This window comes from Oncorhynchus keta, chromosome 23, assembly GCF_023373465.1.
Source record: "Oncorhynchus keta strain PuntledgeMale-10-30-2019 chromosome 23, Oket_V2, whole genome shotgun sequence".
In the NCBI taxonomy this organism is placed as follows: domain Eukaryota; kingdom Metazoa; phylum Chordata; class Actinopteri; order Salmoniformes; family Salmonidae; genus Oncorhynchus; species Oncorhynchus keta.
The window spans coordinates 37480238-37624416 of NC_068443.1; the positions used below are offsets into that span (position 1 = coordinate 37480238).

Sequence of the window (144179 nt, forward strand, 5' to 3'; positions counted from 1 at the left end):
GAATGGCTGGTTACTACCAGGCTTTTTGCAAGAACTTTGCCCAGGTTGTTGCACCACTTGCCGATTTGACCAGTCTGAAAGTATTTCTTCAAAAGAGCCCCGACTGTCAGGAGACTTTTGCGAAGACAAAGACCCTTTTACTCTCTGCACCAGTGCTAGCTGCTCCAGATTTCTGTCGTCCTTTTGCTTTGTACACTGATGCCAGCGAAGTAGGAGCAGGGGCTGTGCTCCTACAGAGTGACGATAACAATGTTAAGCAAGCACCCTGTGGGATACTTTTAAAAGAAAATGTTCTCATATCAAAGACACTACTCGACTATTGAGGTTTATGCATCGGACCACACCGATTGGTGTCACATCGTCAGTATGTATTACAGCTGTGCTAGCTTGTCATCTCGCTACTCAGAAGGTGTTTTATCTGTGCTGACAGGCGATATTTAAGAGCGGCTGGCCCAGTGCTCCAGTGGTCTTTAAATATTTGGAGGGTTAACACCTTTAGTTGACACTCCCTGGTTGATTATTAATATTTTAACTATCCTTTATCTGATCTTCCCTGTTTTCTTTTGCTCCACTCTTCGGTTTGTCTTTAAGTTTGGTGTGGGCTTTTATTTTGTTTGCCTGTTCTTGGGCAAATTTAATGTGCGCTCATGGTGGGTGTCTTTTAGGTGCCAGTTGTTGTTCAGTGGACACCCCAGTGAGTGTCTTTCAGTAACCCCTCCTAGAACCCCACCTGTTTCATTTAGGTAGTTAATGACTCTTTGTTAAGTTTCCCCTTCTGTTTGAGCGATCATTTCCTGTTTCTTGCTTGGGAAAGTAACATTATTATGGGGCGGCATCAGTGCTCACCTTATTAATAGCCCATATGCCACTAGGTGAGAGAGGTGTTCAGTGTTTTGGGGCAGAATTATGTGAGGTGCTGTTGGAGGTGCATCTTGGTAAGTTTAGTTCAGAAAATGGCGCCCTCGTCAATCTGCCACTCTAGGCAAAGAGCAACCTTGCCAGCATGCCATTTGCATTGGGATGCAAGGCGGGTCAATTGTAAATGATCAGTACTTGTTAGAACTATTCAGGCATGAAAATGTCGTAGGAAAGTTTCTCTCTTTTTCTCTCACCACCACCTCCTCTACTCTTCTTCCACTGCCATAGCAACAGAGGAGACTGAAAGTACACGAGGTCTCCGTCCCAAATGGCACCCTGTTGCCTATATAAGGTACTACTTTTGACTGGAGCCCTATGGGAAGTAAACCGGGTTGGTTGTCCAACAGAATGAGGCCACTGATGCATGTTCAGTAGGGAGACAACAATGACATACAGTACACAACTGAGGTTTGCTACAGATCTGCTAAGTTTCAATAATTTCTAAGCACAATTAAATACTTTGAATTCCAAATGAATATCACCCAGCTATAGTCTGTCCAAAAATATCCCAATTTTTCTTGCTATACATCTACAGATGACAAGTTTATCTTCCAATCTTAATGACCTACACTGTTATGCTTGATCACATACGCTGTAGGCTACATGTTACGCTATCAATAGCAACTAAAATCAATTCAGCCACAGGCTTCTGGTGTAGAATGAAAATGCCCCTAAACACTGACCTAAGGCCAGTTTTGCAGTTTCTCTCCTAATGGTGAAGGTTGGGATTTGGGGAGGCTAAACTGATCATAGATGCATAAAGATACACTTTTATAGAACACTTACCAGTGAACTCTACTATGGACTGGATTATATTCTCATTGCCACTAGAGGGAGACATGCCATTCTACAGCATGTCCTGCCTTAGACTCCTTCACTGATAGCTTCAACCACATCCTGCCTCCTTGGCAATCTGCCCATGTGTGTGGGAGAGAGAGGATGATGTTTACACACTGCCTCCTGATGGGACGCCACACAGCTTACACACACGCAAGCATTAGACTGGTCTTTGTGAATGGACCATGAAGCTGCTATGACACTGTACGTTAGCATAGCAAGCAAACCATGCATTTCTACCGAAGTCCATCTCACATCTTCATACAGTAGGAATTGAACGACTCATCTAAACAAAAGATGATATAGTATGGCATGGGGTCAACTTTGATGACCTTGATATGCATTTTAATGTTACAGTGGGGCAAGCCACCAATTGTGCAAGTTCTCCCACTTCAAATGATGAGAGAGGTCTGTCATTTTCATCATAGGTACACTTCAACTATGACAGACAAAATGAGAAAAGAAATCCAGAAAATCACATTGTAGGATTTTTTATGAATTTATTTGCAAATTTACGGTGGAAAATAAGTATTTGGCCACCTACAAACAAGCAAGATTTCTGGCTCTCACAGACCTGTAACTTCTTCTTTAAGAGGCTCCTCTGTCCTCCACTCGTTACCTGTATTAATGGCACCTGTTTGAACTTGTTATCAGTATAATAGACACCTGTCCACAACCTCAAACAGTCACACTCCAAACTCCACTATGGCCAGGACCAAAGAGCTGTCAAAGGACACCAGAAACAAAATTGTAGACCTGCACCAGGCTGGGAAGACTGAATCTGCAATAGGTAAGCAGCTTGGTTTAAAGAAATCAACTGTGGGAGCAATTATTAGGAAATGGAAGACATACAAGACCACTGATAATCTCCCTCGATCTGGGGCTCCACGCAAGATCTCACCCCGTGGGGTCAAAATTATCACAAGAACGGTGAGCAAAAATCCCAGAACCACACAAAGGGACCTAGAGAATGACCTGCACAGAGCTGGGACCAAAGTAACAAAGCCTTCCATCAGTAACACACTACGCCACCAGGGATTCAAATCCTGCAGTGCCAGACGTGTCCCCCTGCTTAAGCCAGTACATGTCCAGGCCCGTCTGAAGTTTGCTAGAGAGCATTTGGATGATCCAGAAGAAGATTGGGAGAATGTCATATGGTCAGATGAAACCAAAATATAACTTTTGGTAAAAACTCAACTCGTCGTGTTTGGAGGACAAAGAATGCTCAAAGAACACATTACATTACATTACATTTAAGTCATTTAGCAGACGGCTCTTATACAGAGCGACTTACAAATTGGTGCATTCACCTTATGACATCCAGTGGAACAGCCACTTTACAATAGTGCATCTAAATCTTTTAAGGGGGTGAGAAGGATTACTTTATCCTATCCTAGGTATTCCTTAAAGAGGTGGGGTTTCAGGTGTCTCCGGAAGGTGGTGATTGGAGTGTGTTCCACCAAAGAATGCTGAGTTGCAGTGCCCAAGAGCTCCGTAGGCAACACCATGGTCCTACTGATGAAGCATGGGGGTGAAGCATGGGGGTGGAAACATCATGCTTTGGGGCTATTTTTTCTGCAAAGGGACCAGGACGACTGATCCGTGTAAAGGAAAGAATGAATGGGGCCATGTATCGTGAGATTTTGAGTGAAAACCTCCTTCCATCAGCAAGAGCATTGAAGATGAAACGTGGCTGGGTCTTTCAGCATGACAATGATCCCAAACACACCACCCGGGCAAAGAAGGAGTGGCTTCGTAAGAAGCATTTCAAGGTCCTGGAGCGGCCTAGCCAGTCTCCAGATCTCAACCCCATAGAAAATCTTTGGAGGGAGTTGAACGTCCGTGTTGCCCAGCAACAGCCACCAAAACAGCACTGCTCTAGAGGAGATCTGCATGGAGGAATGGGCCAAAATACCAGCAGCAGTGTGTGAAAACCTTGTGAAGACTTACAGAAAACGTTTGACCTCTGTCATTGCCAACAAAGGGTATATAACAAAGTATTGAGATAAACTTTTGTTATTGACCAAATGCTTATTTTCCACCATCATTTGCAAATAAATTAATTAAAAATCCTACAATGTGCTTTTCTGGATTTTTTCCCTCATTTTCAAATCAAATCAAAATCAAATCAAATCTAAATCAAATGTTTATATAGCCCTTCGTACATCAGCTGATATCTCAAAGTGCTGTACAGAAACCCAGCCTAAAACCCCAAACAGCAAGCAATGCAGGTGTAGAAGCACGGTGGCTAGGAAAAACTCCCTAGAAAGGCCAAAACCTAGGAAGAAACCTAGAGAGGAACCAGGCTATGTGGGGTGGCCAGTCCTCTTCTGGCTGTGCCGGGTGGAGATTATAACAGAACATGGACAAGATGTTCAAATGTTCATAAATGACCAGCATGGTCGAATAATAATAAGGCAGAGCAGTTGAAACTGGAGCAGCAGCACAGTCAGGTGGACTGGGGACAGCAAGGAGTCATCATGTCAGGTAGTCCTGGGGCACGGTCCTAGGGCTCAGGTCCTCTGAGAGAGAGAAAGAAAGAGAGAATTAGAGAGAGCATATGTGGGGTGGCCAGTCCTCTTCTGGCTGCGCCGGGTGGAGATTATAACAGAACATGGCCAAGATGTCCAAATGTTCATAAATGACCAGCATGGTCGAATAATAATAAGGCAGAACAGTTGAAACTGGAGCAGCAGCACGGCCAGGTGGACTGGGGTTTTGTCTGTCATAGTTGAAGTGTACCTATGATGAAAATGACAGGCCTCTCTCATCTTTTTAAGTGGGAGAACTTGCACAATTGGTGGCTGACTAAATACTTTTTTGCCCCACCGTTTATAAGTAGGGCTCAGAGTTTTTCCGGTCAGGTCACACCAATGACTCTATATACACTATTAATGGACAAAGTCAACCATCACGTGACATCCGTCATTCTTATGTGAAGACTGAATAGCGCATGTGAAGCCAAGGAAGTCGGTTAAGATGGCGTCTCGTGTGGGAGATTTATGTAGACTTATGATTTATGAGCTACTCCAGGATGTGACGTTGCAGGCTAGCTCAGTGCTGCCCCCTCTCATTGAGTATTTCAAATTGAAGGCCGACCTGGATACGGCAGGCTGCCATTAGCTATTCAATTATCCTTGTAATTTCTTCTGTGTGGGATTTTAAAATAATTGGTTCAAGGATAGAGTGCCTTTGGAAAGTATTCAGACCCCTTGACTTTTTCCACATTTTGTTACGGTACAGCTTTATTCTAAAATTGATTCAATAAAAAATTATCCGCAATCTACACACAAAACCCCATAATGACAAAGTGAAAACCGATTTTAGAAATATTTGCAAATGTAAAAAAATGTAAATAAGAAATTCTTATTCAGACCCTTTGCTATGAGACTCAAAATTGAGCTCAGGTGCATCCTGTTTCCATTGATTAACCTTGAAATGATTCTACAACTTGACCTGTGTTAAATTCAATTGATTGGACATGACTTGGAAAGGCACACACCTGTCTAGGTAAGGTCCCACAGTTGACAGTGCATGTCAAATAATAAAACAAGCCATGAGGTCGAAGGAATTGTCTATAGAGCTCCAAGACAGGATTGTGTCGAGGCTCAGATCTGGGGAAGGGTACCAAAAAATGTCTGCAGCATTGAAGGTCCCCAAGAACACAGTGGCCTCCATCATTCTTAAATGGAAGAAGTTTGGAACCACCAAGACTCTTCCGTGGATGGATGGCAAAACTGAAAGAGCACTCCATCACATTTAACCATGGAAAGAGGACTGGGAATATGTCTGAATATAAACAGTGTAGCTATTCCCTCCCCAAGGCAATCAAACAAGCGAAATGCCAGTACAGGGTCAAAGTGGAGTAGCAATTCAACGGCTCAGACACGAGACGTATGTGGCAGGGTCTACAGGAAATAACGGACTACAAAAATAAATCCAGCCACATCACGGACACCGACGTCACGCTTCCAGATAAACTAAACACCTTCTTTGCCCGCTTTGAGGATAATACAGTGCCACCGTCGCAGCCCACTAAAAAGGACCTGACATGAGTAAAACATTTATACGTGTTAACCCTCGCAAGGCTGCTGGCCCAGACGGCATCCCTAGCCGCGTCCTCAAAGCATGCGTAGACCAGCTGGCTGGTGTGTTTACGGACATATTCAACTCTCACTATCCCAGTCTGTTGTCCCCACATGCTTCAAGATGGCTACCATTGTTCCTGTTCGCAAGAAGGCAAAGATAACTTCATTAAATGATTTTCGCCCTGCAGCACTCACTTCTGTCATCATGAAGTGTTTTGAGAGACTAGTCAAGGATCATATCAACTCCACCTTACCGGCCACTTTACCCAATTCAGTTTGAACACCGCCCCAACAGGTCCACAGACGACGCAATCGCCATCACATTGCACACTGCCCTATCCCATCTGGACCAAAGGAATACCTACAGTGCCTTGCGAAAGTATTCGGCCCCCTTTAACTTTGCGACCTTTTGCCACATTTCAGGCTTCAAACATAAAGATATAAAACTATATTTTTTTGTGAAGACTCAACAACAAGTGGGACACAATCATGAAGTGGAACGACATTTATTGGATATTTCAAACTTTCTTAATAAATCAAAAACTGAAAAATTGGGCGTGCAAAATTATTCAGCCCCCTTAAGTTAATACTTTGTAGCGCCACCTTTTGCTGCAATTACAGCTGTAAGTCGCTTGGGGTATGTCTCTATCAGTTTTACACATTGAGAGACTGACATTTTTTACCATTCCTCCTTGCAAAACAGCTCGAGCTCAGTGAGGTTGGATGGAGAGCATTTGTGAACAGCAGTTTTCAGTTCTTTCCACAGATTCTCGATTGGATTCAGGTCTGGACTTTGACTTGGCCATTCTAACATCTGGATATGTTTATTTTTGAACCATTCCATTGTAGATTTTGCTTTATGTTTTGGATCATTGTCTTGTTTGGAGACAAATCTCCGTCCCAGTCTCAGGTCTTTTGCAGACTCCATCAGGTTTTCTTCAAGAATGGTCCTGTATTTGGCTCCATCCATCTTCCCTGTCCCTGCTGAAGAAAAGCAGGCCCAAACCATGATGCTGCCACCACCATGTTTGACAGTGGGGATGGTGTGTTCAGGGTGATGAGCTGTGTTGCTTTTACACCAAACATAACGTTTTGCATTGTTGCCAAAAAGTTCAATTTTGGTTTCATCTGACCAGAGCACCTTCTTCCACATGTTTGGTGTGTCTCCCAGGTGGCTTGTGGCAAACTTTAAACAACACTTTTTATGGATATCTTTAATAAATGGCTTTCTTCTTGCCACTCTTCCATAAAGGCCAGATTTGTGCAATATACGACTGATTGTTGTCCTATGGACAGAGTCTCCCACCTCAGCTGTAGATCTCTGCAGTTCATCCAGAGTGATCATGGGCCTCTTGGCTGCATCTCTGATCAGTCTTCTCCTTGTATGAGCTGAAAGTTTAGAGGGACGGCCAGGTCTTGGTAGATTTGCAGTGGTCTGATACTCCTTCCATTTCAATATTATCGCTTGCACAGTGCTCCTTGGGATGTTTAAAGCTTGGGAAATATTTTTGTATCCAAATCCGGCTTTAAACTTCTTCACAAAAGTATCTCGGACCTGCCTGGTGTGTTCCGTGTTCTTCATGATGCTCTCTGCGCTTTTAACGGACCTCTGAGACTATCACAGTGCAGGTGCATTTATACGGAGACTTGATTACACACAGGTGGATTGTATTTATCATCATTAGTCATTTAGGTCAACATTGGATCATTCAGAGATCCTCACTGATCTTCTGGAGAGAGTTTGCTGCACTGAAAGTAAAGGGGCTGAATAATTTTGCACGCCCAATTTTTCAGTTTTTGATTAGTTAAAAAAGTTTGAAATATCCAATAAATGTCTTTCCACTTCATGATTGTGTCCCACTTGTTGTTGATTCTTCACAAAAAAATACAGTTTTATATCTTTATGTTTGAAGCCTGAAATGTGACAAAAGGTCGCAAAGTTCAAGGGGGCCAAATACGCAAGGCACTGTATGTAAGAATGCTGTTCACTAACCTCCAAGCTCATCATCAAGCTGAATGCTGTTCAACCCCACCCTTGACTACAGCTCAGCATTCAAACAACATAGTAACCTCGCTGAAGCTCATCATATAATAATAATATGCTCAGCATAATATATTACGACTCATGGGACTCCAACTTTTATTAAAATATTGTTATACAAACAATTGTTATAAAATGTTTGTAATAAAACATTGATACATAAAACAATTCAAGCCAGAATACAGAATACACCTTCGAAATACATTTGCCAAGCAAGCTCAATGTCCACTGATTCCATTAGTTAGATGTCATAGAAAATTAAGTAAAGAATGAGTGGTCACCCATATAGGCTATACAGCACTGTCAGTTCAAACGAGCCATTGTCCTTGTGGAATCCAGAATGTGATCGTAATTGGGAGTGGCAGCTCTCTATGCCTTCCAGTCTCAAAATAACACCTTCCCTTTGTAATGCTGACAGTGGGCCTAAGGCTGATTACTCAATATCCTGTTCTGTTTGCTCACTCTGACATGAGAAAGTGAATGTCACTGTCGGTCTGTCGATGATTCATACTTGGTCACCTTTCACACACTTTTAGCCCCAAGGTCGAATTCACATTGCACATGATTGTTTAATCATGTCAGTGACTCATAGATTGGAAATTTACACACTCCAATTAAGCAATATGGTCAGAAATGTGGTTAATGTTAATGACACTTACTTCAATAAACTAGGCCTAGTCACATACGATTTGATGACATTGAATGTATGGCTTTTTCATATAAGCCATTCTCTGCTTGTATATATGCCATTTAGCAGACGCTTTTATCCAAAGAAAAAGAAAAAACATTGTATTATGATAATCATTATTCCACAACCATATCCATTCTCTAGGTTATCCTCTTCAAAACCGTTCTAAACACCTTTCCTGATTTAAAACCGGTTTTATGGACAGAAATAAAATAATTAATTGCAGGAGGCTTAACTTACAGTACACATAGCACCCTCCATTCAAGGCTGGCCCTACCCTTTTGTGGGCCCTAAGTGAGGTTTGGTCGGGGCCCCCCATCTCGCGGGCAAAATATTTGTGGCCCCCCTCTTGATGCCGGAGAGAAACATATCCGAGTACTGTAAGAGTGACTAACAAAATCAATGTGGGCTCCCTGGAGGTCAGGGCCCCATCAGTAATTTGGCCTTGATTACAACAAGTTAGATAGCTGGCTAGACTAACTTAGCAATCTACAAAATGTTAGCAGATATGGGCTAATTGAGTGACTGACATAACAGAAAAACTGCTGATGCACAACCACATTTTGAAATTGCACCTTGTGTATTCTAAAATTCTAATTCCACTCGGTTTCCCAGAAAACAAAACATCTAAAATATTTGTTTATTTGGTCAGGGGCCACCTAGGGGCTGACCAAACGCAACCGCTTATGTCATTAAAGTATAGGGCTGGCCCTGCTTCAATTACAAGGTATGAAAGGTTCATATGCTTCAAGCATACATTGTGTGTCTATTTGAAGTCCACTGTGACTGCTTTATAAACCCAAAAAAGAGAAAAGCTGCCACAGTGGAGAGAATGTCAGTCACACTTGGAGACACGTCATAGGGTGGGGACGCCACCATAAACACACAATGTACTGATCCTGCGCTGATACTGGTTAAAGAAGTCTGACTGACTTCCACATCGTCTGGAGAAAAGAGATCCACCCACCATAAATGAAAAGAATCTACTGTCTATTTACAGTACAAGTGTTGTCCACAACAAACATTACAGTATCTGTAATATGTGGTCAATTGCTGTGACACTCCATTTTTCTGGTAAGGCTAACAGAGTGGTCATGACATGACGACATGGGGAAAGAGTCAATTAGAATATTACATGATAGGGATCCACAATAATTAATGCTGACATGATATACAGTAGTCGTGTATGTCATTTCCTTGATCAAATTACGCCTGAGTAGGTTAATTCTATATCATTACAATGCCTTTGGTGCAGAGGTTGAAAAATTTGTATGTGTCTTTTCTGGGGCCTGGAGTTTTTCCCGATCTCCCGAGTGGCGCAGCCTGGTTCAAATCCAGGCTGTATCACAATTGGCTGTGATTGGGAGTTCCATAGGGCGGCGCACAATTGGCCCAGTGTCGTCCAGGTTTTGCTGGTGTAGGTTGTCATTGTAAATAATAATTTGACCTTATCTGGCTTGCCAAAGTTAAATAAAAAATTGAACTGATCAATCAAAACTCTGGGTCCCATTTGTAGGCTATAACAGGTTCCAACTTTAACTTTTCTCACTGGCTCAAGCGGGCCAGTTAGCCAAACAGAATTTCTACTGACCCAGATGATGTAGTTTTTAAATGCATTGGGGTCATGCAGGCTATATTTGGTTATGATGATATGTATTAAAAAGCTGTTTAATATAATTTAGCAATGTAAGTCATTACTCCATTCTTTAGAATTGCACTGTATTAATTGCATAAATGTTTATAATTTTGAGAAGATTAGGACACTGCCCTTTTAAGACAATTGCATTCCAAAATGAGATATTATAAACTGGGTGGTTTGAGGCCTTAATGTTGATTGGTATGACAAAACATTTATTTTTACCTCCAAAAAAACACTGTAGCATTTGTTTTGGCAGGCCTACTGCAGTCAGGTTGATTAAGCAATAAGGCCCGGGGGGGTGATATATCACCAATATGCCACGGCTAATGGCTGTATCCAGTCGCGTTGCGTTGTGCATAAGAACAGCTCTTTGACGCGGTATAATGGCGATATACCACCCCCCCCCCGGGCCTTATTGCTTAATCAACCTGACTGCAGTAGGCCTGCCAAGACAAATGCTACAGTGTATTTTTGTAGGTTTCTTTTTGCAGACTATAAACAGTAACCAGCCTATTGCTAGTTTTACTTTGGTAAATTACTTTCCCTAAAATAAATAAGCTCAGCGACTAGATTGATGGGCGCTTCATTTTGCTCAGGACAGGCTCGCATGTAAACGTAGCTCGAGAGGTTGTGACTCGCTGGAGCGTAGTGGTGCTTGAATGAACAAAAGGCCAATCATATTGCTCAAATAGAAATAGCACTACTTTTCTGCATATTGTCTTCCATGGTAGACTGGGACAGAGCAGCAAAATGTGGTCCCTGGAAGGCAAAAATGTGCTGAGAAGTAGCTGGTCTGGTTCGTGCTGCTGCTTTGGAAGTGTTATGGCAGTTTGAAAAGTACTGAGGCAAACACTGTCTCACCACACATTTTACGGTGGCTCTGTTTTAGTGAAAGTCATAGCTTAGGCTTAGTCATAGCTCATATCATCATAGCTTATTGTATTTACAACACATATTGATACCACTAATATGAGCGGTATTATACATGGTTATATGCAGTATTTTGTATGGAAACAATCCATTGAACTCAATCAATACATGAAAGGTTCAACTGTTTTCAGACATGAATTATATTAATTTCTTCTAAGGAGTACTATACAAAGCGTGCTTTCCCACCTTGTGGAACATGATAGATAATGCATGCTACATAATCCTCTACATAATGAAGAGTGCTCACCTGACATCAAGGAGAGGTGTGGCCATGCAGGAGCTGTATAAATGAAAGCATGTCTGGAATTTCATTCATAACATTGACAACCCCAGACAGGGTGCACCTCTGAGAACAAACCAACCATGCCTAGCTCAGTCACACTGCGTTTTCTCTTCTCTTGGGTGGCCCTCCTCTCCAGCCTCCATCAGGGGGAGGGCCGGCCCCGCCTGGCCAAAGACAGTACACCCCACCTGGGGCAGGAGGAGAGCCAGAGGGCCCTGCTCCTGGAGGCAGTGAAGACAGGCATCTTGAGCTCCGTGGGGATGGAGAAGGAGCCCAGGCCCAGGGAATTGGCTTCAGAGGAGGAGCTGAGGAGGATGCATCAGCTCTACAGGGAAACACTGAGGCAGCTGACAGGGAACTCCAGTCAAGGGGGGGAATCCCGGCATTCCCTTTGGAGGACATCCACCCTGCTTCTCCCAGCCACAGGTGAGACCTTATTTAAAGAAACATAGCTACTGTACAAGGACCTGACTGTTGACATTCTAGATTTAGATCTGACTGCATGGAATTTTGCCTTTACGCAATGGTGTATTTATAACCTATTGAAAAGGCCTAACTCGCCAATGGTTTGGGCTTTGTCAAAGGTGTGTACCTTGTGTCCCAATCAACATTCTCGCACGGTTGTGTCTTTAACAAGAATAATTCAAATGCGCTTTTATGACAAAACAAACGAAAAGCCTTCAAACACATTTCTTTTGGTGTAATGTTAATGTACCTGTCAGTGTTCTCTCAAACCCTATCTCGTGAGAATGAGTGAGTCATACAATTTAGTCTTAGTACTTTGTTTTTGTGTTCACTCCAACAAAAGCCTGCCATTAATATTAGCATTTGGACTTAGCAAAGGCTTGATAGTAATTCCGAGAGCAGATATTAATTACAGTTGAAGTCGGACGTTTACATACACTTAGGTTGAGTCATTAAAACTTGTTTTTCAACCACTCCACAAATTTCTTGTTAACAAACTATAGTTTTGGCAAGTCGGTTAGGACATCTACTTTGTGCATGACACAAGTAATTTTTCCAACAATTGTTTACAGACAGATTATTTCACTGTATCACAATTCCAGTGGGTCAGAAGTTTACATACACTACGTTGACTGTGCCTTTTAACAGCTTGGAAAATTCCAGATAATGATGTCATGGCTTTAGAAGCTTCTGAAAGGCTAATTGACATAATTTGAGTCAATCGGATGTGTACCTGTGGATGCATTTCAAGGCCTACCTTCAAAATCAGTGACTCTTTGCTTGGCATCATGGGAAAATCAAAAGAAATGAGCAAAGACCTCAGAACAAAAATTGTCAACCTCCACAAGTCTGGTTCATCCTTGGGAGCAATTTCCAAACGCCTGAAGGTACTATGTTCATCTGTACAAACAATAGTATGCAAGTACTGGGACCACGCAGCCGTCATACCGTTCAGGAAAGAGACATGTTCTGTCTCCTAGAGATGAATGTACTTTGGTGTGAAAAGTGCAAATCAATCCCGGAACAACAGCAAAGGACTTTATGAAGATGCTGGAGGAAACAAGTTCAAAGTATTTATATCCACAGTAAAACAAGTCGTATATAGACATCACCTGATAGGCCGCTCAGCAAGGAAGAAGCCACTGCTCCAAAACCGCCATACAAAATCCAAACTACGGTTTGCAACTGCACATGGGGACAAAGATCGTACGTTTTGGAGAAACGTCCTCTGGTCTGATGAAAGAAAAATATAACTGTTTGACCATAATGACCATCGTTATGTTTGTAGGAAAAAGGGGGAGGCTTGCAAGCCAAAGAACACCATCCCACCCTGCACGGGGGTGGCAGCATCATGTTGTGGGGGTGCTTTGCTGCAGGAGGGACTGGTGCACTTCCCAAACTAGATGGCATCATGAGGAAAGAAAATTATGTGGATATATTGAAGCAACATCTCAAGACATCAGTCAGGAAGTTAAAGCTTGGTTGTAAATGGGTCTTCCAAATGGACAATGACCCCAAGCATACTTCCAAAGTTGTGACAAAATGGCTTAAGGACAACAAAGTCAAGGTATTGGAGTGGCCATCACAAAGCCCTGACCTCAATCCCATAGAACATTTGTGGGCAGAACTGAAAATAGTGTGTGAGCAAGGCCTACAAACCTGACTCAGTTAGACCAGCTCTGTCAGGAAGAATGGGCCAAAATGCACCCAACTTATTGTGGGAAGCTTGTGGAAGGCTTCCCGAAACATTTGATCAAAGTTAAACAATTTAAAGGCAAGCTACCAAATACTAATTTAGTGTATGTAAACTTCTGACCCACTGGGAATGTGATGAAACAAATAAAAGCTGAAATAAATCACTCTACTATTATTCTGACATTTCACATTCTTAAAACAAAGTGGTGATCCTAACTGACCGATGACAGGGAATTTTTACTAAGATTAAATGTCAGCAATTGTGAAAAACTGAGTTTAAATGTAATTTGGCTAAGGTGTATGTAAACTTCCGACTTCAACTGTACCTCATCTCCAAAGTATATAATAATGAACCATTCTAATTTGTAAATAGTTTTAATGTAATTTAGCAATTTTTTGAGGCTGTAAAGACAGATCTATTATAACTCTTAAAAGCACAGCCTATTGAGGTGATGACAGTAATTTCAAGAAGCTGAGCATTTGTCTAACAACCTTCTTTTCACCTCTTTCAGTGGAGCCTTTCAAAGTGCTTCGGACTGATGAGGAACACACATCAGATGTGCTTTGGTACAGAGCTGTCTTCCACAAGAACCCAGACATCAGGAAGGATCTCACTTTGGCCTGGGCTGAGCTGAAGCTCTACAGACAATTGTTGGATGGCTCGAAAGCTGCCGAGCCCACGATTAGTGAAGAGGTTCATGTTAAGATCTATGAGACGAAACCGCTGAACTCTTCTCTATTGATTCACACAGAGACCCTTGTTCAGACGGTCGCTACAAGAACTGGAGATTTGACTTTGGACATCAGAACTGTTGTTGAAAAGTGGAGAGGGAGGACGGACGGCTCCTCTCTAGTTGTGGAAATAGGACTGGCCATCGAAGAGGGTACTGATCCCAAGAGGACCCCTCAGATGGTCCTGGAGGTAGACCTTGTAGAGCCTAGATCAGCAGGCAGAAGGAGACGGACTCGCTCCAACAAAGAAGACAACTGCGATGAAGACGGTCGCTGCTGCCGAAAGTCTGTCAACGTGTCCTTCAAGGAGATTGGCTGGTCAGACTGGGTCGTTGCCCCCGATGGTTACAACATGCACTTCTGTGACGGCTCCTGCCCCCACAACTACAAGCCAGCAAGCATGCACGCGCAGGTGAAGTCTCGTCTTCATCACATCAACAAGGGGGCAACACCTCGGCCCTGTTGTGTGCCGGCAGCCTATGAACCTATGGTCCTCATGCACTACGACAGTCGGGGAAAGTTGAAGCTCACACCCTTCAATGACTTGATTGTCAGCAAATGCCACTGTGCTTGAGTTCTTCGGGACAAGACCAGGCAAGGACAAAAAAAGAGAGTTGGAACAAACTTTTTCCTTTTGCCGAGCCATTAGATACAATGTGCTAGTGGTACATTCTGAAATAGAAGCGATACTGTTTTCAAAGGAAGTAAGAAAATAACAGTTGTCATGCTCAATTTGTGACATTCCTAGTGTCGTTTTCAATGGTTAAACAAACAAAAATACCCAACATCATCCATCATCCATGGATTCATAGGTTCATTGTAGGTTCATTGTAAAACAATTCAAGTTACTGTGGAGTGATGATTCTGATATGTACTATTTTATTTGGAAGATTACACTGATGTTAGTCTTATGTGGCCCGTAATGTCATATTCTTCCAAGACTATGTACACAATTACATTATTTATTGTAATTTATTTAACAGGGTCTAAAACATATTTGTATTGTTTGTAGTTTTCCAATGTTACAATATTTAGTATGTTCCTTACATCACTGTACTTTAAATATATATTCAATTGAATTTAATGCTATGTACAGTATTATTTCCAAACATTTTGGAAGTTTGTCCAGAGAAAATATACTATTCTTTAACATTTCAATAATAGTAGTATGGATGTTACTACTGTTTATGTTGGGTCGTTGTGCCTGAATCCATCTGTACACAACCTTTACAATAAATATTTTTACATACAAATTATGTTTTTACCCCATGTGTTTAATTCCTTAGCAACAGCAACAGAACTTGACATTCTGACAAGATGTGTGTGTTATTGTGCTTCGGGAAACCATCTAGTCAGATAATATTTCAAGGTTAGGGTGTGCCGTGAAATACATATATGATAGTCAATATCATGCAGCTGTAGCCTTGAAACCGTTCATACTGTGCACTCTTAGAAAAAAATGATGCTACTTAGAACCTAAAAGAACGAACAAAACATGCTGAAAAGCTGCTGTGTTGTTCAATGAACATGTAACCCGGTCAAAAAATCCCAACCTACGGTTCACAATGCTTCCAAGTTGGGAAATAGAGCCTGCGAGAAGAGCCCTGTGGCTTCAGGCTATTCAATGTGGAAGAGTAGAAAATTGTGGGCAGCTGGTGTCCAAGAAGCTGCACGTAGCTAGTTATCTGTGTGGAAAACGTTTAATCACAGGTAAGGCATCTTGTTTAGTATAGTTCATTCGTAACGCCACTCACTACTTGTAGCTAGCTGTATGTAGCTGTTTGTTTGTGTTGTTGGTCTTGGCTAGCTTAATGTTCCGGTCGGTAGCTAGGTACAGTAGCACTCAAGTGGCTGCAAAAGGGCACGAGGGAAGCCCTATACAACAGTACATTTTTCTAAGTAGTAAGAACGCTCGGGAGCAGGCAATGTTGAAAAGTCATCTTTAGACATATCGTACTTTTCTTAAATGTCAGTTTGTAACTGACTAAAACAAGCAGACAAAAAAAATGTGTTTGAAAAATAGGGTAACCTTGGTAACCACAGGTTGTTTTCCCCACAGGTGGGGCGAGGCTGCGACATTCTATCTAATACCGACTGGGAGTATAGGAGAACCCTTTGAATGACCCTTTTTGGTTCCAGGTTAGAAGCCTTTCTGGTTCCATGTAGGACCTTTTTCACAGATGGTTCTATGGGGACAGCCGAAGAACAATTTTGGAACCCTTTATTCTAAGAGTGTAGCCTTGACCAAGGAGTGAATGACCTACGCGACAAACGAGTAGTGTTTAGTTTTGCATGACAGTAAGAATAGCACACTGCACACACGATGCAATGCATTGTAAACTCAGCCCCATGAACAGATATAATATCTTTAAACAATAAATCAAATGTATTTTAGTGTAACGTAATGATAAAGGAATATGAAAGGCAACACTGTATTTTGATAACCACAATTCAATATTATAGCGATACGTTCGGATAAATAAATAAAAAACAAATCATGCTAAAGATACTGTGTGAGAAGTATTAGCATCATATCTTACTTTGTATCTAAGACAAAGATAACAAAAAATAATCAGGTAGCAGGCAACCAAACCCGTTGGTTTTCTATCAAACAACTTCAAAACAAACAATTATTCACACAACAGCCCAACATGTAACACAACAGTTTTGAGACATCACCCAACACTACTTTTGGGTGTGTACAGTAGAAGACCTATTTTGTAAATTGTGAGAGATGTTGATATGAAAGTCAGAGAGGATAGCCCCTTTCAATATAAAATACATTTGTCAGTGTATGTACTGTATACACATAATAATATATATATACAGTGGGGCATAAAAGTATTTAGTCAGCCACCAATTGTGCAAGTTCTCCCACTTAAAAAGATGAGAGAGGCCTGTAATTTTCATCATAGGTACACTTCAACTATGACAGACAAAATGTGGAAAAAAAATCCAGAAAATCACATTGTAGGATTTTTAATGAATTTATTTGCAAATTATGGTGGAAAATAAGTATTTGGTCAATAACAAAAGTTTCTCAATACTTTGTTATATACCCTTTGTTGGCAATGACAGAGGTCAAATGTTTTCTGTAAGCAATCACAAGGTTTTCACACACTGTTGCTGGTATGCAACTCAGCATTCTTTGTCCTCCAAACACGACGAGTTTTACCAAAAAGTTATATTTTGGTTTCATCTGACCATATGACATTCTCCCAATCTTCTTCTGGATCATCCAAATGCTCTCTAGCAAACTTCAGACGGGCCTGGACATGCACTGGCTTAAGCAGGTGGACATGTCTGGCACTGCAGGATTTGAGGCTGTGTCGGCGTAGTGTGTTACTAATGGTAGGCTTTGTTACTTTGGTCCCAGCTCTCTGCAGGTCATTCACTACATTTACATTTACATTTAAGTCATTTAGCAGACGCTCTTATCCAGAGCGACTTACAAATTGGTGCATTCACCTTATGACATCCAGTGGAACAGCCACTTTACAATAGTGCATCTAAATCTTTTAAGGGGGGGGGGGGTGAGAAGGATTACTTTATCCTATCCTAGGTATTCCTTAAAGAGGTGGGGTTTCAGGTGTCTCCGGAAGGTGGTGATTGACTCCGCTGTCCTGGCGTCGTGAGGGAGTGTGTTCCACCATTGGGGAGCCAGAGCAGCGAACAGTTTTGACTGGGCTGAGCGGGAACTGTACTTCCTCAGTGGTAGGGAGGCGAGCAGGCCAGAGGTGGATGAACACAGTGCCCTTGTTTGGGTGTAGGGCCTGATCAGAGCCTGGAGGTACTGAGGTGCCGTTCCCCTCACAGCTCCGTAGGCAAGCACCATGGTCTTGTAGCGGATGCGAGCTTCAACTGGAAGCCAGTGGAGAGAGCGGAAGAGCGGGGTGACGTGAGAGAACTTGGGAAGGTTGAACACCAGACGGGCTGCGGCGTTCTGGATGAGTTGTAGGGGTTTAATGGCACAGGCAGGGAGCCCAGCCAACAGCGAGTTGCAGTAATCCAGACGGGAGATGACAAATGCCTGGATTAGGACCTGCGCCGCTTCCTGTGTGAGGCAGGGTCGTACTCTGCGGATGTTGTAGAGCATGAACCTACAGGAACGGGCCACCGCCTTGATGTTAGTTGAGAACGACAGGGTGTTGTCCAGGATCACGCCAAGGTTCTTAGCGCTCTGGGAGGAGGACACAATGGAGTTGTCAACCGTGATGGCGAGATCATGGAACGGGCAGTCCTTCCCCGGGAGGAAGAGCAGCTCCGTCTTGCCGAGGTTCAGCTTGAGGTGGTGATCCGTCATCCACACTGATATGTCTGCCAGACATGCAGAGATGCGATTCGCCACCTGGTCATCATAAGGGGGAAAGGAGAAGATTAATTGTGTGTCGTCTGCATAGCAATGATAGGAGAGACCATGTGAGGTTATGATAGAGCCAAGTGACTTGGTGAATAGGAGAGGGCCTAGAACAGAGCCCTGGGGGACACCAGTGGTGAGAGCGCGTGGTGAGGAGACAGATTCTCGCCACGCCACCTGGTAGGAGCGACCTGTCAGGTAGGACGCAATCCAAGCGTGGGCCGCGCCGGAGATGCCCAACTCGGAGAGGGTGGAGAGGAGGATCTGATGGTTTACAGTATCGAAGGCAGCCGATCTGGCCTGGAGAAGAGAGGAGGGGATAGGGTCGAGCGGGCAGGTTGTTGGGCGGGCGGCCGTCACAAGACGCAAGATTTCATCTGGAGAGAGAGGGGAGAAAGAGGTCAGAGCACAGGGTAGGGCAGTGTGAGCAGAACCAGCGGTGTCGTTTGACTTAACAAACGAGGATCGGATGTCGTCGACCTTCTTTTCAAAATGGTTGACGAAGTCATCTGCAGAGAGGGAGGAGGGGGGGGAGGAGGATTCAGGAGGGAGGAGAAGGTGGCAAAGAGTTTCCTAGGGTTAGAGGCAGATGCTTGGAATTTAGAGTGGTAGAAAGTGGCTTTAGCAGCAGAGACAGAGGAGGAAAATGTAGAGAGGAGGGAGTGAAAGGATGCCAGGTCCGCAGGGAGGCGAGTTTTCCTCCATTTCCGCTCGGCTGCCCGGAGCCCTGTTCTGTGAGCTCGCAATGAGTCGTCGAGCCACGGAGCGGGAGGGGAGGACCGAGCCGGCCTGGAAGATAGGGGACATAGAGAGTCAAAGGATGCAGAAAGGGAGGAGAGGAGGGTTGAGGAGGCAGAATCAGGAGATAGGTTGGAGAAGGTTTGAGCAGAGGGAAGAGATGATAGGATGGAAGAGGAGAGAGTAGCGGGGGAGAGAGAGCGAAGGTTGGGACGGCGCGATACCATCCGAGTAGGGGCAGTGTGGGAAGTGTTGGATGAGAGCGAGAGGGAAAAGGATACAAGGTAGTGGTCGGAGACTTGGAGGGGAGTTGCAATGAGGTTAGTGGAAGAACAGCATCTAGTAAAGATGAGGTTGAGCGTATTGCCTGCCTTGTGAGTAGGGGGAAGGTGAGAGGGTGAGGTCAAAAGAGGAGAGGAGTGGAAAGAAGGAGGCAGAGAGGAATGAGTCAAAGGTAGACGTGGGGAGGTTAAAGTCGTCCAGAACTGTGAGAGGTGAGCCGTCCTCAGGAAAGGAGCTTATCAAGACATCAAGCTCATTGATGAACTCTCCGAGGGGACCTGGAGGGCGATAAATGATAAGGATGTTAAGCTTGAAAGGGCTGGTAACTGTGACAACATGAAATTCAAAGGAGGCGATAGACAGATGGGTAAGGGGAGAAAGAGAGAATGACCACTTGGGAGAGATGAGGATCCCGGTGCCACCACCCCGCTGACCAGAAGCTCTCGGGGTGTGCGAGAACACGTGGGCGGACGAAGAGAGAGCAGTAGGAGTAGCAGTGTTATCTGTGGTGATCCATGTTTCCGTCAGTGCCAAGAAGTCGAGGGACTGGAGGGAGGCATAGGCTGAGATGAACTCTGCCTTGTTGGCCGCAGATCGGCAGTTCCAGAGGCTACCGGAGACCTGGAACTCCACGTGGGTCGTGCGCGCTGGGACCACCAGATTAGGGTGGCCGCGGCCACGCGGTGTGGAGCGTTTGTATGGTCTGTGCAGAGAGGAGAGAACAGGGATAGACAGACACATAGTCGTCAGGCTACAGAAGAGGCTACGCTAATGCAAGGAGATTGGAATGACAAGTGGACTACACGTCTCGAATGTTCAGAAAGTTAAGCTTACGTAGCAAGAATCTTATTGACTAAAATTATACAGTACCGCTGAAGTAGGCTAGCTGGCAGTGGCTGCGTTGTTGACTTTGTAGGCTAGCTGGCAGTGGCTGCGTTGTTGACACTACACTAATCAAGTCGTTCCGTTGAGTGTAATAGTTTCTACAGTGCTGCTATTCGGGGGCTAGCTGGCTAGCTAGCAGTGTTGATTACGTTACGTTGCGTTAAAAGAACGACAATAGCTGGCTAGCTAACCTAGAAAATCGCTCTAGACTACACAATTATCTTTGATACACAGACGGCTATGTAGCTAGCTATGTAGCTAGCTACGATCAAACAAATCAAACCGTTGTGCTGTAATGAAATGAAATGAAAATGTGATACTACCTGTGGAGCGAAGCGCAATGCGACCGGGTTGTTGAGTGCGGAAGTTCTATTCAGTAGACGTTGGCTAGCTGTTGGCTAGCTAGCAGTGTCTCCTACGTTAAGGACGACAAATAGCTGGCTTGCTAACCTCGGTAAATTAAGATAATCACTCTAAGACTACACGCTCTAAACTACACAATTATCTTGGATACGAAGACAGCAAAGACAACTATGTAGCTAGCTAACACTACACTAATCAAGTCGTTCAGTTGAGTGTAATAGTTTCTACAGTGCTGCTATTCGGTAGACGGTGGACGTTTGCTAGCTGGCTAGCTGCTGGGCAGATAGCAGTGTAGACTACGTTAGGACGACGAAATACGAAGTTGCAATAGAAGTGCTGACTGTTTCACTTTGTTGTCCTCTTTCTTTTCCTTTTTCTTCTGTCCTTCTTTTGTCCTTATTTTGTCTTCCTTTCTTCTGTTAACTAGATATTTTTTGTTGTTATTCTTTGTAAGCTAGCTAGCTTCTTCCAGGAGAGTCCCTAGCAACTGCTTAGCAACAAGTAAACAATTCTGCTAGCAATTCAGCTAGCTAAGATAACTGTACAATTTTATGAAAAATAGTTAATTTTTCAAAAGCCTGTCTTTTTTGGTTTGTTCCTTGTTTTGTCTTCTATTGAGTCTTGCAGTTTTCTCTTGATTTTTTCGATGTACTTCACTCTAAAAAACCATTTAAATCTCAATATATACAGGAGCTCATTTTTCAGCAGCTGCTCAATTTAGAACTCCGGAACATAATATAATAATTCACTAGGTCCCCCCGTGTGGTTCTGGGATTTTTGCTCACCGTTCTTGTGATCATTTTGACCCCACGGGGTGAGATCTTGCGTGGAGCCCCAGATCGAGGGAGATTATCAGTGGTCTTGTATGTCTTCCATTTCCTAATAATTGCTCCCACAGTTGATTTCTTCAAACCAAGCTGCTTACCTATTGCAGATTCAGTCTTCCCAGCCTGGTGCAGGTCTACAATTTTGTTTCTGGTGTCCTTTGACAGCTTTTTGGTCTTGGCCATAGTGGAGTTTGGAGTGTGACTGTTTGAGGTTGTGGACAGGTGTCTTTTATACTGATAACAAGGTAACAAGTGGAGGACAGAGGAGCCTCTTAAAAATAAGTTACAGGTCTGTGAGAGCCAGAAATCTTGCTTGTTTGTAGGTGACCAAATACTTATTTTCCACCATAATTTGCAAATAAATTCATTAAAAATCCTACAATGTGATTTTCTGGATTTTTTTTCTCATTTTGTCTGTCATAGTTGAAGTGTACCTATGATGAAAATTACAGGCCTCTCTCACCTTTTTAAGTGGGAGAACTTGCACAATTGGTGGCTGACTAAATACTTTTTTGCCCCACTGTATATACGTATTTATATAAAATGTATATTATAACATTTCCAAATACAGTATATATTTACACCATGTGTACATAACATTAGTAACACCTTCCTAATACTGAGTTGCACCCCATTTTTACCCTGTCTAAAGGCACTTAAATCTTTTGTCTTGCCCATTCGCCCTCTGAATGGTACACATACACAATCTATGTCTCAATTGTCTCAAGGCTTAAAAATCCTTCTTCATCCTGTCTCCCCCCCTTCACCTACATCAGCGGTTCCTAATATGAAAATGGGGTCACAGGAGAATTCTCAAAATCCCCCCCCCCAAAATATACAAAATACCACCAAAAATATATATATACATTGTAATAACGCCTTTGTATCTCAAAATCATTGTTACGTGGTTAACCTTAAAAATATGAATGAAAATTATTCAAATCTGAAAGATAAAATTCAAGATCATGGGAAAAGGTCGGACTTAACCGTTCCATATGAATCATTCTAGGCCCGCTACGCTATGAAACAACACACTATTGCAGAGACTACCCTTCGCCAGCTCAGTGCTCTCGTCTGCGTTAAAACCAGCTTGTATATGATAGCAGAGATGAGGCGCACACTGTCGACCACGCCCTCTGACTTTGAAAATCTCAGACGCGACATGCTTCAAGCACCCCCATCTATTAGTGGTGGTGAGATAAGAGACATTATGTAAGTTCCAGTTGACTGCCCCACATTAAAAGTATGTGATGGTGAGGTTGAGAAGACAATCAGAAATACTGTTAGAATGTTTTTCAATTTGACTGCCATAGCCCTAAATAAAAGAGTAAACATTGGCTATTAATTACATTTTATTTTAATTCACAAGAGTGTGGGCGTGAGAATCTTCAGATATCAAAATTGGGTTGTGGGCCAAAAAAGTTTGGGAACGCCTGAACTACACTGATTTGAAGTGGTTTTAACAGGTGACATCAATACGGGGATCATAGCTTTCACCTGGATTCACCTGGTCAGTCAATATCATGGAAAGAGCAGGTGTTCCTAATGTTTTGTACACTCAGTCAGTGTATATTTGTGTATGTTCATTTAATACATTTCGGGAAGCCTACAGTGCTATGTACACAGGTTACTTGTCCATTGCTTGAGTAGATTGATGAGGGGTGTGACGTATCAAGTGTCCGGAAAGTTGAATATAAGTAAGTAATCAATCTCCAGACATGCACAAATATTTACAAATATAGCCGTCTTCATATAGTAAAAGTACAGAGAATGTACACTAGGTAACTCGCCAAGTTCTTTGTTCATACTTACAAGAAGTCCATCCTCTAATTCTCCACAGCCAAGACCTGATATTAACATCCTCAATCTTACGTTTTGAAGGGTCTTGTTACCACCCAATGTATACAATTTGCAGGGAGTCAAAAATCTGAATCAGTCTTCATCATTGTGCAAACTTGGGTGGGTGGCGTGTGATGTTGAGTGCGGTTATTCAGGAGGCAGTGTTATAACGGGCTTCGGTATTAAGCTGTTTTTAAGAGTCTCTCTCTTTCAGATGTACTCACTGTGGCGTGATAAATCTGAAAGGTATCCCACCACAAGAGCGTGCAACTAGGTCACAGGGATATTTGCTTCCTCTCTATGTGTCTCCTTAAAACCATAAATGAAACACTACTACTACTACTCCTCCCACAAAGTTCAGTGTTGGAACCTTTCCATCGCACAGGGACACTCATTGGTTCAACCATAATTAATGTTTGTTTGGCCATTTCTTGATTTTGAGCATCACTTCCTCTTCAGCATTTGACCCCGCTGGACATTACTGCATTTATCTACCTTAAGTTTGAGGTCCACATTAAATTCTATCATGGTTGAAACGTTGTTCTATTACAAATTAAGACAATGTTTGGGAATCCAAAACATGCTTTTGGTGTTCCCCAGGAGTATCCTAGGCCCGCTCTTGTTTAGTGTACATTAATGACGATTCTGTTGCGTGCACTGGCGTTGAAAAACAGATGTACAGTGGCAAGAAAAAGTCTGAACTCTTTGGAATTACCTGGATTTCTGCATAAATTGGTCATAAAATTTGATCTGATCTTCATCTAAGTCCCAACAAAGGACAAACAGTCTGCTTAAACTAATAACAAACAAGCAATTATACGTTTTCATGTCTTTATTGGACACACCGTGTAAACATTCACAGTGTAGGGTGGAAAAGTATGTGAACCCTTGGATTTAATAACTGGTTGACCCTCTTTTGGCTGCAATAATCTAAACCAAATGTTTTCTGTAGTTGTTGATCAGACCTGCACAAAGGTCTGGTGGAATTTTGGACCACTCATCTTTACAAAACTGTTTCAGTTCAGCAATATTCTTAGGATGTCTGGTGTCCGCTCTCGAGGTCGTGCCACAGCATCTCAATCGGGTTGAGGTTAGGACTCTGACTGGGCCACTCCAGAAGGTGTATTTTCGTCTGTTGAAACCATTCTGTTGTTGATTTACTTCTGTGTTTTGGGTCATTGTCCTGTTGCATCACCCAACTTCTGGTGAGTTTCAATTGGTGGACAGATAGCCTTACATTCTCCTGCAAAATGTCTTGATAAACTTGGGAATTCATTTTTCCATCGATGATAGCGAGCTGTCCAGGCCCTGATGCAGCAAAGCAGCCCCAAACCATGATGCTCCCTCCACCATACTTTACAGTTGGGATGAGTTTTTTTATGTTGCTGTGCCCTTTTTTTCTCCACACATAGTGTTGTGTTGTGTGTTCCTTCCAAACAACTCAACTGTAGTTTCATCTGTCCACAGAATATTTTGCCAGAAGCGCTGTAGAACAACCATGTGCTCTTTTGCGAACTGTCCAAAAAAACAGTCGCTTCTTCCGTGGTGTCCTCCCATGAACACCATTCTTGTTTAGTGTTTAACGTATCGTAGACTCGTCAGAGATGTTAGCATGTTCCAGAGATTTCTGTAAGCGTTTAGCTGACACTCTAGGAGTCTTTTTTAACCTCATTGAGCATTCTGCACGATGCTCTTGCAGTCATCTTTGCAGGACGGACACCCCTAGCAACAGTGCTGAACTTTCTCCATTTATAGACAATTTGTCTTACCGTGGACTGATGAACATCAAGGCTTTTAGATATACTTTTGTAACCCTTTCCAGGTTTATGCAAGTCAACCATTCTTAATCTTACGACTTCTGAGATCGCTTTTGTTCGAGGCATGGTTCACATCAGGCAATGCTTCTTGTGAATAGCAAACTTACATTTTGTGATTGTTTTTAATAGGGCAGGGCGTCTCTAACCAACATCTCCAATCTCGTCTCATTGATTGGAATCCAGGTTAGCTGACTCCTATTAACTTTTGGAAAAGTCATTAGTCTAGGGGTTCAGATACTTTTTCCAACCTACACTGTGAATGTTTAAATTATGTATTCATATAGACAAGAAAAATACAATAATTTGTGTGTTATTAGTTTAAGCACACTGTATTTGTCTATTGTTGTGACTAAGATGAAGATTAGATCAAATGTTATGGCTAATTTATGCAAAAATCCAGGTAATTCCAACGGGTTCACATTTTCTTGACACTGTATGATACTGTGATTTATGTGCATGCAACAGAAAACAGCAGAGGACAGAAAGCAGACATTTACTTTTATTGCTATTTCTTTTTTTGGCTGCTCTTGTCTTTTCTATCCTGAGTTCATAAGCAGGTCATTTTTGTACTGACTGTTACTTTACATCTTTTATGAGAAAGGAGAAGCTAAAACCAAAAGCCATTAGCAACTCTATAACCAAAGAGTAAAAAAAAAAATATAGATATATTTTAGAGTTTGACCAATTAATCAGAATGGCCGATTAATTAGTGCTGATTTCAAGTTTTTATAACTATCGGAAATCGGTTTAATAATTTTTTAAAATATTTTTTATACACCTTTATTTAATCTTTATTTAACTAGGCAAGTCAGTTAAGAACACATTCTTATTTTCAATGACAGCCTAGGAACGGTGGGTTGACTGCCTCGTTCAGGGACAGAGCGACAGATTTTTACCTTGTCAGCTCGGGGATTCAATCTTGCAACCTTGCAGTTCACTAGTCCAACGCTCTAACCACCTGATTACGTTGCACTCCACGAGGAGCCTGCCTGTTACGCAAATGCAGTAAGCCAAGGTAAGTTGCTAGCTAGCATTAAACTTATATTATAAAAAACAATCAATCAATCATAATTACTAGTTAACTACAAATGGTTGATGATATTATAGTTTATCTAGCATGTCCTGCGTTGCATATAATCGATGCGGTGCATATTTGTGAAAAAGGACTCTCGTTGCTCCAATGTGTACCTAACCATAAACATCCATGCCTTTCTTAAAATCAATACACAGAAGTATATATTTTGAAACCTGCATATTTAGCTAAAAGAAAGGTTTGCAGGCCATATTAAACCAGGTGAAATTGTGTCACTTCACTTGCGTTCATTGCACGCAGAGTCTGTATATGCAACAGTTTGGGCCGCCTAATTTGCCAGAATTTTACGTAATTATGACATAACATTGAAGGTTGTGCAATGTAAACAGGAATATTTAGACTTATGGATGCAACCCGTTAGATAAAGAACGTAACGGTTCCGTATTTCACTGAAAGAATAAACGTCTTGTTTTCGAGATGATAGTTTCCGGAATCAACCATATTAATGACCTAAGGCTCGTATTTATGTGTGTTATTATGTTATAACTACGTTTATGATTTGATAGAGCAGTCTGACTGGGCGGTGGTAGGCACCAGCAGGCTCGTAAGCATTCATTCGAACAGCACTTTCGTGCGTCTTCGCAATGCTTCAAGCATTGCGCTGTTTATGACTTCAAGCCTAGCAACTCCCGAGATTAGGCTGGTGTAACCGATGTGAAATGGCTAGCTAGTTAGCGGGGTGCGCGCTAATAGCATTTCAAACGTCACTCGCTCTGAGACTTGGAGTGGTTGTTCCCCTTGCTCTGCATGGGTAACGCTGCTTCGTGGGTGGCTGTTGTCAATGTGTTCCTGGTTCGAGCCCAGGTAGGAGCGAGGAGAGGGACGGAAGCTATACTGTTACACTGGCAATACTAAAGTGCATATAAGAGCATCCAATAGTCAAAGGTTAATGAAATGCAAATGGTATAGAGAGAAATAGTCCTATAATAACTACAACCTAAAACTTCTTACCTGGGAAAATTGCACATATTGCACTTTTACTTTCTTCTCCAACACTTTGTTTTTGCATTATTTAAACCAAATTGAACATGTTTCATTATTTATTTGAGGCTAAATTGATTTTATTGATGTATTATATTAAGTTAAAATAAGTGTTTATTCAGTATTGTTGTAATTGTCATTATTACAAATAAATAAATGAAAGGGGAGAAAAATCGTCCGATTAATCAGTGTCGGCTTTTTTTTTGGTCCTCCAATAATCAGTATCAGTATCGGCGTTGAAAAATCACAATCGGTAGATCTCTAATATATATACAGTGGGGAGAACAAGTATTTGATACACTGCAGATTTCGCAGGTTTTCCTACTTACAAAGCATGTAGAGGTCTGTAATTTTTTTTATCATAGGTACACTTCAACTGTGAGAGACGGAAGCTAAAACAAAAATCCAGAAAATCACATTGTATGATTTTTAAAATATTTTTTATTATTATTATAATTTTTTGTTACCCCTTTTTCACCCCAATTTCGTGGTATCCAATTGTTTAGTAGCTACTATCTTGTCCTCCGATACACAACCCAACCAAGCCGCACTGCTTCTTAACACAGCACCATCCAACCCGGAAGCCAGCCGCACCAATGTGTCGGAGGAAACACCGTGCACCTGGCAACCTTGGTTAGCGCGCACTGCGCCCAGCCCGCCACAGGAGTCGCTGGTGCGCGATGAGACAAGGATTTCCTACCGGCAAAACCCTCCCTAACCTGGGTGACGCTCGGCCAATTGTGCGTCGCCCCACGGACCTCCCGGTCGCGGACGGGTACGTCTCTGTGGCACAGCTGGCGCTGCAGTACAGCACCCTTAACCTCTGCGCCACCCGGGAGGCCCACATTGTATGATTTTTAAGTAATTAATTTGCATTTTATTGCATGACATAAGTATTTGATCACCTACCAACCAGTAAGAATTGCGGCTCTCACAGACCTGTTAGTTTCTCTTTAAGAAGCCCTCCTGTTCTCCATTCATTACCTGTATTAACGTCAACTCTTTGTATAAAAGACACCTGTCCACACACTCAATCAAACAGACTCCAACGTCTCCACAATGGCCAAGATCACCCTCGGTCTGGGGCTCCATGCAAGATCTCACCTTGTGGGGCATCAATGATCATGAGGAAGGTGAGGGATCAGCCCAGAACTACACGCCAAGACCTGAAGAGAGCTGGGACCACAGTCTCAAAGAAAACCATTAGTAACACAATAAGCCGTCATGGATTAAAATCCTGCTGCGCAAGCAAGGTCCCCCTGCTCAAGCCAGCGCATGTCCAGGCCCATCTGAAGTTTGCCAATGACCATCTGGATGATCCAGAGGAGGAATGGGAGAAGGTCATGTGGTCTGATGAGACAAAAATAGAGCTTTTTGGTCTAAACTCCACTCACCGTGTTTGGAGGTCGAAGAAGGACGAGTACAACCCCAAGAACAACAACATTCTTTGGGGATGCTTTTCTGCAAAGGGGACAGGACGACTGCACCGTATTGAGGGGAGGATGGATGGGGCCATGTATTGTGAGATCTTCAAATCCCAAATCAAATCCAATTTTATTTGTCACATACACATGGTTAGCAGATGTTAATGCGAGTGTAGCGAAATGCTTGTGCTTCTAGTTCTGACAATGCAGTAATAACCAACAAGTAATCTAACTAACAATTCCAAAATTACTGTCTTATACACAGTGTAAGGGGATAAAGAATATGTACATAAAGATATATGAATGAGTGATGGTACAGAGCAGCATAGGCAAGATACAGTAGATGGTATCGAGTACAGTATATACATATGAGATGAGTATGTAAACAAAGTGGCATAGTTAAAGTGGCTAGTGATACATGTATTACATAAGGATGCAGTAGATGATATAGAGTACAGTATATACGTATGCATATGAGATGAATAATGTAGGGTATGTAAACATTATATTAGGTCGCATTGTTTAAAGTGGCTAGTGATATATTTCCCATCATTTCCCATCAATCATCATAACCTGAAAGGCCACTCAGCAAGGAAGTAGCTACTGCTCCAAAACTGCCATAAACAAGCCAGACTACGGTTTGCAACTGCACACGGGGACAAAGATTTTTGGAGAAATGTCCTCTGGTCTGATGGCCATAATGACCATCATAACTATGGTTTGGAGGAAAAAGGGGTAGGCTTGCAAGCCAAAGAACACCATCCCAACCATGAAGCACGGGGGTGGCAGCAACATGTTGTGGGGGTGCTTTGCTGCAGGTGGGACTGGTTCACTTCACAAAATAAATGGCGTCATGAGGAAAGAAAATTATGTGGATATATTGAAGCAATCTCAAGACATCAGTCAGGAAGTTAAAGCTTGGTCGTAAATGGGTCTTCCAAATGGACAATGACCCCAAGCATACTTCCAAAGTTGTGTCAAAATGGCTTAAGGACAACAAAGTCAAGGTATTGGAGTGGCCATCACAAAGCCCTGACCTCAATCCTATAGACATTTTGTGGGCAGAACTGAAGAAGCGCGTGTGAGCATTGAGGCCCACAAACCTGACTCAGTTACACCAGGTCTGTCAGGAGGCCAGAGCAACATGGCCCTGACAGAGATGGTCACTTCGCTTCACGTTCTTAGGAAACTATGCAGCATTTCGTTTTTTATGTATTATTTCTTACACTCTTACCCCAGGAAATCTTAAGTCTTATTACATACAGCCGGGAAGAACTATTGGATATAAGAGCAAGGTCAATTTACCAACATTTGGACCACCACCCAGGACAATGGATCGGATCCCATTAGGTGACCCAAAACAACGGCGCCGCAGAAGGGGCAGACGGAGTGGTCTTCTGGTCAGGCTTCGTAGACGGGCACATCGCTCACCGCTCCCGAGTATACTACTCACCAATGTCCAGTCTCTTGACAACAAGGTAGACGAAATTCGAGCGAGGTTTGCCTTCCAGAGAGACATCAGAGATTGTAACATTCTCTGTTTCACGGAAACATGGCTCACTCGGATTACGTTAGAGTCAGTACAGCCACCGGGTTTCTTTGTGCATCGCGCCGACAGAAACAAACATCTCTCTGGAATGAAGAAGTGCGGGGGCGTATGCCTTATGATTAACGAGTCGAGGTGTGATCATAACAACATACAGGAACTCAAGTCCTTTTGTTCACCTGACCTAGAATTCCTTACCATCAAATGCCAACCACATTCTCTACCAAGAGAATTCTCTTCGATTATAATCACATCCATGTATATCCCCCCCAAACAGACACCTCAAAGGCCCTGAAAGAACCCTGGGTCTCGACAACACCCTGTGCAACTGGGTCCTGAACTTTGTCGGGCCGCCCCCAGGTGGTGAGGGTAGGAAACAACATCTCCACCCCGCTGATCCTCAACACTAGGGCCGCACAAGGGTGAGTGCTCAGCCCCCTCCTGTACTCCCTGTTCACCCATGACTGCGTGGCCATGCACGCCTCCAACTCAATCATCAAGTTTGCAGACGACTGTCTTGTCTTTGGCTATGCCGGATTAAGTGATATGACATGCTATTCTATAAAATAATTTATCCTCAATTAATATCACCTGATTGAGCTAATCGTGTAAATGTAATTAACTAGAGAGTCGGGCACCACAAAATAATATTTATAGAGCTGTTATCTTCCGAATAAACTCTTAAAGACCTAGTAATATTTTACATCAATAGCAGTCAATATCAATCGTCACCTTACTTAAGTCTCATCTGAAAGTTGTAAATTCTTGGTTATCTGCAAGAACCCTGGCTAACAATTTGAATCATCAATACAAAATTGGGTTTAATAATGTATTTACTAAATACCTAACTAATCACACAGAATTACACATACACACAATTAATCATAACTTGATTACAAATTACATCATTAAGGAAAACGGCCCTAGCGGGCGGAACAGATATGACAGCTTGTTACACAAAAGAAAAGGGACTGGGTTTAGTGAAGGAGCGGGAAGACTGAGGAAAAAAGGGAAGAAGCTGGGCTATCGTAAATACAGTATCTTATGCATTCTAATTACCGCCCATTTGGAAAAGGAAAATGCAATAAATATTTACTCTGAGCTGCACTTCGGTAGGTTGGTGGTAGATGGAAGGCCGTGTTGCCCAACCGAGTCCTTTGAAGAATGTCTCTGGTGGTCAAATGGATACGTTGTAGTAACGTTGTTGTGTGGTAGACGGGATACTCTGTCTGTTCCTTCCTAACCTGCGTTTGCAGCTGCGGTTGCTAACTCAACGGCTAGAAGGTATCACTTCTGTAGTGAATAAGAGTTCAAAGTTCATACCATTCGCACCAAAGCGCACAATGATTTTGGCTTCGTTCTGTAGTTATTATCTGAACCATTCTGACATAGGACCGTCGTCCTACATCCCCGCAACAGGAAGTTCTATTGTCGTCAAGGGCTTATATAGGAAGGGAGAGGAAGGCGTGTTTGAAAAGTTTTATAGCCCATGTCCCTTCACAAGGCGGGCCACTGATTGAGCAGCCCAATCTTATGAAAACTCACATCTCACATTTTAGAAGCTAAAATCACATTTCATCCCATCACAAATCATTTCATATTCAAACATTTAAATTGAACAACAATTCCATGTGAATCCGATAACTCTGATGTGTAGACTTTCTACTGTAGAGTTTATGTCATCTGATCATTGATGAGAATGTCTCAGATGACAACCGAACTGACATCGTATTCATTAAGTACCACTGCATATGTTAAATTGTTCGGCTTACCAGAATATAGTTCACCCCCCCACCTTCTGATGTTTGCAGAATCTCTATGTTAACCAAGGGTTTTGCAAATGTAACCTCATTTGGAAAAGGGGGGTGACTGTCATAAACCTACCCCCCAGGCCAACGTGATGACACGACATTACAGTGGTAAGCTTGGTTACCAACAATGACGAGACAGCCTACAGGGAGGAGGTGAGGGCCCTCGGAGTGTGGTGTCAGGAAAATAACCTCACACTCAACATCAACAAAACAAAGGAGATGATCGTGGACTTCAGGAAACAGCAGAGGGAGCACCCCCCTATCCAATTGACGGGACAATAGTGGAGAAGGTGATTACACATCACAGACAAACTGAAATGGTCCACCCACACAGATAGCGTGGTGAAGAAGGCGCAACAGTGCCTCTTTAACCTCGGGAGGCTGAAGAAATTTGGCTTGTCACCGAAAACACTCACAAACTTTTACAGGTGCACAATTGAGAGCATCCTGTCTGTCTGGCTGTATCACCGCCTGGTACGGCAACAGCTCCGCCCACAACCGCAAGGCTCTCCAGAGGGTAGTGAGGTCTGCACAACGCATCACCGGGAGCAAACGACCTGCCCTCCAGGACACCTACAGCACCCGATGTCACAGGAAGGCCAAAAAGATCATCAAGGACAACAACCACCCGAGCCACTGGCTATCATCCAGAAGACAAAGTCAGTACAGGTGCATCAAAGCTGGGACCGAGAGACTGAAAAACAGCTCCTATTTCAAGGCCATCACACTGTTAAACAGCCTTCACTAACATTGAGTGACTTCTGCCAACATACTGACTCAAATCTCTAGCCACTTTAATAATTAAAAATTGGATGTAATAAATGTATCACTAGTCACTTTAAACTACTTATTCGCTACATATTCGTCGCCAGACCCACTCCACTGGCTCCAGGTCATCTACAAGTCCATGCTAGGTAAAGCTCCGCCTTATCTCAGTTCACTGGTCACGATGGCAACACCCATCCGTAGCACGCGCTCCAGCAGGTGTATCTCACTGATCATCCCTAAAGCCAACACCTCATTTGGCCGCCTTTCGTTCCAGTTCTCTGCTGCCTGTGACTGGAACGAATTGCAAAAATCGCTGAAGTTGGAGACTTTTATCTCCCTCACCAACTTCAAACATCTGCTATCTGAGCAGCTAACTGATCGCTGCAGCTGTACATAGTCTTATCGGTAAATAGCCCACCCATTTTTACCTACCTCATCCCCATACTGTTTTTATTTATTTACTTTTCTGCTCTTTTGCACACCAATATCTCTCTACCTGTACATGACCATCTGATCATTTATCACTCCAGTGTTAATCTGCAAAATTGTAATTATTCACCTACCTCCTCATGCCTTTTGCACACAATGTATATAGACTCCCCCTTTTTTCTTCCTACTGTGTTATTGACTTGTTAATTGTTTACTCCATGTGTAACTCTGTGTTGTCTGTTCATACTGCTATGCTTTATTTTGGCCAGGTCGCAGTTGCAAATGAGAACTTGTTCTCAACTAGCCTACCTGGTTAAATAAAGGTGAAATAAAAAATAAAAAACAATGCCACTTTATATAATGTTTACATACCCTACATTACTCATCTCATATGTATATACTGTACTCTATACCATCTACTGTATCTTGCCTATGCCATTCGGCCATCGCTCATCCATATATTTTTTTATTCATTCCTTTACACTTGTGTTTATAATGTAGTTGTTGTGAAATTGTTAGATTACTTGTTAGATATTATTGCACGGTCTAAACTAGAAGCACAAGCATTTCGCTACACTCGCATTAACATCTGCTAACCATGTGTATGTGACCAATAACATTTTATTTTATTTGAGGAATGGGCCAAAATTCACCCAACTTATTGTGGGAAGCATGTGGAAGGCTACCCAAAACGTTTGACCCAAGTTATACAATTGAAAGGCAATGCTATCAAATACTAATTGAGTGTATGTAAACTTCTGACCCACTGGGAATGTGACAAAAGAAATAAAAGCTGAAATAAATCATTCTCTCTACTATTATTCTGACATTTCCCATTCTTGAAATACAGTGATGATCCTAACTGACCTATGACAGGGAATTTTTACTGGGATTAAATGTCAGGAATTGTGAAAAACTGAGTTTAAATGTATTTGGCGAAGGTGTATGTATGGCGAAGGTGTATAAACTTCTGACTTCAACTGTATATATTTAGGGCTTCACTGCTACGTATGATTCAAATTGCCCAAAAAAGGTGTTGTTCTTAACCTAGCAGACGCCTCTTAAAATATTTACAATGTACAATAACAGAATAACATACTTTTCAGTCTGTTAAAGGCCGAATGGGGCTCTTTTTTTATATCAATATCAAATCATTTCTGGGTAACAATTAAGAATCTTAATGTAGATTGCCATTAGATTGCAATTTTACAGTGTTAGTTTTATCAGCTGTTGTACAGTATGATGTGAAACACAGGCAAAACAGAATTTTTACTGTGCTTGTCCTTTAACAAAGCAAAACAATCGAATTAAGACAAATTAGCCTATTTTGTCATGTGGCCAAATTTGACTTCAAAGGTGGCTAAAACATATAAGACAAGCATATTGCGTCTTTTCTTTTGATTCCCCTTCCTGTCCTATGAAAAGATGACTCAGTCTGGACCTGATAGGGTCATCTTTGTGGCTGTACCTATAAAGCATCTGGCATTATATAAAGGTCGTCCTCCTCAATGTCAGCAGGCAGCGCGGTCAGGCTACACGGCGGGTCGTTGCTGTAAATTGCGTCATCAGATGAATCACATTGCAGGTATACATCCTCGGGTTCCATAGGTGACCTGTAGAGTTGCACCACAACAAACATGGCATATGTGTGCTCACTTTCACGTGGTCAACATTCCTCAATTTTGTTAAAAGTCCAGTGTTGAGTCATTGATACACAGCAGGATTAATACATGAAATCTAGAAAATGAAGAGTTTGCAAAAGGCAAATGAAACCTAATCAACTTCCATTTTACACTCCATTTTGTTTGAACATTTCAATACAAAATCAACCCAAACGAATCATCATGTAGCCTACCTGACCTGTTTATGTTTCTGGCTGTCTTGTTGGAGTCAGTGATGTTCTCGTAGATAGAGCTATAATCAGTAGGTGGTGGTCTGACCATGGCTGTGTATTGGGAACCCTCAGACTGACGTGTTTTGACCTCTGTGCTCTTCAGTTGATTTAACTGTGACATGCTCCTCAATTTACTGTGCTGGGTGAATACCAGTGCAATCACTATTCCCAGCACTATGAAGAACAGAGGCAGACCCACAGAAGAACTAAGACAGATTGGGTCTAAGCATTCTGTGGTAGAGTTTCCAGGGAGACAAGTCCTATTAGACATCATTACCTGTAAATGATAAAATTGATGATTGGATAACAGTTTGGGGAGTTGAAATGAAGGGTAGCCTACTATACAGTGGTGTAAAGTACTTATTAAGTAATACTTTAAAGTATTTTCACTTAAGCTGTTTTTTGGGGTGTCTGTACTTTTACTTCACTACATTCCGAAAGAAAATAATATACTTTTTACTCCATACATTTTCCCTAACCCCCAAAAGCACATGTTACATTTTGACAGGAAAATGATCCAATTCACACACTTCACACAAGAGAACATCCCTGCTCATCCCTACTGCCTCTGATCTGGCGGAATCACTAAGCACAAATGCTTTTTGTTTGTAAATTATGTCTGAGCGTTGGAGTGTGCCCCTGGCTCCGTCAATAAAAAGGAAGAAAATTGTGTCATCCAGTTTAAGGGATTTGAAATTATTTATACTTTTGCTTTTTCAATACTTTAAGTACATTTGAGCAATTTCATTTACTTTTGATACTTAAGTATATTTAAAACCAAATACTTTTAGACTTTTACTCAAGTAGTATTTTACTGGGTGACTTTCACTTTTACTTAGGTAATTTTCTATTAAGGTATCTTTACTTTTCCTAAATTTTGACAACTGAGTACTTTTTCCACCACTGCTACTATACATAGAAAGTCTGGTATGTAAAGCATTCAATGAATTGTGTCATATTAATGATAACTACCAAACTAACCAAACCCAGGTCATCATTGTAAAATAATCTCAATAACATATGAGCTAAATAAAGGATTTATTAAATTGAAATCAATAAAAATGATTTCATGAAAAATAAATGAATACAGTGCATGTCCTAATAACATTTTCCAGTTTCCAGGCTTGTTTGAATAGGAAAGCAACCATGAGATACAAAAGAACCAATAAAAATGTGTCTTACCAGGCCAGGGAGAGAACAGCAGTGTGGTCAACTTGATCTATGAGTAAGAGACAATGAAGATGTTGGCGCAACTTTAAAGTTCCATTATATCCATAGTAAAATAGTGGAACTTGGCAAATAAGTAATCGCTTAAAGGGGCAATCAGCAGTTGCAACATCCATTTGTGGACATACATTTTATTTACCTTTATTTAACTAGGCAAGTCAGTTAAGAACAAATTCTTATTTTCAATGATGGCCTGGGTTAACTGCCTTGTTCAGGGGCAGAACGACAGATTTGTATCTTGTCAGCTTGGGGATTTGAACCTTTTGGTTACTAGCCCAACGCTCTAACCACTAGGCTACCCTGTCGCCCCATAAATGAATTTTATGTACCCATTGATTCTTGAAGAATTATAAATTATAAATTCCTCATGAGCTTAGTCCAAACGTGGTACCATATCAGAAGCCAAAATAAGCTTGCTTTACTCCAATGTTTGTAAACAAAGTAAATGTAGACATATATTGTATAGCATAATAAACACAGTTAAAACTGTCATTTTGATATCATGGGATGGTCGGTCCTTGCATCCATAGCTCTGCCTTTGAATTTGAGTGGTTACATTTTCCCAGCCCCATCCCCCCATGTTATCCAAAAATGGTAGTGGGCTGTTATTGTTTCAACTGCTGTTTGCTGCTTTAAGATTGTCATTTTAAGACAGTCGTGAAGAGTGCACGGCAAAACCTATTCCCCCTCAGGAGACTAAAAAGATAATAATAATAATAATATATGCCATTTAGCAGACGCTTTTATCCAAAGCGACTTACAGTCATGTGTGCATATTTGGCATGGGTCCTCAGATCCTCAAATGGTTCTACAGCTGCACCATCAAGAGCATCCTGACGGGTTGCATCACTGCCTAGTATGGCAACTGCTCGGCCTCTGACGGCAAGGCACTACAGAGGGTAGTGAGTATGGCCCATTACATCACCGGGGCCAAGCTTCCTGCCATCCAGGACCTCTACACCAGGCTGTGTCAGATGGAAGCCCTAAAAATGTTCAAAGATTCCAATTACCCTAGTCATAGACTGTTCTCTCTGCTACCGCATGGCAAGAGGTACCAGAGGTCCAAGTCTAGGTCCAAGAGACTTCTAAACAGCTTCTACTCCCTAGCCATAAGACTCCTGAACATCTAATCAAATGGCTACCCAAACTATTTGCATTGCCCCTCCCCCTCTTCTATACTGCTGCAGCTCTCTGTTATTATCTATGCATAGTCACTTTAATAACGCTACCTACATGTACATATTACCTCGACACCGGTGCCCCTGCACATTTACTCTGTACCGGTGCCCCCTGTATATGGCCTCGCTATTGTTATTTTACTGCTGCTCTTTAATTATTTGTTACTTTTTTGTAGTTATTTTCTTAAAACTGCATTGTTGGTTAAGGGCTTGTAAGTAAGCGTTTCATGGTAAGGTTACCTGTTGTATTCGGCGCATGTGACAAATAAAATTTGATTTAATTGTATTTGAAGATTGACAATGAGGCATTTACAGTCAATCTAGAAAATATATCACACTGCAATGAAGAGACAAGTTTGGGACTTTATTTTTTTATGTAGATTTCTCCATTAGTCTGTACCTCACCTTGAAGGGTGTACTCTACATTATTGTTCTATTGTTCACTATATTCAAAAAAAAATTGTTTTAAATTATAGTTTAATTCACTCATATGAACTAATAAACAGTGAGATTGTGTGCAATTATGTTTTATGAATCATTGCTATCCAGGAATGCTTATTGAAGTGTGACAACCCAGAACACATTCGACAATAGTTTATTGTCCATAGCCTACACAATTAGATGTCATTTCCACCGGGAAATTATTTCTGCTAACTGATATTCTAGCTGTTACATCTACTTCCATTTCATGTGACACATCTTCATTTCTCTTTTGGAAGGCTACCACATTTTAATAGATTCAAGAAATGTCTGGCAGGTTCTTCAAATGAACCTACGTTCACTGAGAACAGCTGCTCTTTCCATTACATAGACTAACCAGGTGAAAGCTATGACCCCTTATTGATGTCACTTCATCTATCTACTTCAATCAGTGCAGATGAAGGGGAGGAGACAGGTTAAAGAATATATATATTAGGAAGGTGTTCTTAATGTTTTGTACACTCAGTGTATACTGTGTATTGGCAGAGAGATTACAGTATATACAGTGGATTTTGAAAAATGTTGTTTATCACAAACAGAAAAAACATATTTCTGAGAAGTGAAGTGAAATCTCCATTTTAGTGTTTATATACATGCACATTACCTGCTGATATGGGAAAATGGTACTGGAGAAGCCTTGCAAGGGAAAGACTGTCACAACAGTTTTCAGAAGCACATTTCTGGTAAGGCTGTGTGAAATGCAAATACAGTATCTTAGCAGGTGTCTGTCATATACAACACCCGAAATGACAGAAATATCAATCTGGAAGACCAGATTGGTCTCTCGCAAGATTTCTAACAATAGTATCACACCCTGATCTGTTTCAACTGTCTTTGTGCTAGTCTCCACCCCCCTCCAGGTGTTGCCCACCTTCCTCATTATCCCCAGTATTTATACCGGCATTCTCTGTTTGTCTGTTGCCAGTTTGTCTCGTCAGGTCTTACCAGTGTGTTTGCGCGGCGCCCTGCGGTCTCAAGTTAGGTTTCCCTGGTTCTGACCATGCTGCATGCCCTGACCCAGAGTATGCCTGCTGTTCTGTACCTGCCTGACTCTGACCCATTTACGATCCTCTGCCTGTCCTGAGCCTGCCTGCTGTTCTGTACCTTATTGACTCTACCCTGGATTACGGACCTCTGCCTGCCTTTGACCTGACTTTGTCAAAAAACATCTGTGAATCTAGCTGTCTGCATCTGGGTCTTATTCTGAGTTCTGATAAATAGAAGAGGAAAAAAGAAACCTTGCACAATACTCTTGATAGTTTCACTGCTCTTTAATAAGCTTTGCATATCGATATGTTTTTGCTTTATCATTATGGGGTATTGTGTGTAGATTGAGTTTTTTAAATGTTTTATTAATACATTTTAGAATAAGGCTGTAACGTAACAAAATGTGGAAAAAGTCCAGGGGTGCGAATACTTTCCTAAGGCACTGAATGTACAGGGAAGCATGCTGTCTCATGCTTTGGAAATGCTTGCCATTTCTGTGTTTATGTAACCAGATAAATGTATCTGAGGAGCAGAATACAGGAATCTACTAAGACATGACATTCTCTCCATTTTAGCTAGCCTTTTCACTGAGGCTCAACTCCAAGGTTTTTTCCAGGGTTTAGTTTGCAATAACAGCATAATCCCACACACCCAGTGCCCTGTAATACAATTTCAATGGTTTCCTTGGTTACTTTACAGCCAATTTATTTCCACTACTCTGAATGGTGGGTGAAACGGCATATTGTTTCATTGTGCTTGGACTGTGCCTGTCGCTCAAAACCTCATCTTTGGCCTTAGTGTCTGTCAAAAAAAATACATTTTTGATAGTGTTAGTACTTTCAGCATATTAGTAGTTAATTGTGTGATTTACAGTGGTTTATGCGTTTAATTCCAAGTGAGATTTATATTGCCAGTAAGCGCTCTCCTTTGAGTGGAGACATCTGGCCAGGGCCTAGTTATTAAAGACACTAGGCCTACAATAATTGGAAAGGAACGGACACACACAACCACTTTCATAGGCTCAAGCCTTCATCAGAGGAAAATAAGGGGAACAGGATAGAGTATTGTTATGCCTTGTAGGCTAAGTGGCTACAAAAGGCAAGCAAACAAGAAGAACCCGACAAACACGTTCTTTGGAGCATCTTATTTTTGTTATCCGCATACGTCTGACAAGTGGACCGTTGGTAACATGTTCAGACAAGCAACAATGAGGGTAAAATGTATAACTTAATATCACTTTTTGGTATTTCACCCATCCCTGGTGAAGAAGGTGGGGGATGCAGGCGTTCCAGATGTGCGCGTCACCTACGCCCACGCGCAAGGACGTGTGCATGCAACGTCATTGAAGGGAAAGCGGAGCAGAAGAGCGAAACATGGCGACATCAAACAATCCGCGGAAATTTAGCGAGAAAATCGCTTTACATAATCAGAAGCAGGCAGAGGAGACCGCAGCATTCGAGGAAGTGATGAAAGATTTGAGTATTACCCGAGCAGCGAGGGTAAGCTTGTCTGTTTAAAAAAAATGTTTTACCCATTTGCTGTTATTGCTGGTGAGCTGTCAAATTCAATAATATTCGCGGCGGGCACGTAGCTGGCCAGGGAGGTAAACAATAACAAACAGCCCCCTACGTGCCAGCTAATATTCTTGGCATGAATGGCAACCAGCAGTCTTATTCTCGTATTCGTGTATTTATTCTCAAATGGAGAGGTATCCCGACTCAAGTCCCTCCGTCTTCAAAAGTTGCACAATATAGCTCCAGTGCAAGGCAATAGCCAACTAATGTGGGGCGTGCATGCGTGTTTGACAGCCACATCAAATAGAACGTTCGTTGGTTTTTCTGATCGCACTCTAGGCGAGGAAGAAGCTTCAGATGAACAGCAATTTCTATGTATAGAAGCATTTTGGAGAGCAGTATGTTCAGTTTAAAGATCACCAAAGACACACAGGCTAATAACCAGGTGGGAAAATCAGTCGTGCTGTGAAACTGGGCAGACAAGTACAGCAATATGATTGACAGTGGCATATCAAAGATGACAAACCCGCACAGATTATGTTGACGACAAAAACCGCATGCCGCAGGCCTCTAATGCCAGCAACATATTGCGCTCTAGATCAATGTCATTTCAGTGCTTTTGGCAGTACATTTTTCTACAAAATGTATACGAAATAACATTGGTGCATTTGAGAAACGTTGCCAGCAGAACCAGCGCATTTGAAATAGTTTCAAATGGGCGGGTTCTGAGATACTGTAGCAACATTGGCATCGCTCACTGACTGGTTAAATTACTGCATCCTTATTTGGATGGTACTATCCATTGAATACATTGGACAATCATCAGTGTAGTTTTTGGTTTTAATTCGCAGAAAATAACACATTTTCTATTGATTTCAATTGATTAATTCAGTGTTGAGGTGACATCTGTTCTTTTTCCTGAAGTGGGTGATTTATTGTGTTAGGCTGGAACCTTTGGAAGTCAAACCTGGGTGCAATTCCAACAAACACATTTGGGAAGAGTAGGTTTCACTATTTGAGGACATGCTCTGGAACTTTGGGGTGTAGTGTAGTTGTGTAGTTCAGACATGCATTTATGAGCAGAATTCCTGTTACCGCAGTCAGCCATGAAATCCCTAGTTTGAAAGCGATTGTTTTTCTGGAAACGGTGCACCTTTTCCCCTACATGGGACAGCCCCCTAGCAATTCCAGTTCTAGCCAATGAGTTTTAGCCCCTCAGCTAGCAAGATGCACACAAAGCGAGCGAGAGGGCTACTAGCTAAAAAGTATACAAAAGTACTGGAGAATCTCTTTTAAAATATTGCTTTTGGCCCTATAGTATTAGTGATGGGGGACGAAGTCGATACAGCTACATATCGGGATATTATTTTGGACAATATATTGTATCGTATCATTTTTGCAATAATGCAATATTATTTTTGTGCTAGTGGCCTGTATACCTGCACTTTTTTAAAACATTTTTGTTTCCATGATTGATTAAAAAAACTCTCTTGACACTCTGCAGCATACGTATGGCGATCAATATAGGTTTGGAACATCGAATCGCAATAAAATAACAGTATCCAATCGCAATAAATATACAATCGTGAGAATCCTAATACATATCGTATTGACAGCCAAAGTATCGTGATAATATCGTATCATGAGGTCCCAGGCAATTCCCAGCTCTAGTTATAGTATGAGGCTATAAACATAATACTTACTTTGTAACATATATTATGCATTCATTAATATGAAGTGCAAGTCTAATACTCAGTATTTGATAATAACTTTTGACAGTGCAGGAGGCAGCGAGCCTACAAGTTCACTCAAGTAGGCACATTTTGACTAGATTCATATGTGGTTGGATTTGTGAAACACTGATCCCAAAATGCATGTAATCTTCTGTCAACAAAATAACAAGATGTATTCAAACTTGACTCACTATTGGGAGATTACTGTATTTTCAAAACACTCTGGAGAAATAGGCTTTAGAGATTGTTATTAAATTATTTCCCTGCTTTAATCAATAGTGCATGTTCGTGACAGACATGAACAGTTTGGGTACTGTCTGCGTATAGGATTAAACAACTTTGATTACCAGCTTTTCTAAACAAAATATAAAAAATGACTGTCTCGTGATATTACTCAGTATCTCTAGTACATAAGAGAAATTTCTGAAATGTAAACTCAGCAAAAAAAATAAATGGCCCTTTTTCAGGACCCTGTCTTTTCAACGAAAATCCTTAAAAATCCAAATAACATCACAGATCTTCATTATAAAGGGTTTAAACACTGTTTCCCATGCTTGTTCAATGAACCATAAACGATTAATGAACATGCACCTGTGGAACGGTCATTAATATACTAACAGTTTACAGACGATAGGCAATTAAAGGTCACAGTTATGAAACCTTAGGTCACTAAAGAGGCCTTTCTACTGACTCTGAAAAACACCAAAAGAAAGATGCCCGGGGTCCTTGCTCATCTGCGTGAACGTGCCTTGGCATGCTGCAAGGAGGCATGGGGACTGCTGATGTGGCCAGGGCAATAAATTGCAATGTCCGTACTGTGAGATGCCTAAGACAGCGCTACAGGGAGGCAGGACGGACAGCTGATCGTCCTTGCAGTGGCAGACCACATGTAACAACACCTGCACCGGATCGGTACATCCGAACATCACACCTGCGGGACAGGTACAGGATGGCAACAACAACTGCCCGAGTTACACCAGGAACGCACAATCCCTCCATCAGTGCTCAGACCGTCCGCAATAGGCTGAGAGAGGCTGGACTGAGGGCCTGTAGGCCTGTTGTAAGGAAGGTCCTCCCAAGACATCACTGGCAACAATGTCGCCTATGGGCACAAATCCACCGTCGCTGGACCAGACAGGACTGGCAAAAAGTGCTCTTCACTGACGAGTTGCGGTTTTGTCTCACCAGGGATGATGGTCGGATTTGCGTTTATCGTCGAAGGAATGAGCGTTATACCGAGGTCTGTACTCTGGAGCGGGATCGATTTGGAGGTGGAGGGTCAGTCATGGTCTGTGTCAGTATGTCACAGCATCATCGGACTGAGCTTGTTGTCATTGCAGGCAATCTCAATGCTGTGCGTTACAGGGAAGACACCCTCCTCCCTCATGTGATACTCTTCCTGCAGGCTCATCCTGACATGACCCTCCAGCATGACAATGCCACCAGCCATACTGCTCATTCTGTGCGTGACTTCCTGCAAGACAGGCATGTCAGTGTTCTGCCATGGCCAGCGAAGAGCCCGGATCTCAATCCCATTGAGCATGTCTGGGACCTGTTGGATCAGAGGGTGAGGGCTAGGGCCATTCCCCCCAGAAATATCTGGGAACTTGCAGGTGCCTTGGTGGAAGAGTGGGGTAACATCTCACAGCAAGAACGGGCAAATCTGGTGCAGTCCATGAGGAGGAGATGCACTGCATTTCGCTACACTCGCATTATCTGCTAACTGTGTATGTGAACAATAAAATGTGATTTGATTTGAGATCAACTATTTGCATACTCATAGCAGGTAAACTGTTGAACCTATAAGGGTGTGACCTTGAGTTTTTGTAAGGCTGGAAAGACATTCATATAGGTGATAGTTATCCCAGTTAGGCCTATATGTGGTGCCATTCAATGTCAAGATGAGGCGGTGTAGCAAGATTGTAGATAAAGAAAACATCATTTAATCATGGGTGATCTGTAATTGCTGAAAAATGTATTTTCTCTATGAAGTTTATTAGGTAAATTGAGGTTAAAGGAGAGTAAATGTCATTTTCACACAACAATATTGTAACAACAATTGCTTAGGCCAGACAAGTCTTATCCCCTTGGTTCTAACTGAGATGGATGGAGTGATTTGTAATCTATAGAATCAATGTTAAACAAGGAAAGTTTTTTTTCATCAGTCAGAATTTTTGTGCTCTCTGTCACCCTCATTTTGATTTTGAATTATTGTTGAATATTTCATACCGAACATTATCTGATGCCATGTTTGCTCTTTGTTTTGTTTTGTCACTCCTTATACAGTTACAGTTACAGAAGACCCAGTATTTACAGCTGGGACAAAACCGTGGGCAGTACTATGGCGGATCATTGCCAAATGTCAATCAGATTGGAAATGGCACCATTGACATGCCTTTTCAGGTAATGTGTGTTTGTCGGACTCAAAGTATTCATACCCCGTGACGTATTCCACAATTTGTTGTGTTATAGCCTGAATTCAAAATGGATTACATTTTTCTTCTCTCACCTACACAATACCCCATATAAATGTTAACAAACGTATTTAAAATGAATTAAAGAAATATGTCATTTACATAAGTATTCACACCACTAAGTCAATACTTTGTAGAAGCACCTTTGACAGTGATTACAGCTGTGAGTATTTGTAACTCGGCCACTCAAGAACATTCACTGTCTTCTTGGTAAGCAGCTCCAGTATAGAGTTGGCCTTGTGTTGAAGGTTATTGTTCTGCTGAAAGGTGAATTAGTCTCCCATTGTCTGGTGAAAAGCAGACTGAACCAGAATTTCCTGAAGGATTTAGCCTGTGCTTGGCTCCATTCCGTTTATTTTTTATCCTGAATAACTCCCCAGTCCTTAACGATTACAAGCATACCCATAACATGATGCAGCCAATATGCTTGAAAATATGGAGAGTGGTACTCGGTTATGTGTTATATTGGATTTGTCCCAAAAATAACACTTTGTATTCATGACAAAAAGATAATTGCTTTGCAACACTTTATTTCAGTATTACTTTCGTGCCTCTTTGCAAACATATTCTGTACATGCTTCCTTCTTTTCAATTTGTCAATTAGGTTACTATTGTGGAGTAACTAAATAGTTGTCGATCCATTCTCAGTTCTCCTATCACAGCTATTAAACTGTAACTGTTTTAAAGTCACCATTGGCCTCATGGTGAAATCCCTCATGGTTTCTTTCCTCTCTGGAAACTGAGTAGGATGCCTGTATCTTCGTAGTGACTGGGTGTATTGATACACCATCCAAATTGTAATTAATAACTTCACCATGCTCAAAGGGATATTCAATGTCTGCTTTAAAAAAAAAATGTTTTTACTTATCTACCAATAGGTGCCCTTCTTTGCGAGGCATTGGAAAACCTCCCTGGTCTTTGTGGGTGAATCTGTATTTGAAATTCACTGCTTGACTGTCTGACCTTACAGTATGTGTGGGTTACAGAGCTGAGGTAGTCATTCAAAAATCATGTTAAACACTATTATTGCACAAAGAGTCCATGCAATTTATTATGTGACTTGTTAAGTACATTCTTACTCCTTAACTTATTTAGGCTTGCCATAAAGTGTTTGGATATTGGAAAGGCATTTCAGCTTTTCATTTTTTATTAATTTGTTGAAACTTCGAATAACAATTCCACTTCGACATTATGTGGTATTGTGTGAAGGCCAGTGACAAAAAAAGACAATCAGGTCAAGGGGTGTGAATACTTTTTGAAGTCGCTGTATGTGTCTTACCCGAAATGGAAATTTGTTTACTCTTTTGTTGACATACATTTTTCTGTCTTTTATCTATGGAGCTTGTAACTGGTTTTCTTTGTTCGGTGTCTGCAGACTCCCTTTCAAGGTTCAGGTGACACTAGCAGGACAACACGGCATCATGGATTGGTTGACAGAGTTTACCGGGACAGAAACCGCATCACGTCCCCACATGGAAGGCCCCTCGACAAACATGGACGCCAAATATCTTTTACTGTCGGTGTATGCTACTGTATAGTTAACTTTTTATTATTTACGGTCTGCTATGCAATGGATATTTGACTATGAATGACATGGTAATTACATAGTAATTTTACAGTAACAATTAGCCTTTTCTTTAAAGCAAGCACCACTATTTAACATCTTTAACCATTTGTACTTCAAAAGCATATGCTGTACTTTATGGCATAATGGTGTTTTACATCCATTATCAGTTGTGAAATGCTACAGATTTGTGTTGCCCTTAACCAGGGGTATCACATTGATAGCTGTCCATATGGTTCAGTGTATCTGTCACCCCCATCTGACACCAGTTGGAGGAGGTAAGATAACCCGACTATGTGACGTCGAACTGTTGGGATTTCGTTGTGTAACGCTCCCTTGACTTTCCACAACTGATACAGTTGGTCACCCCCCTTAAGTGGTGTATGTCTCTTTCCCTGCGCTATAGGACTAACTCGGACTCTGCGTTGCATCAAAGCACTTTGAACCCACAGGACATTTTCGCGGGAGGCTCACAGGACATGCAGCCGAAACGAGGTGTGTTGGATTTGAACTTGGTACTTCAAGTTTTATAAACTTTACATTATTAGTTCATCATTACACATGAATTATTTTTGGACAGAACCGGTTAGCAAAATGTCTTGGCCCTACAATGACCCCATGAGAGGAATGAATAGCCATTGTAGGGTACAATGCTCTGTTTCCAGTTGGTAGGCTTAATAATGATTTTTGAGTCCAGCCCTGAATTATTAGCCAAGTTGTTATGAGGGAGGTGGTATTCAATGTATTGACAATGAAATATATTGTAATGGCTTTGTTGACTACTCTTTATTGTACTGTTGAATAGTGTCTAGTGTACCTGATAAAAAGTTTTAGACTATGTCTTCGAAGGCTATAGACATTACTCATGGGACGAATGGGAACATCTGAGTGGTTCTCAATGTTACATGCTAATGGTGTCTTTTAAAATGTATTTAACCTTTTAACTAGGCAAGTCAGATAAAAACAAATTCTTATTTACAATGACGGCCTAGGAACAGTGGGTTAAACTTCCTTGTTCGGGGGCAGAATGACAGATTTTTACCTTGTCAGCTCGGGGATTTGATCTAGCAACCTTTCGGTTATTGGCCCAACGCTCTAACCAGTAGACTACCTGCCATTTTCGGGAATCGCCAGCGCAGCCCCAAAATATTTTATGTATCTCAGATTGTTCTCGCATCTCTCACAGAAACTTTGTTGGGAGGAAAGATGTTTGACATGCTTTTTTCATTTGTATCAGAGACCATTTTTGAGAAAATGATGATTAAAGTGGCCATTGTTATATGACATGACATGGGAACCGTACACGATACAGACAACATATCGGTGTCATTGTACTCCTTGTAGTGTGCGCAAAAATATGGAGTATGTATAGACATTCATTTTTGACATTTAATTTATTCAACATAAAACAAATATGAATGTCAAAAGTAGCTTTTTTTTTATTTTGTTCATTTTAAGTTGTTCTTTGGAACAATATACTATACAAGTACATAACATTTCCAGAGTGGGCTCTCTCCTAACAGTGAATGGGGAAATGGATTCAAAAGATATATGCTGGTGATTTGCCGAATGTGCAATCCTAATGGTCTGTGATTGGTTAAAGGTGCTACACCAGGGGTCTCCAACAACGTGTTCTACCGCAAACTGTCATGAATAAATCTCAGAAGTATCAGACACCGCAAGCTCGCAGATATTATCTAACCAATGCAGCATTGACATTATCCCATCACTGGTTAAAAAAAAAAAAGCCAAACCTAATACAATAAAGCTGCCAATTGATTTCCAGCAATATTGCCCCTTTCTGTCTGTGGTGGGTGTTTGTCTATCAGTCCATGTGTAGCCAGTTGATGTGATAAAAGTCTTGTGGGTTGACGGAAATACTTTCCCCAAAACATACTCAATTAAATGTTAACTGCAACGTAGGCTTACCTGGCAGAAGTACAGTGCCTTGGGAAAGTATTGAACTTTGTGACCTTTTGCCACATTTCAGGCTTCAAACATAAATAAATAAAACTGTATTTTTTTGTGAAGAATCAACAACAAGTGGGACACAATCATGAAGTGGAACGACATTTATTGGATATTTCAAACTTTTTTAACAAATCAAAAACGGAAAAATTGGGTGTGCAAAATTATTCAGCCCCTTTACTTTCAGTGCAGCAAACTCTCTCCAGAAGTTCAGTGAGGATCTCTGAATGATCCAATGTTGACCTAAATGACTAATGATGATAAATACAATCCACCTGTGTGTAATCAAGTCTCCGTATAAATGCACCTGCACTGTGATAGTCTCAGAGGTCCGTTAAAAGTGCAGAGAGCATCATGAAGAACAAGGAACACACCAGGCAGGTCCGAGATACTGTTGTGAAGAAGTTTAAAGCCGGATTTGGATACAAAAATATTTCCCAAGCTTTAAACATCCCAAGGAGCACTGTGCAAGCGATACTATTGAAATGGAAGGAGTATCAGACCACTGCAAATCTACCAAGACCTGGCCGTCCCTCTAAACTTTCAGCTCATACAAGGAGAAGACTTATTTATCAGAGATGCAGCCAAGAGGCCCATGATCACTCTGGATGAACTGCAGAGATATACAGCTGAGGTGGGAGACTCTGTCCATAGGACAACAATCAGTCGTATATTGCACAAATCTGGCCTTTATGGAAGAGTGACAAGAAGAAAGCAATTTCTTAAAGATAAAAAAGTGTCGTTTAAAGTTTGCCACAAGCCACCTGGGAGACACACCAAACATGTGGAAGAAGGTGCTCTGGTCAGATGAAACCAAAATTGAACTTTTTGGCAACAATGCAAAACGTTATGTTTGGTGTAAAAGCAACACAGCTCATCACCCTGAACACACCATCCCCACTGTCAAACATGGTGGTGGCAGCATCATGGTTTGGGCCTGCTTTTCTTCAGCAGGGACAGGGAAGATGGTTCAAATTGATGGGAAGATGGATGGAGCCAAATACAGGACCATTCTGGAAGAACCTGATGGAGTCTGCAAAAGACCTGAGACCGGGACGGAGATTTGTCTTCCAACAAGGCAGTGATCCAAAACATAAAGCAAAATCTACAATGGAATGGTTCAAAAATAAACATATCCAGGTGTTAGAAGGGCCAAGTCAAAGTCCAGACCTGAATCCAATCGAGAATCTGTGGAAAGAACTGAACTGCTGTTCACAAATGCTTTCCATCCAACCTCACTGAGCTCGAGCTGTTTTGCAAGGAGGAATGGGAAAAAATTTCAGTCTCTCGATGTGCAAAACTGATAGACATACCCCAAGCGACTTACAGCTGTAATCGCAGCAAAAGGTGGCGCTACAAAGTATTAACTTAAGGGGGCTGAATAATTTTGCACGCCCAATTTTTCAGTTTTTGATTTGTTAAAAAAGTTTGAAATATCCAATAAATGTCGTTCCACTTCATGATTGTGTCCCACTTGTTGTTGATTCTTCACACAAAAATACAGTTTTATATCTTTATGTTTTTACATTTACATTACATTTAAGTCATTTAGCAGACGCTCTTATCCAGAGCGACTTACAAATTGGTGCATTCACCTTATGACATCCAGTAGAATAGTCACTTTACAATAGTGCATCTAAATCTTAAAGGGGGGTGAGAAGGATTACTTATCCTATCCTAGGTATTCCTTAAAGAGGTGGGGTTTCAGGTGTCTCCGGAAGGTGGTGATTGACTCCGCTGTCCTGGCGTCGTGAGGGAGTTTGTTCCACCAATGGGGGGCCAGAGCAGCGAACAGTTTTTACTGGGCTGAGCGGGAACTGTACTTCCTCAGTGGTAGGGAGGCGAGCAGGCCAGAGGTGGATGAACGCAGTGCCCTTGTTTGGGTGTAGGGCCTGATCAGAGCCTGGAGGTACTGAGGTGCCGTTCCCCTCACAGCTCCGTAGGCAAGCACCATGGTCTTGTAGCGGATGCGAGCTTCAACTGGAAGCCAGTGGAGAGAGCGGAGGAGCGGGGTGACGTGAGAGAACTTGGGAAGGTTGAACACCAGACGGGCTGCGGCATTCTGGATGAGTTGTAGGGGTTTAATGGCACAGGCAGGGAGCCCAGCCAACAGCGAGTTGCAGTAGTCCAGACGGGAGATGACAAGTGCCTGGATTAGGACCTGCGCCGCTTCCTGTGTGAGGCAGGGTCGTACTCTGCAGATGTTGTAGAGCATGAACCTACAGGAACGGGCCACCGCCTTGATGTTAGTTGAGAACGACAGGGTGTTGTCCAGGATCACGCCAAGGTTCTTAGCGCTCTGGGAGGAGGACACAATGGAGTTGTCAACCGTGATGGTGAGATCATGGAACGGGCAGTCCTTCCCGGGAGGAAGAGCAGCTCCATCTTGCCGAGGTTCAGCTTGAGGTGGTGATCCGTCATCCACACTGATATGTCTGCCAGACATGCAGAGATGCGATTCGCCACCTGGTCATCAGAAGGGGGAAAGGAGAAGATTAATTGTGTGTCGTCTGCATAGCAATGATAGGAGAGACCATGTGAGGTTATGACAGAGCCAAGTGACTTGGTGTATAGCGAGAATAGGAGAGGGCCTAGAACAGAGCCCTGGGGGACACCAGTGGTGAGAGCGCGTGGTGAGGAGACAGATTCTCGCCACGCGACCTGTCAGGTAGGACGCAATCCAAGCGTGGGCCGCGCCGGAGATGCCCAACTCGGAGAGGGTGGAGAGGAGGATCTGATGGTTCACAGTATCGAAGGCAGCCGATAGGTCTAGAAGGATGAGAGCAGAGGAGAGAGAGTTAGCTTTAGCGGTGCGGAGCGCCTCCGTGATACAGAGAAGAGCAGTCTCAGTTGAATGACTAGTCTTGAAACCTGACTGATTTGGATCAAGAAGGTCATTCAGAGAGAGATAGCGGGAGAGCTGGCCAAGGACGGCACGTTCAAGAGTTTTGGAGAGAAAAGAAAGAAGGGATACTGGTCTGTAGTTGTTGACATCGGAGGGATTGAGTGTAGGTTTTTTCAGAAGGGGTGCAACTCTCTCTCTCTTGAGGACGGAAGGGACGTAGCCAGCGGTCAGGGATGAGTTGATGAGCGAGGTGAGGTAAGGGAGAAGGTCTCCGGAAATGGTCTGGAGAAGAGAGGACGGGATAGGGTCAAGCGGGCAGGTTGTTGGGCGGCCGGCCGTCACAAGACGCGAGATTTCATCTGGAGAGAGAGGGGAGAAAGAGGTCAGAGCACAGGGTAGGGCAGTGTGAGCAGAACCAGCGGTGCCGTTTGACTTAGCAAACGAGGATCGGATGTCGTCGACCTTCTTATGTTTGAAGCCTGAAATGTGGCAAAAGGTCGCAAAGTTCAAGGGGACGAATACTTTCGCAAGGCACTGTATGTGATGAGTAAGTACAGTTGAAGTCGGAAGTTTACATACTTTTTTCCCCTCACTGAAAGTGTATTTGATCTCCTGCTGATTTTGTATGTTTGCCCACTGACAAAGAAATTATCAGTCTATAATTTTAATGGTAGGTTTATTTGAACAGTGAGAGACAGAATAACAACAAAAAAATCCAGAAAAAAAGCATGTTAAAAATGTTATAAATAAATTTGCATTTTAATGAGGGAAATAAGTATTTGACCCCCTCTCAATCAGAAAGATTTCTGGCTCCCGGGTGTCTTTTATACAGGTAACGAGCTGAGATTAGGAGCACACATTTAAAGGGAGTGCTCCTAATCTCAGTTTGTTACCTGTATAGAAGACACCTGTCCACAGAAGCAATCAATCAATCAGATTCCAAACTCTCCACCATGGCCAAGACCAAAGAGTTCTCCAAGGATGTCAGGGACAAGATTGTAGACCTACACAAGGCTGGAATGGGCTACAAGACCATCGCCAAGCAGCTTGGTGAGAAGGTGACAACAGTTGGTGCGATTATTCGCAAATGGATAAAACACAAAAGAACTGTCAATCTCCCTCATCCTGGGGCTCCATGCAAGATCTCACCTCGTGGAGTTGCAATGATCATGAGAACGGTGAGGAATCAGCCCAGAACTACACAGGAGGATTTTGTCAGTGATATCAAGGCAGCTGGGACCATAGTCACAAAGAAAACATTTGGTAACACACTACGCCGTGAAGGACTGAAATCCGGCAGCGCCCGCAAGGTCCCCCTGCTCAAGAAAGCACATACATGCCCGTCTGAAGTTTGCCAATGAACATTTGAATGATTCAGAGGACAACTGGGTGAAAGTGTTATGGTCAGATGAGACCAAAATGGAGCTCTTTGTCATCAACTCAACTCGCCGTGTTTGGGGGAGGAGGAATGCTGCCTATGACCCCAAGAACACCATCCCCACCGTCAAACACGGAGGTGGAAACATTATGCTTTGGGGGTGTTTTTCTGCCAAGGGGACAGGACAACTTCACCGCATCAAAGGGACGATGGACGGGGCCAAGTACCGTCAAATCTTGGGTGAGAACCTCCTTCCCCCATTGAAATGGGTCGTGGATGGGTATTCCAGCATGACAATAACCCAAAACACACAGCCAAGGCATCAAAGGAGTGGCTCAAGAAGAAGCACATTAAGGTCCTGGAGTGGCCTAGCCAGTCTCCAGACCTTAATCCCATAGAAAATCTGTGGAGGGGGCTGAAGGTTCGAGTTGCCAAACGTCAGCCTCGAAACCTTAATGACTTGGAGAAGATCTGCAAAGAGGAGTGGGACAAAATCCCTCCTGAGATGTATGCAAACCTGGTGGCCAACTACAAGAAATGTCTGACCTTTGTGATTGCTACAAGGGTTTTGCTTTTCCAACAGTCTTGAAGGTGTTCCCACATTTGCTGAGCACGCGGGTGGCAGCATCATGTTGAGGATATGTGGATATATTGAAGCAACATCTCAAGACATCAGTCAGGATGTTAAGGCTTGGTCGCAAATGGGCCTTCCAAACTTCAACTGTATATCATTTGTATCTATTACTTGTTATTTGCCAACTTTGCCATGACATGAGCAGCAGCAGTACAGAACCATCACTAGACCGGCACACTAGATGTGCAATTTAAAGGGCCAAATGCGCAATTGAAGAGGAATTACACTAAAATAGATGTTATTTTCTTCCAGACTAAAGCATTGACATTGACTCAGAACATCCAATTTTGTTGTTTCTCGGTGAACAATTGTCATTTTGAGAGTGAAAATCTATTTTTAAAAAATGGGATAATATAAACCAGAGGTTTTTTTTATATAAAAACCTCAGATTTTATAGGGCCCCCTTAAAGTTATTTGTCATTATACCTGGTAATATAATTAATAGAGAATGGTGCACTACTTTCTCTTGAAGACAAAGGCCCCGGGGAAGAGTTGCAGAGGGGAGGAGAAGAGACGTGCCTATTTGATAGCAATAAAATGCTTGCGACATGTTTCTTTTTGAAAAGTGTTTCTCATGCTAGAAAAGGTTGAAGACCCCTGTGCTACACAAAAGAAATGTGCATTGTGATTTCAGAAAATGTCCATTATATATCTGCAGTAATAGTGGTATGATAGTGTTTCACAGTATTCACCTATTGATTTCTCCCGCCAGAGAGGCAGATGTTGTAAAAATGTGAAAGATGTTCTGATTTTGTGGTTGTGTTATCTAGTGTAAACAGCTCTGTCGTTTCCTGGTTGCTAAACATTTCAGTTTATGTGAGAAAATAAGCTCTGAATAGTGTAGGCAATCATTGTACCATCTAAATCGTTGTGAAATATCTTTTCAATAAACAAAAAATATAGTTTTTACAGCTGTTTGAAGCTGGTGGACCAAAATCACTATTTTACGAGTATATTGTTACAAACAATGTCTTAAGGCCATGTACCACAGGCTGAAATTACATTTTTGGAGACTTGTTGGTATTTTGTTTAGTTTTTGGGGGGGATTTGCAAAAAGTTAAACTAAAGATGCAGTGTAGTGATGCCTCTAGCACTGATATGCAGTGCATTAGACCACTGCGCCACTCGGGAGCATACCGTATGTATGGGTCATAATGTATTTACTTTTTTATTCACATTTTTAAGTACTGGTGACAAATCATGCATTCTGATTCTTGCATAGATTGTAATGGACACATGATGTGTGTAACATAGTTTCTTGAGGGTTGTACTGATTTATGATGAGCTAATGCTAAGCTATTTGCCAGCTGTGGGTGACGTCATGTTTGTTGACGTCATACAATGCATTCTAGTTGTTACGTAAGCGTCTGTCAGACCAAAGATGTTATAACAAGGGATAGTTCACTCGACTGATTAATGGTGCTTTCAAGACAACTGGAAGCTCTGAAAAATACGAGGTAAAATCACGACATCAGTGATCTTCAGGTTGGAAAGTCAGAGCTCTAGAGAGATGCCCGAGTTGGAATTCCGAGTTGGATGACCGTTCAAAACTACTTTTCCCAGTTGGAGCTTGTCTTTTTGTTGGAGTTCCCAGTGTTGTCTTGAACGCGGCATCAGATTGTAACTATGGTACTTCAGGGTTGCCAGCTCAGACCCGCTTTCCAGTGGTTTTATTTTTATTTGGCATATACATTTCTCCTTAAGCCAAGGGCTAAAATAGAAGTCAGTTCTATTTGTGACGCAGATCACAGTGCAAGTCCTGCCTCTCCCATCTCCTCATTGGTTTATAGAAGCAGGTACCCACTTGCCATCTCCTCATTGGTTATACCCACACGGGTGACTGAAAGACGAACGAGGTCAGTGGCAGTAATGCACCTAATTTATGAAAGTCGCAATATAAAGTCCAGAGAAGAAAAGGCCTGGAAGGAGGAGAGATGACTAGAAACAATTTAGTTGACTGTTTTATGTGTGGATTAATTTTCGGAGTAGAGGACCTTGTTCATTTCAGGTAAAATAACAACTCAATGTTTATATCCCAGGACAAATTAGCTAGCAAGTGCAAACTAGTTAGCTAAATTGCCATGCCAAATTAATGTAATTGGTTCAGATTTTGTTTTTATATTTTAACCTGCGTGTAGTGATCGCATTTGGTGTGGGGGGACCAAATAAATTTATGCACGATGGTGCAGACGGTTTGGGTTCCATGTTACAAGTCATATGCTCCGGTTCTTGTATGCACTGTAACATGTACATCGAAGATTTGTAATATGCTGAAAAGTGGGCAAAGTACGTAAAAAAAAAAGTTTTTTACTTTGTTTATTTGCATCTTATAGTGATTGGCATTCAGGAATTAGGAGTTTTTACTTTTCAAACATAGTTGCCATCATAAAGAATTTAGCTGCTGTTTGCTTAACTGACACGCATCTCTTTTCGAAACAATATTACATCTCTCCTTGTGGTCACCAGAGATGTGGTACATTGTAAACAAATCTAGCTGTTAGGTCGCAAAATTGTGTTTTTTGGGGGGGTCAGCCGCAACCTGTTATTTAGACTAGTTTATGGAATGAGTTTGGCTGTGGATGTGTTCCGTGTGATGTTTGGATGATGGCGTTCGCATTTTAGATTTTACAATAAAAGGTGAAATTGAGGAATAAAGTGGTGAAGACCTTTTATTTCCCATCATAACAAAACATTGTTTACATGCTTTTCAGACCACAATGCTGTTTTAGATACGTTTGTTGCATCATACGTTCTGTTGCAACTGTTCCAATCACATATTTGCGATGGTACGCTGCAGGGACCACTCAACAATGATCACAAATATGTTATTGTACGCATCAAAGGGTTCAAATAAGCAAAATCAAAAAGGGTACTTTTTTATGTTGAATAAATTAATGTGAAAAGTTGTATTTCAGAATCTAGACATACTCCATATTTTAAAGAACACTGAGGGGTATGACATCAAGATGTCTGTTTCATGTACGGTTCACAGTTCATAGAGTCTTACCGGAGACATTTTTAGGCCTAACAAGGGCCTAAAATGGCCACTTTCATCATGATTTTCTAGAAAATGGTTTGTGATGCAAATGTTAAAAGCATGTCAAACATTCTTTATCCCAATGAAGTTTGCTATGTGAGAATTGCCAAAACAATCTGAGATACCAAAAATATTTTTGGGCTATGCTGGAGTTTCAATATATACAGTACCAGTCAAAAGTTTGGACACCACCTCATTCAAGGGTTTTACTTTATTTTTTACTATTTTCTACATTGTAGAATAATAGTTTTGAGGTCTTCACTATGAAATAACACGTATGGAATCATGTATTAAACAAAAGTGTTAAACAAATGAAATCATATTTTATATTTCAGATTCTTCAAAGTAGGCACCCTTTGCCTTGATGACAGGTTTGCACACTCTTGGTATTCTCTCAAACAGCTTCGTTAGCCAGTCACCTGGAATCCATTTCAATTAACAGGTGTGCCTTGTTAAAAGTACATTTGTGGAATTTCTTTCCTTAATGCGTTTGAGCCAATCAGTTGTGTTGACAGCTTTGCACACTCTTGGCATTCTCTCAACCAGCTTCACCTGGAATGCTTTTCCAACAGTCTTGAAGGCGTTCCCACATTTGCTGAGCACTTGTTGGCTGCTTTTCCTTCACTCTGCGGTCCAACTCATCCCAAACCATCTCATTTGGGTGTAGGCAGGTTATCTGATGCAGCACTACATCACTCTCCTTCTTGGTCAAATAGCCCTTACACAGTCTGGAGGTGTGTTGGGTCATTGTCCTGTTGAAAAACAAATGATAGTCCCACTAAGTGCAAACTTGATGTGATTGCGTATTGCTGCTGTGGTAGCCATGCTGGTTAAGTGTGCTTTTTGAAATTTGAAATAAATCACTGACAGTGTCACTGGCAAATCACCATCACACCTCATCCATGCTTCACAGTGGGAACCACACATGCAGAGATCATCCGTTCACCTACTCTGCGTCTCACAAAGACACAGCGGTTGGAACCAAAAATCTAAAATTTGGACTCCTCAGACCAAAGGACAGATTTCCACCAGTCTAATGTCCATTGCTCGTGTTTTTTGGCACAAGCAAGTCTCTTCTTCTTATCAGTGTCCTTTTTAGTAGTGGTTTCTTTGCAGCAATTCGACCATGAAGGCCTGATTCACACAGTCTCCTCTGAACAATTGATGTTGAGATGTGTCTGTTGAACTCTGAAGCATTTATTTGGGTTGCAATTTCTGAGGCTTGTAACTCTCATGAAATTATCCTTCCTAAACTCTCCTTCCTGACTCACATTAAGCATCTCCAATCCAAAATGAAATCTAGAATCGGCTTCCTATTTCGCAACAAAGCTTCACTCAGGCTGCCAAACATACCCTCGTAAAACTGACTATCATACCGATCCTTGACTTCGGCAATATCATTTACAAAATAGACTCCTACACTCTACTCAGCAAACTGGATGTAGTCTATCAGAGTGCCATTAGTTTTGTCATCAAAGCCCCATATACTACCCACCACTGTGACCTGTATGCTCTCATTGGCTGGCCCTCACTTCATATTTGTCGCCAAACCCACTGGCTCCAGGTTATCTATAAGTCTTTGCTAGGTAAAGGCCCGCCTTCTCAGCTCACTGGTCACCGGAGCAGCACCCACCCGTAGCACACGCCCCAGCAGGTATATTTCACTGGTCACCCCCAAAGCCAACTCCTAACTTGGTCCGCCTTTCCTTCCAGTTCTCTGCTGCCAATGACTGGAACAAATAGCTAAATTGTAATTATTTTGCCACTATGGCCTATTTATTGCCTATTTATTGCCTTAGCTCCCTAATCTTACTTCATTTGCCACACTGTATATAGACTTTTCTATTGTGTTAATGACTGTACGTTTATTCCGTGTGTAACTCTGTTTGTGTCACACTGCTTTGCTTTATCTTGGTCAGGTCGCAGTTGTAAATGAGAACTTGTTCTGAATTGGCCTACCTGGTTAAATAAAGGTGAAATAAATAAAAAAAATCCTCTGGGTCTTCCTTTCCTGTGGCGGTCCTCATGAGAGCCAGTTTCATCATAGCGCTTGATGGTTTTTGCGACTGCACTTGAAGAAACTTTCTAAGTCAATACGGAACATTTCAAGAACTTATCTTCATGTCTTAAAGTAATGATGTACTGTCGTTTCTCTTTGCTTATTTGAGCTGTTCTTGCCATAATATGGACTTGGTCTTTTACCAAATAGGGCGATCTTCTGTTTTCCACCCCTACCTTGTCACAAAACAACTGATTGGCTCAAAAGCATTAAGAAGGAAATAAATTCCACAAACAAACTTTTAATAAGGCACATCTGTTAATCGAAATGCATAACAGGTGACTACTTGATGTAGCTGGTTGAGAGAATGCCAAGCGTGTGCAAAGCTGTCATCAAGGCAAAGGGTGGCTACTTTGAAGAATATAAAATATATTTGGATTTGTTTCTGGTTACTACATGATTCCATATGTTATTTCATAGTGTTGATGTCTTCACTATTATTCTACAATTGAGAAAATAATCAAAATAAATAAAAACCCTGGAATGAGTAGGTGTGTTTTCCAAACTTTTGACTGGTACTGTATATTTGTAGCTCTTTTAAATTCCAGATAAGTGACAATTTAGATAAATCCAACTCCCTCTCCCTCTTTCTTCTCCTCAATCTCCCCAGTGCTTATGCTTCATGTACCAAGGCCAGAAGACACAGAATCAGATATGGACAAAGACGAACAGAAACAGAACTGGGATGGTAAAAAGGTGAAATTCACCCAGATCTGGTGATATACAGTTGAAGTTGGAGGTTTACATACACCTTAGCCAAATACATCTAAACTCAGTTTTTCACAATTCCTGACATTTAATCCTAATAAGAATTCCCTGTCTTAGGTCAGTTAGGATCACCACTTTATTTTAAGAATGTGAAATTTCAGAATAATAGAGAGAATTGTTTATTTATATATCAGCTTTTATTTATTTCATCACATTCCCAGTGGGTCAGAAGTTTACATGCTACCAAATACTAATTGAGTGTATTGCCTTTAAATTGTTTAACTTGGGCCAAACGTTTCGGGAAGCCTTCCACAAGCTTCCCACAATAAGTTGGGTGAATTTTGGCCCATTCCTCCTGACAGAGCTGGTGTAACTGAGTCAGGTTTGTAGGCTTCCTTGCTCGCACTCACTTTTTCAGTTCTGCCCACACATTTTCTATTGGATTGAGGTCAGGGCTTTGTGATAGCCACTCCAATACCTTGACTTTGTTGTCCTTAAGCCATTTTGCCTCAACTTTGGAAGTATGCTTGGGGGCAGTGTCCATTTGGAAGACCAAGCTTTAACTTCCTGACTGATGTTGCTTCAATAAATCCACAATTTTCCATCATCTCCCCCTTTTTCCTCCAAACATAACAAGGGTCATGATGGCCAAACAGTTCTATTTTTGTTTCATCAGACCAGAGGACATTTCTCCAAAAAGTACCATCTTTGTCCCCATGTGCAGTTGCAAACCGTAGTCTGGCTTTTTTTATGGTGGTTTTGGAGCAGTGGCTTCTTCCCTGCTGAGCAGCCTTTCAGGTTATGTCGATATAGGACTCGTTTTACTGTGGATGTAGATACTTTTGTACATGTTTCCTCCAGCATCTTCACAAGGTCCTTTACTGTTCTGGGATTAATTTGCACTTTTCGCTTCCTGAGCGGTATGACTGCTGCGTGGTCCCATGGTGTTTATACTTGCATAATATTGTTTGTACAGATGAATGTGGTACCTTCAGGCATTTGGAAATTGCTCCCAACGATGAACCAGACTTGTGGAGGTCTACAATTTTTGTTCTGAGGTCTTGGCTGATTTCTTTGGATTTTTCCATGATATCAAGCAAAGAGGCACTGAGTTTGAAGTTAGACCTTGAAATACATCCACAGGTACACAATTGACTCAAATGATGTAAATTAGCCTATCAGAAGCTTCTAAAGCCATGACATCATTTTCTGTACATTTCCAAGCTGTTTAAAGGCACAGTCAACATAGTGTATGTAAACCTCTGACCCACTGGAATTGTGATGCAGTGAAATAATCTGTCTGTAAACAATTGTTGGAAAAATGACTTAGTAGATGTCCTAACCGACTGGCTAAAACTATAGTTTGTTAACAAGACATTTGTGGAGTGGTTGAAACACGTAGGTTGGAGTAATTTAAAACTAGTTTATGTAAACTTCTGACTTCAACTGTATCTCCACTGTTTTGTTATACAGCCCTAACTGAGTTGTATTGTATTCTGAGTTGTAATTTTTATTTTCCCTTAGAATGCTTCATCAAGGTCCAAGGTCCCAGGAATCAAGTGAGTACTTCAACGAGTCCCACAGGCTGTAACATTTAAACAAATATCCTGACTACATGTGAGCTTTGAATGGCTGATTACGATAGCCTGCGACAAGTGACAGATTATGGTGGTTTAGTGATGAGTTGATGTTTTTTCAACTGTAGACATCTGATATTTTGGAATAGTTTGAGATCTTTGAGAAATGTTGTGGATCCAGCCATTTTTGGCTGTGTGTGATTTTATGTTATTGTTATTTTTAGAATGTGAACAGATTCCCTTGCAGGGATATCAGCAGATATGTGTCCTGATCTTATAAGAGTTAAATCAATTGGAGAAAATTAGCCTGTCCTTGGGCTTGTGTGCAATTAATTTATTGCTTTTTAAAACAACTAATTGACCGATGTTGGTTCCATTGTTTGAATTCCATTTAGTTTTTTTCTTCTTCTGTCAGCTGAATGTGTAGTTTCTGTAGAGGATGAATCAGATCAAGCATGAAGTGTGCGATTGTAGTAGGGAGGAAAATATTCGACATGGAAAAAGTGGTAATTAACGACAATGACCATAATCCATTGCGCTGAGCACTGAGCTGTAATAAGAATGGTGTGGAAAAGACAGACTGAGGGAAAACCAACTGCATGATTGAGAGGGATAAAAGCAGTTGCTTTACAAGGTATTGCTACCAGAAAATACATGTTTTTAAATGATTGATAGTTGGTATTCAGCAGTCCTATAAGTATACCTTATTTACTTTGAAGAACTACTAAAATAAAATAAAACAAAACAAATGTTTAATTAAAATAAAGTAATGTGATTTAAATGATGGTTAATAAGCAATAGTGGGTAGTCACTACCATTTTAATAGTTTTAAAAAACGTTTTAATACATTTTTATTCTGTGTTACAGCATTCAGCCCACAATAATGCATAGTGCATTTAATGTAAAAAAAAAATAGATGGATACCGAAATAGAAAACCATAATTATTTTTGAATATTCTAACCGAACTGACCTCAAAAAGGACTATTCGCTCAGCACAACATGATGCTCAACTTCCTATCCGGCTCGAAGGACCATGTACACTACCTTTCAAAATACATTTCCTTGATTTTGAAAAAATGTCCTCCTACAACTGGACAATGACCCAAAGCACAGCTCCAAACTATGCAAGAACTATTTAGGGAAGAAGCAGTCAGCTGGTATTCTGTCCATAATGGAGTGGCCAGCAGAGTCACCGGATCTCAACCCTACTGAGCTGTTGTGGGAGCAGCTTGACCGTATGGTACGTAAGAAGTGCCCATCAAGCCAATCAAACTTGTGGGAGGTGCTTCAGGGAGCATGGGATGAAATCTCTTCAGATTACCTCAACAAATTGACAACTAGAATGCCAAAGATTTGCACGGCTGCAAATTGAGGATTCTTTGACAAAGCGAAGTTTGAAGGACACAATTATTATTTCAATTAAATCATTATTTATAACCTTGTCTTGACCATATTTCCTATTCGTCTCATGTATGTTTTCATGGAAAACAAGGACATTTCTAAGTGACCCCAAACTTTTGAACAGTAGTGTACATTTCCAAGGGAAATCCACAATGGACAAAATATTTCTGAAGTCCAGGGGGGGTGGGGGATTCTGATTTATTTTTCTATGTTGTTTTACATACTCTGCAGCAGCCTATGAAATTGGCTGGCTGTGCATATACTACCCAATGATTTAAATATATCCAGCATACTAGATGGCAGACAGGGCACTTTTGTTGAAGCCAACATGCCTCCATTTTAGCACACCCCCACCATTGTAAAAAAACATTTGAAGCTATGGAAATGCATTTATTAATGTCTACTTTTTTTTGCCACGTTTATTCTAATAGACACCTTAATACTTTTAAACTAAACACATTTTCCTTAAATTATAATTTTTATAGAGCTTGAATGTTAGTCCCCACTACAACAAAATAATACTTAGTGCCTTCAGAAAGTATTCACACCCTTTGACTTTTTCCACATTTTGTTGTTACAGCCTGAATTGAATGTAAAAGAGAAATTTGTTTTTTCTACATTTTACAAATTAATAAAAATGGAAAAGCTGAAAGGTCTTGATTCAATAAGTATTCAACCCCTTTGTTATGGCAAACCTAAATACGTTCAGGGGTAAAAATGTGCTTAACAAGTCACATAATAAGTTGCATGGACTCACTCTGTGTGCAATAATAGTGTTCAACATGATTTTTGAATGACTACCTCATCTCTGTACCCGACACAAATATCTCTAAGGTCACTCAGTCAAGCAGTGAATTTCAAACACATATTCAACCACAAAGACCAGGGAGGTTTTCCAATGCCCTGCAAAGTAGGGCACCTATTGGTAAATGGGTAAAAAAAAATGTTGGCATTTAATATCCCTTTGAGCATGGTGAAGTTATTAATTACACTTTGGATGGTGTATCAATACACCCAGTTGCTACAAAGATATAGGCATCCTTCCTCAGTCGTCGAAAAGGAAGGAAACCGCTCAGGGATTTCACCATGATTGGTTGAGTGGTCACCAATGGTGACTTTAAAACAGCTAGAGTTTAATAGCTGTGACAGGAGAAAACTGATGATAGATCCACAATATTGTAGTTACGCCACAATACGAACCTAATTGACACAGTGAAAAGAAGGAAGCCTGTACAGAACAAAACTATTCTAAAACATGCATCCTGTTTGCAACAAGGCATTAAAGTAATACTGCAAACTAAATTGGCAAAGCAATTCATTTTTGTCCTCAATACAAAGCCTTATGTTTGGGGCAAATACAATACATTACTGAATAACACTATATTTTCAAGCATAGTGCTGTCTGCGTCATGTTATGGGTATGCTTGTCATGTTATACTCTATACCAGGCGGTGTCAGAGGAAGGCCCTAAAAATTGTCAAAGACTTCAGTCACCCTAGTCATAGACTGTTCTCTCTGCTACCGCACGCAAGCGGTACCAGAGCACCAGGTCTAGGTCCATGAGGCTTCTAACAAGTCATACGATTCCTGAACAGCTAATCAAATGGCTACCCAGATAATTTGCAGTCTGCTTTCCACCAGACACTGGGAGATTAATTCACCGTTCAGCAGGACAATAACCTACAACATAAGGCCAAATCTACACTGGATTTGCTTACCAAGAAGAGTGTGGCAGAGTTACAGTTTAGACTTAAATCTACTTGAACATTTATGGGAAGACCTGAAAATGGTTGTCTAGTAATGATCAACAACCAATTTCACAGAGCTTGAAGAATTTTGAAAAGAATAATGGCAGATTTGTTGCACAATCCAGGTGTGGAAAGCTCATTGAGACTTACCCAGAAAAACTCACAGGTGTAATCACTGCCAACGGTGCTTCTACAGAGTATTGACACAGGGATGTGAATACTTAAATACATTAGACATTTCTGTATTTTATTTTCTATAAATTAGCAACATTTTCAAAAAACATGTTTTCACTTTGTCATTATGGGGTATTGTGTGTAGACGGGTGAGAGAAAATTTGAATTCAGTCAGTAACACAACAAAATGTGGAATAAGTCAAGGGCTATGACTACTTTCTGAAGGCACTGTAAATTCATGTAATTGTGTCCTTTTAATTGAAATACTGTAGAATTCCATTAATTCCTATGGAGGGACTGCTTCTTCTGAGGAGTACCAATATGGCTGACCGGTGGAGTCAAAGCCTCTCATTGTCCAAAACATAGAATCAGCAATCCATGGTTGATATAAATCATTGATACTACCTCAACTATCATTATGGGGATACCGATCAACTCTTTTTCTATTTCCAGTATATTCCCATCTCCGGATCAGGATCTGACTGCGACACTGATGCCATCAGCCCACGACACGGGCGGTGGCTCCCTGCCTGATCTGACCAACATCCAGTTCCCCCCTCCGCTGCCCACCCCCCTGGACCCCGAAGACTCCACCCTCAGCACCTCCAACAGCAAGGGAAACCTGGCCCCCAGCCACTCACACAGTTTCAGTTCCACCAGCCAAGGTGACCTCTGTCCTCCACCTTCCAGAACAATAGATATACAGGGTTTTGCAAACCGGGTTTGAAATCCTGATTTTTCAAAAGTGTGAGGAGATGGTGACAACGTATGGTGCCAAAATGTATCTATCTATGACTCTATTTCTCTAGCTTTCTATGAAACTGTGGGAATTCTCAAGGGGATGTTTGCTGTTTTGTGTCCCACCAGGACAGACCACCTCCCAGCAAGGCAGGCAGGACAACATGGTCAACCAGGACTCCCACCAGCACCACTCCCTACAGCTCTCCCCCACCCTGTCGCCACCGCTCACCCTCGCCCAGGTAGCACGTACCGTACTTTACCCTTCTAGCACTGTGATTGTTACATATTTCTAAATAACCTTCCTTGTGTATTGACAATTATTGTATTCTGTAGTTGTATCCTCCCTATTTGAATGCACTTAAAGTTGCTCTGGATAAGAGCACCTGCCAAATGACTAAAAGGTAAGAGAATGGAGGATTGTAGTAGATGTTTCTATCACAGTTTGTAGACTAATTCTCCCTTTTCCCCACACTGACTAATTTCAAACCCCTATGTCCATCTGTCTCAGGCAGAGACCATAGATGCCATGACTCTGGAAGCGCAGTTGTCCCAGTACTCGTTCTTCAGCCAGTCCTCCTCTCAGCAGCAGCAACAGACCACTCAAGGACTGACCAGGCTGGTTCAGCTCCCCTCCCCTCTGAACACCTCCTCCATCCAGACACAGAACTCCATGGATATGAACTCGGTAAGCTTACCTAATCAAACCGTTCCCTCTTCAAACGTTTCCCTATCCTACACTATGTCCGTAGGACAATATAGTACTCAAACCCACTTAGTATTCCTACACTATGGAACACAATTTGATCTTTGGTTTGATCTTGAGGTCAGAGGAACTAGCCTACTTCTTAAAGTAGTTTTTTTTCTGCTTTAGGAGCATTCGGTAGAGAAATGCTCTGGAATTTAAGTGTCAAACATTTCTTTAGCATCGCCCCAACCGTGCTGAACTTAGAGATTTTAGTGCCCATGTGTAAGTAGATGCTTCATTGAATAGTATTACAATACGAATGCATCAGTTTCTGTTGCAAGGGTCTTGCTACTCTGTTGCGATAAAACCATGTGTGGTTATTATGAGGACGACAATATCTGTTGGCTTCAACTTGGCTTTCCAGGCAAATCCTTCCATTTAAAAAATGAGCCCTTTTTTTGGGTACTTTCTCATTATAAAAACAGTTATGGTGAGATTACCGCTATTCATGGATTATTTTGTGTGCATGCGCCGGCCATATAATGTAGGCGACAGGAAAATCTGTTATGCCCTATATGTACAATCAACAACAAGGCGCTGTGCACTCTATGGAAAATAATGAACGATGTGGGAGGTGTTAGTGCGTTGTGGAAGTAATCTTCCACAGAACGCATAGAGCCCCGAGTTGTTTATCCCTATAATACCATTGCTATAATTTAACAAATCAAATGTATTTATATTGCCCTTCTTACATCAGCTGCTATATCAAAGTGCTGTACAGAAACCCAGCCTAAAACCCCAAACAGCAAGCAATGCAGGTGTAGAAGCACGGTGGCTAGGAAAAACTCCCTAGAAAGGCCAAAACCGAGGAAGAAACCTAGAGGAACCAGGCTATAAGGGGTGGCCAGTCCTCTTCTGGCTGTGCCGGGTGGAGATTATAACACAACATGGCCAAGATGTTCAAATGTTCATAAATGACCAGCATAGTCAAATAAGAATAATAATAATAATCACAATAGTTGTCGAGGGTGCAGCAAGTCAGCACCTCAGGAGTAAGTAACACATTTGCCCGGAAGAAATGTGTTCATTTGCTGGTAGAAATGTGTTCAACATCCACCTGCCCTCTGCTGTTTCATAGAGCGGGTAGTGAAGGAAAACCCAGGCTCGTTACAGTATAATAGGGATAATCAACCCGGGGATCTAACGTTATGCGTTCTCTGGAAAATAAGTGCAATTCCGTTGAACGTTAGCGTGTCGTGGAACACACCTTCCACGTCGTTCACCATTTTTCATAGAAAGCGTAGCCCCTCGTTGATTGTCCCTTACATAATGCACACTCGAGAATGCCCTTCAAGCCAATCAGAAACGAGTATTCAACAATGTCATGGTATACTTAAGCAATAAGGTACGAGGGGCTGTGGCCAATATACCAGTGCTAAGGGCTGTTCTTGTAACGACACGATACGGAGCTATTGCTATTATAAATTGGTTACCAACATAATTAGAACAGTGAAAATAAATGTTTTGTCATACCTGTGTAAAACAAAACATGCAGCCAATCAGTATTCAGGGCTCGAACCACCCAGTTCATAATATAAATTATACGATTGTATAACATTGAGGTCCTAGACAATTACATTTAAGTGCTTGGGAAAAGTCCCTGAATTTGACTTGCCAATGTTTGTATGAACTCTGCTTAAATGATGTATAGTCCTAGGCCTGTTATATAGATGGAGTAATGGATTAATTATTCCTCGAAGTATGTGGAACTGCATGAAAATCTTTTTGATTTTTGTTTCAATCTAGTGGCGAAAGAAACGCACACCTGTTTAGGTGAGGTGCTGGCTAACGGAGTAGAACACTTGGAAAAGAAAAGGAGAGCCGCACACTCTAGGAGCTCAGATGAAATAATTTAATCACCAACGTTTCGACAGACAAGCTGTCTTCATCAGGGTATAATGACAAATACTGCGGGTCACTAGTTCATAACGTGTCAAAGAACACACAGGTGTCTGTAACCATGGCCGGGTGTGGCCTGATATTATTGGTTAATTCTCAGATATAAGAAAATACAAAAACATGAATGGATAGCATATTTTTGTTTCAAACCATTTTAAATTGTTTATCCCAATGTCACACATTGGCTCCATTTATTTATAGAAAGACCCACATACTGTATACCTCAGTAGTGAACTCAGAGATAAAATATGAGTGTCTGTCAATACTGACGTGATTCATCACCTCACATTGGGTGATCATGTGTCAACTCAGCTTTTGTTTGAGTAAACATACAGTCAACTAACCTTCTATTGCGTGAATATGGAATTTGACCATTGTACTCGTGATGTTCTGGATCTTGTGGAAGTGGATTGCAGTGGTCTTGTCTTGAGCAGAAGACAAACCGAGAGGAGAGAGCTACTACTGTAAATGCCAGTTGATTACTCGGTTATCTTGTTGAAGAATGACCCCAAATGGCTAGCTAGTGAGTCAGCTATTTGCACAGTACACACCCTAAAGGAGGAACAAACCCTTACATAACATTATTTTTGATCATTGAAGCCACAGTGTCTGAGGGATTCCATTAAAACGTTTGATTGTTAGCCTAATTCTGGTCTCTTTATACAGTTAGGTTGAATCAAGGCCATGATGATGGTACAAGTCAACTAATAACTAATACAGGGCATGTTTAGCAAAAATGTAGGAAAGACATGAGCCCCATCCTCTGTGTGTATGTGTCCTCATAGGCAGGCTGGGACACACACAGCATACCTTCTCAGAAGGGACAGTCAGTCGGTCAGTCTAACTAAAATGTCCTGTATTAGGGCTCTTTCCCCCAACAGTACCGCAGTAGGGCTGGGTCTTCAGCCAATCAGTCTCCAACCTCTCCAGTCTCCAATCAAGGCTTCTCACCTGGAGGCTCGCCTCAAGTAAGGGCGTGTGACCAAAACCTGCTGACTGTATATACTGTTCCTCCATCGTAGTTCTGTTTTCGTCATCAGCTGGGCCTCTTGGCTGCCCCTACTGGCTGCTCTTGTGTCTTCAACCCCCTGCCACCCCCATCGTGGTGTCTCGCAATGTCACTGACCCCGTCCCCTTTGCTGCTTCTCTGTGTCTGCATCCTAAGTGGCCTCGTAGCATAGTCACTAAATTGATACACTTTAGTTAGTTAGGTGAGTAAGGAAAATGTACTTAGTAGTTAACACTAGGCCACCTGAGCCACCTTTTATCCTTGCTAGAGTTGAATCACTTGTTTATTGTGAAAAATCAAGAAGGAGCAGTGTCCCTCTACGAGGGCCTGTAGGCTAGATGTACATTGTAAGTTCAATGTAAATAAATGTATTATATAGGCCTACACTTACAGCATTGAATAACTAAGTCATATCTTGTTAGGGGAATCTTTTATTGAGTAGCTACATTTGTTGTATTTGTTCATTCGTTTGTGCTTCTGTTGGCTTTGCCCATCGATTCTTTCTCTCATCTAGATGGCTAACCTGCAGTGTAGCTGACAGTCAATGTGCTATTATCACGTTCTTCCCCGCTGTTCTTTTGGCAGGGCACAGATGTGGTTCTGAACTTAAAGGGGCATGGCGAAGTCTGCCTTACTGAGTCTGCCTGTGAAAATGCTCCTATTATTTATACATTAAGGCGGACGATGAAAGAGTAGATACTCTTTTCGGGTTTAATAAGGATATGCAATTAAAACTCGAAGAGCATTACTGGACGATTGAATGTTTTATAAATTCTAGCTTTAACTCAGAAAAGGGATTTCCATATGATTTCATATCGTTGTATTTATTTATTTAAAGTTCATCAGAATTCTCAGTACTAAAGCTTACATGGTAACTGCAACCCTTTTGAAAGACTCCCTACAACATTATTGGTTGTGGGTTGATAACATTTATTAAGTGCTTTCAAGTAGGTCCTAGTATTCAGTGCATGTTGACATATTGGCTGGTTGGGCACTTACATGAACATCAGAAAAACAACAGGTAAATGCAATTGATCTGTGGAGTCATCTTGCAAGATGAGATGGGCATAGATGTGAAGCGGTTACTATGATGACTTAATCAACTAATGGAGGAGATTGAGGTTGAATGCACAGTGAATTAATTGATGGGCTTGTGAAACATGAATCCTGCTGTGCTTGTACTGTATCATGCTTAATCTAGACCGGGCTACAGTATGTTATGGTTTGTTTGCAGGATTGCAGATGTGTGCAGTGTTTTCTGTGTTGCCTGGAGCTCAATGGAAAGAAAAAACCCAATCGTTTGATAGGAATGTCTTATGAATTGTGAAATTATTCATTTACAGAGTTGTGGTGTGATTCAAATGCTCTCTGTGTCTGCTCTTCTTCTCCCGTATTTTATACTTGTGAATTAATATCCTGGTGTTGTTTTTAACAAAAAGAGGGGATATACTTGTGTTCTAGCACAACTCCATATTGGGCAGTGTATTTGCAGACTTCTATGACCAGCAACTCGCATCCAGACAGACCAGTGCTCTCTCCCAACAGGTAAGTTAAGTTTAACAGTCTGCCTCAGGACTAATTATGCAAGTTAATATTAGATACTTGTTTATATGGCAATAATTTCCAATATGTTTGCCTCACAACACAACAGGTCTCCAGTTTTTACTTTGAACTGGATCTTTATCTTGGATAAGACACTTTTGATGTGATGGGCTATCTATTGATCCATTCTGACAATATTGGGAAACAAAGCGCAATAGAATAATATGCCTCCCAGTTTTTTCCCCATTGTACTATATCTTTATATTGACCATTTGTGTACAGAAATGAACCCTTGTTGTTGAGTGTTGGCTAACCTCCTGGTATGTTGATTTGCTGTTTTCTCTGTTCCTCAAACAGCTGGAGCAGTTCAACATGATCGACAGCAATAGTCTGTACGGCCAGGGCTCAACCCTCAGCTACTCCCAAGCAGCGATGATGGGTTTGACGGGAAGCCACGGCAACCTGCAAGACTCCCAGCAGCTGGGCTACAGTAGCCATGGCAACATCCCCAACATCATTCTCACAGGTACTATTCTGACTCACCGGGTGGCTCACTCAAGCCTCAGAAAGGCTAGGCAGTGGAATAGAGTTCAGTCAATGTAAACATTCTCTCCATACAAGGCTCTAACTCTTATGTCTACAGGTCCAAGGCATGCCTAACTGTTCCATAACCTGTCTTAATGTTTAAGCGGACTGATGTTGTCAGTGTCTACCTAGGAAGAAAAAGTACTTACCATGGCGAGCTCTGTTTAAGTCGGCCAGCCCAACCCATTTGTTCTTGTGGGGACAAATATAAAAAGGCACGCCTAAACAAAAAATTATCAAACAAATGACCTCGCCAGGCTCCTCAATCCATGGCAACTCTCTTCTCACTGATCACCTGCCGATCACTTGCACGTATTTGTGTGCCAAAGAGCTGTACTTTCAGGTCATTTGTTGGATTTTTTTCTGGGGCAAATAAGATGGTGGTTTGAGTATGGGGCATGTCAGGGGGCGTGGTAGGCCCATCGACCCGGCTGAATAAAAATAATAATAATAATAATTCAGACCCCCATCTTTGTGTGGTAGAGACATTTTTGCATTTTTAAGCAAATTTCCTGTAATTCAAAAAAATCTGAGACACATTTGTGCAGTTCTAAAGCTAATCTCCTGCGCTTCTACGCATTTTGCCATGGCTAATGCTGTGTTATTTTGCTCAAACAAAATAACAAAATCTAGACTGCTAAATTCATTGTTTTTGGAATTTTAAATTCTATATTTCCGTCTAGCTTTTATTTTGGTGATTTGTTAGTTCTCAAAGATTGTAATTTAAAATAAATATATAGTTTCATTATCTTTTCTTCATACTTTATACGGTGCCTCCAGAAAGTATTCAGACCCCTTGACATTTTCCACATTTTGTTACGTTACACCCTTATTCTAAAATTGATTAAATTGTCCCCCCCCCCCCTCAATCTACACACAATACCCCATTTATTAAAAATAAAAATGGAAAAATCATATTTTACACAAGTTTTCAGACCCTTTACTCAGTACTTTGTTGATGCACCTTTGGCCGCAATTACAGCATCGAGTCTTCTTGGTTATTACTCTACAAGCTTGGCACACCTGTATTTGGGGAGTTTCTCCCATTCTTCTCTGCAGATCCTCTCAAGCTCTGTCAGGTTGGATGGGGAATGTTGCTTCACAGCTTTTTTAGGTCTCTCCAGAGATGTTTGATCGGGTTCAAGTCCGGGCTCTGGCTGGGCCACTCAAGGACAATCGGAGGGCTTGTCCCGAAGCCACTCCTGCGTTATTTTGGCTGTGCGCTTAGGGTCGTTGTCCTGTTGGAAGGGGAACATTCGCCCCAGTCAGAGGTCCTGAATGCTCTGGAGCAAGTTTTCAACAAGGATTTATCTGTACTTTGCTCTGTTCATCTTTCCCTCGATCCTGACTACTCTCCCAGTCCCTGCCGCTGAAAAACATCCCCACAGCATGATGCAGCCACCACCATGCTTCACAGTAGGGATGGTGCCAGGTTTCCTCCAGACGTGACACTTGGCATTCAGGCCAAAGAGTTCAATCTTGGTTTCCTCAGACCAGAGAATCTTGTTTCTCATGGTCTGAGAGCCTTTAGGTGCCTTTTGGCAAACTCCAAGCTCACTGTCATGTGCCTTCTACTGAGGAGTGGCTTCCGTCTGGCCACTCTACCATAAAGGCCTGATTGGTGGAGTGCTGCAGAGATGATTGTCCGTCTAGAAGGTTCTCCTGTCACCATAGAGGAACTCTAGAGCTCTGTCAGAGTGGTCATCGGGTTCTTGGTCACACCCCGGACTAAGGCCCTTCTCCTCCGATTGCTCAGTTTGGCCGGGCGGCCAGCTCTAAGACGAGTTTTGGTGGTTCCAAACTTCTTCCATTTAAGAATGGAGGCCACTGTGTTCTTGGGGACCTTCAATGCTGCAGACATGTTTTGGTACCCTTCCGCAGATCTTTGCCTCGACACAATCCTTTCTCAGAGCTCTATGGACAATTTCTCCGACCTCATGGCTTGGTTTTTGCTCTGATGCACTGTCAACTGTGGGACCTTTATATAGACAGGTGTGTGCCTTTCCAAATCATGTCAAATCAATTGAATACCACAGGTGGACTGCAATCAAGTTGTAGAAACATATCAAGGATGATCAATGGAAAGAGGATGCACCTGAGCTCAATTTCGAGTCTCCTAGCAAAGGGTCTGAATATTTATGTACATAAGGTATCTGTTGTTTTTTGTAATGAATTTGCAAAAAAGTCTAAACCTGTTTTTGCTTTGTCATTATGGGGTATTGTGTGTAGATTGCTGAGGAATTGTTTTTATTTCATACATTTTAGAGTAAGGCTGTAACGTAACAAAATGTGGAGTACTTGTTGAAGGCACGATCTGGTTTTAGTTGTTTATGTTTACAATGGAAGTGTTTTTCCATCCAGAAAATGTATTTCTGTTTGTTTATACTGCCTGAGGATTTCAATGGCAGAAAAACCCGTAATCTGAGGTGCATTCAACAAGTGAAATAGTTTGCGAACGTTTGCAATCATTAGCTAATGCATTCCATTTGTTTTCTGTTCATTGACAACGTTAGCTAACAGTATGAGAAGGTAGTGTGTGGCGAACATGTCTGTTTCAATTCTAAACTGCCGCTTCAAATAATAATTCTGACGTATGGTTTCTATTACATGTAGTAAGAATAGCAAAGTAATTGGCAGTTTGAATATTGCTGTTAGAAAGCCACAGTAATCCACACAAAAAGTAGCCGTTTGTGGCTTTACCGTAAGATTTGTTGTTCATTTAAATTGTTCAACAGAAATTGTAACTAAGTAACATGTTCGCCACAAGCGGGAGCCTTGTTGAACTCACCCGTCAGCAGTTCCATCCAAGTGCCAATGCTGTTTAGCAAACTATAGGCTTTTACATTTGTTGGATGACATGGAAATAGAGCTCTTTGGTGACGTACACCAGTCGTCGAAAGAATGATGAAAGAACCCCATACCTACTGTAAAATACACAATCTTTGATTTTTTTTACGTGGCTATTTTGCTTCCTTGTGCCTTTAAGGTCAACGGCATCATGAACATTCCTCAGTACCATCATTTTAGCCAAAAACCTGGTTTCCTCTGCCAGGAGGCTGAAACTTAGCCGCATGTGGATCTTCCAGCAAGACAACAATCCCAAGCACACATCAAAATCCACAAAGAAATGGTTAATTGACCACAAAATCAACATCTCTCTCTGGACTTTAACCACATTGGAAACCTGTGGTTTGAATTGAAGAGGGTAGTCCATAAGGACAGAAAAAGAATATCAAGAATCTAGAAAGATTCTGTATGAAGGAATGGTCTAAGTGTGTCCCAATGTGTTCTCCAATCTCACAAAACATTTTTGAAAAAGGCTCTGTGCTCTTATCCTCTGAAGGGGAGGGTGCCGGATTATTGAAAACAGGGGTGCCAATAATTATCACTCCTATCTTTTTGAGAATTTTTTTATTTTTATACAAAATATTTTTTCCGGATCATAGAATATAGCTCAGTATTTGTAGACTTTTTTGCTCATCTTTATCAAGGGTGCAAATAATTGCAGTCATGACTGTACCTTCATTCCTAACTTTAGCTAAGGTCATTAAAAGTAGAGGCTTTCTGCATTTATTTGGATTTGATTTTGCTTGGCACCTGTTGTTATTGGCTATTCCTTGAAATATTTAATGAGATCATGTTCTTTATGTGGAGTAAATGCAACTGGAAGACTCTGACCTCTCCTCATCTCTCTACCCATGTCTGTTTTAGCCACAGGAGAGTCTCCACCCAGATTGTCCAAGGGGTTGTCTTCTAGCTCTCTGTCAGCTGACATCAGCTTCGATGCGGACTCTCAGTTTCCCCTAGACGAGCTGAAGATCGACCCGCTGACCCTGGACGGGCTGCACATGCTCAATGACCCTGACATGGTCCTCACTGACCCTGCCACTGAAGACGCCTTTCGGATTGACCGGCTGTAGAGCTGCTGCCAAAGTCACCGACTGCGTTGGTGAAACCCGGCCTGAGGTGTTGAGGGCTTGTGTCTGAGGGGAGAGGGCTACTTTTGGGGTGTGGGAGCCCAAGGCGAGGCCCCAGCTGTGAAGTGTGTTCATCCCACCTCCCTTCACCAGCAGCCCCTTTCTAAGAGCTATGGGATAGTGTGGTAGTAGGGAAATTAGTTTGTCAAGAAATGGTCGACACAGTTTGCTTTCTCTCTTCAGAATGGGAAAGATTGATGGCAACATTGTCATGTCTGGTGGATATTGAGCTTATGGTCCTGCTGTGACTAGTTTGTGCTTACCATTCTTCATCCCTTAACTTTTTCTTTTTTTTACCCATGCATCCTGCTGGCCTTTCTGTTGGATGCTTTGGTTTTTGTAAAGAACGAAAACAGTAGGGGCTACAACACTACATTGGTCTTGCCTCCCATTTGAAGACATTAACTGATTCAAATCATGTCTGCAGGGGGAACTGTTTATCTTTCTCTCACCTGCCATACTAGATTAGCATGTCTTAGCTCATATAATCACTCATCTGCTTTTCAGAACCGCCCTATCATGGTAAATCTTGCCAGTCACATTTCCGTCAGTGCCCTTAACCTCGCTGTCTAACTCACACTAGTTGTATTTATTGGTGCTCTGATTTTTGCCCCGAAGTTGACCAGTATTTTACTTTAGGTTCCCTTCCGAAATTGTCATTTTAATTTCAATCCATCAATTTTGTACAACATGTTTTAGTGCTGGTCAACATCTAAGCGGTTTACTTAGTTGAACAACTAGGAGTTATAACCCTCCCCTTTAGCTTATGATTTTCCAGAACAGCTGAAGTAAAACCTAAATTCTAGTTTAACAAACCTTGAAAAATCGCTCAGAATCCTATTTGTAGATACATTTTTAAAAAGGATGGCAGCCTAGCGTCACTTTGGCAATTTATCCATGAAATGACATTTCAGCTGTAATATGCCACCAATGGTAGCTGGTTTTCAGATGCAAACAAGATAAAAAATGATATCTGAACGAATCACTGTGAGTGATAAGATTCTGCCCGATAAGAGCACATGAGACTATTATCTCAACTCTCCTTTAAAAAAATGCAGGTTGTTGTGCAACTTGTTTAGACTCTTAAGTAGTGAAGTGTAAACTTATCAAGCATCACTGTTTCTTTTCCGATGGCCTGAATCACATTGGCACTAGTGTGAGAAGAGGACCAAGTTGAGCACAACTAGGGGAGGTTTATCACAACTTACGTTGTTATCCACTGCTTTTCACTTGTTACCATTTTGCTTTTCATATTTGAGGTGGTACTGTATTTCACTTGTCAGCCAAATAGAAATGGACAGAAAGAGCCGAGGTATCACATTTCTGATGCCCTTGTAGTTGCTACTTGTGCATTAGATATTTTATTTCAAATAATTGCTTGATCACTCAGTATGGGTACATCTCCGTTGGGTGTAGTCAACAAGGAACTCCTATCACACAACGTCTGTCATAGACTGCAGCGACCGCCAATAAGGGGGAACCCCTCTCCTTTATAAGGCGCTGTCGCTCCCTCCCGCCTCACTTTTCATTCTTCCTTACGATGTCGTAATACTGCTAATATACTCTCCTCAGCATTGACTTGGACTACTGTTTCCTGCTGAACTGTTGATAGGTGAACCCGTGTGGTTCGCTGTTGAGTGTAAGAATCTAGCTTTTTGTCGAGAGTGTTTAGGTTTTTACCCGAAAGTAAAATTTCCTCTGTCTCTGGCTAGCTAGCGTCAAACAGCTAGTTCTACCCTACCAGCGCACCTAGCTACCACTTCCTGTTGCTTATTCCCAATGATGTGGAGGAAGGAAGAAATTTGGCTTGGTCCTGCTTCAGGTGAATTTAACCCAGCTAGCTCACAAAGAATGCACCTTCTCTTCAGCTAGCAGTGTGCTAGCACCAGCTAGGATACTAACCCTTGGGGTGAAAACCAGCTTCCTATGCCAGGACTAGCTAGCTACACAGCTAAGCATCGGCGAGCACACGACTAGAGCTCTCTCTTGGCGTAGGTAGCATCCCTTCCTCGTGCCTAACTTTCCAGCGGCCTTGCTGACCAGGTTGACCGGTCTTGCCTATAGGTACTGCGGTCTTGGGAGATTCTCTAGCCTATAGAGCAATGCTCAGCGTGCCACCCTAGGCTTGTAGCTCACTCCAACAGTGAGCTACACTCCAACACTGGCTCTCTTTCCAGTGTGCTTGCAATAGCTAGGCAACTAACCCACGAGGTCAACTCCAGCTAGCTACCGACTGGACTTCTAGCTACACAGCTAAGCATCAGCAGCACACACACAGCCCAGGGTTTTCCTGTCGAACGCTAGCTAGCTAAAGCCAGGACTAGCTCCATAGCTAACGTCGGCCAGTACACGCTCAGAGCTAGCTCCACTGGGTAGCATTATTTCCCCTCGCTGGATACGCTGACCGGTCTTGCCTCTCGGTACTGCAGTCGTGGGATATTTTCAGCCTGTAGAGAGTCAACCTCTCAAGCTAACAGAGTGCTAACTACAGCTAGGCATTTAGCCCACCGGGCTACTACTAGCTAGCTGAACTGTAAGTACTCCATGGTGAGGCAGGCTTTGAGTAACATGTATAACCCGGCTGACAAAACAATTTCTTCCGGAGTTATGGCTACTGTATTTCCTTGTGCTGGGCGAACTAAGCCATGCACTCAAATTCCTGGAATTACTAGCTAGTTATTGCTAAAACTGACCGTTTACACCGCACTATGGTCAAAAGAGGCTTTCCAGACCGAAGAGTAACACAGCTCTTCTCGGCTAGCATGGTGCTAGCTATAGCCAGAAGAGTAAGCAACTGGGTGAACACTGGCTAGCCAATACCAATTATGAGAACCTCATGGCTTAACGTCGTCTAGCAAACGATTAACCCGGGTAACATGCCCAGACAGCTCTCGACCACCCTGATTACTGCAAGTATTGTATGGCATGAACGGAGAACCGGTCAATGCTAGCTTAAGCTATCCTACCAGCCATCCCGACAAACACCAACTAGCTAGCTAACTACCGCCTGGATATTACTAGCCTAACCCTCATACATACTTAGTCTAGCACCCAGTTTCTTTGTACTTACTGTTTGAACTGGTCCCAATTCTATGATCCGGTCCACAAGATAGCAAAGACAGGCTAGCTGTCTTTGTGCCCTCCAAGCTAAGCTCTCCCCTTGGTTCAGGTTCAAGCTGAGGCTGGGCGGGTAGAATTCAGTCACCAACAAGCACTGTCCCCACACGATGCTTACAGCACCTCCAGAAATATATTGCTCTTTGTCCCACTTGCCAAAGTGCCACAGAGCCTGTTTTTTTTTCTATAAATCAAAATCAAATCGAAGTTGGTCGCGCACACACTCTTTTGCAATGTTATCACAGGTGCAGCGAAATGCTTATGTTTCTAGCTACAACAATGCAGAAATATCTAGCAATACAATAACAATGCACACATAATCCGAAAGTTAAAAGAAATTAAGACAACAGAATGAGCATTATCAGAACGAGCAATGTCAAAGTTCAGAATATAAATAATCATTCACAGGAAGATGGGAATGGACATGGGGATGAACGTAGGAAAGGTAGTGGAATGGTAGTGGTTGAGAGACAGAGGTAATGAATACACTGTACACAATACTATAACTGATAGCACAAGTAGAGCAACAAGACTATTAAAGGGAAGGATGAAAATGTATATGCTCCCTGCACATATGACAATACAACAATAGTAACAACTAACTATTAAGAACAATATATAAATGTCACACAACTCACTTTGGGCACGCACAAAATCCCACAAGTCCAGAGATATGAGTGAGTCCAGTTGTTGATGGGCAGAGACAGACTGTTTCTCTCTGCCACTTGAGGGAGACTGCAAGTATTGTGTGACCTGCAGAGTCAAGAGGATAGGCATATATCCAGCCCTCTAGGAACCTCCCTAGCAACCTATCAGGGCAAAGGTCACACAGGTTAGAGAGGCAGGTTTATGGTACCCCTAGACTCTCAGGCTCCGGTCGTGGGGGAAGGGGAGTGGAGTGTGCAGCTTAGGGTTGTGTGGTGCTGATAAGTCACCAGCAGGTAATTTGTAACAAATACAGTAGATACATATACAGTGGTAAAATAGTGTTCAATAACTCTATGTACATAGAGCAGCAATTTCTAAGGTGCCGGGTAGAGTAGCGGGTGGTAGCCGGCTAGTGATGACTGTTTTAACAGTCAAGATGGCCTGTCCCAGCTTTGACGCTGGGACAGTGGCTGAGGTCCTTGATGATGGTGGCTGAGGTCCTTGATGATCTTGGCCTTCCTGTGACAGTGTGCTGTAGATGTCCTGGAGGGCAGGCAGTGTGCCCCTGGTGAAGCATTGGGATGACCGTACCACCCTCTGGAGAGTCCTTCGACTGCGGGTGGTATAGTTGTACCATGGAGTGATACAGCCCGACAGAATACGCTCAATGGTTCATCTGTAGAAGTTTGTGAGGGTATCAGGGGCCAAGCCAAATTTATTCCGCCTCCTGAGGTTGGAGAGGCTCTGTTGCGTCTTCTTCACCATGCTGTCGGTGTTAAGGGACCATTTTAGTTCCTCAGTGTTGTGCACACAGAGGAACTTGAAGCTTTTGACCCTATTCCACTGCGACCCCGTTGATGTGGATGGGGGCGTGCTGTCTCAGCTGTCTAGTGATGAGCATAGAGGGCACTATGCTGTGGAAGGCTGAGCTGTAGTCAGTGACCAGCATTCTTACCTGCGTATTCCTCTTGTTCAGGTGGGATTGGGCGGTGTGCAATGGTGATTGTGTCGTTCGTGGATCTGTTGGGGTGGTATGCAAATTGTGGTGGGTCTAAGGTGATTATGATCCTTAGAGTGACGCTCTTTAACGCTGCCAGTGGGGACGGCCTAGAGGCCATCAACAGAGAAAAACGGCACAGCTCACACCCTGCCCCCATTTGGCAGAAGATGATTTCCTGCATAACGAAGGAGGGGTGCCTCTGCTTTTCTAGAGCCCTATCCTCTATGCAGCAACGCATCGTTTCGTACCCACGAGGAGGGAGGGGTCCCACTCATTACTCAACATGTAGGAAAGAGGGCCCCCGAACTCCTGTAACCCCCGCCAACTCGGCCCATGTGGCAGCCCGCTGGGTTCTGCATCAAAAAGCCACGTGGGGATGTTTAGAAGGGGACAACGGATAAGCCATAAGGAACTCGGGTCCCTGGCTACGCAGCCGACTGTCCATACACAGGCGAAGCCCCAGAACCAGAGAAAGCCTGGAGGTTAAACAATCCTTCGATGCAGTCACAGCAAAATTCTGCCCTCCTAAAGCCCACTGGTGGCCAGGATGGCCAGTGACTCTATTTTGTTCGCACCCATGTAGACACATTAGAAGCTCCCTGCCCTACCCTCTCTCCAGTTCAGTGTAGACTTATCTCCCCACCCTGTGAGAAATGCTACTACGTTTGTTTTCACCATCTACTACACAGGGACTTATCTTTGGCCTCGTTAACAGTGAGATCCGCACCTCGCCCCCCGAGTGCCGCCCCATTCATAGCTCTCCCCCCTGGCTATGTTGTTCCAGCCAGGGCCAGGAGACGATGTGTTTGCTCTCCCTCCATACTGCTTAGGTCAGAAAGGAGCAGGACGGCAGTATACCAGTTGTCATCAAGCGCCATCCCCGTGCACTATACCTCTTTTATAACCTTTTTCTGTTACATCCAGGCCCCTCGCCAACAGCACAGAGCTAATTTATTATAATGAAAGAGTTGACACCTCGTTTGCGCTGCTAGAGGGCATCCTTGCCTCAGGCGAACGAAGGTCTCGGCACCTATAGCATGCACCCCTACTGGCTGGGAAAGATTGTTGCACATGCACAGTCTCCCCCGGGTGATGTACAGGGTTGCTTAGGAACGGCAGGCATCAGCCCCGATGTCTTCACTTTTCGGTGGCTTTCGGGAATTCGTCTCTATTGCCACATCCTTTTATTAGAGCCAGGGAACTTGAAAAAGGAGGAGGGGACTAGGCCCCCGACAGCTATCCTTTAAGCCTGCAGTGCTATTCTGCCTCTTCCTTGTATTTTGCATTTGGACTACTACCTGCTTTGTTCTCCTTCATAGGAAAACAAGCAATAAGGAGGGTGCAGCAGAGGGGCTGCTCAGATTAGGGATCTGACAAATTGGAGGGGAAAAAATCCTAGTTTAAATGCCCATTTTTTTTGTGATTGTCTGTTAAAAAACAATAAGAAAAATGCATACATTCCATGTATTCACAATGCAGCTGCGCAATGGTTTGGGTCTCAAGGTGCGTCCCTTTCAGATGGTTAAGCATTGCACCTCTACTAACATTGCTGTACCTCGATACATTGCTGTACCTCAATTCCGCCTCCCAAAGTTTGCATTTCCTTCTCATTTATCTTCTCAAGGTATTGCCATACAGGACTTGGTTGCTGTCGCTTGTCTTTCTCTGACATTTTTCCAACTGTTGATGGCGACGATGATGTAGTGGTGGAGAGTCGACTCTAGAATGGTTGATTCTATGACTCCTTGAGTGTCGACTCCCATTTCTGGGTATCGAGATTCGATTCAGTAATTTCTGGAACGGAGGAGACTGATTAGTTGCTGTTCTTCCGAGAACACAAACACTTGCATCTTTCATAGAAGTCTAGCGAGCGATGGAGAGAGAAGGGACGAGTTATATTAGGCAGGTACAAATCCCTTGGGCTGGTCACTAAAGTTCTCCATCCACTTAGTTAACTGTCCTTCAACGTCATTTCTATCCTATCCTACTATAGAGGGATTTGACTGCATTGACGACTCACAACTGCTAGGGCACGTTCGCCATTTTCATCTGGCAGACTGGTTCCCAGACTTTTAGAGACAGCAGGCACGCTTCACCATTGCTGCTAGCTAAAGCCATAGCACCGTTGGGCATCATGCACATCCCACAACACTGACCCGGGCTGGCCTCCATGTCCTGCTGTTCGTTACATTGGTGCTAGATATGGGATGGTGACCAAGGCACCATTGGAACACAACATGCGTGTGTTTCCTAAGCTTATGCCTCGGTGGCAGATCGCCCTGCTCTGTTCCTCTGTATATTGCACTCTTAAAACCAAGACTGATTCAGATGTCTAGCCTCCACACTGTTGGTAGGCCTGGCTGTCCCCAGATGGTATACATGGGTGCTGGAGCAATATGACGAGGGAAACCTCCCTCTAGACGCACCAACATCTCCTGCCCTATGGCCCTGTTTTGGGCCCTGCCATTCTCACTTGGGTTCCAGTACAGCAGCCACAGGCAGGCGGACTTCGCCTACGACCAGTGACCAAGCAGAGAGTCCCACCCTGGAACATCTAGGGTGCTTGAGAGTAATTTTCACAGCCGCTGGAAAGCGTGGAAATTAGTTTCTCTCATTTAATACCGCTTTACTTGGCCATTTGTATCCACAAAGCGGGTGAGTGAGCTGCACGCACTGTCAGTTTCACCACTAGTGCTTGTTCCTTGCCCTGGGGTTATCCAGGGTTATTTCAACATAAATCATTTTTTTTGTGCTTAAAGATTAGTAGGGGTTTATCAGCTCTCTTTAGAGCCGTTGGCTTTTCACCCACCACATATTTCTCCATGGAGGAATATTGTTTCCACTGCTTGTGCTCCACATATTTTGTGCTTCTACGTGGACAGGATGAGAGCCCTGAAAGGACTTCCCTAATGTAGGGAGACTCATTTCTCGACCAGGCATTTATCCAAGTGGAGGCTATTATAAGGCATATAACAGCAAGGGGTGACTACCTCTGGAGGGCATCAGAGTTCATTCCACCAGAGGTGTGGCTGCGTCACGGGCATGATTTAAGAAGGTATCTCTGTTCAGAGATATTTCTGGGATATTATTCCTCCATAAATTTTACCGATCTCACCGGCACGTGAGCTTCGAGTCAGCACATCTGAGAGTTGATTCTGACTACCTGGAGAGTGTACGAGCCCTACAGGAGTTGGCTAAATCCCATACTGAGTGATCAAACGATTATTTGAAATAGAATGTGACGTTACTTAACCCTGGTTTTATGATAATGACTGAGGTCACTTAGCTCGTTGCTCTTCACACAATCTGCGTATGGAAGAACGTACACTTGTACAAGTAACGCAGGAGGGGGCGTCAGCGCCTTATAAAGGAGCAGAGTCTATTGGCTGTCACTCCTGTCTGTCTACGACAGATGTTGTGTGAAAGGAGTTCCTTATTGACTACGACCAATGGAGACATACCCATTCATACGGAGTGACCTCCCTCATTTTATCCTAGAACCGTGATTATGCTAAGTAACCTTACATTTCGCTCCCTGGTAATTGATGTTTTGTTTAAATTAGTTGTCTTTTTAAAAATTGGATTTTGCTTATGGTATCTATGCAGAACAAATTAATTGATTGAAGACCGTTATTAGCAATCTAATAGGCTTAAGCAAGTACCTAAACTAAGTACCTACCGTGCTTATTTGTACGGTACCATTTTTATAGCTTTTTTAGCAAAGAAAATAAGCATTTTGACATGTTTCATTCGCTACTTTTTATTGAACATTTTAGTTTGGGTCTTCCACTTCACAGATGAGAATGCAAATTATATATTCTGCACGTTGGCTTTGGCAGAAACGGTAAAAAAGCATGACAAAAGAGAAACTTGAGGATTACGCTGCATATATAAGAACATTAACCCCTATATGTGACTCCCACGGATGTGTCTGAGGTTGATTATTTTTACTGCTGAAAGTTGATGATTTCATGATTCAACTGCCTCTATTAGAACAGCATTTCTGCCACCAGGATGTATTTCATCACATTGCCATAGAGTACTATCATAATCTCAACATCTTCATATGAACCTCAGCATCGACCACATTGTTTTTGATGACACCCTTACATCATACTCTAGGTGTTTCACTTCAAAATCCAAGGGACGTGGCATGCGATTTGGAGTTTGGTTCAGTACTGTTAATGTCTCTCTCATATTGAATATTTGTGTGTGTGTGTACTTGTCAATCGTTTCCCACTCATTGTCATTGGAAAAGTCCATCAGTTTTCCCACCAGCTTTTCTGAATGTATAGTGTCAGAATTTCAGTGATGTTGTAGATGTCGGCTATACAGTTTACCTGTTAGTAGTCAATGTCAAGTGAGCTTTTCTTGTGAGTAATTCCCTTGGATGTAGCCACGACATTATCCAGATTTTTCTTTTTTTTTTGCACTATACTTACAACTTTAGAACATTGAACCCTGGTGTTTGTTTCACCCCCCTCTGAGCGACTGTTATGTGCACTGGACTTGTTTTCCCCTGTATTCGGTCAAACTTGCCTTTTGTTTAAAAAAAAAAGTATTTTTGAAAAGCATATGTGTATTGTCTATATAAAAGAGGTGATTTTTATAAACTTTGTATTTTTGGATAGATTTCTCACTGCACAACAGATACAGCTGGACATGTTTTCAAGCTACATAGCTTTGAGTATAATTCATGCAGGGAGAAGTAAGCATGAAATAGGGAAGCCATTGGATGTACCACCATTGATGCATCAAGGGGTGCTGTGGTAAATCACACTTTAATATTACAATTTGTCATGGACAGGAGTAAGAACAGTCATCTTGTTGTGCAAAGAGTATATAAACAACCCCCATTATTATCATAGAATATACACTATTTAACTGTGTAATTTGCTAGCCACAGAACCAGGTGTGTAAATTCACCTGAAAGAAATACCACTAGTGGTGCGATTATGTCAAAATTGGGTCACCTGTGGAGAAATGAGGGAATCCTTTCAAAGCCTGGTTTTGGTTTTATTTTATTTTTGCAGGACGTAACATATCATTGTGCACAATTTTTGGTGACCCGTTTTGGCTTGTGAGCACTACTTTCTAAACTACTGGCTGAAATTATACTAAACTTTTATAACGCATCTTTAATGTGCAGCTCATACAGTAGCAGAAAGCATAATGCATTGTGAGTGCACACAAATTATGGTGCCTTTGTGCTATGTTGGAGTTTGTTATTTGAAAGGTTTAACTAAATGCTTGTCTCATATGTTAGTGAATCCTCCTGTTCCATCATATTTCACTATGTTTACAGTTAAGACATGCAGCATCACCATTTACCATAGATAGATACAAGGGAGTTCCTTAAAGGATCTGTTGGTTCAGTGTCAGCTGGTCAAGCATGCAAAACATTATCGGTTATAGATCTGAAAATGAGAACTGTTTTGAATTCAATGTCGTCTTCTGATGTTTAGCTCTTGGTTTTTACTTTTGTTTTGTTCCGTTTTGTGACACTTTACTTTTACATACTCACCATTATTTGATTTCTTCCGCTCGCTCTAGTACTTAAACAACTTAAGCTATTAAGACGAAACCAATTTCCAAATGTAAAGACTGCCCCAACTTATATTGCTTTTGAAAATATTTGTGATATTATTTATACCTGAATTAAATACATTTGCTCACATTTGCATATAATAAATTGCCAACAGTAACTCTTAAACCATTAAAGCTAGAGGTACTAAATCAACTTTCACATGTTCACGTGATTTATGGTTTAAGAGTTAATGTTGGTGATTTATTTTATGCAAATGTGTATAAATTCCAATTCTTTAGAACTTAGTTCAACTATAACTATATACAATTGCATCAAATAAAATGGCATGCACACCACATTTTCTTCAGGAAATTTACTTTTCTAGTTTAGCTTGGTTTTATTGTTTTTTTTTTAATGCAAAATATTAATTGTAGACTAAGGAAGAAAAGTGGAATAGACCTTTGTTTAAATGTGGTTTAATGTTATGTTTTCCTTGTTTGGTAAATTGTCTTTGTTTTTGATTCGAACAGTGGCAAGGCCTCACACACAAACTGGATTGTCAATCCAAAAGCAACAGATTTTTGTTATCAGCCTTTTATGCACATGTAGATGCAATTTGTTGGTACGTGCTTATATATTTGATCTTATATGTGCTTATGAGCTAGAGATGATGCCCACTGAAGTGTATTATTTTTGTTGAGTGCGTAGACTGGCTGTTTATATTGCTTTTTGGTATAAATGTTTTTGTGATATGTCAAAAGTGAAAATTGTTGTTATATGCACTGAGTCATGTGCTGCACTATGTCATTGTGGCTCTGTTCTTCTGTTCTGTCTTTCTGACTTAGAAGTATCAGTTAATCTAAAGTTTTTCAGACTGATCCAAACTCTAAATTGCTCCCTGTGTTTTTACAATCAGTTGTCTTTTCTTTAAAACAATGTTTTCTGTGTTTATGTAGTAAATCTGACTGATTTGATAAATCTATTATTACTGCCACCATTTTTGCACTAATATTCAGCTATTATAATGGTTTACACTCAAACGTTTACAGAAGCAACCGTTTACAAAGAATGGAGCAAGTTTTGATGTTTTTTGTGTGTGTAGGTTCATGTAATTGATATAAATAAGGAGGAATTTGGGGGAATATAAACTGGGCCTTTGCCACCCACACAAGATACTGTAAACCCATTAGCTTCCCTTTTGACACCAGACAGGTATTACATAGCCAAACATGGCCATCTCAAAGTTTTAACTGCCCGGCAATTGACAGCTTCCCTTAAGTCATGGCTGTGACAATGGAGCTGTCCAATTCTGAAACTGACAGAGATCCAGGCTAAATAGTTGCAAAGGATAGGGAAAATAACATCTGTATTTACCAGTTTTTAACAAGATATATAAAGATGTATATACTTCCAATAATATAAATATTTAGAAATGTGATTTGTATGTTCCCTTTTACAGAGAGTGAGTGTGTAAGTGATGGCTATGTGCTAAGTTGTTTTGAGTGAATGGAAAATCAGCCGTTGCTTTCTCTCACAGGCTATGAACCAGCGTTTCCCAAACTCCGTCCCCGGCACCCCAAAGGGTGCCCTAGCACTACACAGCTGATTAAAATCAACTAATCATCCAGCTTTAATTATTTGAATCAGCTGTGTAACAAAAGCTACGGCAACAAAAAAAACGAACCGCTGGTGTAAGCCGTTAAATGTGCGAGTTGCTATTTTACCTTAATTCCCCGGTGATGTCAGATGAGTTATCATACTTGTTGTTTTTTTTTACATGCAACGGGTGAACCATTAAGGAAACCGAATTTCATAAATCATCCCTTTAACTCTTGTTTAATGTTCAAGTAATGCACTTGTTTAGAGCACTTTGTTTATCTGTCATTTACTAAAATGTGTTTCTGTCTAAGGTTTAGAGTTAAATACTCCACTTTCCCACTGTATCTCCAAGTTTTAGTTGTTAGATTTGAGAATTACATCCATTTATAACAGTGCACTTGTCTATGAATTGTTTACATTTAGAAAATGAGAATATTTACGAGGAAACCACAATCTGCTTTATCTTTACAGTTTGTTTCTTGCTGCATAACCTACCGCATAAAGATTGACATGTGACTGACTTTTCCTGCTTGATACCTTGAGGTAACTCTGTGTTTATCCTACATTAATTTAACGGTGGCAGGCCGCTGCTGCTAAATCGTTGACGCCAAGGCAACATTTTTTGCTTTTTGGGATGGTAATGTTTTCAGTGTAAACTTTTATTTGATTTATTTCACCTTTATTTAACCAGGTAGGCAAGTTGAGAACAAGTTCTCATTTACAATTGCGACCTGGCCAAGATAAAGCAAAGCAGTTCGACAGATACAACGACACAGAGTTACACATGGAGTAAAACAAACATACAGTCAATAATACAGTATAAACAAGTCTATATACAATGTGAGCAAATTAGGTGAGATGGGAGGTAAAGGCAAAAAAGGCCATGGTGGCAAAGTAAATACAATATAGCAAGTAAAACACTGGAATGGTAGTTTTGCAATGGAAGAATGTGCAAAGTAGAAATAAAAATAATGGGGTGCAAAGGAGCAAAATAAATAAATTAAATACAGTTGGGAAAGAGGTAGTTGTTTGGGCTAAATTATAGGTGGGCTATGTACAGGTGCAGTAATCTGTAAGATGCTCTGACAGTTGGTGCTTAAAGCTAGTGAGGGAGATAAGTGTTTCCAGTTTCAGAGATTTTTGTAGTTCGTTCCAGTCATTGGCAGCAGAGAACTGGAAGGAGAGGCGGCCAAAGAAAGAATTGGTTTTGGGGCTGACTAGAGATATACCTGCTGGAGCGTGTGCTACAGGTGGGAGATGCTATGGTGACCAGCGAGCTGAGATAAGGGGGACTTTACCTAGCAGGGTCTTGTAGATGACATGGAGCCAGTGGGTTTGGCGACGAGTATGAAGCGAGGGCCAGCCAACGAGAGCGTACAGGTCGCAATGGTGGGTAGTATATGGGGCTTTGGTGACAAAACGGATTGCACTGTGATAGACTGCATCCAATTTGTTGAGTAGGGTATTGGAGGCTATTTTGTAAATGACATCGCCAAAGTCGAGGATTGGTAGGATGGTCAGTTTTACAAGGGTATGTTTGGCAGCATGAGTGAAGGATGCTTTGTTGCGAAATAGGAAGCCAATTCTAGATTTAACTTTGGATTGGAGATGTTTGATATGGGTCTGGAAGGAGAGTTTACAGTCTAACCAGACACCTAAGTATTTGTAGTTGACTTAATACTTAAAACTTAAATGACCAAAACCAGATATAAAGTATATAGAAAAGGTCATGAGACTATATATTTTTAAATGAGATCATCTTTGAAAACTAACACCAAAATAAAAACTAGACAGTCAGGGAGAATCTAAAATTCCAAAAATGGCATGGCATGGGGCCCCCGTTCATTTTGTTATACTATCTGAGTGGCTCAAACATTATAAGAACATGGCATAAGGCATGGTAAAATGTGTAGAATTGCAGGAAATTAGCTTTAAAGCGGCAATTTTATCTTTTCGGTCAAGTAGAGGGCCTTAAAAAACATACCCACCCACCTCCCCCGATTAATGTTGCCACCACTGCTGAAAATAATCCTAGCGGAAGCACTTAGAAACTCTTTCTCCATGGTAATGAATGACAAAATAACCCCTAATGACTCAAAAAGGCTTGATGTGATAACTGACTTGCCTAGTTAAATAAAAGTGTAAAATGTATTTATATATATATATATATATATATATATATATATATAATTTAACCATGTGACTAAAACCTGTTCACCCAAAGCATCTCCCGTAAGCTCTGACGAAGGCCATGAGGCTGATACCTAAAAGCTTATTAAAGATCAGTGATACTATCAAGAGCAGTGTGTGGTTTCCGTTCTCCTTCATCTCCAGTAGGATAAAATGCAGATCTCAATATCAGAATATAAATGTTTAATTGGTTAGAAGCAATACACGTTGAAAGGGTAAACGAATCAGACAGACCGTAATTGTTTGATCATTCAATAGTTCCCACAAAAAGACAACTGCAAATCCTCTATGTGCATTTAATGGGGGATGACCCACTCTAGTGGTCCTTTCTTCATACAATGGCAGCTAAATTGTAATATAATGTATTTTCCTTTGGAGTACGATTTACTTGAACGTTGCACATGCATTTGACTGCAATGTCTGGATACTACACCTTCTGTACTCACAGCAACAGGACACAGTTATGCTCATCAAATATGCAAATCCTAGCATTCAGCAGCAGTTTGGCAATCCTGTACTTTTGTTGAGCTGGCCCTTTTAAAATGAATGGATCAACTCTTGTTCTCTAAATTGTGCTTTTATATAAAAGGGAGAAAGCAGGCCAAAAAAATCCAAGTTGGCTATATGTGCTAAATAACGGATGTTAAGCTTCTACTCAAATCGTACCTAATGTATTTTTCTTGTGTGAAGGCTTCTGTCTTAGTATCTTTGCATTACTATTTGTAAATGAAATGACATTAAATAAAAGTCAAAGCATATCAATGTGACTGACCCATTGAATGTTGTTTCATTGTTGTACAATGTCTCCATCTGCTGGACATGGGAGGTATAGAAGCTGTGAAACGTTCACACACAGTAAGATATATTGAAATTGTTACTGAAACAGTCACATTCAGGTTTTATATCAGCTCATATATGATAACCACTTATCAACTTTTTGTAGAAAGACTGCATTTAGTCATTTGTCTCATATCTGCAGTGTTGGGAGTTTCCCAGGTGTCACTGGAAATAACCTTATTATCCTGGTATTTTTGTTTTTTTATTTAATTAGGCAAGTCCGTTAAGAACAAACTCTTATTTACAATGACGGCCTACCCCGGCCAAACCCTAACGATGCTGGGCCAAATGTGCGCCACTCTATTGTGATACAGCCTGAAATCGAACCAGGGTCTGTAGGCTATTGAAAGCCAATTTGATTGAAAACATTGTTGGTGCCTTCCACCCAGGTGTGTGTGTGTAGCCAGAGAGGAAGAGGCGGAGAGAGAGGATTTACTCCGCCCAAAGTCTGTCCGTGTGAGATAAGCCCTCTTTTTGTATGGAGGTCTATGAGAACGAGTTGAATTACGTGAAGTATATTTGATAGAATACAGTGCCTTGCGAAAGTATTCGGCCCCCTTGAACTTTGCGATCTTTTGCCACATTTCAGGCTTCAAACATAAAGATATAAAACTGTATTTTTTTGTGAAGAATCAACAACAAGTGGGACACAATCATGAAGTGGAACGACATTTATTGGATATTTCAAACTTTTTTAACAAATCAAAAACTGAAAAATGGGGCGTGCAAAATTATTCAGCCCCCTTAAGTTAATACTTTGTAGCGCCACCTTTTGCTGCGATTACAGCTGTAAGTCGCTTGGGGTATGTCTCTATCAGTTTTGCACATCGAGAGACTGAAATTTTTCCCATTCCTCCTTGCAAAACAGCTCGAGCTCAGTGAGGTTGGATGGAGAGCATTTGTGAACAGCAGTTTTCAGTTCTTTCCACAGATTCTCGATTGGATTCAGGTCTGGACTTTGACTTTTCCATTCTAACACCTGGATATGTTTATTTTTTAACCATTCCATTGTAGATTTTGCTTTATGTTTTGGATCATTGTCTTGTTGGAAGACAAATCTCCGTCCCGGTCTCAGGTCTTTTGCAGACTCCATCAGGTTTTCTTCCAGAATGGTCCTGTATTTGGCTCCATCCATCTTCCCATCAATTTTAACCATCTTCCCTGTCCCTGCTGAAGAAAAGCAGGCCCAAACCATGATGCTGCCACCACCATGTTTGACAGTGGGGATGGTGTGTTCAGGGTGATGAGCTGTGTTGCTTTTACGCCAAACATAACATTTTGCATTGTTGCCAAAAAGTTCAATTTTGGTTTCATCTGACCAGAGCACCTTCTTCCACATGTTTGGTGTGTCTCCCAGGTGGCTTGTGGCAAACTTTAAACAACGCTTTTTTATCTTTAAGAAATGGCTTTCTTCTTGCCACTCTTCCATAAAGGCCAGATTTGTGCAATATACGACTGATTGTTGTCCTATGGACAGAGTCTCCCACCTCAGCTGTATATCTCTGCAGTTCATCCAGAGTGATCATGGGCCTCTTGGCTGCATCTCTGATCAGTCTTCTCCTTGTATGAGCTGAAAGTTTAGAGGGATGTTAAAAATAAATGTAAAAAAAAAATAAAAAATAGGAGAAAACACACATCACAACAAGAGACACTACATAAAGAAAGACCTAAGACGACAACATATGTCAGCAGCACATGACAACACAGCATGGTAGCAGCACAAAACAGGGTACAAATGTTGTTGGGCACAGACAACAGCACAAAGGGCAAGAAGGTAAGAGACAACAATACATCACACAAAGCAGCCACAACTGTCAGTAAGAGTGTCCATGATTGAGTCTTTGAATGAAGAGATTGAGACTGAACTGAAAAGACGAGCGACACAGTGATGTGTATGTGTAGCGGGTTTCTTATGTACCACAGGAGAACCAAGAAATGAAGAGCGACACCACGGCTGTCTTTTAGGATTTTATGTTGATCTGCAATAGTATTGTGAAAAGACAGGACAGGAACACATCAGTCTCCAATGCACCATCTGACAAGTTGTTCTACACAGGAGCATGAAGAAAGGTAAAACACATATCCTGTCTCACATCCCCAATACATTGCTAGGTGCTTTCAGTGTTGACAGTACCAAAATACAACAACTCATGTACAAAAACACTGCAACAAACAAGTTACAACGTGAAATCGCCTCTATTCCATTCAGACCGTAGAGGACCAAACTACATCTCCCATAATGCAACGCCAGCACCGAAAGAATGCACATTTCCAGATATCATCAACAGTAATACAATTGAGGCACGGCAGAGGACAGGGAGAGCTCTGCAGTGTTGATTTATGATATTTGAATGTGCATTAGATGGCAACAGGATCATATTGTACAGCAATTTCGTCAGGTAACATGAATACTAAGCCAGCGAGATGTGGTTAGAATAGGATGGGGGGACAAAAGTCAGTGTAACTAATAGTCAGAGTCCCAAGTGTGGGAACAGTCACTGTCCCACTTTAGAGTAAACAAGAATGTTCATAGTCAACAAAGCATGCAGGAGTCATGAGGCAAAATGTACACACACAGTGCCTGTGTGCTGAATGCAAGTGAAAGCTTGGTAGGGAGGGGGGAGTGTGGTAGGGGTACATGTACCAGACAGGGGGAGATAAGCCAGGGCAGACGGTGAACAGATCGCCAGGTGGAATCCAAGCAGCAGTGCAGTGGGAGCAGGTGTCACACCCACTTGGGACAAGCTTTATTTCTGGAGGAGGCATTTCCTTGCTGCTGCTAAAAGATAATCTATCAATTTAAGTAGAGAGGATTGGAGTGTCTCTAACAGGAACAATACCTAGGAGGAAATTACATGGATCTGGTTGAATAATGCCTGTGATGTCCTGTATAACATGATTCACACTGCAATGAGTTCCTAAGATTATTCAAAGATAATATTTGCATGTCCATTGTAGGTTTTAGAAAATATTCAAATAAAGGCTGTGTTTTGTGTAGGCTTACCCTGGCCTGGCATTTTGATAACCGTGTTAATCTCTCCCAGACAAGGTGACTTTTATTAATATATTTGCCTGTATTTAACCCCCAAAATGACATTTAACTGCTATCATAGAGAACTACAAATGCTTGTCTCAAGCTTCACATCCCTCACCAAGGGTCATGGTCATCTGGATGAGACTGCCAAATCAAGGCTCAGGTAAGAATCTCCAGGCTTTTAATAAACATTTAGTCATTCATAAATTGTCTAAAGTTGTTTAAATGGACAATTCTGTGAACTTTCTTGGTTAAGTTTTAAATTGAAAAAATGCCTGCTATCTAGCTCGCTCATAGTTAGCAACTAGATAGCCTGGCTAAATGGCTAAATTAGCCATCTATTTGACTAGCCATTTAAATAGATGAGAAATTCATAAAAACAAGTTTACCTTTCTTTGGCTTTTATAAACCAACAATCTAGCAATCTAACTTAGATGGTGAAGCTAGGGCTAGGCATACTTGATAATGTTTGTGTCTGTGGGTAAGGAGTGGGTATCCTACTTCAAGTACTACATGACTTGTAGCTACCCCAACTAGCTGTATTATTTTAGTCTGTCTTTTTGAGAGGTTTCAGAGATGGACTGATTTGCATCATCTGTTGAGTCAACAGTGTGGTTACTTTACTGCTGGAAACCATTGAAATGTTTGCTGTTACCCTCTAGACAGATGATCATTAGTATTGCTAACCTAGTAGGCAAGGTTATGTCACCTTATTTAGTCCTACCTGTTACGGTGGGTTTTAAATTAATTGGTATTCACACGTTTGTTTTTGAGGTAGAATTATTGTCATGTTATTGATGCTAAAATTGCAAGCCTTGTTTTTTGTGTGTTTTTTGTTTTTACACTTTCCCTATTCCAGAACCAATGGGTGTGCCTGAGGCTTACCACCTCTCAATTAGGTAAGCTGTTTCAATCTGGAACACTATTCTCCTTCTTCTGCTTTGGTCTGATTAAGTCAATGCAGGAAGTCCTGAAGAGCAGGACTGTGTGAAGGGTTTTATCCAAGCCCAGCTCTAACACCTGACTTAAATCATGTTAAATAATCAACATACCGAATCAAGGCAATAGGCTATGTTAAAAAAAATAAAAAGGCCCTTTCTTTCAGGCCTGGCGCACCCCCGCATGTGCATTTGTGGCCAATTAGATAAGATAATCGGGACTGGCAGCTCTAATTAGTCTCTCTCTCTCTGTTAAGATCCTGACATCTTTGTAGTAGTTATGTGTGAATATATGTACATGTAATGCTATGCTATGTACAGATCCAATTGCATAGCCCCATTACCACTGTTGACATGTTTGTACATGCTCCTTGCCTTTAGAAACCACAATGTTAACTTATTTGTGTGTTAATGTGGGGGTGGCTAACTAGAGAATGAAACTCTGGAAATGGACACATCTGCCTGGTTCTTATCGGACCGCCAGACCAATGTGGAGTCAGCATTTAAGACACTAGTGGGTGAGGGCATCTACAGCCAACCGCTCAGACGGCTCCAGCTAGCTGTTTTTACACGGTCTTTCATTTCGCTGGATTTAGCGACCAACAGTTTTTTTTTCAGGCTATGGTTTATAATCGTGTATGGGCTGGGCTGGAACAAAAGCTTATACACAGTCCAGGCAATCAGATCTGGAGCAGTCCACCCATCTGTAGGCTATTGTACTGGCCCGTGTGGTACAGTCTTTCATGTGTGTAGTAGTTTGTTGCATCATATTTCTTAGTTTATCATTTGTTTCAACTTTGAATTCAATCTAAGCCACAGATTAACTTCCTCCATTTTGTATGTGACCTTTTTATAGATGCAGACCCAAAGACATTCAAGTCTCCAATTGTCCCAGTAAGAGTTTATGTACAGGCCTAAGTGACCATAAACAATGGACCTACAGCTGGGGTGAAATTATTCCATCATTCACACACAGTAGACCTGGTGTAAACGTGGTCAACAAAATGTTGTCCGCAATGCTTAAGTTGTATTGTCTATGGCTCAGTTTTTTGAAATGCTGTGATCACTAAGGAATGACGTTGAGGGACACACGCTGAGACCCGAGTATGACTGGACAGACATTTGTGACAACGACCTAAAAGGGGTGCAAAAGCATACCAGCACCCCATTTTATGTTTATTCCATGGCCAACCATCCTCTAGCTACCCCTTATTCCACATCTATGCCTTTTCTGCCTCAACTTCGAACACTTTGGATCTATCCATCTTAACTCTATAAACCCACCCTACCTTCACCCATTTTCTCTATGTTGCTTCCTACACTGTTTCTTCTCCTGATGTGATAACATCTAGACTGAGTAACATGTTTAAAAGTGTACTGTTTTTGCTACCTTTTTTCACCTGTGTAATGCTGCCCTCCTGCTTATTGTTGGGGTTCAGACTGAATGCAGTGGTAAATGTGCTGCTCACAATTGACAGCAGCAACATGGACCTTTTACATTGACAGGAATGGTGTATATAGCTGCGTTTAGGCATGGCTTCCTGTTTTGAGTCTGGTAAGTGGGTTTCTCATTCTGCTGGAGTTGATCTAGTATTTTATGTAAAACCGACCGTACGCATCCAGGTTTTCCATTTGTAACTCGCCCACCAAAAACACAATGTGCTATTTTACGTTGTACTATTTGTGCTGGTCTAACTACTCAAATGGAAAAGCAGAAGAACCTTTGCACTCTCAGATAGTTATTTAATGTCCCAGGTTTCCAGCATTGATGAATATAATTTAGTGTTTACCTAAATTCAAATGTTTTATATGTTGTGTATAAAAGGCATATGTATGCATTGTTTACTATACTGAACAAAAATATAACGCAACGTAAAGTGTTGGTCCCATGTTTCATGAGCTGAAATAAAAGATCCTGCACAAAAAACATTTCTACATCCCTGTTAGTGAGCATTTCTCCTTTGCCAAGATAATCCATCCACCTGAAAAGGGTGGCATATCAAGAAGATGATTAAACAGTGTAATCATTACACAGGTGTAAGTTGTGCTGGGGAAAATAAAAGGCCAATCTAAAATGTGCAGTTTTATCACACAACAATGTCCACCAGAACGGTTGCCAGAGAATTAATTTCTCTACCATAAGCTGCATCCAAGTTGTTTTAGAGAATTTATCAATATTTATTTAAAAAATGTAACTTGGCAAGTCAGATAAGAACAAATTCTTATTTACAATGACGGCCAAACCCGGACGACGCTGGGCCAATTGTGCGCTGCCCGATGGGACTCCCAATCACGGCCGGATGTAATACTGCCAGAATTTGAACCAGGGACTGTAGTGACGCCTCTTGCACAGAGTTGCAGTGCCTTAGACCACTGCGCCACTCGGGAGCCCAGTACGTCCAACCTGCCTCACAACTGCAGACCATGTGTAACCATGCCAGCCCAGGACCTCCACATCTGGCTTTTTCACCAGCGGGATTGTCTGAGACCAGCCATCCGGACAGCTGATGAAACTGTGGGTTTGCACAAAGGAAGAATTTCTGCACAAACTGTAAGAAACAGTCTCATGGAAGCTCATCTGCATGCTCATTGTCCTCACCAGGGTGTTGACCTGATTGCAGTTTGGCGTCATAACCGACTTCAGTGGGCAAATCCGCACCTTCGTTGGCCACTGGCACACTGGGGAAGTGTGCTCTTCATTAATGAATCAGAAGGTTTCAACTGTACCGGGCAGATGGCCGACAGAGTGTATGGCGTTGTGTGGGCGAGTGGTTTGCTGATGTCAACGTATGTAAAAATGGCCCATGGTTACAGTGGGTTTATTGTATGGGCAGGCATAAGCTACGGACAACAAACAAAATTGCATTTCATTGATGGCAATTTCAATGCACAGACATACCGTGATGATATCCTGAGGCCCATTGTTGTGCCATTCATCCGCTTCCATCACCTCATGTTTCAGCATAATGCACTGCCCTATGTGGCAAGAATCTGCACACAATTCCTAGAAGCTGAAAATGTCCCTGTTCTTCCATGGCCTGCATAATCACCAGACATGTCACCCATTGAGCATGTTTGGGATGCTCTGGATCAACATGTATGACAGTGTGTTCCAGTTACCACCAATATCCAGCAACTTCGCACTGAAGAGGAGTGGGACAACATTCCATAGGCCACAATCAACAGCTTGATCAACTCTATGCGAAGGAGATGTGTCATGGTGCATGAGGCTAATGGTGGCCACACCAGATACTGACTGGTTTTCTGATCCACACCCCTACCTTTTTTTAAGGTATCTGTGACTAACAGATGCATATCTGTATTCCCAGTTGTGAAATCCATTGATTAGGGCCTAATTTATTTATTTAAATTGACTAATTTCCTTTATATGAACTGTAACTCAGTAAAATCTTTGAAATTGTTGCATTTTCTTTTCTTGTTCAGTGTATTTGGATTTCTCTAAAACGGTGTCATTGTTGGAGTTCAGGTGTTTGACGTGATTGTTGGGTGACTAGGTGCATTCTTGTCAAATAAATATGCTTATTCATTCATGATTATGGATACATTCTGCAATGTTTTAATTTGGCTTTGACTCTGCAACAGAACATGTCAACAAGTTAGTTCCCTAATTGCTTTAATAAAGCAGTGAATTCTGACACCATGAATTGAATAATTTCACCTTGTTCATATAGTTGGCAGAAATGATAAGGGATTAAATAAAGATGTCCACCGACTGAAGGAGAAGAGTATCTGGTAAAATAAGGGTATGTTGCTAATATCATCTTGGTATGTAGGTGGGTAGGTAGCTAGCTATATAGCGTCTTTGCAAAAAAACTAGCCAAGTATTAATGGCACATTAGAAATATGACTGCTACGAGGACAGTATTCTGTATAAGACACAACCAAATGCATAAATAAGACATTATGTAAAATTTGGAACAGTAGATTAAAATGTTCAATATATCTTTAGTTTTGGATCAAGGTAGCTAGTAGCTCGCTAGCTGATAGCAAAGGCAGGGCTGGTCCTTGCTGTTCTGCTGCCCTAGGCGAGACCAAAAAATGTGCCCTTATTTTCCGGATGTTGAAAATACGTATTTTTCCCAATGTCAAAATCAGGCTCATTTTTTGTTCTGAATGAAAGTTGAAAAGACTTTATTTATAGGAGTCTATGTTTGGGCCAAATCAAGGCTAGTCCAGACTGGACAGAACATAGATGTATATGACAGTGGAGGCTCCTAAGGAACATTTTAAAATTGTGAAACATTAAAGTTATCCCTTTTAGATAAAACTATACCAAATATATTCACGTCACCAAATTGATTAAAACACACTGTTTTGCAATGGTCTACAATAGCCTCAGCAGAACTCTGTAGGGTAGCACCATGGTGTAGCCGGAGGAAAGCTAGCTTCTGTCCTCCTCTGGGTACATTGACTTCAATACAAAACCTAGAAGGCTCATGGTTCTCACCCTCCTCCATGGACTTGCACAGTAATTATGACAACTTCCGCAGGATGTCCTCCAACCTATCAGAGCTCTTGCAACATGAACAAACATGTCCACCCAATCAAAGGATCAGAGAATTATGTGCATAGCGCTTAAAGCTAGCTAGCAGTGCAGTGCATAAAATGTCAAGATCACTTTGACTCAAAATGCAAGCTGAGATCTACTGCTCAGATGATTTTTTAAATATGACTTAAGTAAGCCTATGCAACATTAACCAATTTAAAACAGTACTGTAGCAATGAGGTTTGTGCATTAAGCTATAAACCCAATACATTATCACCGCATATTGCCTTAGCTTGTTTTGCCCAACCAATGACTGCATAGTTGTTCGAGCCATTTAAAAATATACAGTTGAAGTCGGAAGTTTACATACACTTAGGTTGGAGTCATTAAAACTCGTTTTTCAACCACTCCACAAATGTATTCTTAACAAACTATACTTTTGGCAAGTCGGTTAGGCCATCTACTTTGTGCAAGACACAAGTAATTTTTCCAACAATTGTTTACAGATAGATTATTTCACTTAATTCACTGTATCACAATTCCAGTGGGTCAGAAGTTTACATACACTAAGCTGACGTGCCTTTAAACAGATTGGTGTCACGTCCTGACCATAGAGAGCCTTTATTTTCCATGGTGGAGTAGGTCAGGGCGTGACTGGGGGGGTTAGTCTAGTTTATATTTTCTATGTGGGGTTCTAGGTTGTTTTTTCTATATTTGGGGTTTTGGCATGATTCCCAAATAGAGGCAGCTGGCTATCATTGTCTCTAATTGGGGATCATACTGAAGTAGCATTTTTTCCACCAGTGTGCTCAAACACATATCCCATAGATATTGTTTATGTTTGTGTTAGTGTGTTTGAGCACTACGTAGTCACGGGTCTTTGTAAGATTTGATATTTTGTTTCTAATTTCACTTTGTAATTAAAGATGTGAAACTATACTCACGCTGCGCCTTGGTCTGCTCATTTAGAAGATTTGGACACTTGGAAAATTCCAGAAAATTGTCATGGCTTTAGAAGCTTCTGATAGGCTAATTGACATAATTTGAGTCAATTGGAGGTGTAACTGTGGATGTATTTCAAGGCCTACCTTCAAACTCAGTGCCTCTTTGCTTGACATCATGGGAAAATCAAAAGAAGTCAGCCAAGACCTCAGAAATAAAATTGTAGACCTCCACAAGTCTGGTTCATCCTTGGGAGCAATTTCCAAACGCCTGAAGGTACCACGTTCATCTGTACAAACAATAGTACGCAAGTATAAACACCATGGGACCACGCAGCCGTCATACTGATCAGGAAGGAGACACGTTCTGTCTTCTAGAAATGCTGGTACTTTGGTGTGAAAAGTGAAAATCAATCCCAGAACAGCAGCAAGGGACCTTGTGAAGATACTTGAGGAAACAGGTACAAAAGTATCTATATCCACAGTAAAACGAGTCCTATATATCGACATAACCTGAAAGGCCGCTTAGCAAGGAACAAGCCACTGCTCCAAAACCACCATAAAAAAGCCAGACTATAGTTTGCAACTGCACGTGAGGACAAAGATCGTTCTTTTTGGAGAAACGTCCTCTGGTCTGATGAAACAAAAATAGAACTGTTTGGCCATAATGACCATCGTTATGTTTGTAGGAAAAAGGGGGAGGCTTGCAAGCTGAAGACACCATCCCATCAGTGAAGCATGGGGGTGTCAGCATCATGTTGTGGGGGTGCTTTGCTGCAGGAAGGATTGGTGCACTTCACAAAATAGATGGCGTCATGAGGATGGAAAATGGTGGATATATTGAAGCAACATCTCAAGACATCAATCAGGAAGTTAAAAGCTTGGTTGCAAATGGGTCTTCCAGATGGACAATGACCCCAAGCATACTTCCAGAGTTGTGGCAGAATGGCTTAAGAACAACAAAGTCAAGCTATTGGAGTGGCCATCACAAAGCCCTCAATCCTATAGAAAATTTGTGGGCAGAACTGAAAAAGTGTGTGCAAGCAAGGAGGCCTACAAACCTGACTCAGTTACTCTGTCAGGAGGAATGGGCCAAAATTCACCCAATTTATTGTGGGAAGCTTGTGGAAGGCTAGCCAAAACATTTGACCGAAGTTAAACAATTTAAAGGAAATGCTACCAAATACTAATTGAGTGTATGTAATCTTCTGACCCACTGGGAATGTGATGAAAGAAATAAAAGCTGAAATAAATAATTCTGACATTTCAAATTCTTAAAATAAAGTGGTGATCCTAACTGACATAAAACAGGGAATATTTTACTCAGATTAAATGTCAGGAATTGTGAAAAACTGAGTTTTTAAATGTAGTTGGCTAAGGTGTATGTAAACTTCTGACTTCAACTGTATATATTTGATGTTGGTCCTTCTGTAGCTCAGTTGGTAGAGCATGGCGCTTGTAACGCCAGGGTAGTGGGTTCGATTCCCGGGACCACCCATATGTAGAATGTATGCACACATGACTGTAAGTCGTCTGCTAAATGGCATATATTATTATTATTATAATAAAGCACCACTGAGTAGGTGAAGTGTGTGTTTGAAAAAAAAAAAAGTCAACTGAATTTTTTATTTTAAAAGTACTGGGTGGTGCCTGCATCTGATGGTCACTCTCAGTAGGCTGAGGGTCCGCCTCTCAACATCACTCCGCTCTCCCTTTCCTCCACTGACACTGACCAAAAAGGGACACGGTCTTCCAGCTGATGGCGAAACTCTAGTCGCACTGCATTATTTCTGCCTCATGCACAAATTCATGGTGTTACTTCTATGAACAGAGAAAGTGAAATATTACTTGACATTAAAAAAGACCGAAGCCGATAATAATAACAACGCAAGCCTATCGATACACTTTCCTACTCATTCATTACTGCTGCAGTGCTTTATAAATGTGTTGAATACAAAGTGTTGACCTTGCTGAGCAAGAACATAAACATAATCATAAACTCACTCATAAAAACAGCATATCTTTGCTGTATTTGACAGTCTCTCTCTCTCTAGTCATGGTTTTTAAAAGGTTTGAAATCTCACAGTATCAACTTAGCTGTAGCTTTCTTTTATGCCTGCTAGGTTACTGAAGACACCATCATCTGAGCCATCCGACTGGCCAGCGGTAAATTTATAGTGCACTTGATATGCTCTCTGGTCCGGCTGGGAAAGCAGTTTTTGCTACACACCGGGAAATACAGAAGCATTTTATTTTTCGCTATGACCAACTTGTAAAAATAAAATGTACGGATACAAACTTGTACCACTGATCATGACAATGAGGTGAAACTCCCGGACAACTATTGTGATTGTCCATTCCAGACTGTTAATTTTACTTTGAATTGTCCTGTTTTAGGATATGTTGTTTAAACATGACAGCGTATTTCTTATTTGATTGGGCGCATTTAGGTTAGGCTATTTGATCGGAGAAACATGCATGTCATTACATTGTCATACATTTTATTTCTAGCCTGTAGGCTACAGAAAAGGGCCATATACAACATGATCTGCTGCATGATTTATGATCACATTTTTTTTTTTTACGGATGTGTATCTCCAACAGCACCCTGGAGATGCGCTATTTTGCTCCCCTGTCTTTGACTAAGTGGCCACTGTTTATTGCCGGGTGGGCATTGGTGCTTACTTAAAAACGCTCATATGCCACTGGTTGAAGAAAAAAAATTAGGGGGGCAAAATTAGGTTTTATGTGTTATTGCATCAGAAAATGCCACCCTCGTTAATCTTCCGCCCTAGGTGACCGCTTAATCTTGCCTAATGAGTGGGCGGTCCGTGAGCAAAGGTGTCAACTAGAGATGAGGTGCACGAAGAGTTTGCGGTGGTTTGTAGTCTTGCATGATGCCTACTTGATGCAAATGATCATTTTCAAATCTAAGACTAAATTGAGTCAAATATATTGATAAAAGTCACCCTGTCCGAGAGAGATTTAATGTTATCAAAAACGTCACGCCAGGGAAAGCCTACATGAAACATAGCCCTTATTTGAAGTGTTCCTAAAATCCACAATGGGTCAAATGAATGGTGGAAAACGATTGGAACCATTTCCGTGTTTGACCGATAGGTTTTGTCATGTGACTGATAGGTTTTATCATGATGCGTCCACTGGGGGGCCCAATTACCATATTGCTTACACTGTCAAATCTTCTCGGATCTCCACAAGCGCATAGGGTGTAGGACTGAGGAGTCCATTTGTATTGATCTCATGTCTCCTCCCTAACAATGGGAGTCGTTGCCCCAAAAGCGGGAAGGCAGGCAAGCGACACGTTTTAGGTCCAAAATACGCCCTTAGAAACGCATTGGGCTTGTTTTGGACCGAGTGAAACCACATATTGTTCTGTGGTGAAACCTCTTGCATCGCCTCTTCCTCTCTGACACAGCCAAGTATTGCATCCCATAATGCAATAGGAGGCCGTTGAGATCCAGCAGCTGGTGGTGAGTTTCCAAAGCGCCCAAGAGTCAATAGCAGGCGGCTGACACATCTCTGAATCCATGTGACATTTTACGAACCTTTAAGCGTAAATGCATCAGATAAATATGCTGCTCAAGTGTCTTGCATATCTCCATAAAGGCCTGTGAGTGTCTACAAGTACCACAGTATTCGTTGTTGGAGGATTCCTCCCCCGTCTGCCGGATCGCACCGAACAGGCAATGACAACGGCCTCAGCAACTCCGCAGCAGATGAGAGACCGGCTGCTGCAGGCCATCGATAGTCGTAGCAATGTGAGTAGCTAGCTATCTGGACGAATATTTGCCATCTCTTTAAAAAAAACTAAATGCCGATTATTCACTGTTAAATGATAGCTAATCGTACACGCTTGTGAGTTGACAGCACGCTTGCTAGCTAGCAAGCTTGCTACGCAAACGTTACCGGGCGTCAGCTAGTAAGTTAGCTAAGTTGCTAGCCTGCCCAACAGGGTAACGTTAATGTTTAGCCAGCTAGTGTTAGCATCTAAGCTAGCCAGTCACACAACTCTCGCAGGTCAAACTGCGGTTGTTTTCACGTTTACCAATACCATATGTTAACTGGCCAGATGGCGAACTAGCTGCAAACTTAAAAACAAGTTAACTTGTTGATACGCTGAGGTAAAGAATGTCAGTCGAAATAGCGTTAGCCTGGCTAGTTTACGTCAAGTTGACACTTTTCTCCCATTCCTCACCCGTCATACGTTGTTGCATAACTTAGCTAACGTTAGTAAGTTAGTAGCTACCACCTTATCTGTGTGCGTTTAAGCAACGTGGGTGTATTTGGTAACATACACTACCCGTTGCTTTCAATTCTAGTATTGGGTTGCACAAAAACAGTCAGTGGGAAGCCAGAAGTTAATGGTGGCAGGAGGGTTGATCAATATATCTTGGGGAATTTGAGACAAAATCTAAAAGGTTAATATTGAAGACTTTAGGGTGTCCAATAAAAAACACATTTTGACCAATGGGTAAAATAATGTTAATTGTGTAGATAAAACTTGTCTCATATCATTGTGACAATATGCACAACACTGAACAATAATATAAATGCAGCAATTTCATTTGACTGAGTTAGTTCATGTAAGGAAATCAGTTAATTGAAAAATGAATTAGGCCCTAATCTATGTATTTCACATTACTTGGAATAAAGATAAAGGTGGAGTGGATCAGAAATCCAGTCACCACCATTTGCCTCATGCAGCGCAACACACCTCCTTTGCATAGAGTTGATCGGACTGTTGATTGTGGAATGTTGTCCATCTAATTTTCAATGGCTGTGTGATTGGTGGGAACTGGAACACGCTGTCGTACACGTCGATCCAGTGCCACCCAAACATGCTCAATGGGTGACGTAATAGGTGAGTATGCAGGCCATACTCACCAGACATGTCACCCATTGAGCATGTGTGGGAGACTTGGGACTTTTCAACTTCCAGGAATTGTGTACAGACCCTTGCGGCATAAGGCTGTGCATTGTCATGCTGGATCGTGAGGTGATGGCGGCGGTTGAATGGCACGACAATGGGCCTTAGGAGCTTGTCACTGTGTATTGAAATTACCATCGATCGTGCCAGGTTTCCTCCAGGCATATCGCTTGGCACGATCGATGGTAATTTCAAGGCCAAAGAGTAAAATCTTGGTTTCGTCAGAGAATCTTGTTTCTCATGGTCTGAGTCCTTTAGGTGCCTTTTGGCAAACTTCAAGCGGGCTGTCTTGTGCCTTTTACTGTGGAGTGACTTCCATCTGGCCACTGTACCATAAAAGCCTGAAGGTTGTTTTTCTGGAAGGTTCTCCTATCTCCAGAGGAGCTCTGTCAGAGCTCTGGTCACCTCCCTAATCGAGGCCCTTCTTCCCTGATTGCTCAGTTTGGCCGGTTGGCCAGCTCTAGGAAGAGTGTTGGTGGTTGCAAACTTCTTCCATTTAAGAATGTGACTGTGTTCTTTGGGACCTTCAATGCTGCAGAATTGTTTTGAGAACCTTCCCCAGATCTGTCCCTTGACACAATCCTGTCTCTGAGCTTTACTGACAATTCCTTTGACTTCATGGCTTGGTTTTTGCTCTGACATGCACTGCCAACTGTGGGACCTTATATAGACAGGTGTGTGTGCCTTTCCAAATCATGTCCAATGAATTGAATTTACCACAGTTCCAATCAAGTTGTAGAAACATTTCAAGGATGATCAATGGAAACAGGATCCACCTGAGCTCAATTTTTAATTCTCCTAGCAAAGAGTCTGACTAAGTATGTAAATAAGGTATTTCTGCCTTTTTAATTTTTTAAAATATATTGGCAACAATTTCAAAAACTGTTAACTTTGTCCTCTGAGCAAGAGGACAAGTACATTAGTGTCTAGTTTGAGAAACATACGCCTCACAACTGGCAGCTTCATTAAATAGTACCCGCTTAAACACTGTCTCAATGTCAACAGTGAAGAGGTGACTCTGGTGCTGGCCTTCTAGGCAGTTACAAAGAAAAAGCCATATCTCAAACTGGCCAATAAAAATAAAAGATTAAGATGGGCAAAATAACACACACACTGGACAGAGGAACTGCAAAAGGGTTTTCTAATGATCAATTATCCTTTTAAAATTATAAACTTGGATTAGCTAACACAACGTGCCATTGAAACACAAGAGTGATGGTTGTTGATAATGGGCCTCTGCACACCTATGTAGATATTCCATAAAAAATCTGCTGTTTCCAGCTACAATAGTAATTTACAACATTAAGTGTCTACACTGTATTTCTGATCAATTTGATGTTATTTTAATGGGCAAAAAATTTGCATTGTTTTCTTCAAAAACAAGGACATTTCTAAGTGACCCCAAACCTTTGAATGGTAGTGTGTACCAGTCAAAAGTTTGGACACCTACTCATTCCAGGGTTTTGCTTTATTTTTACTATTTTCTACATTGTAGAATAATAGTGAAGACATCAAAACTATGAAATTGCACATGGAATCATGTAGTAACCTAAAGTAACCACCCTTTGTCTTGACAGCTTGCACACTCTTGGCATTCTTTCAACCAACTCCATGAGGTAGTCACCTGGAATGCATTTCAATTAACAGGTGTGCCTTAAAAGTTAAATAGTGGAATTTATTTCCTCAATGCGTTTGAACCAGTCAGTTGTGTTGTGACAAGATAGGGGTGGAAAACAGAAGATTGCCCTATTTGGTAAAAGACCAAGTCCATATTATGAATAAATGCTTCAGAGTTCAAGTAACAGACGCATCTCAACATCAACTGCTCAGAGGAGACTGCGCAAATCAGGCTTTCATGGTCGAATTTCTGCAAAGAAACCACTACTAAAGGACAACAATAAGAAGAGACTTGCTTGGGCCAAGAAACACGAGCAATGGACATTAGACTGGTGGAAGTCTGTCATTTGGTCTGATGAGTCCAAATTTGAGATGTTTGGTTCCAACCACCCTGTCTTTGTGAGATGCAGAGTCGGTGAAGGGATGATCGCCGCATGTGCGATTCCCACCGTGAAGCATGGAGGAGGTGTGACGGTGTGGGAGGTTTTTTGCTGGTGACACGGATTTATTTAGAATTCAAAGCACGCTTAATCAGCATGGCTACCACAGCATTCTGCAGCGATACGCCACCACATCTAGTTTGCGCTTAGTGGGACTATCATTTGTTTTTCAACAGGAGAATGACCCAAAACATACCTCCAGGCTGTGTCAGGGCTATTTTACCAAGAAGGAGAGAGATTGAGTGCTGCATCAGATGACCTGGCCTCCACAATCATCTGACTTCAACCCAATTGAGATGGTTTGAGGTAAGTTGGACCACAGTGAAGGAAAAGCAGCCAACAAGTGCTCAGCATATGTGGGAACTCCTTCAAGACTGTTGGAAAAGCATTCTTTATTAAGCTGGTTGAGAGAATGCCAGGTGCAAAGTTGTCATCAAGGAAAAGGGTGGCTACTTTGAATATAAAGTATATTTAGTTTTTTTTGCGCTTTGGTTACTACATGATTCCAAATGTTAGTTCATAGATCATGTCTTCACTATTATTCTATGAAGTAGAAAATAGTAAACATAAAGAAACCCTGGAATGAGTAGGTGTCAACGTTTTTTGACTGGTACTAGATATTTATGTTTTTTTTTTTTTTTTACCCCTTATAAGATGGCCAAAATTAGGGTGACTAAATCAATGGAGGCCAGAGAAAAGTGGCCAAAAATCTGGAAATTTGCATCACATCAGCTAGGCGAGATTATGTGCAAGAAATAAGGCTACTGGCTACCTGACAGGCTCCTTTGCCTGTTGAACTCGTCATCTTTCTTCTCGAATCCGCAGGACTTTTTATTTAACCAGGTAGGCCGGTTGAGAACAATTTCTCCTTTACAACTGTGACCTGGCCAAGATAAAGCAAAGCAGTGCGACACAAACACATTTACACATGGGATAAACACATACAGTCAACACAATAGAAAAGTCTATATACAGTGTGTGCAAATGTAGTAATATTGGGGAGGTAAGGCAATAAATAGGCCGTAGTGGCGAAATAATTACAATTTTGCATTAAACACCGGAGTGAAAGATGTGCAGATGATGATGTGCAAGTAGAGATACTGGGGTGCAAAGAGCAAAAATGAATAACAATATGGGGATATGGTAGTTGGGTGGGCTGTCTACACACGTGCAGTGATCGGCAAAGCTGCTCTGACAGCTGATGCTTAAAGATAGTGAGGGAGATATGTCTCCAGCTTTAGGGAATTTTGCAGTTCATTCCAGTCATCGCCGAAGTCAAGGATCGGTATGATAGTCAGTTTTACGAGGATATGTTTGCGACCTGTGGAAACCACTTTGACGACGACCACCACCACAAGAAGAAACCTGAACCTCTGTCAACAGCTCTGCGCTTGTTATCGTCTGTATTAGGTTCTCACGTTTTAAACATAATAATGAGAAAATCAGTGCTTTCACAATGCCTAAAATGCTAGTGGTAGTTACCGTCTTTTTTTTTTTTTTAGGGCACATTGACAGGTTTTTCACCTAGTCGGCTCTGGGTATTCGAACCAGGAACCTTTTGTTTACTGTCCCAATGCTCTTAACTGCTAGGCTAGCTGCTGCACAATTGTATAACATTGAGGTCCTTGAAAATAACAATTAAATGCTTGAAAAACTCCCTGAATTTGACTTGCCAATGCCTGGATGAACCCTGCTTGTATAGTCCTAGGCCTATGGGCTAATTTGAATATATTCATTTAAGTACACGTGGAACTGCTTAAAAATGAATAACTCAAAACATTTTGATCCCAATGTCACAGAAAGATGTATATGAGATCGATCATGTACCGTGGTATTTGGAAATGGCCAGAGGTGGTATTTCTGTACCGCTCAAACCTATTTATTTGAAGTTTTTCAATAAATGTTAATATTTGTAGCTACTTAATTAAATACCTGCAGCCAACTTGTGCAATACATTAGGAGATAAAGCAGGTTGCGCCCTTTCACCGCTCACATTATTTAACATTTATAAAGCTTACCATAGTTCTCGAACAGTTGAGCCAGCAAAATGATTGTGCCAATTTTATGAAGCAATTTTATCCGATAATGTATTTCTGTATATTTTTGCTTTAGGACATTTATATAATGTTTTTCTTACATTTAGTTCAGCTGGAAAGCTGCAAGCTTCCAAAGTTTTGAATAGAAAAGGCCATTCAAGACTGTCTTAAGCCTTTTCTGCATCAACAGCCATTATTGATATCTTGTGTGTATTGTATTAAACTGAAACATGTATTTGTTTGGGTGTCTATTTTTAATAAACCCTGTTTTTGTATCAAGTCGAAGACTTTGACCATTCTATTGCTTATGAGTGTAGTTATTATTGTATTGTCACAGTGTCCAATTCACTGTTTCTTATGGATACGATATTTAAGTTTTATATATGCAACGAGCTGCTAGCTGGCTGCTAGCTAACATGTTTTAAACCAGTGGTCACCAACTGGGTGATCGACTGGTCCATCTCCAAGTCATTCCTTGTCGAGCACCAAACATTTCTGTAAAAAACCCAACGATAAAGCCTTTACGTTCCTATTTTTGTCATTTGTTTCACGCTGTTGGCGATATGTGCACTTTATTCAGAAGCCCTAGTGCCGGGAAGGGAAGGTCTTCCCATTTTGAACCATTTCATGTGTCTGAAGGTTGAACTCCACCTACCTGGCAGGCCCAGAGGTAAAACCAAGTGCACCTTTAGGCCTACCGCTGGCCAATCAGCTCAGATCACCATGTCTGCAGTTTGTTTGTGCCATAGACTCTAGAAATAAGTCTAGAGCGCACAGCAAAGTTGATAGTGTGAGATTTAAAAAACTTTTAAAACCATGACTAGAGCGAATCAACAAATTCAGTATGGTTTTGAGTGAGTTCATGTTTAAATTGTTATTCAGCACTGTCAATCAGAACTTTGCATTTTAGGGCTTATAAAAGTTTTGAACATTCTCTCTACTTCCACTCATGCTACAACCAGCACTGCAGCTGTAATGATTGAGAAGCAAAGTGTTTCGGTAAGCTTGCGTTATTATTAGCGGCTTGTCATTTAATATCGAAGGATATTTCACTTTCTCTGGTCATAGGAGTAAAAACATGAGTTGATGCATGATGCAGAAATTAGGTTTGCCGTTAGCTGGAATACGATGTCCCCTTTCCTCAGCGGGATGGAGCGAGGCAGGACGGTGAGGCAGCCTTGCTGCTGTGCTCTCTTCCTTCCCCTCTGACCATCAGACGAAGGCCATCAGTCCAGTGCAATTTTAAAATGCTAATTATTATGCTCAGCTGTGCAAATTCTGTTACCAGTTTGATTGTACCTCAAATGAGTTCATATAATTTCAAAATCTGAGAGGTCTGACAACAGCACTGGCAGGTCAATTCAAGCATAGCCAATATACACTGATAATGTATTGGGCCTGTACCCTACTGCCCAAACCTCATTACTACAAAACTGTTTTTAATAGGTTCATGTTGCACAGGCTTATGTTTAAGTCATGTTTGGAAAAAATCTCAGCTTGCGTTTTGACTTTGATCTTGACTCAAGTTTGGTGAGCACTGTTTTTAAATAATTGATAGACTTCTTGTTAGACAGTTAATAGCCAGCATATCGTTTAGCTATAGGAAGGTAATAGGCCAGCCAGCAAGCCAACTGTTGCGTACTTAGAAGTAACAGCTGTTGCGTACTTAGAAGTAACAGCTAACTAGCTTAGTAACTCTTTGCTGAAAATCTGTGTTCTGATCATCTCTTTTGCTCCTTCCAGCAGATTCACAATATGGTGGCAGTATTAGAAGTTATCACATACTTGGAGAAATTCCCTATCACCAAAGAAGCACTTGAGGTAAGACCCAAAGCTTTTTAAGTGCTTTAATTGTTGCCTGTGACAACGATTTTGGTATTCTTAAAACGATCATTTGGGATTTTGGTAACTTAGCCTTTTTTGATCTATTTTGCTAGTATTGGCTTGTGAACTACCTCCAACCTCCTTTATACTGGACACATGGACATAGAAATGGGATCCACAAGTTCATCTGACTCTGGGCCTCATTGCCAAAATTCAAAAGTATCCCTTTAACAACTTTTTATTTGAATTACCAATTTAGGAAACCCGATTGGGGAAACTGATCAATGACGTGAGGAAGAAGACCAAGGATAAAGACCTTGCCAAGCGTGCCAAGAAGCTTTTGCGGAGCTGGCAGAAATTGATCGACCCAGGGCAAAATGAGACTCCATCGCGGGGGGCAGTAAGTGTCTCGGGCTCTGCCAATGGCAGTGCCCACCCCTGTTGGACTGACGTTCCACCCCCTGACGTATCCCTGGCAGACAAAGTTGTCCAAGAGGTCAAAACCAGAAATGACGTCCACAACACCGACTCGCCCAAAGCGGAGAAGTCAAGCAGCAGGAAGCGTAGAGGGGAGCAAAAGGACAGTGTGCACTTACCGGCCAAAACCTCCAAGATGTCCCCCAACGAGCAGATGCACAACTCCACTCTGTCGCCACCTCCCACAAATGGGATTGCAGGTAACCCTGAGGCTCCCCGAGACCTAGAGGCTACACCTTCGCCAGACAGGGCCCGGACAGAGCACATTGAGAATGAAAAACACAGTAGAATCCCTGTCAATGCTGTCAAGCCACACCCCAGCTCCCCGGGCCTCGCCAAACTACCTAGCACTTCCTCTTTACTCAAGACTGCTGTGTTGCAGCAGCAAGCAAGGCTGGACGAAGGAGGAGGGGGGCAATATCTGACCAAAAGCCCCCGCTGCCTTTCAAGTCCACGGACTATGAAGCAAGAGACTATGTCCAAGCACTCTTCAACATATGCACCAAAAGGGACTATCCCAAGCCCAGCTCGGAGTCCTCGCTTGCCTTCGTCCCAGCCTTTAACGTCCCCAGCCCAAGTGTCTCATGTGAATGGGCCGCCACCCCCTGCCCATAGGGCCTCACTGCACTGGCCTGGCTCCTCAGAGGCCACCACCAATCCCCCACACAGCACTGGAACACTGGAACCCCCGCCTGTCTTCCTTCCCACCACCCATCCCGCCCCACAAAACTCTGAGTGCGCGGAACTCCACAGACCCTCCCCCTCTGTAGTGGTGGTCAAGGCTGAGGCAGAAGTCTCTGCCTCCAGCTCGGACCGCAAAAAGAGGAAGAAGTACAGGTCCAGGGACTACTCTGTCAACCTGCAGGGGCAGGACATAGAGGACAAAACAAAGCCTGTGAGGTTAAAAGAACGCAGGCTAACGTTTGACCCTGTGACTGGACAGATCAAGTCCATGGTACATAAAGAACTCTGTCAGGTGGAGGAACCCCCAATGCCACCTCCCCCTAAGCCCCAGCAGAGAACTGATCTGCATCCACAGCAGCCTCCCGCTCCCACCCCTAGCCCCTTCCAACAGACTAACTGGAAAGAGCTGTCCCGAAACGAGATCATCCAGTCCTACCTAAACCTTCAGAGCAACGTGCTCACATCCTCGAGGGTCCAGGCCCCCGGCGCACACTTTTTCATGTCAGAATACCTGAAACGGGAGGAGAGTGATCTCAGGGAGGCGAGGCGAGGAGTCCATGTCTTGCAGCTGGACAGCTCGGTAACGGACACACCTGGAGTGAGCCGAGAGGTGACCGACAAGGACCTCCACAGAGTACATACGGAGCACTGGCAAGGGGTAAATGGTTGTTACGACACCAAGGGCACTTGGTTCGACTGGACGGAGTGTATATCGTTGGACCCACATGGGGACGAGAGCAAACTGAATATCCTGCCATATATTTGCCTAGACTGAGATGGGGTGTCTGTCCCAAGATTGTTAAAGGGCTTTCAGTTCTGTTTTTCAAAAATAAAATGTTGCAGGAAAGATGTGCCCGTTTGCAGAGTGCTGCTACTAACAATTAATTGCAAACTAGGGTTCTAGTGTAGGGTTGGCTGGAGTTTAGCTTTCCAGTTATGTGCTCCGAGGGTGTTGAAAGCGTTCATCTAGCACAGTTAAAGCCGAACGTGTCCAGCGAGTGGAGTACTGACACCTATTTGGAAGTTACAAGAAGCTTTATGTGACATATACAAAAATAAATTATACAATTTCTTATCATGTATGCATCTATTTATTTTTACCTTTTTCAGTTTTTTTTTTTTTAGGTTTATGGAAACGATGTGCAAAACCTGTAGAGCTTTTCTGTTTGCATCACATACTGTTGACCTGTTCTGCAATGCAAAAGAGGCATAACATTGTTTTACACATTATTTTGTTTTTGGTTGGCCGTTACATGTTAGCGATCCAACATTCCATACTCCACCCCTCATCTTCTCTCCTCACCACTCTGTTCTGATGTACACATGCCATCGAGCGTTTTCTTTCCGGAGGAAGTTTAACAAAAAAATGTGCCTCCTTTTGTTCAATCAACAAAGTATTTCAGAAGTTACCTTTGTTTTTCCATTTACTTATTCCCCAACAATCCTCACCCAGGCAGAAAATGATGAAACAGAGGGTACTAATACAACTGTGAGGATAAGAAAATGTTTGGATGCTGGAACTATACTTGTTAACATTCCTTTTAGCTATCGTTTTGGTTTATGAAATTGCATCACGAGACTTTCAGAGTTGAACAGCCTTAATGAATATACAGAAATGAGAGCTTTGTATTTCGTTTACAGAGGCCGGCGTCTTCTGTAATTTCATCATTTACATTAAGGTATGTGTAGATACAAACAAAACACCTGCAAGGTCCACATTATTTTTTTTCTCAATTTTCCTCCAATCTTTCATGGGTTTGTATTTCAGGAATGTTCTACTCATTGAGAAGCGTGCGTGATGGTAAATGAACAAGTGTCGTTTCTTTTGCTATTTTGTTGAAAACTACAAACTTAAGAGAGCACATTCTTCACGTTTTCCATGTGACAATTTGGAGAAGTAGTTGTTTTTATTTTTGTTCTCGTCTTGCCACGGTTCTCCACATATGACATGACTTCAGATGGGGGTAAGGTCAGACTGTGCGCCGCTATATTCATCCCTACCAATGTGCCTTTTTGATGTCAAATCTGGATTCGCTTTCGCATAACACTCCTGTCCTTGGAACTAGGTTTATGTGTGGCAATTCCATGTCCGATGATGCTGGACTATGCACCATATTTTTTTCCTAAGCAGTGGTCCTTAGTGAACACTGATCCAGAATGGGTAAATTGCAGACAATGAGGCATCACTCAAACACAGCTCGCAATAACGAAATGCTAAAGATGATTGATGTGGATCTGGTCAGTTTGACTGGGACATCTTTATTTGTTCGGTGTTTAACATCTCATTTGTTTGAAAAATAAAGTGATCTAAACCCTATGCACAGTTTTGTCATTTGCGATAAGACTTCATTCTTACGCAATATAAACCCAGATGTGTTTGTGTTGTATGGGGTTATTAACAGGTCAATGTTGGCATTAATATGGTACATACAATGTTTGTCTACAGTATATAGGTACATTACTCGTTTCCATTGTGTTCTCAGTGAATCCTCATGGGGGAGCACTTGGCCGTTTTTTGAAGTAATATGGAAATTCCAAAGTTTTAAACATGGTTTTGATTGGGTTATAACAAGTTCTGCGGTTAAACTGTGTCGAACATCACTTACAAAAAAGTGCAGTATGCTGCAAATACTGTGTCCAAAGTGCAGTTCAAATGCAGTACGCTAGTTATTATGCAATTACTGTGTCCAAAATACCTCAGTCGACTGCAGATATTGCAGTTTCAAACCGGCATTCTTTTTTTGAGAATTGTTTTGTATCTTTGAATTGCAAAGGGGTGTCTTTCACTTCCTTGAGTGGTTTTGTCTTCATTGTTATGACAAACCGCAACTATCAACACACTTTTCCCCTCCTGATAAGATAACCAAGTCTACATGCATTTCAGAACATCTCAGTGCAGAACCCTTCCCATCAACACATGACTAAGCTGCTCAGAGCACATTTACCTCACCTGGGGCCTCATTCATAAATGTTGCGGATGTACAAAATATACCCAAAAACATGATCCAGTTTTCCTACAAAAGTTGGTATTTATAAAAACAACTTGGAATGTCACTGGGAGAATCTCAATTGCATATTCCTTTAATCCTCTCAAGACCCACTGGCGGAGAATGTCAGAGGGGCGGAACCTCATGCTTTCTCATCCAAAGGGTTTTGAGGAGGCAAGGAGAGCACGTGAGGAGTACGCAATTGAGATTCCCCCTTAACTCGCTGTTTCCCAAACTTGGTCGTCAGGAACCCAAGGGGTGCACGTTTTGGTTTTTGCTCTAGCACTACTCAGCTTGATGATCACGTGCACTCCTTGGGGTACCGAGTTTGGAAAGTCCTGCCTTAACGCAATGCAAATTGTAGACCATGTGTGTACACATTTTCTAGTGTTTGAAGGATTTGGTGAGTTCCAATGCTTCGACCTTGCTGATGATTGACAAATCTTACAACACCTGGTTAGATATTTAGTAAGTATCAGCTAACCACATACAGTGCATTCGGAAAGTATTCAAACACCTTGACTTTTTCCACATTTTGTTACGTTACAGCCTTATACTAAAATTGATTTAAATACAACATTTCCCTCATCAATCTACACACAACACCCCATAATGACAAAGAAAAAAACTGTTTACATTTTTTTTTTCAAAAAATAAATACCTTATTCAAATTGAATTTACATAAGTATTCAGACCTTTTGCTGTGAGACTTGAAATTGAGCTCCGGTGGATCCTGTTTACATTGATCATCCTTGGGATTTTTCTTCAACTTGATTGGAGTGTACCTGTGATAAATTCAAATGATTGGACATGATTTGGAAAGGCACACACCTGTCTATCTATATAAGGTCCCACAGTTGACAGTACATGTCAGAGCAAAAACCAAGCCACGAGGTTGAAGAAATTGTCGTAGAGCTCCCGAGACATGATAGTGTCAAGGCACAGATCTGGGGAACGGTACCAAAATATTTCTGCAGAATTGAATGTGCCCAAGAACACAATGGCCTCATCATTCTTAAATGGAGGAAGTTTGGAACCACCAAGACTCTTCCTAGAGCTGGCCGCCCGACCAAACTGAGAAATCAGGGGAGAAGGTCCTTGGTCAGGGAGGTGACCAAGAACCCGATGGTCAGTCTGACAGTGCTCCAGAGTTCCTCTGTGGAGATGGGATAACCTTCCAGAAGGGCGACCATCTCTGCAGCACTTCACCAATCAGGTAGAGTGGCCAGACGGAAGACACTCGTCAGTAAAATGACAGCCTGCTTGGAGTTTGCCAAAAGGCACCAAAAGGAGTCAGACCATGAGAAACAAGATTCTCTGGTCTGATGAAACCAAGAGTGAGCTATTTGGCTTAAATGCCACGTCTGGAGTAAACCTGGCACCATCCCTAGAGCTGGTGGTGGCAGATGGGGAGAAGACCACTATAAGTATGCCAGATGTGCAGCTATAGTGAGGGGCAAAGTTACTGGTTTGATCAAGGCCAGCTTGATGGATACAGTTTATCCAATGATTGTAGCTGTTAACTTAGGTAAGTCAGTTAAGAACACATTCTTATTTACAATGGCAGCTTAGGAACAGTGGGTTAACTGCCTTGTTCAGGGGCAGAATGACAGATTTTTACCTTGTCAGCTCGGGGATTCGATCTAGCAAACCTTTCGGTTGCTGGCCCAACACTAACCACTAGGCTACCTGCCACCCCATGTCTTCACTATTATTCCACGATGTAGAAAATAGTAAAAATAAAGAAAAACCCTGGAATGAGTAGGTGTGTCCAAACTTTTGACTGGTACTGTATATGCCAATGCTGTTTTATATGCTTGTTTTTGCTTAATACTGTGCTATGTCGGATTGTATGAAGATTGACAGATTGGTGTAAAAAGCTGTATTTGTCTGTTTTTTTTGTGTGGTATCGATGAAGGTATTTGATTGGGAAATGATGATACATTTTTATGAGGTGAAATTAATTCATCTATAAATGTGGGGGGAAAAGGATGCCCTGCAAAACAATATCTGTTTGGTTTAAATTCCCCTGGTGCAACGACATGGTATTTGCATCTATAACGAGTCTGGACTATGATCAATTAAGCCATATCAATGGATGTAACGGGTTAATGTAAAATAATGAATTAGGTTGGCTTCCACTTATGGCACTTCCAAGGCCGTTCCATGATGATTAATACGGTCGTGTCAATCATGTTATATACATTGGTTATTGTAGCAAGGCATATGCCAGCATTGTAGGCCTACTGCCTCTGCCCGTGGCCTGCTAAGCGATTGCCGTTAGACCTCACTTCGCCACATATGAGCCCTGGTTAAAGACCTTGTTGCAGCTTTCACTTTATTCCACTACATTGGTGGCAGCGATGGGACCACGTCCAGCTCACATCTAGTTATGTGATCTAGTGGTGGGAAGCATTCTGTTCTAAAACATTGTGTTGGGTGTAATTACATTGATATAACTAGTGTACAATGGATAAGCAAAAATGGGTGTGACAGAAGCAGTCACTACAGGTGTGATCAAGCCTTACAGTGCATCAAAGTTGCCTGAAAATGAATGAAAAAGTGTTACGCCCTGACCAGTTATTCAGAAGAAAATCCTCTGTGATTGTCTAATTTACACAAGTTAACTTATCAGTGTAGACCCAAAACAAACACATTCTGCACATTTTCAAACTACCAGTTTAACGTGTTATTACAACCATGGTGTTCTGTCGTTACTGAAACTTCTACATCTAATAACCTGACAATGATCCACATTATATGTAAGTGATTTATGCAGCAAAACACAACTATCCTTTTTCTAATCTGTTCTGATCTAATGAGATGGATGTAGGATTTTCTACGGCCTAAAATCAAGGCCTTTCCCGGTCACGAAGCTATGCCCCTCTTGATTCTCATTGGCAAAGACTAAACTCAAGTTAGGGGTTATATGTCAGAATCTCCTTTACCACTTTGCCCAACATGTTATACCCCAGAGGTTGTAAGTGAACCCTTTTTAAGTTGATATAACTTGTCATTAGTATAGGGCCGTGAACCCTCACAAACTTTTACAAATGCACAATTGAGAGCATCCTGTCGGGCTGTTTCACCGCCTGGTACAGCAACTGCACTGCCCGCAACCGCAGGGCTGTCCAGAGGGTGGTGCGGTCTGCACAACACATCACCGGGGGAAAACTACCTGCCCTCCAGGACACCTACATTAAAGCACCCGCTGTCACAGGAAGGCCAAAAAGATGATCAAGGACAACAACCACCTGAGCCACTGCCTGTTCACCTGACTACCATCCAGAAAGCGAGGTCAGTACAGGTGCATCAAAGCTAGGACCGACTGAAAAACAGCTTTTATGTCAAGGCCATCAGACTGTTAAACAGCCAACACTAACACAAAGAGGCTGCTGCCCTATATACATAGACTTGGAATCATTGGCCACTTTAATAATGGAACACTAGTCACTTTAATTATATTCACATATTTTACTTTACTCATTTCATATACTGTATTCTATTCTACTGTATTTTAGTCTATGCCACTCCGATGTTGCTCGTCCAAATATTTATATATTCTTAGTTCCATGCCTTTACTTTAGATTTGTGTGTATTGTTGTGAAATTGTAAAATATTAGTTGTTAGATGTTTCTGCACTGTTGGAGCTAGAAACACAATAATTTCACTACACCCGCAATAACATCTGCTAAACATGTGTATGTGACCAATACAATTTGATTTGATTTAAAACCCATAGCTGAATGGCTTCAGACAGAGCATTTCTCACTGGAAATTGTTGCTGACTTTGAACAAAGCTTAGGGTTAGGGTATTTAATTGTCAGACTTTCCTATGTCACTATTCCCAATCTCTTATACCCCATAGGTTGTAAATAAACCCATTTAAAGGTAATAAAACTTGTTTAATTATTATAGGGTTGTGAAATCCATAGCTGAATGACTTCAGACTGAGCATTTCTCACCATTTATTTACGGGGAGCAATTTCCGTTTTGTCACCGGTAGTGTCCATTTATTTACAGTAGTGTGTTGATGAATTGCTTTCTTCAGTGGAAATACAGAATATATATAAATAAATATATATAAAAATGCCAAATATACCAAAAGCTAAGTCAAGCAGAGATTTACGACTGAACAACCATATTAATCATTACTAAAACCTGCAAACTACAAACATTTAAAGAACTAGATACAAATATTTTATTCAAAATAATTAATACAAAAGTCAAGAGTTGGCTATAATATGAGTACAAACAAAGTGAGTGTGTGTGTATATACGTGTAAGTGTTTTTGTGCATGTGTGTATTATGGTGTGTATTATAATTTCCCATTATAAACATGTATCCCCATTCCACAATCAAATAGTTTTACCGATATCAATCTGGCAACCTTCATAAAATTCGACATATATTTGTATAAAATGCATGATGAAAGAAATTGTGTAATGTACACGAAAAAGTGAACTCTTGTATTGAATGCATTATAAATAAAATTGTGTAATGTAGGCTCAATAAAATATGAAATTCATTATGAAAAAAATGTGTAGGCATACTGTTGCAAAAAGGTGTGACTTTTCACACAAATTAAGCCACACAAAAACTAAATCTACAAAATACTTAAAATATTTTTTTACATATATGTATATATATATTTGACCCCTGTCACTCCCCTATTTTGCAATATCCAATTGGTAGTTATGGTCTTCTCCCATCGCTGCAACTCCTGTATGGAGAGGTGAAGGTTGAGAGCCAGAAACACGACCCTGCCAAGCCGCTCTGTTTCTTGACACACTGCTCTCTTAACCCCGAAGCCAGCCACACCAATGTGTCAGAGGAAATACTGTCCAACTGGCAACCGTGTCAGAGTGCATGCACCCGGGCCGCACAGGAGTTGCTACAGCGCGATGGGTAAAGGACATCCCAGCTGGCCAAACCCTCCCCTAACCCAGATGACGCTGGGCCAATTGTGCGCCAACTCATGGGTCACCCGGTCACGGCTGGGCTGTGACACAGCCCGGGATCGAACCCAGATTTTTAGTCAATCAAATGTATTTATAAAGCCCTTTTTACATCAGCAGATATCACAAAGTGTTGTACAGAAACTCAGCCTACAACCTCAAATAGCAAGCAATGCACATGTAGAAGCACGGTGGCTAGGACAAACTCCCTAGAAAGGCAGGAACCCAATAAGAAACCAGGCTCTGAGGAACCAGGCTCTGAGGGGTTGCCAGTCCTCTTCTGTCCTCTTCTGGCTGTGCCGAGTGGAGATTATAAGAGTACATGGCCATTTAAGGCCAGATTGTTCAAGATATTCAAACGTTCATAGATGACCAGCAGGGTCAAATAATAATCAGTAGTTGTAAAGGCTGCAACAGGTCAGCACCTCAGGAGTAAACGTCAGTTGGCTTTCCATAGACGAGCATTCAGAGGTCGAGACAGCAGGTGCGGTAGAGATCAGGGTCAAGGTTCCCTAGCAGCAGACAAAACAGTTGAAACTGGAGCAGCAGAATGACCAGTTGGACTGGGGACAAGCAGGGGTCATCAGGCCAGGTCATCCTGAGGCATGATCCTAGGGCTCAGGTCTTCTGGGAGGGGAATGAGAGGTGTCTGGGAGCAAACTCTCCTTCCAGACTCATCAAACATCTCCAATCAAAAATTCCAGAGTCGGGAGCATACTGTAATTTACATCCTCAGGATGTCACCAGACTCTATCAGCAAAAAGACTGCCATCCGTTTTGTCCTAAAGCACCTTATACCACCCACCCCCTTGTATGCTCACAAAGATAATTGCAGCATAGATACTGGAGACGGGGTGAGCTCAGGTGTATCTCACTGGACCTCTGTGGCCCCGTCCGACTGAAGTTGGAGATACTCCTCAAACATCAGGGACAATCAGGAAGGATATATCCCCACCCACTGTTTTTATTTATTTATGCCAAAGCACAGCCCCCACACCACTAGAGGGATATCAAAAGACAAACAACTTATTACCCTGAGACAAGGCTGAGTATAGCCCATGAAGATCTCCTCCACCGCACAAGCCTGAGAGGGAGCAGAACCGGACAGGAAGATCACGTCTGTGACTCAATCCAATCAAGTGACGTACCCCTCATAGGGATGGCATGGAAGAGCACTAGTAAGCCAGTGACTCAGCCCCCGTAATAGGGTCAGAGGCAGAGAATCCCAGTGGAGAGAGGGGAGCCGGCCAGGCAGAAACAGCAAGGGCGGTTCGTCGCTCCCGTGCCTTGCTGTTCATAGGTAGGAACAAGCCAATGTCATGCTTTGTTGGTTAGCAGTAAAACCTTGAAATGTTTATAATTTATTTAATTTTATTTCACCCTTATTTAACCAGGTAGGCCCATTGAGAACAATTTCTCCTTTACAACTGCAACCTGGCCAAGATAAAGCAAAGCAGTGCGACACAAACAACAACAGAGTTACACATGGAATAAACAAACATACAGTCAATAACAATAGAATAATCTATATACAGTGTATGCAAATGAGGTAAGATAAGGGAGGTAAGGCAATAAATAGGCCATAGTGGTGAAATAATTACAATTACAACAAACTTAGGGGGGGTTAATGTTAACATGCATGAAACCAAGGCTTTTACGGTTACAGAAGTCAACAAATGAGAGCGCCTGGGGAATGGTAGTGGAGCTAGGCACTGCAGGGCCTGGATTAACCTCTACATCACCAGAGGAACAGAGGAGCAGTAGGATAAGGGTACGACTAAAGGCTATAAGACCTGGTCGTCTAGTGTGTTCGGAACAGAGTAAAAGGAGCAGGTTTCTGGGCACAGAAGAATAGATTCAAGGCATAACGTACAGATAAGGGTATGGCAGGATGTGAATACAGTGGAAGTAAACCTAGGCATCGAGTGATGATAAGAGGTACTGTCTCTAGCGACACCATTTAAACCAGGTGATGTCACCGCATGTGTGGGAGATGGAACAAAAGGGTTAGCTAAGGAAAATTGAGCAGGGCTGGAGGCTCTACAGTGAAATAAGACAATCACTAACCAAAACAGCAATGGACAAGACATATTGAGACAGCTTAGCATAGCAGGCTAGCAGAAGGGCCGTAGGGGGATGTCGCGACGGAAGAGTCAGTTGTAGCCCCCTCGGTCGGTTACATCGGCAGACCAGTCGTGATGGATCAGCAGGGCTCCGTTTAGTAAAAGGGTCCAGGCCAATTGGCAAAAGAGGTATTGTAGCCAAAGATAATTGGCTGATGGACCTCTTCAGCTAACAGTTCGATATGCTCTAGACAGCTAGTGGGCAGATGGGAATTCAGGGGATGTCACGATGGAGGAGCCTGCTCCGTATCAGCAGTAAAAGGGGTCCAGGCCAATTGGCAAAACAGGTATTGTAGCTCAAGGAGTGGCTGATGGACCTCTTCAGCTAGCCGGAAGATGGGCCTAGCATAGGCTAGCTCCAGGCTAATTAGTGCTTGCTTCGGGACGGAGATGTTAGCCAGGAGTAGCCACTCGGATAGCAGCTAGCTAGCTGTGATGATCCAGGTGAAAAGGTTCAGAGCTAGCAGTAGGAATCCGGAGATGTGGGGAAAATTCGTCCGGTAAGCTCTGGGTTGAATCGCGCTGTGCTAAAGGTTAGCTGATGACCGCTCGCAGTGGCTAGCTGACTAGCTTCTGTTGGGGGTTCCAGTTCTAAAGTAAAGAAAATAGCAGATCCATACCACATTGGATGAGTCGGGTTGCAGGAGAGTATGTTGGAGTTGAGGTTTTAAAAAAAAACGAAATACATGCAAAGAAAATATAAATTTACACACACACAAGACACGACGAAGACAAAGACGCCTGACTGCTACGCCATCTTGGAAATCAGCCCTAGCCGTAAAAAGAAGCCAATGTAGAGAGGCTAGCACTGGAGTAATATGATTACATTTTGGGGTTTTAGTCAGGATTCTAGCAGCCGTGTTTATCACTAACTGAAATATATTTAGTGCTTTATCCGGGTAGCCGGAGAGCAGAGCATTGCAGTAGTCTAATCTAGAAGTGACAAAAGCATGGATTCGTTTTTCTGATTATTTTTTTATTAATTTTTAGATATTTGCAATGTTACAAAGATAGGAAAAAGCTGTCCTTGAAATATTCCGCATAGCAGCGAAAGTTAACATTGTGTTTCCGAATGACATCACCAAGAGGTAGAATATATAGTGAAAACAATAGTGGTACTAAAACGGAACCTTGAGGAACGCCTAAACGTACAATTGATTTGTCAGAGAACATACCATCCACAGAGACGTACTGATATCATTCCGACAGATAAGATCTAAACCAGGCAAGAACTTGTCCGTGTAGACCAATTAGGGTTTCTAATCTCTCCAAAAGAATGGTGATCGATGGTGTCAAAAGCAGCACTAAAGTCTACGAGCACGAGGACAGATGCAGAGCCTTGGTCTGACGCCATTAAAAGGTAATTTACCACCTTCACGGTGGCAGTCTCAGTGCTATGATGGGGTCTAAAACCAGACTGAAACATTATGTATACAACAGCTTTTTACATTTTTCTTTTTGAGGAATGGGAGATTCGATATAGGCCGATTCGTTTTTTACATTTTCTCGGGTGAAAGTTTGGCTTTTTCAAGATAGGCTTTATTACTGCCACTTTTAGTGAGTTTGGTACACATCCAGTGGATGGGGATCGATTTATTATGTTCAACATTGGAGGCCCAAGCACAGGAAGTAGCTCTTTCAGTAGTTTAGTTGGAATAGTGTCCAGTATGCAGCTTAACGGTTTAGAGGCCATGACTATTTTCATGAATGTGTCAAGAGATACTGGATTAAAAACCTTGAGTATCTTTATTGATTTTAGGTCCTGGCAGTTCTGTGCAGACTCAGGACAACAGCTTTGGAGAAATACGCAGACTAAACGAGGAGTCCGTCATTTGTTTTCTAATGACCATGAAGTTCATGAATGTATCACTGCTGTCATGAAAGCTAACCTCTCGTTGAATGCTGCTTTTTAGTTAATCCAAAATGTATTTTAGCTGTTCTTATTCTCCTCAATTAAGTTGTAAAAATTGGATTATCAAGCAGCAGTGAGGACTCCTCGATATTGCACGGTATTGTCTTTCCAAACAAGTCAGAAGACTTCCAGTTTGGTGCAGCGCCATTTCTGTTCCAATTTTCTGGAAGCTTGCTTCAGGGCTCGAGTATTTTCTATGTACCAGGGAGCAATTTTTTGTGACAAATGTGTTTTGTTTTTAGGGTTGCGACTGCATCTAGGGTATTATGCAAGGTTAAATTTAGATCCTTAGGTGGTTAACTGATTTTTGTACTCTGACGTCCTTAGGTAGGTGGAGGGAGTCTGGAAGGGCATCTAGGAATCTTTGGTTGTCCTAGAATTTATAGCACTGCTTTTGATGATCTTTGGTTGGGATATGAGCAGTTTATTTGTCGCAATTGCAAACATAATAAGATGGTGGTCCTATCATGACACGTGACCCAGATGCAGACACAGGAGGAGTTTACGATGTTAATAATTCAAAAAGGAGTAGGCAGAAAATGGTCGTGGACAGGCAAAAGGTAAAAACCAGTTCAGAGTCCAGGAAGTACAGAGTGGCAGACGGGCTCAAGGTCAAGGCAGACAGAATGGTCAGGCAGGCAGGTACAGAGTCCAGAATAGGCAAGGGTCAAAACCAGGAGGACTAGAAAAAGGAGAATAGCAAAGGCATGAGAACAAGGGAAAAACCACTGGTTGACTTGGAACATACAAGATGAACTGGCACAGAAAGACAGGAAACACATGGATAAATACACTGGCGAAAACAAGTGACACCTGGAAGGGGTGGAGACAATAACGAGGACAGGTGAAACAGATGTGTGACAGATCCGATAATCCAGGATTATGAGAAAAAAACATTTAGATCCACAATATTTATTCCATTGGACAAAACTAGATCCAGGGTATGACTGTGGCAATAAGCAGTGCCTTAGACCGCTGTGAAACTTGGGAGGCCCTACTGAAATACTTTTTGTACATATTTGCATGAATTGAGTGTGAGATTGTGTTGCAACCAGAGGTGCCAAGTACTCTCAGGTGGAAAACAAAATGCTACACAGTATGTACACGTGTGAAAAAAAGTTGTTGGTAAGTAGTTAAATGTGTTCAGTATGCCATTTTCAGTTGAGACTTAGTGTAATGTCATGGAACATCATGACAATATTACAAAGACTATTGAACCTAAATTGAATTGACAACCACACAAAAAGTCATTGAAGTGCTACAAATGGACACTTGATAATGAATTGATGTTAATATTATTTTCATCTGTATTTCATATTGTAGACTGGTTTATAACAGTTAACTCGAGTCATGATCATTTGTCTTATGTGGGCTGAACTAAAATATTATGTTAATTGTTTGATGCTCGAGTGGATATTTTTAACCATGTTCTCATAGCGCAATTAATATTCTCAGTATTCAAAAAAGGGTAAAAACCCTTGCATGAGCAAACGAGGTCCTTTGCACTCTGAAATTTGGCTCAAGAATAGTAGCATTGCGTCATTCAGTAGCTCGTTGTACTTTGCTAGTTCCTCAAACTTTTCCCGTCAAAAGACTTAAAAGATTACTGCGCCGCTGGAATTCTGGGCCCATAGGATACTCCCACCATCTAGGAATTTGGGACTTTCCTTCCATATAAGGACTTTTTGATGTCAATCACAATCTAGAGAAAGGAAAAGGTGGAGCCTAAAAAATCGTATAAACGTTTTTTATTGGTTGCAAGATAATTTTTTAAAAGGAAGTGTTTAGTTTACTCTGGAGTTAACTGGAAGAGAAAGGAAAGGAAACTGATACAAAAGTATCCATACGAAAAACTAAGTACTCCTTTTATAATCATGTCTGGCTCATCATTTAACAGAGGTCCTGCCTATGGGTTTTCTGCGGAAGTCAAAAGCAAGGTAAGTGTTCACGGAGTCGAATTAAGTGAGAATGAATCATGTATTGTGTTATACTGATATAGCGAGGTATATTATAGAATACTTGTTTTATTTATAGAAAAAAAATATGTATGCCTAGGTATTTTAGGCTATGATTTGAAAAGGTATTGGCATGGAACGGGCAATGACTTTTTGGAATTACCTAAAAAAGCGCAGGTCTTATCAACAATTACACAAGTTTTACCAACTCCGCGCTATGCATATACTTCTGGAAAATATTGTTAATTGATATGATAGAATGATAATACACACATCTATCTATAAGTTGGTTTAGTTTTGGGAAGCGCTTAAAAAAGCATGGGCGTTTCCCATGATATTGGCAATGTGGCAAGTTGAAATATGCGATCCCATTAGCTTATATAGTGAAACTGGTCAGTACTCTACAGAGTTGTATGTCTTTCATTCATCCATGTCCCTGAGTTTGATATGACCCATCCAGAGGTTACACTGTCCTATCGTGATAGTAACTCCTGCTGGATTGGGGCCTTGGTGAACGGCAATTGTTTTGCGCTCTGCGCGGACGTGATGCGTGCTTAGACAAATTACTCTACAAAACAGTCCAAATAGAAATATATTCTCATTCATAACATATACATATTCAAAAGTTAACCTTAACAGACAGTGCCTGTGTCCTCCATCCAGAACATCAATATCAGCTAACCTACGCGCCCCCCCCCCCAAGCCAAATATAACTGTTCTATCCCACATGTACTGTAAAAACCAAAAACAATTGTTCCTGTCCATTTTTATTTTATTGTGTAGGCCTACTCTTGTTACACTTTTGCAGTGTAATAGGATAAATATATATTTTTTTAACTCTGCAAAAGCCACAAGATCTGGCTCTTATTTAAAATATATTGTGTCAATGGAGAAGACTAATATAATACAAATTTCTCCTTTGTCTTTCATAAACAACTAACTTCACCCATCATGTTCCAAGTTATGTTGTACAGAAAGAATACTCAGGTCCCCACACTGCTACCATAATCCACCCTGGACTCTACAAGGTGTCGAATGCGTTCCACAGGGATGCTGGCCCATGTTGACTCCAATGCTTCCCACATTTGTGTCACGTTGTTTGGATGTGCTTTGGGTGGTGGACCATTCTTGATACACACGGGAGACTGTTGAGTGTGATTAAACCCAGCACTGTTGCAGTTCTTGATACAATTTGTTGCACCTCATACCTGTTCAAAGGCACTTAAATATACACAATCCCTCTCTATCCTGTCTCCTCCCCCTTCATCTACACTGATTTGAACTGAATTGAACAAGTGGCGACATCAATAGAGATCATAGCTTTCACCTGGTCAATCTATGTCACAGAAAGAGCAATTTTTCTTAATATTTTGTACACTGTACATGCATTATAGTCTCTGTCCTGGGTGAGGGGTCCCATTCCTCCAGTTTACCATTGGCCCTCAGAACACACTAGCCAAGTGTATGTAAATCTTTCCCGCCATTGATTCAATGTGTTATTCAATTTGTTTTGGTTAACCCAGACCAAACAAACTCCGCTGGCCACCAATTGTGTATAATTATTTGGAGTATGCATTGCACACAATTTTCCCATAAATACCAGTGGAAACAGTCATGTAAAATAAAGTGTAACCAACATGTTACCTACACATGTTTTGGTTGTGCCATCCTTTTCCAAGACTTTAGGTGAAACTTAAAGGCTTCCTCTAATGACCGTTTTACACCCCCCTTTCCAGATTGCCGGAAAGTATGACCCTCAGAGAGAGGATGAGCTAAGGGTCTGGATCGAGGATGTGACGGCATGTGTTATTGGGGAGGACTTCCAGAAAGGCCTGAAAAATGGTGTCATCCTGTGCGAGTAAGCTTATAAATGGGGCCAGCATCCATCATCATCCTATTTGTAATGTCACCCTAACCATAATATATAGATAAGATAAGGCTTTATTGATTCACGTTGTATTGTTCTGCCAGTGCATTTAACCGAAGACAACACAAATCATAAACATTCAGCTAGCTACAGCATAATAAACCAAATGATTAATGGATTGTAATGTCCTGACTGTCCTCATAGTTGTCGGCTTTATTGTACTGTACACAGTAATGCTCTACAGACAATTTTTATCCTCTGATTCCTTCGGTTGACTATTGAGGTACTGAAGTCTAAGTCGGCAAGCTCTCTCTTCCTCCTCTAGACTGATCAACAAACTTCAACCTGGCTCTGTGAAAAAGATCAACTCGTCCACCATGAATTGGCATCAGGTGAGCAGCTTGGATTGTTCTCTCTACATTAGACTTGCCAGTAAATCAACAGACTTGTACTGTACTTTGCCAGGTGGTTTTACCGTTAGAGAATAAATCTGAGCTGTTGCGCTGACCAAGCCTGTTTTTTTTTATAACAAAAAAGCAGAGGTAGATTATTTATTATTATTATTATTATTATTAGAGGTGCAACTTTCTCTGGACTAGAGACTACTGAAGTAGGACATGGGTTAGAGTGAAGGAATAAGGTCCGAGGGAGAGCTGGTGTTTGGCCAATATACCACGGCTAAGGGCTGTTCTTATGTAGGACGCAGAGTACCTGGATACAGCCATTAGCCATAGTATATTGGCCATATACCACAAACCCCTGAGAGGTGCCTTATTACTATTATAAACTGATTACCAATGTAATTAGAGTAGTAAAAATAAAGTTGTCATACCCTTGGAATACGGTCTGATATACCTCGTCTGTCAGCCAATCAGCATTCAGTGTTTGAACCACAGTTTATAATGTGGAATTACAGTGGGAACTCGGTGTGCAAGAGATATCCGTCTAGCAAAGAATTAAGAAATGTAGTTATGATAACCACTTTATGGCTATGACATTCCAAAGTTATTGAGAAGCTCTTTACTCATCTTGTCCTCTTACGCACTTTTCTGTTGCTAGCTGGAGAACATCACCAACTTCATCAAATCCATCCAAACGTACGGCCTGAAGCCCCATGATATCTTTGAGGCCAATGACCTCTTTGAGAGTGGGAACATGACCCAAGTCCAGAGCACCCTGTTGTCTCTCGCTGGCACAGTAAGACTTTCACTATTAAAAACTTTTGAAACTCTTGTTATTATTATTTTGAAATTATTTTTAGCTTGCACCCCTCATGAGAATAGCAACTTCTGTATTTTATTTTAGCCGACGCTTCGGTAATTTCCACTTGCATGAATCGTTTAATATTGTACAGATGAAATGGCTGACCTTGCAGTAATGCTCTGTACCACATGGTTTTATCTTCATAAAGAAGTTCCTGAAGCGAACATAATGGTGTCCCGTCTTTATCAACATATGGTGTAGGAAGTGGGATCCGAATACAACAAGCCCCTAATATTGTGTCCAGTAGTATCTTGACGCATCCAACAGTGTAGTGATTTCTGTACACTTTCCCCTGCAGGCCAAGACCAAGGGCTGCCAGTCCCGAGTGGACATTGGGGTGAAGTACGCAGACAAACAGGAGAGACTATTCGACGAGGAGAAGATGAAGGCCGGACATTGTGTCATTGGACTGCAGGTCTGAGGGCATGGTCGTGGGAAGATATTTAGGGCTGGGTGTACAGAACTTATTTGTGGGGGGGTGCTGCTGCTGCTGATTAAAAAAAATATAAAAAATATTTTTTTAAATGTCAATGGCGAGGGGGTGCTGAGAGCGCCAAGAATAATAATATTGTATATTTTAATGCTATCTACTCAAGTCTCTCCATCTAAGGGGGGGGGTTGTAGTTTTCTACTCATTCTTTGCCGTTTTCCCTTTAATAACTGATATCTCATTCTGCAGATGGGGACGAATAAGTGTGCCAGCCAGGCGGGCATGAATGCATATGGCACCAGGAGGCACCTTTACGACCCCAAGGCTCACATCCTGCCCCCCATGGACAACTCTACCATCAGTCTGCAAATGGGCACCAATAAGGGGGCCAGCCAGGTAAAATAAAATTCTCACTCCATCTCACCATGTCTTAAAACTGAATCAAGGTATCAATATTGTCAATGGGGGAACTAACTGCTTCAGTAGACTTTGGCTATTTCTAATGGATTCTTGTTTATTCAGATGAGTACAAATATTTTAATTCAACTTTCCCTTCCTCTACTCTTCAGGCTGGCATGACAGCTCCAGGAACCCGCCGCGCCATCTACGACCAGAAGCTGGGCACAGACAAGTGTGACAACAGCACCATGTCGCTGCAGATGGGCTCCAACGCAGGCGCCAACCAGAGCGGGCAGAACTTTGGCCTGGGTCGTCAGATCTACGACGCCAAGTACTGCCCCAAGAATGAGAATGAGGAGGAGCAGAACGGGGCCGGGGCCGACTACCAAGATGAGGGTTACCAAGAATACAAAGATGACACGGTGCCGGTGTACCAAGAAGAGGGGACGGATTATTAAAAGTGGGTTGTGCTTGTTGAAAATAGTAGAAACCTCAATGAAGGCGTAATCAAAGTTATTTGTTACATAGGATTTTCTACCTTTTGGGTGGTCTCCTGGTATTGGACAATAGTTCCCTGTTACCCTCATGAATTACTGGTTAGGACCAATATACACATATCTCACATGTACTATATATTAGTATGTTTTTATATATCTGTTGAAATGGCTATAACTATGTGTTTTTAAAGTGAAACTGCTAAAGCCAGTGTTTGTCTGAGCTGTGATTAGCTTTTTTCCTCACAGGGAATTTTGTAAAGTGCCAAAGCCCCCTTGCCAGTTTCCCCCCTGTCTTAATGTAAGTAGGTAGATTTCAAAGGGATGGCATTTATGCCAAGGATTTTCATATACAAATATTGCCTAGAATCCATCTAAAATGGGATTAAAAATCATCTGTGTTGAGACGGAAAAAGAAAGCTCTTAAACTTTCATCGAAATGTAGATTAAAAAAAATATATATATATTTCAGTTCAAAAATTGGATTGTTCCATAGTTGGAATTTACCCATCCTTGTATTTCTATGCCTAAAAGTCATATTGTTAATGTAAACTATTTACATTTCCTTAACTGATGCGAATAATAATGTGAATTTGTTTTAACTGTTTGTATCCATTCAGTACTTTTACTTGGTAATATAAAATACAAGATGTTTTGTAGTATCTGTTGAGAATGAGAAAATAATGTCTTTAATGAGACAGTGGTTTGTTCACACATCTCCCATTCTGTTAACTTTTTATGTAGGCTGAGTACTGATCATATTTTTTTTAGGAGGAAATATTTATTTTGTTTGCATAATCAGAACTGGAGCCAAGGTTGTTTTCTTTGGGTTAGAGTATCTTGGGAAAAAAAAACATTCAAGCTTTCAACATTCCAAGCTGCATACTGGATTCATTTTGTCAGTTGTCTTCATTGTTTAATGTTTTACTGGATTCACTGATGACTGAAAAGAAGACCAGACTTATTTTCAACTCTAACATTCAAAGTGATAATTTTTATATTTCTGTTTAAAAATTTTTTTTTATTACCTAGACTGAAGGAAAATGAGCTTTTACTACCTTTGGTATTATATAAATGTATTGTGCTCTGCTTTGGGTTCATCTTTCCAATATAAATGAAAACATCTTACGTTTGGAAGTGTGTGCATGACTAAAGTGAAATAAAGATTGACATTGAATACCAACCAGACTGATGTTACAATTAAAGAGTGTCTCATTAGTTACATGTTTAGCATAACTTGTGCTAGGATCATTAGTTCATATGGCTTTAGTTAGGGCATAATCTAGCATAAGCAATATTGTCTAAACCATGTCTGCGTACCATAGCCGGACATACTAATGTCATGGTATGTGAAAAATGCAGTGCTGTGGGGTTTCAATCATTTGGGTCTCCTAAGGGAATAGAGAAGTATGTGAGCTAAAACACAGCGCCCTCAAACAAGCCTAGTGCTGCTAGATATCTGATTGACATAGGCACTGCGTTGGTAGCCCTTGCTCTGCTTTGGTGCAGATTATTTACAAATCAGTTGAAGCTGCACATGCGTTGACACCGCAGCAACTGGGAGCACTAGAATACTTTCCAGGTGGTGGGCCAATGAAAATATCAAGATATATGACTGAAGTTATTCTCAAGAACTTTAAATGACATTGGCTGGTTCATGTGACCTTGTTGCCAGCTGTACAATCCTTTTGGACTGCCCCTTATATGAATATCTAGCCACAGTATCTGTCTTTTTATTGAATATAAGAAAACTGACAATCACTTTTGTCTTCTGCATGTCTGTAGTTCCTTATCCAGGTTTGGGTCTTTTATCATTATGTAAGATAATGCATGGGTTATAATCTCATACAATAAAACATAAGTAAATAGATTTTTTTTAAACGCAACTAAACATAATCCATATTCTTGTTAATAGGTTGTTAGGATGAGCAGAGACGGATGGCGTGTCTATTTCCTCAGACCCAGTTCATCATGCATTAGGTCACCTGTAGGTTTTACAACAACAAAGCAGGTAGGATTAACTAAACCGGTTTCAAGTGCAGTACGTTTTCGGTAAACACACTCACTGCCTATTGTGCCTAGAGCTGTAATCCGCTTACGTAAGGGCCCCTTGGTTCTGGTCAGGGAGAAGAGCACAGCTTTGGCACCCAGGGCCTTGGTGTCGGCAGTGCCAAGCAGCAGGGTAAGGACTCCTCTACTGAATCGTACCCCAGAGTAGTCGTGTCACTGTGGTAGTGTTATAACTGTGAAATAGAGTACCATATTGAGAGAGGGCCCCCTTGTGGATGTTTAATTTTCTAAAATAGCTGATCCGCTTTTTAAACATTTGACTTGAATGGCACCTGACCACATCTTGTCAATTCCCTCTCTCTTCAACATCTCACTCGGATAATCACCCAAAGTCATACTAAACTTGATTGGAAACCTGATACAAGCACAGTCTGGAATATTTACTGTTATTGTACATGGGCTTTGAGTGTGTGCCTGTTTGTCCCACAGAGCTCGCTGTGGCCTAGGACCTTTGGGCTGACGTGGTGTGTGGTGGAGATGATGCACACAGCACTTTGTTACGACATGGGTGTTGTTCAGAGCCAGCCCAAGACAAGCAGACGTCATTATAGTAGCTGGGACCCTCACTAACAAAATGGCACCTGTGCCCCGAAAGGTATCACCCTGATAATTCTATGTAACAAATAATGTCCTCCTCCAAAGGGTTGAATGGAAACTGTGAGCATATTTGGATTCATTCCTTGTGGATGTCTTGACCACAATATCAGTTCCTTGTGTTTTCCTTGTTCTGAGTGGCCTGCATTCTCTCTCTTTCCTTTTCGAACAGGTATATGGCTAAATGCTAGAACCTAGATATGTGATTTCAATGTTTGATTAAACCCATCTTCATATGTGTTTTTTTCTTCTCACATGTTTCATGTCTGACGGTCACACTTCCGTGTTAAACATTACGTTTAGTATCTCACACAAGCTTGTGGTTTGTTAGCACTAACCTTGTCCTTGCATTCCACTAAATATAACCCATAGTTCAGTATGTTCTGACCACATAGAGATATAAGTGTTCCTCTCTCGGTTTGAGTTGTGACGTTCTCTTTAAGCATGATGCTGCACCACTGCAGAAGGTCATGTGTTGCTCAGTTGTCATGGTTGAGATTTTCTGTAACATTCGATCCTGTGAAAGTTACCACAACTTCGGTGCTGACCCAGTACAAAACCAAGAAAGGGAAAGCTACTGTTGTTCAAATCAGCACTGACTGATTACTCTTATGCAGGATATGACCGCATTGTTCCAGTAGACATATACACTATATATACAAAAGTATGTGGACACCCCTTCATATTAGTGGATTCGGCTATTTCGGCCACACCCGTTAATGACAGGTGTATAATATCAAGCACACAGCAATGCAATCTCCATAGACAAACATTGGAAGTAGAATGGCCTTACTGAAGAGCTCTGTGACTTTCAACGTGGCACCGTCTAACTTGTCAGTTCGAAACATTTCAACCTTGCTAGAGCTACCCCGGTCAACTATAAGTACTGTTATAGTGAAGTGGAAATGTCTAGGAGCAACAATGACTCAACCCCAAAGTGGTAGGCCACACAAGCTCACAGAACGAGACCGCCAAATGGAAAATCACAGCAAGTAAAAATCGTCTGTCCACGGTTGCAACACTCAGTACCGAGTTCCAAATTGCCTCTGGAAGCAACATCTGCACAATAACTGTTCGTCGGGAGCTTCATGAAATGGGTTTTCATGGCCGAGCAGCCGCACACAAGCCTATGATCACCATGTGCAATTCCAAGTGTCGGCTGGAGTGGTGTAAAGCTCACCGCCATTGGACTCTGGAGCAGTGGAAACACGTTCTCTGGAGTGATGAATCACGATTCACCATCTGGCAGTCTGACGGACAAATCTGGGTACAAAGTGAGGTCCATACAGAAATAGTTTGTCGAGATCGGTGTGGAAGAACTTGACTGGCCTCCACAGAGCCCTGACCTCAACACCATCGAACATCTTTGGGATGAATTGGAACGCCGACTGCGAGCCAGGCCTAATCGCCAAACCTCACTAATGCTCTTGTAGCTGAATGGATGCAAGTCCCCACAACAATGTTCGAAGATCTAGCCTTCCCAGAAGAGTGAAGGCTGTTATATCAGCAAAGGGGGGACCAACTCCATATTGATGCCCATGATTTGGAATGAGAAGTTCGACGAGCAGGTGTCCACATACTTTTGCTCATGTATTGTATGTGTCAGGTACAGAGAGTTGATACAGGTATTGACTGTCTTGTTCTTGTTTCTAGGCTATCCTGCCACAGCAGAAGCTCTGATGTAAGGCACATTGCAGGTAACGGAAGAAGATCAAGCAGATGAGGACCTGTTTCTACATGGTGTATTTACAGCTGATGATTGACATTATATGGTGCAGTGAAATATGCTGGAGCAAATTAGGGTTAAGTGCCTTGCTCAAAAGGGCAAGTCAACAAATGAGACTTGTCGGCTCGGGTATTTGAACCAGTGACCTTTCAGATACTATCCCAACGCTCTAACCGCTAGGCTACCTGCCTTTGTTGGTAAATAATAAAATGCTAATTTATTTTATCTCCTGCCTATGTGCTATTGCATGTCAATGTATTTTTCTGTGAGGAATTTTATGGAAATGGATGGCATTTTACATTTGTCATTTAGCAGACGCTTTAATCCAGAGCAAGTTACAGTATTGAGTGCAGTACCACCACCTATCGGTTCAGTGAAAAATACAACTATTTTGTATGGCCGGAAATAGATAACCGGATGTCTCTGTGAGTCGCGCGATATTGGGACCAGCGAGAATTCGGAATGTTCTTTTCCCCGGAACATCAGGCAAGATGGTAGGTGACCAAATTTATAAGTACCCGAATATGACAATCTATGTCCATCTCAGCAAAATTATAAAACCTTCTATTTAATAAATCATGTATTTCGGTTCATCACCATTTATCAATCGGTACATTGTTAAATTTTAGGATGGAACAAGATTGCCGCACCATAAAGCTTGGGATGTATTCTAATGACACAGGGTAGCCTGCAGCGCCAATGCTTTTCACCGAGTCACGTTCTCTTTTGGAGACATGAGTTCGGCACGAAATCCCGACTAACACAGTTGCTAGGAATGTTCTGAAGTATTTCACAGCAAATGCCTTGTTCAACATATAGCTGTTGTCGTTGGCCCACGATATCCACTGCGTTGTAGTAATTTGCGTTGCTTCCTAGGCGGAAGTTGAGATCAAGAAGAAACGTACCTTCAGGAAGTTCACCTACAGAGGTGTGGACCTGGACCAGCTTCTTGACATGTCCTAGTGAGTAAACCAACCATTTCACTACTCCACCCACTATATTTGTCCAAATTGGTGGTTGCATTGTGGTATGTCGGTGAAAGCTCAGCTTTTACCGTGAGTGTATCCAACATACCAATGCTAAATGAACCCCATCTTGCAGAAGGGTGAAAGTCTGGCTGTGGCACTCACTCTTTCGAAAGTTGGGTACATTTATGAATGTGCTGTGTTACGTCATTTGTTTTCTACATTTTGCATTTCATACAAATCATGAATGAATTGGGCTTTGACTAAATATGTTCACTTAAGGCCAACCAGTTTGTGGTTAACATGTAGTACAATTAGTGAAGGAACACTGACTCTGGCAGTCAGGATTCATTGTAATTTTTCATTAAACTCCCCTGTAAGTCTTCAGTCTGCTATTTGAAGCTGATGTTTTAATGTGCATCTGAAAATATCCCGGATGGAATTATGACCATACCCTCCCCCCTTTCCAGTGAGCAGTTAATGCAGTTGTACTGTGCCCGCCAGAGGAGGAGGCTCAACCGTGGCCTTCGCCGCAAGCAGCAGTCCCTCCTGAAGCGTCTGCGTAAGGCCAAGAAGGAGGCTCCCCCCATGGAGAAGCCTGAGGTGGTGAAGACTCACCTCAGGGACATGGTCATCCTGCCTGAGATGGTCGGCTCCATGGTCGGAGTGTACAACGGCAAGACCTTCAACCAGGTTGAAATCAAGGTGAGATTTGGGGGAGATCGCTGGACTCGCATACTCAATCATGGACACTTACTGACAGTTGTGGCTGCTTTGTGTGATGTCTTGTCTCTACCTTCTTGCCCTTTGTGCTGTTGTCTGTGCACAATGTTTTTTGTCATGTTTTGTCCTGCCATGTTGTCTCAGTCCTCTATGTTGTTGTCTCTTGTCGTGATGTGTGTTTTGTCCTTTATCTTTAATCCCATCCCCACAGGAGGCCTTTTGGTAGGCTGACATTGTACATAAGAATTTGTTCTTAACTGACTTGACTAGTTTAAAGGTTTTAATATATAAATATATATTATATATGTTTAAATACATCTAGCATGGCTGGCCTCCCCTGACATTGTAATTGTAAAAAATGGTTTGCTGGTTTCCTCACTCTTGCCCCTCAAGTGCACGTGATGCATCTAAATTTCTCACCTTTTTTTGCGACAACCCCTGATTTGTCATGTAACACTTATTCTTCAGGTATTGTATAGTGTCAACACACTAGAGAATGTTGTTACTATTTAGTCACGGTTGTATTCTAGCTGAAATGTCAAGTATTCTGATTGTCCTGCTCAACACCAACTTTGTACATTTCTCTCTCCAGCCTGAGATGTGTGGCCACTACCTGGGGGAGTTCTCCATCACCTACAAGCCAGTCAAGCACGGTCGTCCCGGTATCGGAGCGACACATTCTTCCCGTTTCATCCCACTGAAGTAGAATGGCTGTGGTCTTTGTATAAATAAAATTTGAGTCCCCACACACTTGTCTGTTGGCTTTCAATTACAAAATGTTTGCTTGAATTGTGACATGAGAATTTCTCTCCATTGGACATGGTTTGAATTACCCTAAAGGAATTTGGTTGTAAATTGCCTTGAGTTAAGCAAATGCATGAAATATGTGGACTTAACTGCCCAAAGATGATTTTTTTTATTTTTTACTCTTGGTGCTTGTGCCAATGCATCAAATTAATTGGATCTAGTTTAATGGGCAGAGCTGAACTGTTGGTGCCTGTGCATCAACACCTGTTGGCTGAATTTGAATAAAAACGACTACCACTGTAAATAGGTAAAATTAGATGGTCTATGAGGTTATCTATTGTTAGATGTATTTTGTTCAAAGACCATGACTGCCTAACATTCACATGCGTAATCAACAAACCCCTAGCTTGCATTGGCTGGTGCATACCTAGTAAACTGAATTGTTTTAAGGCAAAATGGGCCTTCACACATCTGCATCTGCTTTTTCCAATGCAATCTTGAAATTTACTGCTTGGGGAAACTCATGTCAATACCTACTGGTTACATTGGAGTGCATACAAGTTGTTATTTATAACAAGGAATAATTCTTGTCTCATATCCAACCAAATCAAGATGTCTGGTTAGGCTTCCCTCGCGCATCACTGCCGAAGAGGAGCCCAGGTTAAAGGTTGCTGGGTGTTCTTCGTGATCTACGTTTACGTCTAGCCGCATTCGATAATCCATGATTATCGAAAACTTCAACAAGCATTTCTCAACGGCTGGCCATGCCTTCCGCCTGGCTACTCCAACCTCGGCCTGCAGCTCCTCGCCCGAGCCTCTCCAGGTTCTCCTTTACCCAAATCCAGATAGCAGATGTTCTGAAAGAGCTGCAAAACCTGGACCCGTATAAATCAGCTGGGCTTGACAATCTGGACCCTCTATTTCTGAAACTATCCGCCGCCATTGTCGCAACCCCTATTACCAGCCTGTTCAAGCTCTCATATCGTCTGAGATCCCCAAGGATTGGAAAGCTGCCGCAGTCATCCCCCTCTCAAAGGGGGAGACACCCTGGACCCAAACTATTACAGACCTATATCCATCCTGCCCTGCCTATCTAAGGTCTTCGAAAGCCAAGTCAACAAACAGGTCACTGACCATCTCGAATCCCACGTATCTTCTCCGCTGTGCAATCTGGTTTCCGAGCCGGTCACGGGTGCACCTCAGCCACACTCAAGGTACTAAACGATATCATAACCGCCATCGATAAAAGACAGTACTGTGCAGCCGTCTTCATCGACCTTGCCAAGGCTTTCGACTCTGTCAATCACCATATTCTTATCGGCAGACTCAGTAGCCTCGGTTTTTCGGATGACTGCCTTGCCTGGTTCACCAATTACTTTGCAGAGTTCAGTGTGTCAAATCAGAGGGCATGCTGTCCGGTCCTCTGGCAGTCTATGGGGGTGCCACAGGGCTCAATTCTCGGGCCAACTCTTTTCTCTGTATATACCAATGATGTTGCTCTTGCTGCGGGCGATTTCCTGATCCACCTCTACGCAGACGACACCATTCTATATACTTTCGGCCCGTCATTGGACACTGTGCTATCTAACCACCAAACGAGCTTCAATGCCATACAACACTCCAACTGCTCTTAAACGCTAGTGAAACCAAATGCATGCTTTTCAACCGATCGCTGCCTGCACTCGCATGCCCGACTAGCATCACCACCCTGGATGGTTCCGACCTTGAATATGTGGACATCTATAAGTACCTAGGTGTCTGGCTAGACTGCAAACTCTCCTTCCAGACTCATATCAAACATCTCCAATCGAAAATCAAATCAAGAGTCGGCTTTCTATTCCGCAACAAAGCCTCCTTCACTCACGCCGCCAAGCTTACCCTAGTAAAACTGACTATCCTACCGATCCTCGACTTCGGCGATGTCATCTACAAAATTGCGTCCAACACTCTACTCAGCAAACTGGATGCAGTTTATCACAGTGCCATCCGTTTTGTCACTAAAGCACCTTATACCACCCACCACTGCGACTTGTATGCTCTAGTCGGCTGGCCCTCGCTACATATTCGTCGCCAGACCCACTGGCTCCAGGTCATCTACAAGTCCATGCTAGGTAAAGCTCCGCCTTATCTCAGTTCACTGGTCACGATGGCAACACCCATCCGTAGCACGCGCTCCAGCAGGTGTATCTCACTGATCATCCCTAAAGCCAACACCTCATTTGGCCACCTTTCGTTCCAGTACTCTGCTGCCTGTGACTGGAACGAATTGCAAAAATCGCTGAAGTTGGAGACTTTTATCTCCCTCACCAACTTCAAACATCAGCTATCTGAGCAGCTAACCGATCGCTGCAGCTGTACATAGTCTATTGGTAAATAGCCCACCCATTTTCACCTACCTCATCCCCACACTGTTTTATTTCTTTACTTTTCTGCTCTTTTTGCACACCAATATCTCTACCTGTACATGACCATCTGATCATTTATCACTCCAGTGTTAATCTGCAAAATTGTAATTATTCGCCTACCTCCTCATGCCTTTTGCACACATTGTATATAGACTCCCCTTTTTTTCTACTGTGTTATTGACTTGTTAATTGTTTACTCCATGTGTAACTCTGTGTTGTCTGTTCACACTGCTATGCTTTATCTTGGCCAGGTCGCAGTTGCAAATGAGAACTTGTTCTCAACTAGCCTACCTGGTTAAATAAAGGTGAAATAAAAATAAATGTAAAAAATTGTGATTAGCGTCATGGCAGCAACATTAAGACTTCCGTTTTTCCTAATATTGCCTTCAAAATAAAAGTCGGCGTTTTAACACAATGTGTATAATACGAAATCATTCTTGCCGCTTTTCATAGTGTATAATAGGGGCGGATTGTCTATCTGGCAATGACGGATGGGCTGGACCATGTTTTCGATGAGTGGGCTGTTTGAAATTCACACAAATTAAAACAAAAAATATATAAGAAAAAAACAGGTGCCATGGCTGGCATTCCATGGACCTGTTAAGATTTTTTTTGTAAATCTTTTTGTGCAATATTTCTGTTAGAAGCTCAGCAAAAAAATAAACGTCCTCTCAATGTCAACTGTGTTTATTTTCAGCAAACTTAACAGATGTAAATATTTGTATGAACATCAGATTCAGCAACTGAGACATAAACTGAATACCTTCCACAGACATGTGACTAACAGAAATTGAATAATGTGTCCCTGAACAAAGGGGGGTCAAAATCAAAAGTAACAGTCAGTATCTGGTGTGGCCATCAGCTGCATTAAGTACTGCAGTGCATCTCCTCATGGACTGCACCAAATTTACCAGTTCTTGCTGTGAGATGTTACCCACTCTTCCACCAAGGCACCTGCAAGTACCCGGACATTTCTGGGGGGAATGGCCCTTGTCCTCACCCTCCGATCCAACAGGTCCCAGATGTGCTCAAAGGGATTGGGATCCGGGGTCTTCGCTGGCCATGGCAGAACACCGACATGCAGGAAATCATTCACAGAACGAACAGTATGGCTGGTAGCATTGTCATGCTGGAGGGTCATGTCAGGATGAGCCTGCATGAAGGGTACTACATGAGGGAGGAGGATGTCTTCCCTGTAACACACAGCGTTGAGATTGCCTGCAATGACAACAAGCTCAGTCCAATTATGTTGTGACACACTGCCCCAGACCATGACGGACCCTACACCTCAAAAATGATCCTGCTCCAGAGTACAGGCCTCAGTGTAACGCTCATTCCTTCAACGATAAACGCGAATCCGACCATCACCCCTGGTGAAACAAAACGTGACTCGTCAGTGAAGAATACTTTTTGCCAGTCCTGTCTGGTCCAGTGACGGTGTGTTTATTTCCATAGTCGACGTTGTTGCCGGTGATGTCTGGTGAGGACCTGCCTTATATCAGGCCGACAAGCCCTCAGTCCAGCCTCTCTCAGCCTATTGCGGACAGTCTGAGTACTGATGGAGGGATTGTGCGTTCCTGGTGTAACTCGGGCAGTTGTTGTTGCCATCCTGTACCTGTCCTGCAGGTGTGATGTTCAGATGTACCGATCCTGTGCAGGTGTTGTTACACGTGGTCTGGCACTGCGAGGATGATCAGCAGTCCGTCCTGTCTCCCTGTAGCACTGTCTTAGGCGTCTCACAGTATGGACATTGCAATTTATTGCCCTGGCCACATCTGCAGTCCTCATGCCTCCGTGCAGCTTGCCTAAGGCATGTTCACGCAGGTGAGCAGGGACCCTGGGCATCTTTCTTTTGGTGTTTTTCACAGTCAATAGAAAGGCCTCTTTAGTGTCCTAAGTTTTCAGGACTGTGACCTTAATTGCCTACGGTCTGTAAGCTGTTAGTGTCTTAATGACTATTCCACAGGTGCATGTTCATTAATTGTTTATGGTTCATTGAACAAGCATGGGAAACAGTGTTTAAACCCTTTACAAGAGCAACTCGCTCTTGTAAAGGGTTTTAGAGATTGATGAAGTTCTTTGGATTTTTATGAATATCTTTGAAAACAGGGTCCTGAAAAAGGGACGTTTCTTTTTTTGCTGACTTTACTCATCATTGCTGACTTTACTCATCTATAATGAGCCTTTGGCTGCCTTTGGCTGATCAGGTCCCCCTACCAAGATGGGCTAGTCGGGAATTCTGATAGGCTCAGCTTAGGTCACGCAAACTCACATTCAAAGTCATACCCGGCATCAGCAACAATACCTGCTCTGTCTCTGTCATTAGACAGCCAAGATCATGGATTGTAAAAAAAACAGAAAGGGTGCCTATAAATGTAGAAAGAGCACATTCTAAATTTTCACCTCACTCAAAACTTCCTATTTTTTGGGCGGCTAAAATCATGATTTGGTCAAACAGTAAAGTGCATTATTATCCTCATGATTTTTTTTGCCCCTCGTTTCTTCTCAATTGTGATCTTGTCTCATCTCTGCAACTCCCCAACGGGCTCAGGAGTAGGTAAAGTCATGTGTCCTCCGAAACATGACATGCAAAACCGGGCGTTCTTAACTCCCGCCCGCTTAACCCGGAAGCCAGCTGCACCAATGTGTCGTTGGAGGAAACACCGTTCAACTGACGACCGAAGTCTACCTACAGGCACCAGGCCCGCCACAAGGAGTCACTAGAGCGCAATGAGCCAAGTAAAGCCCTCCTGACCAAACCCTCCCCTAACCTTGACGACGCTGGGCCAATTGTACGCCGCCCTATGGGACACCTGGTCACGGCCAGTTGTGACACAACCTGGGATCGAACCCGGTTCCATAGTGACACCTCAAGCACTGCGATGCAGTGCCACTCAGAAGGCCTATCCTCATGATTTGTGTAATGAAAGTTTCTGCCCAGACCCTGTGGCATCGCTGGGGCCATCTGCTGTGATGAGCAAGCCACTCTCCTCTCTCCCCCAAGCACTCGAGAGAAAAAGGTGTTCTGATCATATAACATTTCAAAATGCAATTGCAGGAGAAACACAGCTTTGGAAGCTTCATCCACTCATCCCTGTCGAAGAGAGGAGGGTTTCAGCTTTCTGTAGGTATAATTTATATTTCTTGACTCCCAACATTCAGCTCAGTTGCAACTATTTTACAACCAAGATATTTGATAGGCCTTTCAGATATGGAGCAGCACGTCAGCGAAATGCGCACAAGCCATTTCGAGGGCATAGGCCTGTAGGTCTCATGGGTAGTTGCCTACAACTGCAAACGTTTTTTTAGTACATAAAATGTACTGTTGGATGAATACATATAGTACTAGCATTGGGTATTATATTTAGAGTTAGCGATCTACACTGAACACAAGTAGAAACGCAACATGCAACAATTTCAAATATTTTACTGTTCATATAAGGAAATCAATCAATTGAAATAAATTCATTAGGCCTTAAATAACTATGGAAATCTATGGATTTCCACATGACTGGGAGTCAAAGATACCTTAAAAAAAGGTAGGGGTGTGGATCAGAAAACCAGTCAGTATCTGGTGTGAACACCATTTACCTAATGCTGCATGACACATCTCCTTCACGTAGAGTTGATCCGGCTGTTGATTGTGGCCTGTGGAATGTTGTCCCACTCGTATTCAATGGCTGTGCGAAGTTGCTGGATATAGGCAGGAACTAGAACCTGCTGTCGTACACGTCAATCCAGAGAATCCCAAACATGTCCAATGGGTGACATGTCTGCTAAGTATGTAGGCCATGGAAGAACTGGGACAGATCATGTGTACAGATCATTGCAACATGAGGCTGTGTATTATCATGCTGAAACATGAGGTGGTGGCAGCAAATGAAAAGCAAGACAATGGGCCTCAGAATCTCCTCACTGTATCTCTGCACATTCAAATTGCCGTAGATAAAATGCAATTGTGTTTGTTGTCTGTAGCTTATGCCTTCCCATACCATAACCCTACCATCACCATGAGGCACTCTGTTCACAACGTTGACATCAGCAAACCGCTTGCCCACATGTCTACCATCTGCCCGGTACAGTTGAAACTGGGATTCATCCATGAAGAACACACTTCTCCAGCGTGCCAGTAGCCATTGAAGGTGAGCATTTGCCCATTGAGGTCGGTTACGATGCCAAACTGCAGTCAGGACAAGACCCTGGTGAGGATGATGAGCACGCAGATGAGCTTCCCTGAGAAGGCTTTGGACAGTTTGCTCAGAAATTCTTCAGTTGTGCAAACAAAGTTTCCTCAGCTGTCCGGGTTGCAAGTCTCAGATGATCCTGCAGGTGAAGAATATTATGTCAGAGAAATGACCGTTCAATTCTGTGGCAACAGCTCTGTCGGACATTCCTGCAGTCAGCATGCCAATTGCACGCTCCCTCAAAACTTGAGATATCTGTGACAAAACTGCACATTTTAGAGTGTGCATGGATGCCATTCCATTTGCGCCGTTCCATCAATTATTATAAACCGTTCTACCCTCAGCAGCCTCCACTGCTGGGAAATCTATATACGGTACAAATATAGCACTGCACAAGGAAAAACTATTATTTGTGCAGATGTAAAAGTGGGGTTAGGAGTACTTTGTAGGGTCTGTAGAAACTATATGTGGTGTCATTTCATGGAGCTCTGAATAATACAGTGTTGCTGGCCTTTTACTGTGGTCAAGCAGCTTAAAATGGGGTGTCTGGACACTATACGGTACAAATATAGCACTGTAAAGGAAAAACAATGATTTGTGCCAATGTAAAGTGGGGTGGGTGGGGAGTACTTAGTAAGGTCTGTAGAATCTGGATATGGTGTTATTTCATGGGGGACTGAGGTCATTATGCCCAGCAACACTTTCTACTCCACCCATTCTATTGGTCCCAATGCAATACACTGTAGGCCTATAAATTACATATTGGTTTATAGAGAGAAAACTATTCTAGATGCCGATGTATGTGCTGATGTATGTCCTGGGCGTGCAATATGTATAAATAAATAAATGTTTACTAGGCAAGTCAGTTCAGAACATATTCTTACTAACAATGATGGCCTACCCCAGCTCAACCCAGACAACGCTGGACCTATTGTGCACCGCCCTATGGGACTCCCAAACACAGCCGGATGTGATACAGCCTGGATTCAAACCAGGCACTGTAGTGACACCTCTTGCTCTGAGATGCAGTGCCTTAGACCACTGTGCCAATTGGGAGCTTATTTAGTGTGTGTATATTTAGTGTTGTCTCTCTCAATCAATTGATTATTCTGTTGATTAGCCCCACGGTGGAGGTGTCATAATAGGAAATTCCCATAGGGAACTTTAGACACACAAAAATAAGGTCTGTGTTTCGTGCAGGCGTACCCTAGCATGACGGTTTTGATAGCCATGTAAATCTCTCTCGGACAATATATTTGGCTCTATTTACTCTCAGATTCTAAAATGCTAATTAGCATCAAAGCAGACGACAAATCTATGCACGTCATCTCCAGCTGACACCTATGCTAACGGGTATTGTGTCAATTTAAAAATTGCACAAGACAGCTCACAGAATTGTCAATTGAAAGAAATGTAGCCAATTTATTAATCCCGAAATGTATATAGTTATATATAACA

At 41.9% G+C, this 144179-nt stretch overlaps 5 protein-coding genes, 2 long non-coding RNA genes and 1 other non-coding gene across 14 annotated transcripts; all 8 read left to right on the forward strand.

The window, feature by feature from the left end:
- The first annotated feature begins 11475 nt into the window (after nt 1–11475).
- LOC118402289 (inhibin beta C chain-like) lies at nt 11476–16835 on the forward strand. The gene is made up of 3 exons (XM_035800361.2): nt 11476–11850; nt 14097–16026; nt 16376–16835. The coding sequence occupies exons 1-2, from the start codon at nt 11505–11507 to the stop codon at nt 14888–14890; spliced, it is 1140 nt and encodes a 379-aa protein (XP_035656254.1). The 5' UTR covers nt 11476–11504; the 3' UTR covers nt 14891–16026; nt 16376–16835.
- A 23403-nt stretch (nt 16836–40238) lies between these two features.
- On the forward strand, nt 40239–86967 carry crtc1a (CREB regulated transcription coactivator 1a). 4 transcript variants are annotated; one of them, XM_052477145.1, is made up of 14 exons: nt 40239–40741; nt 44776–44892; nt 46339–46467; nt 46744–46805; nt 46934–47022; nt 59059–59144; nt 60681–60715; nt 64511–64722; nt 64925–65044; nt 65311–65483; nt 68306–68410; nt 69913–69996; nt 70351–70519; nt 74290–86967. In XM_052477145.1, exons 1-14 carry the CDS (start codon nt 40616–40618, stop codon nt 74496–74498), a joined length of 1716 nt encoding a protein of 571 aa, XP_052333105.1. In that variant the 5' UTR covers nt 40239–40615; the 3' UTR covers nt 74499–86967. The 4 variants fall into 4 exon arrangements, with proteins under 4 accessions (XP_052333105.1, XP_052333106.1, XP_052333107.1 ...); XM_052477146.1 differs by having other exon boundaries at nt 64925–65037; nt 65307–65483; XM_052477147.1 differs by lacking the exon at nt 68306–68410.
- Nucleotides 86968–91261: 4294 nt separating this feature from the next.
- Nucleotides 91262–95348, forward strand: LOC118370563 (uncharacterized). The gene is made up of 3 exons (XR_004822823.2): nt 91262–92670; nt 93367–93406; nt 94302–95348. It is a non-coding gene; the product is annotated as an uncharacterized LOC118370563 (long non-coding RNA).
- A 6412-nt stretch (nt 95349–101760) lies between these two features.
- Nucleotides 101761–113236, forward strand: crsp7 (cofactor required for Sp1 transcriptional activation, subunit 7). Of its 4 annotated transcripts, none has more exons than XM_052477151.1 (4): nt 101761–102672; nt 106075–106204; nt 109678–109755; nt 110018–113236. In XM_052477151.1, the coding sequence occupies exons 3-4, from the start codon at nt 109690–109692 to the stop codon at nt 111692–111694; spliced, it is 1743 nt and encodes a 580-aa protein (XP_052333111.1). In that variant the 5' UTR covers nt 101761–102672; nt 106075–106204; nt 109678–109689; the 3' UTR covers nt 111695–113236. The 4 variants fall into 4 exon arrangements, with proteins under 4 accessions (XP_052333111.1, XP_052333112.1, XP_035611493.2 ...); XM_052477152.1 differs by having other exon boundaries at nt 109681–109755; XM_035755600.2 differs by lacking the exon at nt 106075–106204 and having other exon boundaries at nt 101761–102384; nt 102521–102672.
- An 11423-nt stretch (nt 113237–124659) lies between these two features.
- Nucleotides 124660–130490, forward strand: LOC118370552 (calponin-2-like). The gene is made up of 7 exons (XM_035755602.2): nt 124660–124836; nt 126591–126712; nt 127047–127113; nt 127781–127918; nt 128283–128399; nt 128664–128810; nt 128984–130490. Exons 1-7 carry the CDS (start codon nt 124774–124776, stop codon nt 129269–129271), a joined length of 942 nt encoding a protein of 313 aa, XP_035611495.1. The 5' UTR covers nt 124660–124773; the 3' UTR covers nt 129272–130490.
- Nucleotides 130491–131426: 936 nt separating this feature from the next.
- Nucleotides 131427–133872, forward strand: LOC118370556 (uncharacterized). The gene is made up of 3 exons (XR_004822820.2): nt 131427–131489; nt 131807–131972; nt 133625–133872. It is a non-coding gene; the product is annotated as an uncharacterized LOC118370556 (long non-coding RNA).
- Nucleotides 133873–134093: 221 nt separating this feature from the next.
- Nucleotides 134094–136133, forward strand: LOC118370555 (40S ribosomal protein S15-like). Its single transcript, XM_035755603.2, has 4 exons — nt 134094–134191; nt 134574–134659; nt 135133–135367; nt 135978–136133. The coding sequence occupies exons 1-4, from the start codon at nt 134189–134191 to the stop codon at nt 136089–136091; spliced, it is 438 nt and encodes a 145-aa protein (XP_035611496.1). The 5' UTR covers nt 134094–134188; the 3' UTR covers nt 136092–136133.
- On the forward strand, nt 134715–134850 carry LOC118370565 (small nucleolar RNA SNORA35). The gene has a single exon (XR_004822824.1). It is a non-coding gene; the product is annotated as a small nucleolar RNA SNORA35 (small nucleolar RNA).
- Nucleotides 136134–144179: the final 8046 nt, after the last annotated feature.

Bases quoted from the DNA above. Each gene is read 5' to 3' on its own strand.
- LOC118402289 (XM_035800361.2), top strand. From the start codon at position 11,505: ATGCCTAGCTCAGTCACACTGCGTTTTCTCTTCTCTTGGGTGGCCCTC. The intron at 11,851-14,096 runs GTGAGACCTTAT...CACCTCTTTCAG, and splicing joins CCTGCTTCTCCCAGCCACAG to TGGAGCCTTTCAAAGTGCTT.
- crsp7 (XM_035755600.2), top strand. From the start codon at position 102,601: ATGACAACGGCCTCAGCAACTCCGCAGCAGATGAGAGACCGGCTGCTG. The intron at 102,673-109,677 runs GTGAGTAGCTAG...TGCTCCTTCCAG, and splicing joins CCATCGATAGTCGTAGCAAT to CAGATTCACAATATGGTGGC. The intron at 109,756-110,017 runs GTAAGACCCAAA...TTACCAATTTAG, and splicing joins TCACCAAAGAAGCACTTGAG to GAAACCCGATTGGGGAAACT.
- LOC118370555 (XM_035755603.2), top strand. The intron at 134,660-135,132 runs GTGAGTAAACCA...CCCCCTTTCCAG, and splicing joins CAGCTTCTTGACATGTCCTA to TGAGCAGTTAATGCAGTTGT. The intron at 135,368-135,977 runs GTGAGATTTGGG...TTCTCTCTCCAG, and splicing joins TCAACCAGGTTGAAATCAAG to CCTGAGATGTGTGGCCACTA.
- crtc1a (XM_052477145.1), top strand. From the start codon at position 40,616: ATGGCGACATCAAACAATCCGCGGAAATTTAGCGAGAAAATCGCTTTA. The intron at 40,742-44,775 runs GTAAGCTTGTCT...CTCCTTATACAG, and splicing joins GTATTACCCGAGCAGCGAGG to TTACAGTTACAGAAGACCCA. The intron at 46,468-46,743 runs ATATCTTTTACT...CAGGGGTATCAC, and splicing joins TCGACAAACATGGACGCCAA to ATTGATAGCTGTCCATATGG.
- LOC118370552 (XM_035755602.2), top strand. From the start codon at position 124,774: ATGTCTGGCTCATCATTTAACAGAGGTCCTGCCTATGGGTTTTCTGCG. The intron at 127,114-127,780 runs GTGAGCAGCTTG...TTCTGTTGCTAG, and splicing joins CCACCATGAATTGGCATCAG to CTGGAGAACATCACCAACTT. The intron at 128,811-128,983 runs GTAAAATAAAAT...TCTACTCTTCAG, and splicing joins CCAATAAGGGGGCCAGCCAG to GCTGGCATGACAGCTCCAGG.